Source organism: Perca flavescens, chromosome 15 (genome assembly GCF_004354835.1).
Source record: "Perca flavescens isolate YP-PL-M2 chromosome 15, PFLA_1.0, whole genome shotgun sequence".
In the NCBI taxonomy this organism is placed as follows: domain Eukaryota; kingdom Metazoa; phylum Chordata; class Actinopteri; order Perciformes; family Percidae; genus Perca; species Perca flavescens.
The window spans coordinates 33,973,865-34,080,302 of NC_041345.1; the positions used below are offsets into that span (position 1 = coordinate 33,973,865).

The window sequence follows — 106,438 nt, forward strand, 5'->3', positions numbered from 1 at the left end:
CATCCTCTTTCGACCTTTTCTTCACTGCTGACATGATCCAGCTGATTCAGGAAATGACAAACCTACATGGGAGGCGTTCAATCTCAGAATGGAGTGATGTGGATGCTCCAGAGATTCGAGCATACATGGGACTTCTCATCCTGGCAGGTGTGTACCGGTCCAAAGGGGAATCCACCAGTCTTCAGGGCCACCATGTCCCACAAACCATTTGAAATGATAAGTGCCAGCATCCGATTTGATGACCGACTCACCCGTCCTTCTCGACACAAGGAGGACAAGCTTTCTGCTTTCAGGAACATGTGGGACAAGTGGACACACCGCCTCCCACTCATGTTCAATCCAGGGGAAGACATCTGTGTTGATGAGCAGCTTGTACCCTTCAAAGGCCGCTGCAAATACATACATACATGCCGGCAGTACATACCCAATAAGCCAGCGAAGTACGGGCTGAAAATCTGGGTCACTGCAGATGTCACCACATCATATGCCTGGAGGTGCCAGGTACACTACCGGTCAAAAGTTTGGGGTCACTTAGAAATTTCCATTCCAGACAGAATACCAGCAGAGATCAGTTGCATTGTTTTTTTTAATCAGGGCAGCAGTTTTCAGATTACATTATGTGCTTACATAATTGCAAAATGGTTCTCGACTGTTGTAGACAGAAGTGGCTGAAGAAATGCTTGAAATCCATGTTTTTTGGTCTAAACGTCATACCCAAATTAAAAGTGGTACAGCTCCCATATACTTTGACACTTAGGGGTGTGCCTGATATCATTGGAAAGGAAACACTCAAGTTGTGTCAGGGTGATTCTAGGCCTTACTGACACAGAGTTACAGAGGCTAGAATGGAGATTTTTTATTTCTGTAAAATTTATAAAGTTATAAATCTGTAAGTTATAAATCTGTAAAATTATTAAAATTCACTGCTGTAAACACATCTGACAGGTGACAGACAACACAGCATTAGCCACGTCTCAGCTTACTACAGAAAAAAATTCAGAAGCTAAAAGACTCAAAAATGGATTTTATATGAATTCTTTTCTACAAATATGTCTGTGCGTTTTTTTATTTCTATTTGAAAAAGGGCAAATAAAAAGCCAAAAAACTACAAAATACAACACTTCTCAAATACACAAACAAACCCACATCAATCACCTTTCCAATGATATCAGGCACACCTCTGAGTGTCAAAGTATATGGGAGCTGTACCACTTTTAATTTGGGTATGACATTTAGACCAAAAAGCATGAATTTCAAGTGTTTCTTCAGCCACTTCTTTCTACAACAGTCGAGAACCCTTTTGCAATTATGTAAGCAAATAATGTAATCTGAAAACTGCTGCCCTGGTTAAAAAAAACAATACAACTGATCTCAGCAGGTATTGTGTCTGGAATGGAGTGGAATGGAAATTTCTAAGTGACCCCAAACTTTTGACCGGTAGTGTATATACTGGAAAATCTGCTGGTGGAGCTCCGTAGATGGGCCAGGGAAAGCGAGTCATCCTGGACATGACTGAGGGGCTCAAGGGGGTCACAATTACTTGTGAAAATTTCTTTACTTCCTACTCACTTGTTGAGGAGCTTCTGAAGAAGAAAGTTGCCCTGGTAGGGACTATCAGAGCAAACAAGCCTGAAGCAGACAAAAGCGAGAGCTGTTTTCTCATCATGTTTGCATTCACAACCACCACCACTGCAGTGAGCTACATTCCGCGGCGGGGAAGAAATGTCCTCCTTCTGAGCAGCAAACACCGGGAACCAGCTGTACATCAGGATGAGAAGCAGAAACCACAAATCATCATTGACTACAATCGCTGCAAGGGTGGCGTTGACAACCTTGACAAGGTATGTGATTGTATGTTTTTATTACTACATGAATAGATTCCAGACATAGTCTAATCTATTATTATCACTGATTGTGATGATGTGTTTGTTTGAGATAAATATGTATTTATTATGATTGCTTATAATTTAATATACCTATTTCTTGCATTTATATGAAGAATACATTATATAAATACTTGTGAATGTTGAGGAAGGACATTTATTCATGATCTTTGTTTTCTTGGACATTTTTAGGTGGTCAGCACCTACAGCTGTAGGAGGCGGACCCAACGGTGGCCTCTTGTCCTCTTCTTCAATTGCATCGATGTCTCCGCCTTCAATGCTTTCGTGCTGTTCACTGCTGTGGATCCCTCCTGGAACCAGCAAAAAACATACAGACGGAGGTTGTTCTTAGAGGAGCTGGGGATATCCATGGTGTCCTCGGAGATTCCCCACGTACTCTCGCTGCTGCTGCCATGGTGGTGGAGTTGAAAACCGATGTTGATGCCCTGGCAGAAACCACCAACACCGTCAATGCCTCTGCTGCCGCCAGCTCCACCAGAAGGAGAGGTGTGTGCTGGTTGTGCACAGGCCAAAAAAAGAGGTCTTCTACCACCTGCACCTTGTGTAACAAGTGCATTTGTAGAGAGCACCAGGTCACTTGCTGCGAGCCTTGCTGGTCTGCTGCTGGAAATGAAGTAAACTAAATACACACACACACGGCTCCGTAATATAAATTACAGAATCTGGTTGAATACTGTAAAAATGTCAAATATAACCACTTTTGTTCCAAATGAAATGTTGACATTACAGAATGCATTGTTTTATACTGTAAAGGCAGTGAGATAAAAACATGTGGTTATAATGTAAGTCAATGGGGGCATTTTTGCCTCGAAGGTGTTCAGAGGGAGTATCTGGAATTACATTAAAAATACTAATGCAATCAAATCAATTGTCAATCAAAGTGTTGCTTATCTTTGACATATCCAAGACTCTAATCCCCACCAAAGCCTCATTCCCCTATGATTTATTTTATGGAAAATAATTAATGTTTTGTAGGGTTTTTCATAAATAATTGTTACTTCAAATATTTCAAACTGGCATTTAAAGGGTTAAATACCTGAAAATGATTAAATGTTTGGTAGTTTTGAGCAATTAAAAGTTGTTTAAGTGATTTCTGAAAAAAAAGCAGGAAAAATATTGATATATGATGATTTAATATCAGTTTTTTGGACATGTACATTTTTGCCTCGAAGGTGTCCAAAGGGAGTATATGGAACTACATAAAAAGTACTAATGCAATCAAATTAATTTTGTTCATAATCTTTGATATATCCAAGACTCTAATCCCCACCAAAGCCCCATTCCCCTATGATTTATTTTATGGAAAATAATTAATGTTCTGTTGGGTTTTTCATAAATAATAATTGCTTTAAAGAATTAAACGGGCATTTAAAGGGTTACAATCCTAAAATAAAATTGAATGTTTGGTAGTTTAGAGCAAGTTAGAAGTTGTTAAAGTGATTTATGAAAAAAAAGCAGAAAAGGTGTCCAAAGGGAGTATCTGGAACTATGTCAAAAATACTAATGCAATCAAATAAATTTTGTTGCTTATCTTTGACATATCCAAGCCTCTAATCCCCACCAAAGCCCCATCTACATATTATTCATTATATGGAAAAAATCATTTTTTGTGTTTTTTGTAATAAAAAATGAAATACTTCACATACATACACTGGCATTTAAAGGGTTAAAATCCTGAAAATGATTGAATGTTTGGTAGTTTTGATTAGGTTAGAAGTTTTTTAAGTGATTTATGAAAAAAAAGCAGAAAAAAATATTGATATATGATGATTTAATAACAGTTTTTGTGTGCGTGGACATTTTTGCCTCGAAGGTGTCGAGAGTAAGCTTTTTAAGGAGGGCATGAGGGTTAAGTTGGTATTCATTTAACAGTAAAAACTGTATCTATAAAAAAAAATGGTATTCATGTCATAGGTGTGTTGATATGCAATGAATAAACTGTAATACCTAGTCTGACTCTGCATTGAGTTGACAACCCTCTCAAATATAGACACACAAACATAACAAATAATAAAAGTCTCAGATCCACTGTCTGTGATTGCAAAATTCTAGCTTAATTATTGTGACATGACAGCTATTAATATCCAAAGTAGCCGAACGTCATGTCGCCTATTCATGTTTTTTTCTCGAAGTTGGCAGTAACATGTCATACGTTTTTCATTAAATATATAGGACTTTAAGAATTTAATCCTTACCGAGGAACAGCTCCTTCCTTAGGCACTGGGTGAGGTCTGCTCACTCTGCTGGTAATTGACTCTAGGGGCAGCGTGCGTCGAACACGTGTTCCACAACAACAACACCAGGCTGCCCGCAGATGCGCCTGCCTATTAATCGGCTTGATATTGGCCGATGCCGATTATGTAAAAAATGCCCAAAAATCGGCCGATTAATCGGCCTACCGATTAATTGGTCGACCTTTACAATGAATGGAGCTTTAGTAGCGCTAAGGATTGACACAGGCGCACAAGCAAACTTGATCAGCATGACTGAAATTAACACCATTAAAGAAAAGCCCAAAATAATCGAGAGAACAGTGCCACTGAAAGACTACAACAGAAAAGACATAGAAAGCAAAGGTCAGTGCAGACTGAAAGTGACCGTAAAGGACAAAAGCTACAATGTACTGTTCTCTGTTGTACCTGAGGGCGGGAATCACTGCTCGGTGGTGCCTCCTCGAAGAAATTAAACCTGGTGAGGAGAGTCTACCGTATTACCTGCTCAGAAGCAGTAAATGTACATTGAGTCCATTGTGCATCGTTACCAAGACGTTTTTAAAGGACTAGGATGCCTTCCATGCACATACAAAATCAAACTCAGGGAGGATGCATCTCCAGTAATCCATGCACCAAGGAGAGTTCCAGCCCCACTTCGGGAGTGCCTAAAAAAGGAACTGGAAAGGATGTGTCAGTTAGAAGTCATCGCAAAAGTGGAAGAACCGACAGAGTGGGTGAACTCAATGGTGTGCGTCGACAAAAAGAACGCAAGCAAAGAACTGAGAATATGCATGGACCCAGGAGATTAAATCAAAACATAAAACGTGAGCACTACCAGATACCAAAACGGGAGGAAATCGCAAGTGAGATGGCAGGAGCCAAGTACTTTTCAAAGCTAGATGCGGCACAGGGTTTCTGGCAAATCAAGTTGGATGATTAGAGCTCAAGATACTGCACGTTCAATACGCCCTCTGGGAGGTACAGATTCCTGAGAATGCCGTTTGGCATAATCTCAGCATCTGAAATATATCATCGGGCAATGGACAATATGCTAGAGGGCCTAGAAGGGGTCAGTTGCTATGTAGATGATGTAGTAATCTGGGGCTCCACTCTACTAGAGCACAATGAAAGACTGACGAAAGTGCTCCAAAGGGTGCGTAAGAATGGACTGAAGCTAAACCGCGCCAAATGCCAATTCAGGGTGCAAGACATAACATTCCTTGGAGACAAGTATTCTTCTCAAGGGATAGAGCCAGATGAAAGGAAGATAAAAGCCATTCTAGGAATGCCGCGCCCCACAGACAAGAAAGGTGTGCTCAGAATAATGGGGATGATCATCTTTATTGGAAAGTTCATACCTAACCTATCAGTGAAAACATCAGCATTGAGAGAACTTCTCCATGACTCCAATGAGTTTAAGTGGACGTTGAGAAATGAGAGAGAATGGAATGCTTTGAAGATCGCACTGACAAATGCACCCGTGCTGGCGTATTATGATCCCAACAAGAGACTGAAGATTTCAACAGATGCGTCGAATGACGGACTCAGAGCTGTCTTGTTACAGGCAGAAGGAGATAGCTGGAAGCCAGTTGCTTACATGTATGCTTCTAGGTCCATGACTGACAAGATATGCTCAAATAGGGAAGGAATGCCTTGGATTATCTTATGGACTACAGATCTTTCATTGCTATGTCTATGGACTTCCTACATTCACAGTTGAGACAGATCATCATCCTCGTGTCAATCATCAAGAAAAGTCTCAATGAGATGTCACCGAGGATTCAGCGGCTCGTCATGAAGCTGCAAAGGTATGATTTTGAGCTTATATACACACCAGAGACGAGTACTGCATGCTCCACGGAAAAACAGATAGAGAACCATGTCAACATGATCGTTGAGTCTCTACCTGTGTCTCAAGTTAAAGCAAAGCAGATCAGTGAAGAAACAGTCAAAGACAAGGAGCTACAAACAGTGTTGGAAAACATCCCCAGTGGCTGGCCCAAGGGGTCCTGTCCAAAGTATTATCACATTAGATCAGAGCTAAGTGTGGCAAATGGACTGTTATTGAGAGACTGTAGAATTGTCATTCCACACAGCCTGAGGCCAGAGATACCTCGTAAGCTACACGAGGGACACCTTGGTATTGAGAAATGCAAAAGAAGAGCCAGGAACGCCGTGTATTGGCCCGGAATCAACAAGGAAATTGAAAATATGATAGGAAAGTGTGAAACATGTAACAAGTGCCAGAGCAAGCAGGCAAGGGAGCCTATGTTGGTCCAAGATCTTCCCACTGCTCCTTGGGAGAAAGTTGGAACGGATTTGTTTCACTGTAATGGCAAGGACTACCTGCTAGTGATAGATTACTATTCAAACTTTCCTGGAATTGCTCTGCTCACAAGGGCAACTTCCAACAGTGTCATTACTCATGTCAAGTCCATTTTTGCCCGGCATGGGATACCGAAGACTCTAGTGAGTGACAATGGTCCATGCTATAACAGCAAGGAATGGCAACAGTTTGCCAGACAATATGGATCTCACCATGTCACTTCAAGTCCACAGCATGCACAGGCAAATGGCAAAGCTGAAAAGGGAGTGCATATCATCAAACAGCTTCTCAAAAAGGCCACAGACAGCAAGTCAGATCCTTATTTAGCTCTAATAAGCTACAGAACGGCCCTGCTTGAATGTGGTTTATCCCCAGTAGAACTGTTGATGAATCGCAAGTTACGCACAACCCTACCTTGTTATACAGACATCAAAGAAAATGCAGAGACACAGACAAAAATGGAGAATATGAAATGGAAACAAAAACAGCGTTATGACAAGTCAACCAAAACCCTCAGACCACTTGCCAAAGATGATGTGGTGCGTATCCAAGATCAGGATGCGTGGAACCGGAAAGCTACTGTTCTCCAGGAGGTCGGACCGAGATCATATGAAGTAAGGACTGAGGAGGGTCACGTGCTCAGAAGGAACCGTCGCAACCTTCTCAAAACCAGAGAGACTTTCAGAGAAACAGAATGTGAGGATCAAGATGGAAATACCCCTGTGTCACATGCAGAAACAGTGCCAGACCTGAAATCAGATGGAGGTGTGCATGTGGACACAAGTGATGGTCACTCAGGGTCACCTGTCTTGAGGAGATCTGAGCGTCAAGTCAAAAAAACAGTCAGGCTTGATCTGTGATTCTATGGACAGAATATGTGGTGTTCTTGTTTTTGTGTTGTTTTTTTAAAAGGAAGGTGAGATGTAAAAGTGGTGTAAAAGTGGTCATATATATAAAAAAAAAAAAATGCTTTTGGTATTAGAAAGTTTTGTTTAAAAAAAAATTTGAATCTGGTTGTTCACGATCACAGTACATATGTTAAGGTATGTTTTGTTCACAGCTTCAAAGAAAGGGGGATGTGTTGATATGCAATGAATAAACTGTAATACCTAGACTGACCAGCAGAGGGACTTAGTTAGTGATATGACCATGATGCATGTGATTGGAGACAGATGAAGAAGAACGGCTAGGGAAGCTACGTGGTTGTGATGATGTTCAGTCGTACATTAAAGTTTGAGCACAAGCTCATTATGGATTAAGAAAACTAAGTCTCATCTTTAAGACACAAACAACACAATAGGAAGACCTAATATTTTTTTGATGTATAACATTTGGAACAATTTTATGTCATGAGAAACTAGTATTATTTTGACCTTTAATTCAAACCTGTCAGATGACCTACAATAGCCTACACTTTTAATGATGTGCATAATTGTGTGATTATTTTCTTGGTTAATGTTTTGTTCTCTGCACTTGGTAACACAAGTTGAAGGAAGGCTTATATAAAACCCATTGGCTGTTGTTGACGTAGGACATTCAAAATGTGTTAGTGATATGTGATATTTTTCATCATGCATTTAATCATGCATTGACATGGGAACACATGATTTCATAATCTCCGCATTTTCGTTGAAAAAAGTCACATATATCTTAGCAGAAATTTGAAAAATGTTGCGTGTACTTCACACAACAGCAGCCATTTTCCCCGGTTGCCATGGGAACGTTATGAAGTGACATAATTACACAATGAAAAGCGTTGGGGGAATCACTTTTTTACTCTTTTTCCTCAAACCGAAGTTTTTGCAAGTTCCCGCAATTTCATCGCATAAAATTGCATAAATATCCCGCATATTCCATCACATTTTTTTAAGAAAACATGCCACATAATTAAGGATTTTTGCACGCAACAATCACAAAAAACTCAGCATTTTTCGGGAAGGACTGTCTACTGAACTCAAGCCAACTGCCATCCGCTCTCTCTCACCTTTAGGGTGAGCAACTGGAACAGTGACAGGACGTCATAACTCGCGAAGCCATGGCAACGAAATAAACAACAGGGCGAGTACTAGCCTATATGTCAATGGTACTAGCTAGCTACTTGTCACTCATGGTGTGTCTCAAATCGCGCACTTCTGTACTTATACTAACTATTTGAGTACACTCAAAATGTCACTCGTCGAAGTGTGGTAAATGCAGTGCACTACAAGTACCCGGATGGTGCACTCATAACGGTGAAAAAGTTGAGTGTGGATCGTTGGACACTTTCCACACTCAACTGTCGCCATCTTGGCTACGTAGCGGAAGGGGCGGAGCTAACAAAAGGTGAAAAACTTTCGATAATGGCGGCCAAATACGCGACAGAGAGACCCAAATGTAAGTTCAACATTAGTCTTTTTGCTATACTTGTTTAACATATATACGCAACCTGTTTATGTATGTGTGGTTAATTTTGCAGTCAGTGAAGATTTTTTTACCGCGAATTATAACGTTTATTTGCATCGTAATTTGACGTGCTATTAAGCTAGCTTTAGCTAACCTTAGCTAGCTAACAGCGGCGAAGTTACCGGTACTTCTAGCTATGCTCTTTGGTTTAACCACTGGCAAATCAGTTATAACCTAGCTAACGTTACATGTGTTGTGGTATACGGTTGTTGTTTTTAATCTATTGTCCTCACTGCAGACGATTTTAGCGTTAGATGTGTGATCTGGTAAATATACATTAAGCTGCCAACGATAGTAGTAATGTTACAGTACGTTAATGTATGCTATGTTATATCATATTAACAGTGCAGTTTCTGTCCTGATCTGACTTATATAATCGTTAGGGACACGGACAATGCTGCCAACTTGAGGCAAGTCCTCCTCTGCTGGAAGGCGAACGACCTGGGGGAGGAGAGAGAGGATTTCCCGGCTGGTCTTGTGGACAGCACGGTGCAAAGGCTCTGGCTAAACCACGATCAGATGTACCGCTGGCGAGCCAAAAGAGGAAGACAAGGGCCTCGATGACGGGTCCCACGCCGTACCGAGGATGTACCGTTAAAGGATCCTGCTGTAGAGTCTGAAGTCCACCCTCAAATCACTTTCCCCATCAAAATACAGGGCCAGCAATGAATAGAACAGTAGGATCTATTTAAATGTCTATTGTGTTGCCTCTGCTTTCACTCTTGTGACTTTCACTGTAATTAATAGCTATTGCAATAAACACCCTTTATATAAACATATAATATGACTATTTTTTATGTTAACGTTATATGTCAGTTGGACACCATTTTAATTGCTCCAGTTTTGCTAAATAACTCAAAATGGCCATTTTGGGTTATTTATTTTTTTTACAATGAATTAAGAGCAAAAGCATGAATATCATCATACCTGGATGTTTACGGTTGCATAAAACAGAGGGCAAAAACAAGCAACAATAAAAACAATCACATTCATTTTGATGAACAAGGCAGAAATGTATGGTGACAACAGGTGGTGAGAATGCTCTGCCCTTTGTATAATTCACAATTTCACAGAAGAAGAAGGAGGAGGACTGAGATGTTTTGATCGTCACTTCCGGTAAGTACATAAGGCAGTGCGCAATTTGAGACAATACTCCCCCGTCAAATTTTACGCACTATGCAAGTAAGTACATAGTGTACGAAGTGCACTTCCCTTAGTGCACTACGGGAAGTGCGCGATTTGAGACACACTATTAATCTTAGGCAAAGTGACAAACAGCGACGAAAGCTGCAACATGAAATCCGCGAAATATGACAGCTACAGTTTATTGGAAAATAGCGTTGTGGACACAACATTAGATAAATTTACTGTTTATCAGACCCCAGATGAAACAAGAAGCTAACGTTAGCGAACGCTGCGGTGACTGTCCCTCTGCCTCCCCGCTGCATTGAGACGCTGTATTCCTCCGTATTAGCTAGCTGATGTTACTGTTTTAAAACCATTTTCTAGGTTAGTGGGGGTGCATCCCGCTCAAACCCAACATGAAAAACGTAGCTAATGTTCACTCATTACTAGCCTATCATTTTAAACTGTGTGTAGAATGAGCGGTGAGGTTAAATCACCATATGTACTGTGTATTTGCTGGATGGTTTCAAGGTAATGGTCAGTAGCAACCATTAGCAGATAAGCTCGTACTTTTTGACGTTCAAACAGGCGCCAATAACCATTAGTTGTCTAAACCGACTTAAACAGTGATTAAAATGCCGAAGCTTAATTTTCATTATAAAGAGGATGGCATATAGACACTACACATGAGACCAAACTTGCCAAAATGCAAACTTAACAATGCACAGCTAGCTAGAAGCTAAACATGCTAAAATTGTACCTGCTAGCTATCATAACAGACAAGTGCTTCACTGACTGTAACATTGACCCCGCTTCATTGACTGAAATACTAGTGCCGATTTATCAGCTTGATCAACAAGTTTGCATCGCAAACGTGAACTCAAACATATAGCTATATAGCTAGGCATTATCAATACTTGCAAAATGATGCAATCGCGCCTAGCAGCATGCTAGCTAGCAGCTACATGCTGCTAACATAGCATAAGCTACACATGGATAACAGCGACACATTACCAAACCAGATAACAGTGTTTTTTTTAATCACACTACCATAACATATTCTGCCGAAATTACTATCCCATTTTAAATCAAATAGGCTACATGACCATCACCTCTCAGCTAACAATAGCATGTTGCACAAAAGTCCTAATATCAAACAACGTCATTACAATCATTAATAAACATGATGATTAAAAAACCACAAAAGCCAATGTTTGCTGTTAATCTCGCAATATATCAATAAATCAATACACTTACTCAGAGAGTTCAGCGCAACCGTGTCCCAGGAAAGAAAATCTCCGCTGATATGACTCTCTTTTCTCGGTTCTTGGTGTAGTTCAACTGTTACAGTAAAGGCGCGTCCACTTCTGCGGATCCAACACGGGTCCGCTCAGGATCCTTCTTCTTCTTCTTCTTCTTTAGAGTTTAACGGCAGTTGGCATCCAAGTCGTTGCATTACTGGCTCCTACTGGCTGATGTGTGGTGAGCGTTCTGGCGTCTGGCGTCGCAAGGCGTTGTATGGCTGCCGTGCATCACCCAGGTGGGTGCTACACATTAGTGGTGTTAGAGAGCAGTCCCCACCCCCCCTCCCCCCAAATGCGCTTTGAGTGTCTATGATAAAGCGCTATATAAATGTAATAAATAATAATAATAATAATATTGACAATTTCTCAATATCTTATTTATTCAGACCAATACACTACAATTTCCTAAAAACACCAGTACCTTTCAAAAAGGCAAATAGATATTTCCGTCCATTCATAATAACACCACTTTCAAGGACATCTGTAATCCTGAGTTCACCTAAACCTAATTTCCGTAGTCCAGCAAACATAACCTCTCTTTCTCGGACATATTTCCTGCATGACATCAATACATGCTCCACTGTCTCCATTACCTCACATACATTGCACAGGCCAGTCGGATGTTTCCCTAATATAAAAAGTGTACCATTTAATCTACTGTGACCTATTCTCAGTCTACTGACAATTACTTGTTCTTGTCGGTTAAACCCACTGTAACTCATCCCTCCTTGGCCTACCTTAGCCTGAATCATATGCAATTTCCTCCCCTTATTTCCACCATCCCAATACTGTTGCCACTGTCTGGAAATTTCTTCCCACACAATGCTTTTCCCCTCTGACTTGGATAGTTTAGTATTCAGTTCCACAGCACCCTTCTTAACCGCCTCCTTTGCCAATTTATCCACTCGCTCATTACCTGGTATACCTGCATGAGCAGGAACCCACATGAACACCACATTTACAGCCTGATCAACAAACCTTGAATTTGTAAACAAAATTTCATACACAATTTCTTGGTGATTCCTGGCTGATCCTGACTTGAGACTCGACAGCGCTGACACTGAGTCACTACAAATGAGTACATTGCGCATCATCACCTCTTCCACCCATTGTACAGCTAACAAAAGACCTAACAATTCAACAGCATACACACTTAAATAGTTCTCCTACTGACTCCAGTCTGATAACTGGGAATCATCACTGCAGCCCCCGTTGCCCCTGTCAGTAAATCTTTCGATCCATCAGTAAAAACCTGTACATACCCACCATAATTTCTATCTCTATAATCGTAATATTCTTGAACTATGTCAACTATCTTATTCTTGCGCTTAATATTCAACAACTCCAGGTCTACACAAGCAACATTCAGCATCCAGGCTGGCATCACAGGCCACAGAACAGTTGAGCAAAATTCCATTTCCTGGACTTTCATCTGCTCTGCTATTTCCTCACCTATCCATCCAAAACTTGCCTTTCTCTCTTTAACCCTCTCCCAGCAATTCTCCAATACCCTCTTTGTAGGATGCCAGTCATCATGGCCTTTTAAATTTATCCAATAATTGGCCATAAGCTGTTTCCTACGGAGCCACAACGGCATTTCACCTGCCTCAACTTGCAAAGCACAAACTGGAGCAGTTTTCATCGACCCCAAACAAATCCTCAGAGCACGGGCCTGAATAACATCCAGGTCAGAGAGTACAGATTTAGCTGCAGATCCATATACAATACTGCCATAATCCAACCTAGATCGTATGAAGACTTGATAGATATACTTCAGTGATGTAAAATCCGCCCCCCACTCCAAACCTGCAAGACATCTCATAACATTGATCACCTTTTTACATTTACTAACCACCTGTCTAACATGTTCTTTCCACGACAGTCTCATATCAAAATACACACCTAAAAAACGAAAAGTATCAACTCTCTCCAACTTATTTCCATATAGTGTCAGATTACACTAATGGAGTTTCTTCCTTGTAAAGAACATAGTTTTGTTTTTTTCCACTGAAAATTTAAAACCCCATTGTGTTCCCCAGTCTGCCACTCGCGTAACTGCATCCTGCATTTTCTTAATCAAATAGTCAATATTTCTCCCTCTTTTCCACATAGCTCCGTCATCAGCGAACAATGATCTACCTATTTCCATCGGAATATTCACATACACATCATTTATCATAATAGAGAAAAGCGTCGGACTCACTACACTCCCCTGAGGTGTCCCATTTTTAACAACAAACATGCTGGATACCTCAGAACCTATCTTCACTCGTATGGTCCTTTTATCCAAAAAACCCATTATCCAATTGAACATATTCCCCCCAACTCCAATCTGATGTAACTTTATTAGCAGCCCCTCAGTCCATAACATATCATAAGCTTTCTCCACATCAAAAAACACTGCAACCACTGTCTCTTTATTTACTTGGGCTTTCCTTATTTCATCCTCTAAACCAGTGGTTCCCAACCTTTTTTCCTTGGCGCCCCCCCTACTCATGTCTAAGAAAAGCTGAGCCCCCCAAACCAAAGTTGAGGTAACTCTCGAGATAGAGCCTTACTTTCTTTTTTGATACAGAGCAGTTATCAGCACTGTTACGTTTCTCCTCCATGTTTCATTCATAAAATAGTGATGCCGTGGCGGCAGGAAAAATGAGGATACAACAAAATATATAGTTTTCATACAGACTTTTGTATACATTATATATTCTAGTGTATTATCATTTGTTTAACATGTGCAAAACAATTTTTTTTACCTCAACCTCAAACCACATAAAGACTCGCGCCCCCCCTGTGATCTTTGCCGCCCCCCCTGGGGGTGCCCGGACCCCAGGTTGGGAACCACTGCTCTAAACACACCACTGGATCCATAGTATTCCTACCTTTCCGAAAACCACTTTGATAAGCTGCCATCATGCCTCTACTTTCAATAAAATGTACTAACCTCTCATTTATCATACGCTCCATTAATTTACAAATGTGTGAAGTCAATGCAATTGGCTTATAATTCCCAGGCCTGCTTGAATCTTTACCTGGTTTCCGTATTGGTACAATCAACGCCTCTTTCCAACTCTCTGGCATGTTACCCTCCTCCCAAACTTTGTTATATAACAACAATAATTTCTCCAAGCCATCAGAATTTAAATGCTTTATCATACTATAACAAACCTCATCTTTACCAGGCGCAGTCATACCCGACTTATCCAGTGCTTTCCTCAATTCCCCCATACTGAAAGGGACACTCAGACCATCACCATCACACTTAACTTTCCTGCATAGAGCCTCCATGTTGTCCGTTTTTGTTTTTCCTCTACCTCTTTTCTCAGCTACAGACAAATTATCCGAGCTATGCACTTTAACAAATGTAACTGCCATCAACTCTGCCTTTTCATATTAGTTACTGCTGTCACATCCCCTTCAGTCAGAACTGGGTAACTCCACTCCCTTCTATCACCTCCCATCTTTTTTATCATACTCCACACCTCACCCACTTGCGTTTTGCTACCAATCGTATCACAATAATTCCTCCAATGTGACCTTTTAGCATGTCTCACTGTCCTCCGCACTACAGCCTGAGCTTGCTTGTATTGTATCCTATGCTGAAAATTATGAGTCTGTTTCACTATTCTGAAAGCCCTGTTTCTATTCCTCACAGCTTCCTTACACTCATCATCCCACCATGGCACTACTTTCCTCTACTTACTACCTTTACTTTTAGGAATGGATTCCAATGCTGCCAATATTATGCCTTGCTTTATGTAACTGTCAAGTGACTCTATAGACATTTCTGCATTTGCCTGATTTAGACATTTATCGCTGACCTGCAAAAATTTACCCCAATTTGCCTTTTCAAGGATCCATTCCCCCCCTGATCCTTCGCTAACCAACGAGGTATTAAAATTTATCTTACACCAGATTGGATAATGATCACTTCCTATAGTCCCTTCCTGATACACAAACCAATCACATATTGGTGCTATAGTATTAGATACAAATGTGAGATCAAGCACAGATTCTTTACCCACCGTAATATCTATTCTCGTTTTAGTACCATCATTTAAACAAACCAGGTTCCTCTCATCTAACAGCTCCTCAAGCACCAATCCATTTTTATCTGTGCTATCACTCCCCCACAACATGTTGTGCCCATTAAAATCACCGCACCACATAATGTTCCTACTATCCTGGCCTTCTACCTCCTCAAGTAAGCGTAACTCTAATCTCTTGCAGGGATTATAATAATTTACAATTACCAACTCCATTTCCACAGCCCACACCTTCACTACCACATATTCTTGTTCATTCCCTATACCCAGTACTCTATAAGGAAGGCCTTGTTTTATAAAAGTGACACATCCTCCACCTCTCCCGTCTCTTCTATCTCTTCTCACCGCCAAATACCCATATAAAATAAAGTCTAGCCTAGGAAGTAACCAGGACTCTTGAACACAAACAATGTCTGGTTTATCTCTCCTACTTACAATAAACTGTTTGAAATCTTGTCCATTCGTTAATAAACTCCTTGCATTCCATTGTAGAATTAACAACACTATTAATATCAACTCAAACACGTTACCTCTTGGCCAGATTGCACTCTAAGCTCATCATTCACCTCTTCCCATTCTAACCCTCTCATACCCAAATGATGTTCTGCTGCTTTCACAATAATCTGAATCCGTTCAGTTTTAGATTTAATCTCACAGGTCGCATTAATAACTCCCGCTATAAACGTTACCAAGTTCTTCTTCTCTCTCCAAACTTTCTGTTTCTCCTGCTGTTCTTTTGCTGCTTCCCTCTCTCTGCCACCTTCCCCTTCCACCTGTCTTTTCTGGCCTGCCATCTTGACTGCCTCAGCATATGAAACTTTTCCCCTTACCCTTATCTGTTGCACCTCCACCTCCCTTTTCAACACCTCACAACCCCAATAAGCAACGCTGTGACTGCCTCCACAATTACAGCACCTTGGTTTCACACCCTCTCCACATTTTCCATACTCATGATCCCCACCACACCTGGCACATCTCCTCTTTCTTTTACACATTCTAGCCACATGCCCAAACTCCTGACAATTGAAACACCTCATAGGCTTCGGCACAAACTCTCTTATAGGCCTATTATACTTCAGAAAGCCAAGATACACCTCCTTAGGTAGCAACTCTAACCTCAAACTCTATCACGATACCTTCAGTTTCCCTTTTTTTCCACTCCAGCGGTCGGTCTCCTCACACTCTTTTATAGAATTACTCCTCACCTTCAAGTTCTCCATCAATACCTTCATACTGACATTTAGGGAAATCCCAAAAACCACCCCCTTACAACCACTGAACCTCTTTTCCCCAACCTGTACAACCCGGGATATCTTAACTTTCCCAACGCTAGTCAATTTTTTCACCTTTTCCACCTCCTCTTCTGTATTATAGCCTATTAGCAAATTCCCATCCCCCAAAACCCTCGCATACATCACCTCACCAACTTGCCTTTGAATGATTTGTGTCAACTTTAGAGGATCTAACTTCTTCACTCCCCCTTCTTCCTCAAATCTCACCACCATATTAGTCACTCCAGTGTTCTGACCTTTTTTCCTTTTCCTACCACTCTCCTTCCTTGTTCTATTCACTACCTCGTTCCAATCACCTTCCCTTCTCTCTTCCTCCTCACTCAACATACTACTTTCGCCACCGTCAATCTCTGTCCCTGCCATCTTGACAGAGTTTGCAAAGAACAAAGCAGAAAAACCGATACCGGACCTATACAGGCCGTCGGCCAATCTTCCTACTAACTGTTCCCGACAATACTCAGTCCTAAACCACTATCCAACCACACAAACACCGTAGATGTATATTACAAGCAACTAACTAGGCGTAGCTACACACACTCCGTTTCTGTGCTGAAGCTGCAGTCAGAGCGGCTTCCTGGAGTTTCCTCACCATCCGTTCAGGATCCGCTGTTGACAGTAGAATTTACGGCGCTGCCTGGAGGCGGAGCTGATCCTCTGGGCGGCACCAAAACCAATCTGACAGTCACGCGGGTTTGGCGACTTCAACGCGGATCCGCTTAGGAGTCTCCTGCTGTGTGGGTAGTGATTAAAACTTTGAGCTAGCCAGGTAATGTCAGCTAAGCTCAAGGCAATTAGGTTATTACTGAACAAGTATATTAGCAGTGATTCATGCCAGAGATATTTTTCTTGCCAACATCATTAACGTTAGATATGTTATTACACAGATGTAAACATAGTTGCTTACCTTTGCCTTGGTGGATGTGAGCTAGAGCCCGAGATAAAAGATAAAATGGATTGGCGTGCAGGGATGAGATAGCCAATGAACTGGCAGGGCGCCAAAAAGGCTACTATATGGTCAAGGAGTGCGCCAATTCTATTCAATTTTTTTTTGAATCCTTTACATGCCTATTTAATAATGGACTGTTGCATTAGAAAACTAATTCATAAAGTTTATGTTAAACAAAACAAAAAATCCCCTTCTGATCAAATGGCTGCAGAAAAAACATCTGCTAAAAGGAAAGATGAAATGCAAGCAATGTGGACATAAGATGAATATGGTTTCCTACCAGTGCACAGACAACTTCATCTGGTAAGTCATTATTAGCCAACTGTAGTGTGTTATTGTAAAGTTAGGTGTATCAACCTGCTGGAAGCAAGTCAATTTTGTTGTTGAAAAAAAGCATGCTTAATTTAAATGTGTGAAAACAACATAGGCTATTCAATCAATCCAAGGGGGTAAGCTTCGCTTCAGAACTCGGGCCATCATGGCGCCATTTTGTTGCTAACTGGCCATCACCTCCTGTTAGCATTCCACTGACCGCCATTTTTTTTTTTTACGTCACTTGACTACGAATAACTTTACATCTGAAGCGTTTAAAGACTCTATTTGTCTGTTGTTTAGTTCCAAAGAAGCACGACAATGTATAAAAGGCTCCATTACCTTGTATCTCATGTTATGGCTCCGTAGCAGACATTTTTGTAAAAATAGGCTAACGATTGTGTCATAACCAAGTGACTTACTGTCGCATAGTAGAGGAATTACCGTATAGTACAGGAGAAGCTCGCAGGCAGTTTGGACTTACATGAGATGTTTAGGTTTAATTACTAATGTTAACTAGCATGTTAGTGATCAATAATTAGCCTGTGCCCATGTTATCTCCTTACATACACCTACAGTCTCCGTATCTGTAAGATTGGGAATGATTGAGATTTCTCTCGGCACAGCTACCAGAAGACTTACAACTTTCAGACACGTTGCTCACGTCACATTCTCTCAGTTGGAGGCTGCGCAGTAAAGCTGGCCATCACCGGAAAAGTGCTTCTAATAGCCTTCACTGGTCTCCGTCCAGAGCAACGGGGTCTATTGGTCCATTATATACTGTCTATGAATCAATCAACAACATTTATTTGATATAGCCCTTTTGTATCATCAGTCTGATGCCACAAAGTGCTTACACAGACCCAGTCTGAAACCAGATAGAGAGCAAGCAACAACAGGTTGATGCACACTGGCTAGAAACATGTCCTATTAGGTAAAACCTAGGAAAGGAACCGAGAGAGGGGTGGACACTCCTTTTCTGGCTGTGTCTATTGAGATTATTATTATTGTTATATGACTTAGTTTGTCTACTGTAATGATCAGATCCTAAGATTCAACATGACACCAGAAATGTTAGAATACAGCATACCTCTTAACTATAAGCAAGAACAGCTTTGCCAGGTATAGGCCTACAGCTTTTCTAGCATGTGCTGACCATTTAATTAGCTCATCATAGGATACTTAACCATGTGCACTGAATGTTTTGTTTACTCAACAAGGCTATTCAAGTCTATAATATAAAAAATATCTGATTTCCAGGGAGTGCCACAGAAAGACATGTCGACGATTGAGAAGAAGCATTAGGACTGGGTCCATTTTCTATCGGTCTCACTCCAGCCTTTTTACATGGATGAAATACATACACAGGTAAATACCTTCTAAATATGTATCTGGATATATAACAGATAAAAGCAGGGCTTAATTTGAGCCGGAACACGCCGGAACACGTTCCGGCACCTCCGACCATTGGCGGAGCGGGGGGGTGGCTAATTGGGCTTTTTAAAATAACTTCAACTTTGTTTCATTTCCTCTCTCAGTCTTTGTGACTGGAGCGGCAAAAAATGAAACAACAGCTCTATTACCGTGCGTGGTGGCGGACGGTAATGCATCGTGCATCACGCAGCTTGTTTGCCAACTGCCAATAAAAACTAACGAAGAAAAATATAAATCTTCTTCGTCGTTAACTTGTCATCAGGGGCTGGCTGGCTGCTGTCATGCATGTTGTATGTTTCATCGGTGTCGCAAGCTTACTGCCTAACCGGCTTAAGTTATGGATATAACCTATATGTCAATGGATATAACAAAGTTTTTTATAGTACAGAACAGGAACCCTAGTAACCATAGTAACAGACCTCACCGGCCGGAGAGTGATTCAGAAGCAGCGTCAGACCAACCGCGGACAAGTGGTGCAGGTTTGGGAATCTTTATATATGTCAATGGTTGTAACACTTGAGTTAAGTGACTGCAGGCTCTCAAGTGTCACGAACTGAGCGTGACAGTCACTCATTTCTGTCTTTTGTCACGCACTCCCGCACACATTGTATTTCTCACGTGGAAAAACTATTTATAATAAATTGAATATGCCGCAGCGCCCAAAATGTCTCTGGCGCGCCGCTCTCACTATGGAACCGGCAGGAATCAAGCGCGTCTCCCCTGGAGTTGTTAGTCGAGCCTGCCACTTTTCAGCCAATCCAAAAAAAGAAAGGGGCTACACAATAGCTAATAAGATTTAACGCAACAACCAATGAAAAAAAGCAAAGAGCAGCGTACAGACATTTCCCTAAATATTCACTCATTCAGAGACCAGAGACCCAAACTGGGCTCTGTGTCTGTCAGAAGGTCTGAGATCTACCCTATCAGCAGAGCAATCATGTAATGCACAGCAGATTATGGTGCAGGTAGATTATGTTGTGAAATATATTGACTATAATAACTTTATTTTTCTCAAAATATCACGACTCCTCCAAAACTCAGATAACAGATGTATGATAGAAGGTGTAAATATGGGTTAATAGGTGTGGCAGCAATCGCTTCAGGGTGTCGGGTCAGGACACTATTCCAATGTTCAGGTGAGAGTGTGGGGAGAAAGGAGATGCAGAGTCCAGGGTTGCAGTTTAGATGGTTTATATAAACAAATAGGCTTGTGTTTCTGTGCGTGTGTGGTTCTGTAACAACAAAGCACAGCAATACAGACTGTTTAGAAAGAATAGTTACAGACCAATAGCAAAGGCAAACCTAAGCTAAAACATAGCCAGCTACAAATAGCATGCACAGAGCAATGTTAATGGCTAACGATAGTAACTGGACTGCAATGAGCTATCAATTAAAGATTAGCAAGCACATGGCATTCATGTAACCTATATAAATGACAGTCATAAGAATTATAACAAGCATTTAAACTAAATAAACAACCGAAATATTCAGTGCACAGCATAGAAAACAATAGCTATTAAATGTAGAACAGTTAAACAGACTATTACAAGCTAGCAGCTAGCTCTGAATCCTGTTGTAAGCTAACAGAAACCTAAATACATTCACGGCTAGTAAACACTTACGGTGTGTTACTTAACACAACAATTAAACTCACATTTCCATGGACGCACACACGGAAAAGAAACTGTCCGTCAAAAATCGCTGCAGTCTAAACTCAAGTCCAGCTGATGTCTGCTCCTCCGTGCTTCTCACTCGCTGCTGCGTTCAGGGGCCGTTGTCAGGGTGGGAACAGAGAGTGCACATGCAGAGCATGTGATCAGACACAGTTGATACATAATGGGAATGCATACTCAGGGCATGGCCTTTTTTACAGCCGCCCCCAAATTTGGTATGCAAATTTGTTTTCAGGGTCCATTATGGCTCGGCAGCATCTCGGGGGAAAGCAGGCAGTCTGATGAGCCGTGCAACTGGACGAGTGTAGGTACGATCCTTCACTTGGACAACTGCAGTCCTCACACGGCCGTCTGCTCCAGGTACGACAGTCTTTACGGTTCCTACTTGCCACAGAGCCCTTGGAGCCTGCTGATCTACAATGAGAACTACCGTCCCAATGGTGATGTCCTCTTCATCAATATTCCATTTCTGTCGTGCTTGCAAGGTGGGCAAGAAATGCTGTATGAAGTGCCTCCAGAAATGATCGGCTAGGACTTGAGTATGTCTCCACCTTTTGCGACTAAGCAGTTCTGTCTCTGGGTAAACGACTTGTGGCAGGGAGGAGTCCGGCCGCCCCATCAACAAGGAGTTGGGTGTAACAGGATCCGGGTCTGCAATGTCCGTGGAGACATAGCCCAGGGGCCTAGAGTTGAGGATGCTCTCCACCTCAATCAAGACAGTCATCAACACTTCCTCGGGTACAGTTTGAGCTCCTAGTGTGGTTCGGAGGGCTGTCTTCACCGATCGCACCTCTCTTTCCCACGACCCACCAAAGTGGGGAGCTCCGGGTGGATTGAAGCGGAACCGGATCTGTTCTGCTGCTAGCAGATCTCTGAGGGCAGGCTCCAGGGTATTGAATGCTTCATGCAGCTCTCTACTTCCTCCTTTGAAGTTGGTGCCTTGATCGGATAAAAGCTCAAAGGGCTTTCCCCTACGAGCAATGAAGCGTCTGAGGGACATTAGAAAGAAATTAGAGTCCATATTCGCCAGCAGGTCGAGGTGGACTGCCCTCGTGGTAAGACACTTGTACAGGATGCCCCATCTTTTTTCAGTTCGTCTGCCTATTTTGACGAGCATAGGGCCGAAGCAATCCACCCCTGTTGAAAAGAAGGCAGGTCGAAAAAGCCTCAGACTTGAGGGGGGCAAATCTGCCATTCTCGGGACCACTGGTTGGCCTCTCCACTTCCTGCACTCAGGACAGTTATGCTGATGCCTCCTCACTGCTTCTCTACCTCTCAATATCCAGTACCTCCTGCGCAGCTCAGCGAAGACACGTTCAGCTCCAGGGTGATGCAACTGCTTATCACAGTGCTGGATTAGGAGCTTTGTGACTGGGTGAGTGGGAGCTAGAAGGACGGGGTGCAGAACATCCTGGCTCAGGCTGTTACACCTACGGAGTCTACCTCCAACTCGGATCAGGTCAGAAGACTCATCGTATTCGGGAGCAAGGGTAAGCAATCTGCTGCTTGTCGGGATGGTCTTTCCTGACTTGATAAGTGTAAACTCTTCAGGAAAGCTCTCCATCTGAGCATGTCTCAGGAGGGCCAACTCGGCTTTAGAGTAGTCATCGGCGGCAGGCTGAGTGGTGCTATCGGCCGCCCCGTGGAGCAACTGTGCAGTAGCTTCCAGAAGTTCCTGATATGTGCTGAACTGCTGAACATCAGGTATTGTAGGACTTGTTGTTCCTGTGAGCAGACCGCTGAACGTTGTCTTCCTCAGCTCTTCTACCTCTTCTGTAGTGTCTCCCTCTGGTGCCTTCGGCCAATGCTTGGCCGACAACTGAAGGAAAGGTGGCCCTTTACTCCAGCGATTCTCTCCAGCAAGCTGAGTCAGTGTTTTCCCTCTTGTAATATCATCAGCAGGATTGGTTGCTGAATCAATATAGCGCCAGGCTGTAGGGTCAGACAGCTCTTGTATTTCTGCAACTCTGGTTCCCACAAACACTTTATACCGGCATGAATCTGACTGAAGCCAGTTAAGTACTGTGGTTGAGTCTGTCCAGTACACCACCTCCTGGATGTCAAGGGTGAGCTCTCTCTTAAGAACTGAAGCTAACTGCGCTCCTGTGAGGGCTCCACACAGTTCCAGCCTGGGGATTGAAAGCTGCTTCTTAGGCGCGACTCTTGATCTTGCAGCCAAGAAGACAACATGGACTTCTCCTCTGTCCCCTTGACGCAGGTACGCCACAGACCCATACGCACGCGCTCAGGGCGTCACAGAACATGTGAATGCTGCGACTGCTGTTGCTGCAATTCCAACTGTGGTCAGTGTAACATCTTGGCAGAGTGATCTGTGCCAGCTGGGGAAGCTCACTTTCCCACAACTGCCAGGCTTGGAGAAGGTCTTCTGGTAGGTGAGGATCGTCCCATCCTCTTTTCTTGTCCCAGAGACGTTGCACGATGACCTTGGCTCTCGTGGTGTATGGAATGATAAATCCGAGAGGGTCGTACTGTTGAGCGAGCAGTCGATAGATGTTGCGCATGGTAGGCTCTGGACTTTCACTCTGGTGATGCTTGTAATGCAGTGTATCAGACTTGCAATGCCATATGAGTCCCGAGAGTACGCTCTTGGGGTCAGCCATCTCCTGGTTGAACCAGAGGATGCTGCTCTCTGACCTAGACTCTTCAGGTATGTTGTCAATGACTGTGGGCACATTGCTAGCCCATTGCGAAGTTCAAATCCACCCGCCATGAGGAGGGAATGCAGTCTGTTGACCAACTTTTTAGCTTGCTCTTCGGAGGGAAGACTCTGCAAACAGTTGTCAACATAAAAACAGCGTTCTATTGACAGACGGGCATCTTCTCCTGGCTCAGTGTGTCTCTGGACATGTGCTTGGAGTGCAAAGATAGCACAACATGGGCTGCATGTGGTCCCGAATGGAAGCACTTGCCACTCGTAGACCGTCGGTTCTTCATCTACCTTCATGTCGCGCCACAGGAAACGTAGGAATGGTCTGTCTTCTTCCAGCCGACGAACCTGGTGGAACATCCCTTTAACGTCACTGCTGATGGCGATTGGGTGTTCCCTGAATCGAAGGAGGACTCCCAAAAGGCTAGCTCCCAATGTGGGGCCCGGCAGGAGGTGGTCATTCAGGTTCTGGCCCTTGTATGTGAAGGAGCAATTGAAGACTATCCTGTCCTTCCCGTTGTGGTGCACCATGTGGTGCGGGATGAACCACGAGTGGCTGCTCCCTTTAGCCTCTGTCGGTGACATGGGTGTGACATAGCCAGCCTCAAGCAACTTGTGGATCTCCTTGGAGTAGGTCGCCGCCCTTTCCGGTTCTCTGGCCAGTCGTCTTTCTGTCCCACGCAGCTGAGTCAACACTGCCTCCTTTGGTGCATGGAGAAGGGGGAGGTTTTTCTTCCACAGTAACGGGGTGGCATACCTTCTGACTCCGTTCACCTCAATCCTGTTTGTCTTCTCCTCAAGCTGTCGGACTGCCTCTGTGTCTTGCTTCGACCTAGTGATGAGCCGCTCACTTCGATACGGCAAGGTATCCAGCTGCCACAGTTTCTCCACATGGCTGAAGAGCTCAGCTTCTGGATGAGCACAGGATGTAAAAAGACACTGCTGCGGAGTGAGCCGTTGGCGCAGGAATTTTGATGGGCCTTGTAGAACCCACCCAAGTCTGGTGTGTACGGCTGCAGGTCCACCAGGAGGGCCGAGGCGTACCGGTTCCACAGGAGTGATGAGATGAGGGTAATCTGACCCGATGAGCAGCAACGGCTGTGCCTCCTTGATGCTTGGCAGTGGCAGGTCCTTAAGGTGACGGTACCTTTCCTGCAGAGCTTTGACTGGGTACGTATGGCGGGCGAGGCCAAGTTCCTTTGCAGTGAAAGCTCTGTGGATCTGGAATGAAGAGCCAGGCTGTGATGCGGAAGACACAGAGAATGACACTGTAGCTCCGTGGATGGTACGAACCTCTTGTCGGACAGTGCGGAGCGCCAGGTCTTCAGATTCCCTGTGCAAGCCTAAGTAATCAGCAGCTTCATGCAAAAGTATGGTGCGTTCTGAACCATCATCCAATATAGCATAGGTCTCAAGTACCTTGTCGCCGCTCTGGAGGATAACACGACTCAACTTGAGTAATACCTGGCTGCTGCATGTCGGCCGATCTAGGTACAGGGTCTCTGAGATAGAACTCACCAAGCAAGTGCTTTCTCCAGTAACCTTGGGTTTATCCGACGCTGAAGCGTTTTGGCTGATATTGACCTCATGAAGAACCTCAAGGTGCTTTCTTTCGCACTGTTTGCACTTGGCCTTGAGTGTACACTTTGCTGCTTGGTGATCACGGCCACATCTCCAGCACCTCTGGTTCCCCTTTATCCACTCTGTCTTCTGCTCAATCGACAAGGGTTTAAAGTTGCTGCACTGGTTAAGATAGTGCTGCACCGAGTCACAGAAGGGACAGTACTTCTTTGGCTTATCCTGTGTCGTCTCCGATACAGATACAGTTGTAGCTTTCTCTGGTCTCTCCTGCTGACTACCATGGAGAATAGTAGTGGTCTTCTGGGACTTGTACTCTGTACGCCTGTCTCGGCGTGGGGCTTGCTTCTCTTGACCTGAATTGCTACAGTACTGACCTCCATCTACCTGTACACGAACCTCATATTCAAGCCAATCAGCTAGGTCAAGCAGTGTTGGGATTGGAATGCGGATGGGGTTCACAAATCTCTGGAAGTTGGCTCTTAGGTCGTGTGGCAACTTAGCTAAGAGGCGAGATACGTGTGAGCCACATCTTAACTCTGTCCAGCCCTGGCCTCCCAACTGGTGCAACATGCCCACTAATGCACGGACTTGGAGGGCAAATGACTTGAAGGCTTTAATGTCACCACTCTTGATGTTTGGTCCATCCATCAAATTAGAGATTCGCTTCAAGGCCAGCAGTTGAGGTTGACCGTACATTTCGGTGAGTGCCCTCATGGTATCGCTGAATGGGAACAGGCCGTTACTGTATGAATCAGCAATTAGCAGTGCTTCTTCACACTTCAGGTGGTCAGTCAGTATCTGGAACTTAAAGCGTTCTGAAGCATCAGGTGGGAGGATGTTGTCCAACGCGAGCTTCAATCTTGCGAACTCACGTGGGTCCTCGTGTTTGAGGTCGGGGATTGTCGGCTTAGGTCCGCTATATGTCTCCACATGTGGGTGTCTGCCAAAGGGGGGTCGAGCCTGAGGCCGCTCTGCTGGGTGCAGGTAGTCATAATATCGATCATCTGGGAAACGCTCATTCCAATGCTGGTACTGACCATCAAGGCCATAATAGGTGTCATAGCCATTAGCAGAACGATAGCGATCCTCAGGATAGCCTCTCCGATCTGAAGGGTGATTCCTGCCACCTTCCCAATAGGGGGGGTCATTACGTTGGGCTTGCAGACTAGGTTGTCGATATGACTCAGCAGGGTAAATGTGGCTGTTGTCATAGCGACGATAAGTATCAACAGGAAATGGGCGGAACTTGTCATCACGCCGATGGTACGTAGCATCATAGGGAGGGCTGTAGCTGTCATCAGGGCAACGATAGGCATCATTAGGCAAAGAACGAGTCCTAACATCAGGTGTACTGGATGTAGCGCCACTATGAGGATGATAGCTGATAGCGGACTGACGCTGAACAGCACCAGTTGGAGAGCAGTGTGTGTCTTCTTGGTGTTGCGGCGGCGGCAGTGGGTCTACTGTCGTCAAACCTCGAGGCATGGGGGACGATCTGGCTTCTGGTGTTTGCTGAAAGGCGTCTTTGTAGCAAGGGGTTGACTCACCAGAAGCTAATGGAGAAGATACTGCATGCTGATGACTGGACAGACCTGCTCCCTTTAGACTGTCACTAAGCTCTGTAATTGGGTCATGTTGGCGGTATTGTGGGGAAGAAGACTCATCACTGAATTGCACCTGTAGAGCATTTTCACTCTGACGTGGGTCCTGATGACCACTATGTGCCGTCAGTTTACTAATGGGTGCAGGTGTGTATGATGTCCCATGATCCTCAAGTTGTCTGGGCCGTGACATGACATATGAAGGAGCTAGTGCAGGAGAGCTGGCGATCATGTCTGTAAGGCGTTGCACATCTTTACGCAGTTTGTCATTGTCCTCTTTCATGCTACGGATACATCCTAAAACATCCGCAGTGATAGCATGTCTGGCCTGCTCATCCACTGGACTGCGATGCCTGATAGGGTAACTGACCTCATAGTCCTGAAGGTATGATGGCAGGTGGCTCTGTCTGCGTGGGCGGTCCACATCTCTTTCTGAGTCTCTTTCATCTGGCCTGAACATCTTGGACTGACGCAGTTGCTGGTTCCGGCTCGAAGGACCAAAATTGTATGATAGAAGGTGTAAATATGGGTTAATAGGTGTGGCAGCAATCGCTTCAGGGTGTCGGGTCAGGACACTATTCCAATGTTCAGGTGAGAGTGTGGGGAGAAAGGAGATGCAGAGTCCAGGGTTGCAGTTTAGATGGTTTATATAAACAAATAGGCTTGTGTTTCTGTGCGTGTGTGGTTCTGTAACAACAAAGCACAGCAATACAGACTGTTTAGAAAGAATAGTTACAGACCAATAGCAAAGGCAAACCTAAGCTAAAACATAGCCAGCTACAAATAGCATGCACAGAGCAATGTTAATGGCTAACGATAGTAACTGGACTGCAATGAGCTATCAATTAAAGATTAGCAAGCACATGGCATTCATGTAACCTATATAAATGACAGTCATAAGAATTATAACAAGCATTTAAACTAAATAAACAACCGAAATATTCAGTGCACAGCATAGAAAACAATAGCTATTAAATGTAGAACAGTTAAACAGACTATTACAAGCTAGCAGCTAGCTCTGAATCCTGTTGTAAGCTAACAGAAACCTAAATACATTCACGGCTAGTAAACACTTACGGTGTGTTACTTAACACAACAATTAAACTCACATTTCCATGGACGCACACACGGAAAAGAAACTGTCCGTCAAAAATCGCTGCAGTCTAAACTCAAGTCCAGCTGATGTCTGCTCCTCCGTGCTTCTCACTCGCTGCTGCGTTCAGGGGCCGTTGTCAGGGTGGGAACAGAGAGTGCACATGCAGAGCATGTGATCAGACACAGTTGATACATAATGGGAATGCATACTCAGGGCATGGCCTTTTTTACAACAGATATATTTTGAATGTGCACAAAGTTTTGGACATGAGCAGAAATCTTGCTCAAACAAATCTGAAATATTACAGTCCAGGGGTTTATTAATTCATTAAAATTAATTAATTTATAATTGACGTGAATAATTGTCATATGCACATTTAAGGAGGTTACTTCCTCAACAAAAGATGCAAAAGAAAAGGGAAGAGTAAATGATGCCTCTAGGCTACATGTGTGTTGACTCAGATAGAATTAGAAAAGCTGATCTACAGGAGAATAAATAGATGAAACAATACAGAATGCCTGAGAGCATTACTTCCATATATTCCATTATGTTTTTATATTTGGATTATAATCTATGTTTGCCTTTTACATAAAGATTTCCAGCATCAATTGATTCAGAAAGGACCCCCATACCCCCCCCACATCATAAGTCACCATGCGGAAATTGAATAAATACTTTGTATTTGGTTGAATTGTCAGTGCCATGTGTCAAATCTTTTGTTGTGTAAATCTGAGCAATTATTAATAATAACAACAAAAACACTAATAATAATATTAATGAAACACTCCTATTCCTTTGAGGGAGGGAGGGAGGGGAGGCACTTCAACAGCGCAGTGCTGCACTTCTAGTGACACAAGCTCGTGTGCTGCTTGAGCATGCCTCATTTAACTCCGGGGAAAAGTTTGCTGAATTTGTTCAAATACGCTGGCCAGTTGGATCGCAAACAAGCAAAACCTGTTTCTGCCGATCAAGAATGTGCAGACCACAGTGTTTTTTTTGGTTAATTTAATAGTCCGATGGATAATTGCTGCTTGTGAAAATGATTGTTGCAGTGTATTTTATTTTATTTTTTTACATTTCGCACCGATGTAGTGCGTGTTCTGAAATAAAAGTAAACATTGCCCTGATGTACACACAGCGTTGTTTAGGTATTATTAGTCAGAGAAGTTAGGCAGTGTAATTTTTATTTTTTTGTTGCGTTACCTCCAACCCCCGTTTTGAGTCGCTGGATCCACCCCCCTCTGCGCTCCGGGACCTCCCACTTTACAAATGAAGTGAAGATGAACTGGATAAAAGGTAACTGCAGTAACTTCTATGGTCAGCGAGGGTTTCTCCCTCAGGTAGGTTGGGGGCCTGCAACTTCACATTGACAAGTGAGTGACAGCTCACACTTGACATGTCGGAGTTTTAGGTTGGACAAGCAATGTAGAAAGAAGTGAACTTGCATGTCACTAATGCCCAGAAACAATGCTTCATTTGACACCCTCTATATTGCTTCAGAAGACACAACTTTGATAACTGTTAAACACCATTGATTACTTGCATTATATTCTTCAAATCCAGTTAGGTTGGTTGTGCCATTAGATTAAACACATAGAAAACAATATTTGTTTTCCTTTCAACTTAACATATTTCACATTTTTATCATATTGGTTTATTGTACTTTTAAATTGACATTCTTTTTGCATTGGACGCAGTTACCTGATTTTACTTGTATATGCACTTAATATATTTTTGTTTGGTCACACCATTGCTCCAGAAAAAAACAGTGTTGTATTTGTGATGGTGCAGCTATATTTCTTATCTATTTTAGGGTATTGACTTGCTGGAATTTGGTTGTGCTTTTAACTATAGATGGTTGAAAGCATAGTCGAGAAACTGTGAATTTAACAAGTATACAGACCTGTTTTGAGTGGATGAATGAATGTGTAAATTTCCTTTCTCAATTTCTTTACTGAAAACTATACAATATCTCACACAAACTGTATAATGTCCACTGAGAATTAGCCACATAATGCTAAATTACCTGTAAAACATGCAATGTGTTTTAAAAATGTATAAACATTCTTCACAATAATGAATCAGATGTCTAACATTATGTTTCCAGATTTTCACAAGGTTTGTATATGCGGCAAGTGGACATGTTGCAAGATGGGATTTCTAAGAGTAGCGCCACACTCTCAAGGATGGCAAAGAAACTTCGGCACATCTGTCTTAAAAGCATGAGAAAGCATCGGAAGCAAAAAGGGCAGAGAATAGGTGGAGTTGATATCCTTATCCACATTGATGAAAGCAAATTCTGTCATAAAAGAAAGGTATGTATTCTGTTGCTAAGTTATTCTATAGCTTTCAAGTCAAAATCTGCAATATCAACACTAAATTTGCACGCAGAAAAAAAGACATTATCTACAAATCTGTACGAACAACATGGTTCATTCAATTCTATTCAAATTGATCTTGCAAACCAGCTCAATATCTTGTACTACAAAATTATTTTTTATTGTTTTAACTGACAAGTCTCTTCAAAGTGTTGGCAGATTCCTTGTCCACTCATTATATTTAAACATTAATTTATTTCAGTATGCCAGAGGACACTTTGGTAACACATGGAGGATAAATACGTGGGTATTTGGGATGTTGGAGATACGGGGCAACTCCAGACGACCCGTCCTTCGTCTAGTGAAGAGGAGGAACAAGGCTACCTTAGTTCCTATTATCAAGAAGCACATAAAAAAACCTCAGAGTACGGTAGTAAGTGATGAGTGGAGAGATTATTCAAGTCTTTCACAGGAAGGCTACAGACATGTGAAGGTCAACCACAGTCAAAATGACGTCGACCCAGCTACAGGTCTACACATACAGAACATTGAGAGGACATGGCAGACCTACAAGAAGGAAGTATGAGTTTATGAATATACTGAACATGTTGATCAGTAGATGTTTTGTTAATGTGAAGTAGATAAGCCATAACCAATAAAATAAATTTCACTTTATTTGGATAGTCATATGGCATATCTATAGATTATTTCTAGAGTTTGTGAACGCACTGAACATGTTGATCAATATATATATTTTGTTAATGTGAAGTAGATAATAGCCATAAACAGTCGACTAGGTTTCACTTGTGTTTCACTTTATTTGGATAGTCACAAAGCATACTACAGAGAGTTACTTGAATGACATCAGATGTGTTGTAAAAGTGTTACAGATGCCTTAGTGATAGATAGATAGTCTTTATTGTCCCATAGGAATAATCATTTCAACACATCTTCCTCTTCTTTCCATAGCACAGCACCACATATAGAACACATAAAACATAAAACACATATACAAAAACATCACATTAAGACACCCATATATAGACATATCAAATGTGCGAACTTTGCAAGTCAACTGAGATGGTGGTTAAAGTATTATAGTTTGTTCAGCATTGTGATAGCGGTGGGGACAAAACTTTTTTGAAACAAGCTTTAGTCCAGTTTAGTTCTCTGTATCTGCGGCCGGATGGAAGTAGTGTGAAGAATGGATTCAGGGGATGGTCTGTGTCAGCTGCTCTGGTACGTGCGAGGTGTGTGATGGCTGTGTCATTCATGTGTGAGAAGCTGCGTGTGGGGAGACCGATTATCTTAGAGGCTATATGTGTGTATATTTGCAGATGGCGGTTAGCATTGTGTAAAAACATGGTGAGCAGTACAGCAGTGTGGGCTGGATAATACTTTTGTAGAGTATGAGCAGGAGGTGTGGAGCAACAGAAAGGGCTTTCAGTTTGCGGATGACATGTAGTCTTTGTTGTGCGCGTTTCTGAATGTTATTGACATGTTCCTTAAAGTTGAGCTTATTGTCCATAGTGAGTCCCAGATATGTAAAACTGCTGACCTGTTCAACTGGTTAGCCATAGATGTGGGTATGGTTCAGTCCAGGTGGTGATTCAGATGTGTAGATGACCACTTCTTTTGTTTTATCTATGTTTTATTGAAGGTAATTGTCCTGACACCATTGGGAAAACTGTGAAATTGAGTCCAGGTACGCTGAGACAGAGTTGTTATTGTTGAGTAATCCAACTATGGCAGTGTCATCAGCATATTTGTAGTAGGTGGTGACGGTTGAAGAGCTATTGCAGTCATTGGTGTACAGGGTGTAGAGAAAAGGGCTGAGAACACAGCCCTGGGGGGCTCCAGTGTTGGTGATGATGGTTGATGATGTTGTTGAACCAATTCTCACGGTCTGTGGTCTGTTGCCGAGGAAGATATGGATCCAGTGGATGAGAGGTGAGGAGATGTTGAGGTGATGTAATTTTTTGATGAGCTGGTGATGATGGATTGTGTTGAAGGCAGAACTGAAGTCGATGAAAAGGACTGAGACAAAGTTGCCAGATGTCTGTAGATGTTGAAGGATGAGATGAAGAAGACATGCCACTGCATCCTCCGTACCTCGTCTGGGTCTGTATGCAAATTGATGTGGGTCCAGGTGTTGTCTGACCAGCTGCTGTCGGACATCCTCTTCTGTGAAAGAGGGGTATGTGGGTACTTGGCGAGGGAGGGCACTAAGCAAGTCCTCACATGTGGCAGAGTAGTCATAGGTGTCAGACCGGGCAAAAAAGCTGTTTAGGGTGTTAGCAAAGGTTAATGGGTCTGGTGCTGTGATGTGGTTCTGTTTTTGTTCCTGTCCAGTTCGACTCGTTGGAAAGCTTGTTTTGTGTTCATGTTACTAAATTCCCGCTCCAGTTTATCTTTGTATTTCACTTTGTTTGTTGAGTAGTTTGAGAGCGGCCCAGTCCTTCTGCTTGGAAGCTTTCTGTTTTTCCTTGAGATTGTGCTTGATATGGGGGTTGATCCAGGTATATGGTGATCATTTTTGTTGGAATAGTGGTGGTGATGCAGAACTTTATGTAGTCCGTTATCATTGAAGTCTGTTCATCCAGACTTCCCTGAAAAACGCCCCAGTCGGTGCAGGCGAGAGAGCCCTGCAGCTGTGCAATGGCGTCTTCCGACCACTGGGTGATGCTGTGGGTTTGTGGCTTGATGCGTTTCAGTTCCGGTTTGTTTTGCGGGAGGAGGAACACAACATTGTGGTCAGAAAAGTCGAGTGGAGGGCGAGTCCGAGCGCTGAAGGAATCCGTTATATTACCATAAGACAAGTCAAAGTGTTCTCTTTTCTTGTGGGAACATCCACGTACTGTTGGAAAGATGGCAGTACATCTACGAGGCTGCTAATAGACTTAGAGATTTGCGGTAGATGTAAATGGTTAAAAATACTTTAGAGACACTATTGACAAGCTACAAATAAGTTGTAGCAAAGCTGTTGAGTGTATATATGTGTGTGTATATATATATATATATATATAGTGGGGGAAATAAGTATTTGACCCCTTGCTGATTTTGCAGGTTTGCCCACTTACAAAGAATGCAAAAATCTACAATTTTAATCATATGTACATTCTAACAGTGAAAGACAGAATCCCAAAGAAAATTCCAGAAAATCACATCATATGAATTTATTAAAATTGATAACCATCTGATGAGGAAAAACAAGTATTTGACCCCCTGGACAAACAGCATGTTAATATTTTGTAGAAAAGCCATTATTGGCCAGCACAGATGTCAAACGGTTTTTATAGTTGGTGACAAGGTTTGTGCACATTTCGGCAGGGATGTTGGCCCTCCTCCCTGCAGACAGCCTCCAAATCATTCAGGTTCCGAGGTTGTCGCCTGGCAACTCGAATTTTAAGCTCCCTCCAAAGATTTTCAATCGGATTCAGGTCTGGAGACTGGCTAGGCCACTCCAGAACCTTGATGTGCTTCTTCTTCAGCCACTCTTTTGTTGCTTTGGCGGTGTGCTTAGGGTCGTTGTTGTGCTGAAACACCCACCCTCGACCCATCTTCAGCTCTCTCACTGAGGGAAGGAGATGTCGGTCCAGAATTCCACGATACATGGCCCCGTCCATCCTCCCCTCAATACGATGGAGTTGTCCCGTCCCCTTGGCTGAAAAGCACCCCCAAAGCATGATGTTGCCACCACCATGCTTGACGGTGGGGATGGTGTTCTTTGGGTTGTACTCTGTGTTCTTTGCCCTCCAAACACGAAGAGTTGAGTTGAGGCCAAAAAGTTCTATTTTGGTCTCATCTCACCACATCACCTTCTTCCAAGCCTCTTCTGAGTCGTCCAGGTGGTGAATGTCGAACTTCATGCGGGCCTGTACATGTTTCTTCTTGAGCAGGGGGACCTTGCGTGCGCTGCAGGATTTCAATCCATGACGGCGTAGTGTGTTACCAACCGTTTCTTTTGTAACTGTGGTCCCAGCTGCCTTCAGTTGATTCATCAGTTCCCCCCTTGTGGTTTTGGGATGATTCCTCACCGTTCGCATGATCAGGGACACCCCACGAGGCAAGATCTTGTGTGGAGGCCCAGACCGAGGGAGGTTGGCGGTGGTGTGGTGCTTCTTCCATTTCCTGATAACTGCACCGACAGTTGATCTTTTCTCTCCAAGTTGCTTTCCGATTCTCTTGTAGCCCATCCCAGCCTTGTGCAGATCAACAATCTTGTCCCTGATGTCCGTAGAAAGCTCTTTGGTCTTGCCCATGCTGGTGATGTTGGATGCTGGTTGTTTGGGTGTTGACAGGTGTCTTTTATACAGGTAACGAGGTGAGGCAGGTGTATTTGATGTAGATAATTGGTTCGGATTGGGGCTGTGTCTTAAAGAAAGACTAACTGGCTCGTAGGAGCCAGAATACTTGCTGTTTGTCCAGGGGGTCAAATACTTGTTTTTCCTCATCAGATGGTTATCAATTTTAATAAATTCATATGATGTGATTTTCTGGAATTTTCTTTGGGATTCTGTCTTTCACTGTTAGAATGTACATATGATTAAAATTGTAGATTTTTGCATTCTTTGTAAGTGGGCAAACCTGCAAAATCAGCAAGGGGTCAAATACTTATTTCCCCCACTGTATATATTAGGGCTGGGCGATATGGTTGAAAACTGTATCACGATATAAGTTTTTCATATCGGTCGATATCGATAATTATTGATATTTTTTATGACCTATTTAAAATAAGGACCAGGAGAAAAATATATTAAATTTAAACATTTTTATTTTAAACTTAACCCTGCTCTGATTATAATCCCCTCAGTTATAAAAGCAGAAATGTCAACACAACCATGGAAAACACTCAAATAATTCAAATGTAAACAAGTCTAAAATTACAATGAACACTTAACAATTATCTCTTAACATTAAGGTGCAAAATTAAAGAATAAGTAAGAAATGCTTAATAAAGTGTCATAAAATAGTGCAAAGTGTTAGCTAAATATAAGAAACCTGACAAGGAACTATTTTCTGCAGGTTTAGTGCTAGGTTGGTAACCTGGCTTCTGGACAGTGCTCGGCATGTCTGCCTCCGTTATTTCTTTGTAGCGTTTAGTAAGGCGCTGATGCAGAGTACCTCTCCATGGTGGTCTGCTGCTTGTAGTGTTTAGTAAGGTGCTGATGCAGAGTACCTCTCCATGGTGGTCTGCTGCTTGTAGTGTTTAGTAAGGTGCTGATGCAGAGTACCTCTCCATGGAGGTCTGCTGCTTGTAGTGTTTAGTAAGGTGCTGATGCAGAGTACCTCTCCATGGAGGTCTGCTGCTTGTGCCGTGTTGCAGCTGCAGATGTTGTTGGACGTTGATGGCGAATACGGCTGTGCTCCAAAGTGTGAGCGCGGCTAAAGTGGTAAAACTAGTTTGTGGTAGTACCAGTGTTGGTGGGGACGACGGTCTGACGACATTGGTCTGACTACGGTCAGACTTATAAAATCCCCAAAACTGCCATACTGACTTTTCCTGTTTTATACTGTCTATGGTTTTATCAACGATTTCCTCGCTCGCTGCGGCACTCACTTTCCACTCCACGCCGGTTCTGTTATTGAAGAACACGAGACAGCGATGTGGCGCAACCAAACTTGATACGGTTACATGATTGGCTGTTAGAGTGTCACTCCCCACGTTGCTAGGTTGCCAGAGAGTGAGGGCCTTTGTTCATGCAACCAAACTTGATTCACAAACTCTGGTTTCTTCTGATTCGAACGTTTTATCGACCGCATTTTCTATTGATATTGATTATGTGTCTATCGCGATACATATCGTTATCGTTTTATCGCCCAGCCCTAATATATATATATTTATTTATTTATGTAACTGATACACTACAAATGTGCTGTTTCAAGCAGTTGTATATCTATAGATATATAGATTAGCAAAATAAAAAGAGTTGAAAGTTTGTAGATCATCTACAGATTAATTGTTGAATGTCTACAGACATTCAGTTATTAAAGTAGTTTTTAGATCATCTACAGATTAATTGTTGAAAGTTTGCAGACATTCAGTTGAGAATGTCTACATTCATTCAGTTATGGAAGTATGATATTTTGTTGATAGTTTGTAGATCATCTACAGATTAATTGTTGAAAGTCTGCAGACATTCAGTTGAGAAATGTACTGATAATCTGTTGATAATCAATCTGTAGATGCTCTACAAACTATCTAAATAAAGTGTTACCGGCAATATTATTAGAAAACACTCAATTAACTTTCACTGTATTATACTTGTCAATCAAGCCAGACGAAACCAGTCAGTTAGCTAAACTTCAAGCGTGCATTAAAGATATAAAATCCTGTATGACCTATAATTTTCTGATGTTAAACCCTAACAAAACTGAAGGTATTGTGCTGGGCCCTAAACACCTCCGAACCTCATTATCTAAAGATATAGCTACTCTGGATGGTGTTGTCCTGGCCTCCAGCACTACTGTCAGAAATCTAGGAGTTATTTTTGATCAGGATATATCCTTCAACGCCCATCTAAAACAATCATCGAGAACAGCCTTTTTTCATCTTCGTAACATTGCCAAAATTAGGAATATCCTGTCTCAAAACGATGCTGAAAAACTAGTCCATGCATTCGTTACTTCCAGGCTGGACTATTGTAATTCCCTACTGTCAGGTTGCTCAAATAAGTCCCTTAAGACTCTCCAGCTGATCCAGAATGCTGCAGCACGTGTTCTGACAAGAAATAAGGCCGGTTACACACTGGATGTGTCGCGTGAGCGTGTCAGCTGCGTGGCGTGTCCATTTATATTTGGGTTCCCATGGTAACAGGTTAGAGATTACACACTGCCTGCGTGACACGCGCCTCTCAGGCGTGGCTTGAGCCGTGCCGAAAACGTGTACCTGCTGGAAATAGAACCGACGCCTATTTTTCACGCAATACGCAAGCCTTGTTGGAAGTGTTTCCAGGCAAAATAGAATAGGAAAAGATGTTTATATGTCGTTTAGACATGCATACATATTAATAAATGATATGTTGATGTTTGAAAGTCTTGAGGTTTTGATATAAATATAATTTAAAAAAAAACATCCATGTGTCCAGACAAGCCTAGCAGCAGCAGCGCCACGTCAGACACCTTTCTGGTGGGAAAGACAGAAAAATCCACACAGCTGACACGCAACAGAAACGCCACGCTCACACCACGCAGGCAGTGTGTATCCGGCCTAAGAGAAGAGATCATATTTCCCCTGTAATAGCTTCTCTGCATTGGCTTCCTGTAAAATCCAGGATTGAATTTAAAATCCTTCTCCTGACCTACAAAGCTCTAAAATCTTTCCCACTAACTTCAAATGTGAAACATGCTAAAATTCCATTTAGTCCAACCATCACAGACTTGATGTTTATGGCGTTCTATATGTGCCTCATTCCTGAGCAAGTAACTATGTTTTGAGCACAGAGAACTATATATTGCAAGCACATTACATTTTGAACAGAAATTAACACTGGCAAAAAATAATATCTTTTGAGCAAACACCTATTTTGTGCTCAATAAATGTATATGCATGTTTGATATCATCTCAAAACTCTTCCTCTGTGAGGAGGTAGAGGCTGCAGCCCTCCGGTCATGTCTCCATCACTCTCAACCTCTGCACTCAACTCTCGATAACAGACTCGATCAAATTTTCACAGCGTTACACGTGTGCCACAAAGCCAACCAATTGGAGAATTAAAGGTCAATTCCGCTTTTTATCTCCAATTAGATCCCAAGGAGCAGGAAACACAAGTCTACTGACTACAGTGGAGCTGTTGGACTAACGTTACTGGAGACAAGCCACAGTGTGTTTGCTACGTTTGAAGCCCCAAATTCAACAACAGGCTTAATTCCCCCATTGCTACTTCTCAATTTTATGTTTATATTTCTCTCTCTACTGTTTATTGTTTATATGTCCTTTCATCTCAAAACTAAGCGGTAACACTTTATAATAATGGTACATGAATTATCATGAATCCACGCATGTAGTACTTCATGACCTATCCGTAATGTACAAGGATTCGTGTTCATTCATGTATCTCGTGCACGATTTAATGCAGGAAAAATACGTTAATGAATGCATTAAGGTGTTTCAGTCATCATTAGTTCTGATTTATTAATGATGTTCATATCTTCTTCTAAGGTACATCTGTAGTTAAAGAGACAGGCTAAAGAAACTGAATAGTAGTGTTGTTATCATGACTAACTAAACATTACTTCTTCATGATTTCATTGTGTTTGTGGTTCATCTTTAACGTTGATAATAAGATATGATTAATGGTGTCACATGCAGCAATCATCTGTGCCCCCTCAAACCAGAAATTGTCAAGACATTTCATGTGTACAGATACGTCCAAGTTAGTAAAAAGTAGTAAAGTAATGAAGTAATTTTTAGTTGTTTATGATTACAACACTATTCCATTTCTTTAGCCTGTCACTTTAACTACATACATACCAATGAAGAAGACATGAACATCATTAATATTACATTATAAATTCCTTAACTGATGCATTAATTAAGGTTTTGTTCCTGCATTAAGTCGTGCATGAGATACTATTAATCCTTGTACTTTACTGATAGTTCATGAAGTACTACATGAATGAATTCATGATAAAATAATGTCCCCATTTTATCCTCAAACAAATGCTCACATTCGGCCTTATGTGAGAATGCCAACAATGGTTGTTCAGACTTGGCCTCGAGGGTCTCAGACAATCATTACGACTGTCATTACAACAGCCAGAAACACTATCAAACTTTATCTAGACATCGACCCTACGGCGCTTTAATAGCTGGATTTCCCTACCGTTCAGTCAGATCTAAAGAAGTCTCTCTGATCAGACACCAAACGTCTTTGATGCACCTTAAACCAAGTCCTCTTGCACTTGATTTTTGAACCTTAATTTAAAATTAGCTAGACTACTTTCATTTAAAGGAGTCATACATTTTACCAATTCTAAACTAAACTATTTAAAGCCAAATTTGCAATAATACTGTTGAAGTTGCCCTATTTTTCTAAACCTGATAAACTTTCTATTCTTCCTTCTTTTTGAATTGTTTCGCCTGCTCATCCTGTTCCATGCTTTCTTTGGTTTTCTCCCTTGTATCTTTTGACACTGGCCTTGCGTTGAAATTAACTGTGTAATGATCTGATATTCCGTTTTCCAAGACAAAGAGATCAAAGATTTCGACATTTCTGGTGATCACCAGATCCAGAAAGTGACCGGCCCGGTGTGTTGGCTCCTGTACATGCTGGTCCAGATTGTTAATCAACAAAAGCCAATCAAACTCATCAGTAGCGCGCCTATTTTCAACATCAACCCAGATATTGAAATCACCGGTCACAATGATGCTGTTAATGATGAGGACCTCATCCAACAGTGTTTGAAACTCATCCAGGAATGCGCGGAATTGGGTCAAGTTGTACCCTGGTCTGTGATACACATTAATAAAAAGGATGGGTTCGTCCCATTCCTCATGTTGCAGAACTGCTGCAACAAATTCAAAGGTTGTTATGAAGTCAAAATGAATTTGTTGACTCTGCAATGCCTGTGTGAACTGAATCGCTGTCCCTCCCCCTCTACCAGCTCTCGTCTGATAATAAAAATTGAAATTTGATGGTGAGGCCTCCCGGAGGACCCTGTCTGCGGTGTCTTCTCTTAGAAAAGTCTCTGTTGAGAGAAAGACGTCCAGATTGGTTTGTGTTATGAGCTCTAAGATTCTGGATGTTTTGTTGTTCATAGACCTAAGATTGAGCAACGCCACCCTTATTGCTGCAGGAGGTCTTTGGTTGTTCTCAAGCTCGTGATGGATTTCCACAGCAGTGCTGCCGTTACTTCTCTGATCCTGGCACCGTTCCAACACTTCTTTACTCTTTCCTCTTGGTTTATTTGGAGTCTCTTTTTGATGTCTCTTTTTCTCATCCTCTTCTGTCTCTTCCCTATTGCTCTCTTCTTCCTTGCTATCACTCTCTTCTTCCTCCTGATCACTCCCTTCCCCCTCACCATCACTCTCCTCTTCCTCCTGATCACTCCCTTCCTCCTCACCATCACTTTCCTCTTCCTCCTGATCACTCCCTTCCTCCTCACCATCACTTTCCTCTTCCTCCTGATCACTCCCTTCCTCCTCACCATCACTTTCCTCTTCCTCTGGCTTTTCTGTACAGTCCTGAGTGTTTTTCTCTCTGGAAAGCTTTTCTTCATGTTCTTGTTGGCTTTTAGCGAGATCATCAAACATCTTCCTGTGAATGAAACAAGTTAACTCGCAGTTAGAATCATACAGAAACTAACAGCAAAAAGATGGTCAGTAAACAAATGTTTTCAATTAAATGAGATCTCGGTGAAAGAATTGGGAAGAACTTGTGTAACATGTTGCTGGCTAGCATGATGTTGGCATTAGTCTCTAACTGAATTTGACCAAGCAATTGTGTCAACTGGTCTTAGGTCACAGTCATGGATGTATTAAGAGAAGTGGATACAGCGTTCGACACAAAGCCCCGTTCATTCTGATAAGAGTTGCTCAAAAGCGCATTAAGCACGGAGCAGTCATGGAGCTTGAAAAACACCCAGATCTTCCGCGTTGACTGGCCCTTGACACTTACTTACTAGTACTTCCGGGACAGGAACATCTGTCCCATGGGTGAAATTATTTTGTTTTCGATTATCTGTCTTTGGAATCACTTTAATACACTATAGTAAACTGAAAACTTCATACTTCATGTCGTCAAACTGTCCTCTCAGTGTCTGGGTCATCTTTAGAATAGCGTCGGCGGTATCTCTCAGTGATTGGCTCGCTTCAGTCACATGATTCTTCTTGATCATGTGTTTCCAGTTGTCGATCGCCTCAAGAAGTGAAATCCCCATTCCAACAGCTCCTCCCACAACCTGATCATGAATACGGATCAACATATGATTACTGTTCAATGTTATCAGACTGTCCAACACGTTCTCACTCCCAAGTCGTAATATGTGGACGTTTGGTCAGGACCCTTTGGCGTAACTATTGAACGTAATGGGCACCCCTCTCGGAATAACATTCTAACGTACAGGTAGACTTTAATGGAGCCCCGTCCTCGTAAAATATAGACGATAGGGGACCATGACGATTCAAGCTGATCTCGGTGATGACTGGCCCTCAATAGGAATAAAAAATAACAATAAATGATATGTGTATAAGGTTTAAACATAAAGAGAGGCAAAATAACAACTCCTCCTTTTTTCACAGATGTTTATTTTTTATCATTTACTCTATAAATAAGGTTTTCGCCAGCAGTTCTGCCGGATATTGCATCACACTGACGAGACATAGCATATTATTTGTAAATAAATTATTTGTAAATAAATTATATATAGGCTTTATACACTATGCCACAATATTCGATTCATTAATCATACAACCTCTTAACATTGCATCGCTTCATTTAAATCTGGTGTAAATGTTTAAATGTTTCAAACGCATTTTATTTCATGTAAAGTTTGCGTGTAAACCCGCCGCTCTGCGCTGGCCTTTTCGTTGTTTTCCTGTGGGGATAGCGGCGCCGCCAAACTAGATGGAGCGCTAGAGCGCTATCCTTGGCGTCGCGCCGCTCGGAATTTCCGCCAGGTGCGGTGCTCAAAGTTCATATTTCAACTTTGACCTTTCAAGGCGCAACCAATGACTGAGCGTAACAAGAAGCAATGATGACGTACCTGCGCTGCTCTTCCTTCTCTGCGCGCCTCTCGACACCTCTGCACGCATTTCATATCGGTAAGTAAAATAAATTGATACAATTATCACCACAGCGATCTATTCAGGTCAATAAGTTGTTGTTCAAACCTTTCACCATGCAAGTAGCAGTTTAATGGGACGATGAATGATCTCTCCTCCAACAAGTGAAACATGCAGTAGGCTAACGTTAGCCATAAGGTAACGTTAGCTGCTTTTAGCAAATCAAGTCTTTCTTTATGCCTAGCTTATTGTCACATATAAGATCATCATAACGGGTACAATCACGGGAAATTTCAACACGTTCTCACCTAAGCACTAACTTTGAAAAGCCATCGCTAACTTTGATTGAAGATACTCTAACAGCAGATTAACTATTTTGACTTTACTATTGTCTGGTGCTATTCCTCAATTTTCTACAGTAAATTGAACTTGATATAGCCTCAGAAGTTTTCCTACTGCTTTTGTCTATCCTAGTCCATCTAAACTTGTGGTTAATGTAATTTGTAATAACAGTAGATTTACTAAAATATTGGCCAGGTGTGTTGATGAAGTAGTGGCAGAGAAACACAGTTAATATGTTGTTTAGACAGTTATAAAATGCAGTGTGTCTAATTATATTTGTTAGTATATTTAAAACCACATATTAGTGTAATACATCAGTTACTAGTTCTTAGTAATTTGTTTTACGTAGCTCAGTTAAGATAATTTTCTCTAAGGTGGTATGTGGCTTATGGAATTATTTACAATTACTTCATTCAAATCAAGGATAATAATTACAATTCCAGCCACAGATAAATGAAAATTTGTTTAAATTAGGCTTTTTGCAATTGTTCAAACTATCTTATTTGCATTTAAAATTATTACAACTATAGTCTTTCTGTACTGTATTGAAAGGATTTAAATTGTTAGATGTTTTTATGAATAAATGAATAGAGAAGATGTTACTTAATGCTGCTGTGTACTCTGCTGTTTCAGTAAAACTGTGAGCTGTCGTTAATAATATTAGTAATGCCTCATTTTATTATCACAGTGTAAATAATCCTTACATGTTTAATTCTCATTTGCAGAAATGACGAAACCAAAACTGAAGCCCTGCCCTTCCTGCCAGGCTCCCAACCGGCTGAACAGAAAAACATGCTTTGCCTGCCTGGCTGGCCTCCACAGTAAGCAGAAGCAAAAAAAAAAAAAAACAGGAGAAAGTGACAAATCATCAGTAAAAAAAAACAAAAATAACGGCAAGATCTTAAATGCTGCCCAGTTGTCGGTAAGTTTTCATAATTCTCAAATAACAAGAGGTTGGCTTCAAGATAATTATATAATTATCACAGTGGCCAGATGGGCAGGAACAATATAGGTGGGTTTTAGGGCTGTATGATATGCCTACAAAATATGTTTATTGATTTATCTTTGTAGTGTTAGTTGTTGAATTTCATTTTCACAAAAAAATATATATATTTGATGATTTTTGTTGGGGTCTGTACTAGGGCTGGGCGATATATCAATATAAAAAATATATCGATATATTTTTAAATGAGATATGGAATTAGACCATATTGCATATATCAATATAGTTCAAATTTGATCCTTACTCCAAGTAAGCTGCTGACTTATTATTGGCCTCTTTTATTTTATAGGCTTTTTATTTAAGATATTTGTTTTATTTAAATGTGCACCTTATGGAGCTTTGATTTCAAAAAAGGTACTCCTGTTGTTATACAGTATTTATGTTTACATTTTATGGTTATTTGAACAGCTGAGCATTTAATCATGAACCAGGTGAAGAAACCTGTTTATTATTTATTCATTTGATTTTGCAACTGTTCACTGAAATAGCCGGTTTCTATGAAACTACTTGTGACAATGTCATATTTGGCTTTGACTTTGACTGAACATTTGCTCTCACTCTGCGGAAAAAATATTGGGATATATATCGTATATCAATATTCAGCCAAAATATATCGGGATATGACTTTTGGTCCATATCGCCCAGCCCTAGTCTGTACTAAACAAACATGTTCCCTAACATCCAGAGGATATTTGCCAACTTATTTGCCAGGTCATCAGTGTAGCATTGTATTGCATCATTTAATATGGATATAAAATTTTAACTTTAACAAAACATTGCGGTTGATTTGGATTTGGATATGGCATCTGACTATATTGTTTCATTTAATTGGGCAACACTAGGGGGTGATTAAGGCCTGAACACTCAACTGCATAAGGGCCAGCAAATCAGAATGCTTGTTCTAAGTAGCTGTGTATGTCTGTGTGCATGCAGTCAGTACATAGTTGCAAAGAGTTCTAAAACATCCACACTCAGACTACATTTACAAAAAAGTAGGCAAAGTTGCAAACTGTGATCAAAGCAACCATTGTTGCTTTCACTGCAAACTGCAAATAAAACTGCCCACTGCTGTACTGGGATCAGGGCTGGTACCAGCCACGATTCTTCAAAACATTGCAGCTCTAGAGATGGTGCTGTTTATTGTGGCTAGAACACACATTGTGTACCATAATCTCCTGTGATGCTAACCAGAGGATACATATGCCTTTGTTGTTCTTGCAGGTTTTAAAATTGACAGCTCTTGGATACAAGCCAATCCTTTTTCTTGGTCATCAAGACCGAAAGAGCCAGCTAAGTGGTGACATGATACATTTTCTTGAGCCAACAGGTGTTGCTCAAGACATCATAGGAAAGATGACCAAGCTCTATGAACATCTGTTGAGAAGTAAGTTGTCCTTTGCTTAAGATAAAAAATGGTGCTATTACAAGATACAGTATACCTTTCCCCCCATAGCAATGTGACATTCAACCATATACTATTAATAATATCAACATACATTAAATGCATTAAAGGCTCCTTTCAAGCCAATGCATACAATTGATTCAATTCCAGCCAATACAGAGTGAAGGACTTGGAATGGATCAACCTGTATTTTCTGTGCTACTCTAGGTTTAGACTTCTCATATATCGAGATATGTTCTGTGCTGAGAGCTTACCATACCATGTCTGTATCTCATATCATACCTGATTAGGCTCTTCATGACTGCCTTGTAAGACAAATGTATGAGTTTCTTTTCAAACTCAGACATGTTGAGCCTTCTGATAAGATGCAACAGTGAAGACAGTAATTTGAAAGAGGTGCATTGCATTTACTGTGCAATGAAAAAATGGTATAAACACTGAAGCTAACATGTTGATTGTGGTGTATTATCTAGCTCAAACTGTTTTAATGTTTAAATTTAAACACTAATGACTGAAACACATTGCACACTGTCGCCGCTAAGCATTGTGAAGTGGAGTTATTTTCAATTTGGCACCCATTATTATCCAATGTTATCCAATCTGTCTGGCCCTGCAGGCCTGCATGCTGCAGCGTTCGTTTCGGCTTCTCCTCTATTTCTTCCACAATCTGTGAGTGAATGTGTCAAGGCAGGCAGGTAATCACATACAGGAAGGCTACAGTGCAGCTGGATACATCACAAAAATAAAACTAATTCCAAAGTAAGACACCCAAGTTCATGGTGATTTTGGCTGTCTTGACTTCTCATTTGTGTCTACAACGGGACAAACAATCAGGCACAGAGAGAGAGAGAGAGAGAGAGATAGAGAAACAGAAACACACTCATGGAGAGAGAGAGAGAGAGAGAGAGAGACGAGAAGAGGAGGATCTCTTTGTGACCGACACATAGAAATGCACGTCTGGTATGAACAGCCAGGCTCGCAATCAGGCCCAAATCTTTGCTTCACAGCTATTCGCAGCAATTTCGAGTGCAGTGTGTTTCTGCTGTTAGTCTAATTTAGTTCAGGTTGGGGAAAAACTGAATGAGAATAATATATAATATAATATTAATTGGTAACCCTTGAACAACCTAAAAGGTTAAGATATGCTGCTACATAAGCTGCTAAAAGACGTCAAGGGCTCCACAACTGCACCCATCCCAGTTGTGCCAGAGGAGGAGTCAGCAGGACCAGACGCAGATGGAGAATATCTTCTACATCTGGTGCCTGTGTCACCTTCTCAACCTTCTCAGCCTCCTGCTCTCTCCCTTCCCTCCTTTCAGCCTCCTGCTCTCTCTTCTCCCTCCTTTCAGCCTCCTTCTCTCTCTTCTGCCTCCTTTCAGCCTCCTGCTCTCTCTTCTGCCTCCTTTCAGCCTCCTGCTCTCTCCCTTCCCTCCTTTCAGCCTCATGCTCTCTCTTCTGCCTCCTTTCAGCCTCCTGCTCTCTCTTCTGCCTCCTTTCAGCCTCCTGCTCTCTCTTCTGCCTCCTTTCAGCCTCCTGCTCTCTCTTCTGCCTCCTTTCAGCATCCTACTCTCTCCCTTGCATCCTTTCAGCCTCCTGCTCTCTCCCTTCCCTCCTTTCAGCCTCCTGCTCTCTCTTCTGCCTCCTTTCAGCCTCCTGCTCGCCCTTCTTCCTCAGCTCAGCCTTCTCCCCACCTCTGTCTATCATCCATCTCCCTTTTTGCAGCCAGGAGCAGGTGCCACAAGACCCCAACAAGCTATTAAGCTTAAAATGAAAGGTTAGATTTTAGCTATAGTAAACACATTAGTATAAAACTGTTAATGTGCAAAAAGATGAGGTGACCTGAGTCTGACTTGTTATCAGGGGTTAAAGTGTGATTTGGCAATTGGGGTAACCTTAAAGGAACACGCCAACTTATTGGGACTTTATCTTATCACTGTAACCCCCAGAGTTAGATAAGTCCATACATACCTTTCTCATCTCCGTGCGTGCTGTAACTCTGTCTAACGCCCCCACCGCTAGCCTAGCTTAGCACAGATCTTGGAGGTAACCGGCTCCATCTAGCCTACTGCTCCCAATAAGTGACACAATAACGGCAACATGTTCCTATTTACATGTTGTGATTTGTAGAGTCCCAGCGTGTACACATAACAAGGTCACTATGCTTTTACTATCTAGTAATTGTTGACTCTATTACTCCAACTCTGAGCGAACTCTCTGCTCCTCACCACAGGGTGTATCTATGACCACAGTGCTTCAGGTGCTGCGAGCCAATCACTCCGCCCAAGTAGCAGAAGTAGCAGTGCTTTGCCCTTCTGAGAATATAGTTCCCAGTATGTATACGGTTAGAAGATGGCTGTGTGTCATGTGACCTTGTTATTTGTACACGCTGTACATAGGAAAATGTTAGTGTTATTTTGTCACTTATTGGGAGCAGTAGGCTAGATGGAGCCAGTTACCTCCAGGATCCGTGCTAAGCTAGGCTAGCGGTGGGTGCGTTAGACAGAGTTACAGCACGTACGGAGATGAGAAGGGTATGTATGGACTTATCTAACTCTGGGGGTTACAGTGAATAAGACAAAGTCCCAATAAGTCGGCATGTTCCTTTAACATCAAGTGCAGCTTGGAAAAAAAAACAGTTTTTAGTAACTTACAACATCATTTTATATGCCAATGTATGCTTACTACACTTTTGCTATCTGGGTAGGAGCACTGACCTAAAACTAATCAAGTCTAATACAAACCTCATATATTGCTTTATTTTATTTTTCATTTTTCAGAATGCAGAAAACACCGTCTACAAAAAATATTCCTTTACAAACGCATCGTTGACAAAAGACTTGTTAATGTAAGTACTTTTCCCATTATTACTTCTGCTCTTTATACCTTGGTGCAGTCAACAGCAACATCAGGAGGCCTTTTGTCTCTACCTCGATCCATCTGCATATAAAGGAAGCCACAATATCCCAAATACAGCCGCTAACATAATTTGGAGCCAGAGTCTGTGCAGATCAGAGTTGAGCTGTAGTACCAAGGTCTCGCCAGTATACCTGACCAACTCAATCCCTAGCAGACTTCAGCTGTTATAAGGCGAAATCCCCTTTCTGTAGCAGTCAAAATGGCAGAAACCATCTTTGTGAGAAATGTTCTGACTTTGATGTTCTTTTATGTGTACTTTGATGTTTTACTTTGGCCCATATTCCATCTGCTAACATGAGCCATCCAGACATGGTCCAGAGTTTCACTTGCACGCATGTAGCACACAACAGGACATTGTCTGTGCAAGATGCCTTTTCATCTGCTGGAACTACTGTTTGGCTTGGAGGAGGGGTGCACATAAGCAGACAGTTGGAGAAAGAAAATAGATTGTTGAGACTCCCAAAACGCTCAGAGATTTAGAGACTAAACATGTCCATATATGCACGCTTAACCGGAGTGGCCAGCAAAACACATCAGAGAAGCTCAGGTTACAACATACACAGAGGGAGTGTGACACCGTCCTCTGTTCAGTTATTGAGCAACATTATTCCACTATATTTGCAGTTATATTAATGTTTAAAATCACTTTGTTTAAGGGAGTAGACAAGAGTATGAAGCAGCTCCACTCCGTGCAACATCATCAGCATGTACCCACACTCACTGTGAATGCCCTACCTTTACACATTTTGCTCAATCAGACATTACACTTCATTTGTAATTGTATTAGGGAGCAGCAGGGTAAGTTCGGCTCACACATACATTTCACCCAGTTAATGTCCAGACATTGTAATGTGGGAATGTAGCTATGGAGCGAGTGTGATTTATGAACTATGGAGATTTAGTGCTATGTGTTACACACTTCAACCAGAAATGTGATTCTTGACTATATGGACCAAGACTGATAGTGTTTTAATATACTCAAAAACCTAGATGTATACTGTAAAGCAAACTGTAATAATTTTTAGGAAAATTATTAATAATATGACATATTGACTTATGCTATAGTAGACAATTGTGCTTTCTCAGACATGTCCTTAAAAGGTTATATTTATATATAGCTATTCCTTCTTAACTAATTCTAAGTTGTCTATATGTCATTTGTTTTAGGGAAAAGAAGAGGTAAAAGTAAAGTGGACACCTTGCTCAACATGGTATGTCCCTATAAACTGGAAACATGTTTATATACCAACAATACTGTAGTTACCACCTTATGAACCACCCATGAATTTGTTAAAGCATGTTCTCATAAAGACCTTCCTTGTTAATATTGTGGAAGTCAGTACATGTAGCGTGACATGAAGACAGAGAACATGTTCCACATGTCACGGCTAAGGTAATTCTTTTAACTTTTATTTTGTGTGTTTTGTCTTTTATTTACGACAGTGGCAAAGTGTGGGATGACACCTGGGAGCCAGCCAAAGACTATCAATAGAGGCGGTGTTCATGGTCTCAGTCCAGCTCATCAGCACAGACGCACATACAATGTTATAGTGTCCTGGATGTAATTTTTGATTTGTAATGTAATATATTAAGAAATAAATAGACTGTTCTATAATTTTAATTTATTCAGTGATCTCTTAACCCTCCTATCACCAAGCCATTTCCGAGTATTGTTTGTGCCTGTCACATTGTTGCTTACTGTGGGCTCATTTTTCACTCTATCTGCACATTTTGCCCCTCACATTTACAAGCACAACCATGTCTAGAAGTAGGAAGAGCTCCTAAATGTCTTTTGAGCAGTGTACCAAAGTTATAATAGCGTACACCATTAAAAAAGTAAACACTTAAGTTACATTTCTTTCATAATATATTAAAAACAAAAACGGTAGATTAATGCAATACAACATTCATGGAAATAAACTTAATATGTATCATGCTGTTACATTTATTGATTACACTGCACTGTAAAAATACAACTGACATTTCAATTCACCCTTATTAAAAAGCCTATCTGATGTACCTTTAATTGGGAGTTATTAAAGTTTATGTGATATACTGGATCTCAACAGTGAGGGTCTGGAAGTAAATATCTCATGTGTATTCTGCATTGGGATTTTGATTGTGAGCCTTAATTTCGTAACCTTCCAAGGTAGACTAAACACTAGCTACATGATTGGGGCATAATAGTATATACTCCAGTGGAAGCCACAACTTTGTATAATATCAATCTTGTTTTAAGGAACAAGGTTTTCATTTGTAATGTCACTGTAAAGTACTACACTTTCACATGAAGAAACACTTCAATAAAACCATTCAACACAGTTCTAAAACATTGCAAACGGAATCACATCAAACGTAATAAAAACTAATGATACAATCAATAGCTCATTTAAACAAAGTGCACAGGAAATTAAAGAGTACATATGCTTTGGTTTTGATCATGGTCACTAGAAATTCCCTGCATTGACCAAGTAAGTAGATGTAGGTAGGGGAATCCTGGGCCTTATCTTGAGACAAAGCTGAGTTGGTGGGAATGAGCATCTGTAGGCACAGGGCCTCTAGATCAGGTGGTAAGACTAGTTCCTCAGGCCTGTAGTAATCCCATTATGCAACCCATTCTCACGTCACTTTGTGAAATACATACGTAATTAATCTATTGATTCGAGTTCACAGACACGTTTGTCTCATTTTTTTTGTTTTGTTATATCAGTGCGTTTTTCAAACTAATGTATTTCAATTAAGAGAAGCTGTATAAAGCTTTGCTATTATTGGTATTTTTAATGTATTCACCAGATCCTATCATGGTTTATATGTATTTCTTTAATTGATATTTTTAAAACTATAAAACTACTGTTTGTCTTAAGGGAAGCTGGATTGCTTTGTTGTTTATTAATTTCTTTATTTTAACAATATTATTTCGGTATTATTACCGGTGAAATATTACAGTAAATAAGACAGAACAGTAGGCTAGCCTACAATATGAGCCGAGCTAGGCGCATTTAAAGCCGATTTCCCACAATGCAATGCGGGCATTCATTCACAGAATCAGGATCAGCGGGTCTTTAACGCCAGTATCACTTCAATATACATATATACAGTCAGTGGTCAGTATCACTTCAATATACATATATACAGTCAGTGGTCAGTATCACTACAATATACATATATACAGTCAGTGGTCAGTATCACTACAATATACATATATACAGTCAGTGATTAGTATCACTTCAATATACATATATACAGTCAGTGGTCAGTATCACTACAATATACATATATACAGTCAGTGATTAGTATCACTTCAATATACATATATACAGTCAGTGGTCAGTATCACTACAATATACATATATACAGTCAGTGGTCAGTATCACTACAATATACATATATACAGTCAGTGGTCAGTATCACTTCAATATACATATATACAGTCAGTGGTCAGTATCACTACAATATACATATATACAGTCAGTGGTCAGTATCACTTCAATATACATATATACAGTCAGTGGTCAGTATCACTTCAATATACATATATACAGTCAGTGGTCAGTATCACTACAATATACATATATACAGTCAGTGGTCAGTATCACTACAATATACATATATACAGTCAGTGGTCAGTATCACTACAATATACATATATACAGTCAGTGATTAGTATCACTTCAATATACATATATACAGTCAGTGGTCAGTATCACTACAATATACATATATACAGTCAGTGATTAGTATCACTTCAATATACATATACAGTATACAGTCAGTGGTCAGTATCACTACAATATACATATATACAGTCAGTGGTCAGTATCACTACAATATACATATATACAGTCAGTGGTCAGTATCACTACAATATACATATATACAGTCAGTTATTGTGTCACCAGCAACAACACTTTGCTCAGTTTTGTTCCAGTAAGTTATGAACCATAATAACGTTTAAACGAATCCGCGGAAAACTCCAGAAGTGACGTAGTACGTTCCGCTCAGCGGATAAGAAGATAAAAAAATACATACTATTGGTAATATTGATGTTTTTATCTAACGTTGTATCTGAGAGTTTAAACAATAAAGATAGTTATAATAATAAAATACAGTTTCATGTATTTGTCTCATATATTGTGTGCTCGGCCGGCCGGCGGGCCATTTCACGGCAGACAGCAGAAAGAGGAGCCGAACGAGTCCCCCCACCCACCCCGGAAGAACTACAACTGAACCAGCTTTGTAACAGGTTCTTGGGGGCGTCTCTAGTGGGAGTTGTAGTTTCTGAATATATTGGTATATTTCTCATAATTAGAAGTTGTCAGTGTAGAATTTTGGATACACCCTGGGGTTTTTTGGGATGGGGAACACACTGGTGTCATTATATTTAAAAAATCAAATCGTTAAATAGGTGAAAATAGCTTATTACCATATTTAACAGTGCTTACAGTGGGTAAATTTTGGTGACCATATCTACAGTACATGATAGCTGAGGTCCAGAGCTTTCTATAACAGCTGGTTTTATGTGTGTAGAACCTTCTGTTGCTAAATGACAGGCCTTCATACATGGACTGGGTTCAAGGTTCAGAGGTCAATATTTCAAAGCAGGAGTAATGTATGCTCTTCAGACTGACATATGTTCCTCTCCAGGTTGAGACCTTTCCAACGATGTGTTTGCTATAGTCCTACAACAACGTTTTAATTTTTACACATCATGGAGACCACTTAGCAGGAGATACATCATTGTCCCCAGAGGGATATTTGCCTTGAGTTCTAATGCTTCACACATAACATTTGACATATTCTTTTATCATACAGATGACATACTTACAATAAAAAACAACATAAACAAAGTGATATGTAGTCAGACTAAAGCACATCAGACAGCAACAATCTATTGCTCATCTTTCACAAACAGTGACAAGAGCAACTTACACACAACCCTATATGCATCATATCATGAAGCTATTGCACAACCCCCGCAGCCTCAAGCAACATTATTTAAAGTTTTAATTGAGGTAGGTCCGAATAGGCCTATAGTTTAGAAATGCTAATTTTAAATTGGGGTACCCTATATCTTCTGCCAGAGGATAAGAGCTCACTTAGCAGGGAGAATAAAGATCAGACCATGGTCATAGACTGGTTTCTATTCCTCTACACAACCTTCATGGCAGTCACCTGACAAGCAAGCTTTAAATGAGATGATTTTAGATATCACCATGCTTTCTGACATATGAATATGCTCTGTAATGCAGCATTGTATAACATAAACCCTCCGATTCTCCATTATTGGTATTTGTATTGTGTTAATTCTCACATACAACGTTCAGCAGTCTAGTAATCTCTGAAGCTGACTCATTTTTGTCAATAAAAAGATTTTAAAAAGAAATAGCTTTTTTATATACTGGACCTTCAAAATGCTCTTTGAAACATGGCATTATATATTATATGGGCCTGGAATGCTGGAATTAAAACTTTGGAGCCAAACAAAATAGATTGTTGGAAAGGTTTTAGAGATTAAAATATGCCACATAAAGAGTTTTCATGGCTCCTGCTTTGAAATGTTGACCCTTGAACCCTTTCTTCAGTTCATCTTTTAAGGTTTATACAGTAATTCAGCAAGATCATCAGATACAGACACGAAACCAACTGTTATAAAATCCTATGCTCAATTCATGAACTCAGCTAGGGTTAGGGTTAGCCTATCTGTAACATTTTAGTATAGTCAATAAGGGGGGCTGTCACATATCATGTCATATATATTCAGCCATTTAACAAATATGGTTTAAACTACAAGGGACTGCTATGGGAAGTGCCTTTGCACCCTCTTATGCTTGTTTGGTGATGGGTTTATGGGAAGAAAAATAGATTGATTTAGCTCATTAGGGTATCCTTCCATATTAAAAGAACATTGTATATGTATCTGCGCCATGCACAGTGATATTTTGGAAATGAAAGGGGTTATTTTTAGTATTGTGTAGGCCTGTTTTTGACTCATGTAAATTCTTCCACAGATTATTTGTCCTTTACTATGGAATAATAACAATTCCATTGATTTTTTTAGATCTTACCATTTCTAAGGACGTAAATAATATTCTACAATCCACTATCTATCATAAACTCCTCAGTAGGAACACCCTGTTAAGAGCAGACAGCAATCACTCGCCTCGCCCAGAAACAGGAAGAATAAAAAACATTTGCAAGCACGGGCATGTTCTTAAGAGTGAGCCGACACTCAAAGATAAGCTATATGCGCTAATCCGCCCAGGTTTATATTTAGGCGTGCCCACAGCATTCGTGACAAATTGGCCCATTCAGACACGTCGAACCTATTTCCGACTACTTGACTTTCCAACCCACCCCTGGGTTTCCATAAATGTGGTAAATGCGCGCAATGCTCTAACTCGACCACATGTAGTGTACCTTCTAAAGTGTCCTTGTGGACTGGCGTATATAGGCCAAACAAAACGTCAACTCAAACAATATAGCTATTCGCTCCCAGAACGTAACTTATGCCATGGCGAGGCATTACTTTATAAGCAGGCCAAATCACTGAGGTTCTGGGGAATTGAGAAAATCACACCCCCATCCAGGGGTGGTGATATCATTAATAAACTCCTATGCAGGGAAGCGTTTTGGATACATACACTCGGCACTTTAGAACCTCTAGGTTTAAATGAAGAATTTAATCTGACTTACTTTCTCTATTGTCAAAGTATGTTAGAGTATAGTATTTAAGATGAATATACTTTTATTCCCATTGCACTGTGAACATTTTTATATTTTTATGTTTGTTTGTATTCACTTTTGACCTGTTTGTGGGCATTTGCCCTTTAATGATTGATCAATGAGTGTAAGACCTTGGTTGAGATGGGTGTATCTTCAGATTGTCACCGCCCCTCCTGTGCACAATCATACCTGTTGATTCTTATTAAGGGCTTCATTGCCCATTCTCTCCAAGGACTCTGATGAAGATCTTACATCCAAACATTAGTCACTGTTGTGCACCTCAAGAAATAAAACCATCAAGTAAGAAGACATCTGTGTTGCACCGGAAATTTTTTGCTATTTTATACTGTTGTGTCCTGCCTTGGTTGCACCGGATTGTTGTGGTCTGCAGACCCTCTATCTGCACATTTTGCATCTCACATTTAAAAGCACAACCATGTCTAGAAGTAGGAAGAGCTCCTAAATGTCTTTTGAGCAGTGTAACAAAGTTATAATAGCATACACCATTAAAAAAGTAAACACTTAAGTTACATTTCTTTCATAATTTATTAAAAACAAAAACAGTAGATTCATGCAATACAACATTTCCACACATGCATACACAATATTAACCTGACTCCTCCAGATGGATTGCTTCGCATTTGCTCGGCATATCCATCTGGGAACTTTCCGTTGGAGAACTTTTGGGAAGGGGCGGAAATACTGGTTAGCTGATTGGATGAACCATCTGTCTATCACCTATGTTGGTGATAGACGGGCCAAATCAACCAATCAGATCCACGAAGCGTATGAAAATACAACCAAAAGCCCGCCCCTGCTGCTGCAGGCAAAGCATAGCTCGTTAGCTCAGCATGCAAGCAACATGTCCGTAAAGGAGATTTGCCGTTTGTGTAACGAGAATTTAGGAATAAAAGGCCCCATTTCAGGTTCCTGGACCATATTCCAAAAGAAGGATCCAAGAGAAAAAAAGCATTAGTGAGCGGCTACCGCTGTCTGAAAATACTGGTTAGCTGATTGGATACACCGTCTATCACCACCTAACCCACCTCAAAACCAACGCTGATTGGCCCGGTCGTTTGGCTAATGGCTCCAAATGTTCCCTGCCTCAAGATGCCAGACTGATCTGGGAGAGCAGAACTGGAGCTTGCCAGATCAGGACGGTCTCACGAGGCTAACACAATACATGAATGCATGTAAATCATTCACAGAAGAATTATTCACCACCAACTTAACACCAGTGGTGGAATGTAACTAAGTACATATACTCAGGGACTGATAGGGTTGGGCATCGTTTAGATTTGAACGATTCTGATTCCAATTCTTCCTTTTGATTCCGGTTCTCATCGATTCTCGAGTTGAAACGGGTCACATGCTTATTTCACCAATAAGAGGAACGTTTTATTTTGATTCAATGGTGGCTTGCAGTTTGACGGGGCTTTTTCCAATGTAAAATAAAGCCAGACTAGATCACCGCTTACTGTGCTCCACGGCTGCAACACAACAAGCGCCTGGCCGCTACAGAAACCAAAACTTGCGCATGTTATATTTGGAAACCATGATCAGATTTGAAACCAAATCCTCCAAATGATTCCAATAAAGAAACGATTCCAATGGAATCGTAATTTTTGAAACGATTCCAAGTAGTAAATCGGTTCTCGATGCCCAACCTTAGGTACTGAACTTCAGTCCAAATGTTGAGGTACTTGTACTTTACTTGAGTCTTTTCCTGCCACTTTCTACTTCTACTCTGCTACATTTCAGAGAGAAATATTGGACTTTTTACTCCACTACATAAACCTGACAGCTTTAGTTACTACTTTTGCATGGACTACTTTTACTTTTAATACTTGAAGTACATTTCCTGATGATACTTACAGACTTTTACTTAAAGTGACTATATGTAACTTTTTAGTGTTTCTGAAACTGTAACGACCTGTAATAGCAAACGAGACTAACAATGAAAAAAACTAAATTTTTACGTAGTTTTTATTAGTGCCATTGCTCAGTTTTGATTTTTACCGCAAAGTTGAGAAAAAAGACAGCACTACAGTAACACATTTGGAAGGGTCACAGTTTTCTTTGTAACACCAGAAAAAGCCTGTGTTATTAGCCAGCCTTTTAAGCTAGGTAAAAGGAAACAGGAGATTTCTTCATAGAGGCCTAATTGTATTTTAATGTTATTTAAGAAGTTATATGCTGTAGTTATGGCTGATACTGGGGCATGGCCATCAAAGGAAAGAAGGAAATTAAATGAAGAACAACTAAAAGCTAAAAGGGAAAATGAAAGTGAGGACGGGCGCAAACGTGAGTCAACTTTGGTCGGGCTTTCAATTCAATTCAATTCAATTTTATTTATAGTATCAAATCATAACAAGAGTTATCTCAAGACACTTTACAGATAGAGTAGGTCTAGACCACACTCTATAAGTTCCAAAACCCCAACAATTACAGTAACTTTCAACAGATGGAGACAATTACAGGATTGTCAATGATTGCAAACACACCCCAAATTGGCCCTCAGGTATGTAATATGTCTATTCCATTCATAAAATAACTTTACAATGCGCAATGTGGTTGTACTTCAGTAGCAGACATGAAATTACGCCCCCCTTCCATTTAGCGCAGACGTTTTATTCCTTTAAGTCTGTGTTTGTGTTGGCCTACTATTTTCTTTTCCCTTCTCCATCTGGCCTGTAACATTACTTTTGTAAAGCGTCCATGGGTTCATGAAATGCGCAATATTAATGTAAGTTAATACGTTGGTTGGTACAACAATCTCTTAATGCTTTGGCTCGTGACACAGTGACCGTGATAATGTTACCCAGTTTAGCTCACGATACATCCAAAGTAGGTTAAGTTACTGTACGCAACACTGGAAATGCAACGATGCATCTGTAAGGTATTTTCTTATTGTAAATTAATGATTTTCCATCTCAGCAAAATATTCATTGTCACTATATGACCTCCTGGTAACGCTAACTCAGTAATCTACAGTGTGTAATTAAGCACCATAAAGAAAAGAGCAGGTGTGGTAAAAACACTTGCCGCTAAAATCAACACAAACTGAAAGTTACATAAAGCCACTTTAAGTAACATTTTCACTGCATGACTTTTACTTGTGAGTATTTTTACAGTGTGGTAATAGTACTTTTAATGAAGTAAAGGATCTGTATACTTCCATCACTGTTTAACACTAGGCTATGTTTAGTCTGTGATTTGCAGTCTTAGATTGAAAGATTTTTTATCACATGGCTAGGCGTCACACTTTAAAAAACATGGATGCAAAATGTCATTGTGTTTAAACAAAACATTGTTTTTCAAACCTGCAGGTGGTATTTGGGATAGGTTTACAATAAATGTAATCAAATCAGGTGCAGTTACATTGTATCAGTACTATTTACATTGCATCGACATCGGAGTCTGAACTTTCCGAGCTAATGTCAAGTTCATCTGGACTATCTGTAGTGCAAAAAACCCGATTGTCATTTGCTGGGTTAGACAGGACATGCAGGTAGACTTTTCTTGCACGCTTTTAATGACATCTTTAACATCTCACATCCAAATAATAGTAATACACCCACCTATTTTTTTGGATAAGTTGGTTGTCGAGAAAAGCAAAGAAGAGACACAGACAGAGATTCCTTACTGTAGAGATACTTTGACCTTAGGCAAGCATGCACACAATACATATAATGCGTACCATTTTGTGTTATTTGCCAAGGCCAGGGATGTTCTGTGTCCAGAATATGATCCATGCACACTGCTTGCTCGGGTGTAACAAGGCTGTTGTACTCGTCTAGCATGGCCTGCAAAGTGGTCTTCTGTTGCCTTATTTTCTGTCGAATTCTATGTCGATATTTGTTGCGGTCTGTGAAACAAAAAAGAAAAAGAAAACACAATTTGTTTAACATGACATCATGACTTTGCGTAAACATACACACCACTCTCAAAAAACAAATGGCGTGTTATCTGTACGCATTTTGAGCTTTCCACGTGTATGTCTACACTGTATACAGTGGACATAAATATACACACCACATGGCGTGTTATCGCGAGAACATGCCATGCTATCATGAGAAGAACGTGACGCGTGTAAAAAAAAAGAAAAAAGGTTGGGTTTAGGGAAAGAACATTGGGAAAGGTTTTAGTAATACAAAAAACAACAAAAACACAACGGTGACACACGCGTAGGAAAACAAACGGTTGGGTTTAGGAAAGAAACATTGGCTTAAAAAAACAACACACGCGGGACGCAATCCCAGCTCTCCAGTGTGTTTTAGGCTGCCACCACCCCAACCTACCACCGTCTTTTCATACTACTACTAATTCACATGTAATGTAGGTCAATTGAGGCCAAATGGTGTTGATAAACATGCTAAAAAACAATTATGCGTCTTGATAACACGCCAAAATTGCATACAAAATGGCGTGTCATACGTACGCCACTTAGTGAGATCAGTCTGATTTGTTACATACATAATGGAAATGACACTGTTGGAATTCCAGCAAATCCCAAAAGAATGACGATACATTTTGCCAAACAGATGGATCATAGTTAGATTCACTATCAATATGAAAGTTCATTGTACTGTGGATAATCTACTTGAATCAACAAACACCACATTTCAGTGCAATTATTATTAAAATACCATTTTTTGGTAGAGGCGTTGAGATCTTGTTTTTATACTTGATGTGAGGGCATCAATCTTCTGACACAAGACCTGTGTCGTGCCTAGATGGTTTGTTTCTCCTGGCAAAAAGTGAATAACACAGCACCAATGTAAAAAAAAGACTAAATCTTCATGTCAGATAATGTTTAGAATTGTCTCACCATCTGCCCAGTCTTTCACATCTTGCACAAATTCCATGGTTTTTTCTTGCAGTTGAAGCTGGGCTTTCAGAGTTTCCAGGTCCCCCAATTGGACATTTAGAGCTTTGGAAGTCTAAAATGGAATCAACAAGTAATTATAATCTGTACAGTATATAACAGAAACTTGAGTCATGGAAATGTTTTAACACAATGGGTACGCTATAATCAATAACACAATTTTAATCTACCTTATGGTATCTTTGGGAAAGCGAATTTGCCAGGTTTTGAAACTTCAGCTGGTTCCATCTCATGGAGAGCAGTGTAAGCATGTCATTGCGTCCTGCAAGAGCACAGATCTTTGTTCTGCAAAAATATCCTTTTAATTAAAAATCATTCATACTATGAATAAAAGGTATAATTATATAGTACCTGCTTTTGACATGTGCTTTGTAGTGACCGCTACTCTGGAGAGAAAGGCATTACACTGCTCCACTTCCTCCCCTAATGTCGAACCAGCCCCATCTTGGTTTGCTCCGCTCCATTTTACCTGGACAGAGGGACACAAACTGAACATCAAGGGCATTCAGTACAGCAAATCCCTTCAGCAAGGCCTAAAAGCCCCCTTGAATTCAACTAAAACCTAATCAAAATTCAAACTGACACAATATGTATAAGATATAAAACAAACACATACTGCACATATACAATAAACACAGGTTAAAACATAACTTCCTTGACAGAAGTATACATAAGTTACTTTGGTATATAATTGTTCTTTCCTTTAAACAATTTTTTGGATTTACGTTATTACCAACCTCACGTTTGAAGTCGTGGGCTTTAGCATGCAAAACCGACAGGAAGGGCCTCATGTTTTGAAGAGACTGGAGCTCTGGACAGTCCGAACAAACTCTGTAGGTAGGGCCAGTATTTACATGAAACATCCATACAGAAGAAGGTGATGTCGCAAGAAATAAGCATTACTCATTATTTTTTGTAATTAAGTATACAGGTAGATATCACAACACATGACAATATCAACAGACTATGAATTATAATGTGATTGACTTTAAATATTCAGATATAAGTGCAATTACATGTTTGGTTTTGTTGTGTACTTGGTCCACAAATCTGGTCACATCTTCATCATTAGCAATGAAGACACCATCAACGATTGGCCGCTCCTCAGATCTAAAAAACACCAACAGAGTTAACAGTTTAGGATTTAGTGCAGTGAAAGGTTGTAAAATACATAAATGTCAATTTTACTGGTCATTGATAAACATGTGCGAATGAGTAAATTCTTGAATACCTTGCTGTACTCTTGAAACGATAAAGCTTGCGGTTTCCGTCAACCGAGACGGCAAGCATTGCTGGAGTGCAGGCAGGACAGCTAAACTGGTCCTCCTTGCAAATGGCATCAACTTCATATTGAACAGCAGCCCATTCAAAAAAGCTTTTTTGAAAGCTGTCAGATGAGAGCTTCCCAGTCTATTAAGAAAATAAAAAACAGCACAAAACAATTAAAAAAAGAACTTCTAATATCAAAACATAAAAAATGTAGGATGCTGCAAAATAAAGAAAGAAATACTGACACGGCCAAAGCAAACAGTCCGCTTCTTAAGCATTCCTAGAAAAGCCTGACAGGACATTCCTGGCGATGCCATCTTCAAGCTCTCAAAAGTAAAAAATAAGTCTTCCTCATAAATTGTTGCAAAATTGAGGGTGGCAGGCCAGTAGCCCCTTACTCTAAGGTCATCCACTCCTGCAGTCCAAGTAGCCTGGCATCTCTCACAGCTCAGCTCTGGCATGTTGAGATCATACCGCCCTACAAAGTAACATTTACCACCACTGTAATGTTATGACTGCCAAGGTTAGAATGATATGTTGTATATATCTATCATCATATCATATCATAATCATATATATCTCAGTGATTCAGTAAAGCCCGCTGATTGGCGGGCACCGTCATTAAGAAGTCATTTGTAAATGGTATGAGTAAGTATGTGCTAACTGTTAAGTCCTTCAAAACAAGTTTGCATGACAAACCTGATGTGCACATTTCTTTCAGATATTACATTGTTGTGGCTGTTGAATAATAATCTTCTTTTTTTTTTTAACCGGACAAAAGACATTTTTTCACATAATTACCATTTATTGTGACCAAAGCAACTGACTTTCCTTGTATGACCCACAGTGCCTCTTGTGGACAGCCACAGATTTGGACAGGCATCTTAATAGGAAAAAGCTGCACTAAAAGACATTACACAAATGAGTTTGGATAATTCATCATTAGCGACAGTTAGACATACAGTATACCCACTCACACAAAGAAGTCCATAACTTACCACAGTGTGTAACAGCATTATCCACAACGCAACTGGTTGGAGGTAATGGCTGGAAGAAACCAGCACACATGGCATCCCGGTTGTGAAGGCTGTAGGTTTTGTTGTGCCGGCTGATGTCGCATTCAGCACAGAGGAATGAACATGGTAAGCAGTCTCTGCATCTGACAGTTGCACAGTTGTTCCCACATTGACTGCAGATTTGTGTTGCCACATTCCCCTGTGCCAACATGCTATTTACAAGGCAAGGTCTCTTTGCCCTCCATCTCTCAAAAAAGAGAGAGTTACGAGTGCTCCAATCCAAGGAAGCCAGACGAGCTCCCTGGTCTACTGCAGCTTCCTCTGTCTCATCGTCAGAGACACTCAATGACTGCTGCAGATCTTGCAGAAGACATTCTGTTACAATTTTAAAAGTCCATAAGAATAAAAAAAATACATATGGTTGGGCTATAAGAGGTTCCACAATGGTTTGTCTGTTTGATCATTTGCATAAAAACTAGCCATACAAAATTAAAATGATTAATTCTGGGATAAACATATCAAAAAACATTTTTGGAGACTTTTTTATTCAAACAGTTCATGTTGAATGTTATATAATGAATTACATACCAGCAGAGATGGTCTTTGAAGCTGTGTCTGGAGCAAAGGCCACCTCAGTGTTAGTGACATGATCAGCAGTGTTGCAGGGAGGATTAGGAGTCTGATCATGACCAACTGTACCACAAAAAACAACAACACTGATAACATTAATATTTCATACTTGCACCATGGCCAATCTAGGCTGGTTCAAATTGCACAAGTTCAATTAGTTGGAAAATCCAATTACTGTTGGTTATCTGCCTATTCAGCGATATATAGACAATGGCAGCAAATACAAATGCTCGTTGTAGAAGCAATAAATAAGCGAGCTATTAAAAACTAATAAATAACAAACCATTTCAAGCTAAGCCTTACCAAAGTCGACATCTTGTAAGAGATTTTACTGCCCATCCATAACAAGATTTCTAAACAATATTGATCCAGCCTGCACAATGAAGCTACATTTTAACATCTTATTTTATAGGTTGTATATTATTAGTAAGTATGTAATAGTTACCTTAATGTATCTCTTTCAATTTAGATCCAGGACGTGAACATATACATGTATACCTTGATATTCACTCTTAAATGCCTAAACAATCTCTTGAAAATATGAATGAAAAAAACAATACTGACCTTCTTCTGACTGATTCCTGTGTGACCTTGGCCTTGCATAGAGTAGATTCTCATCAATGTCTCTCTTTCTCCACCTGACTGTTGACTTGGATGTCCTCGCTGGTGGTGCTGCCTCCTCTTTCTGCAGCTCAGCAAGCAGGTCATCAGCATTTTGGAGGTCATCAATAAGCTCTTGATCAAGCAGGTTATCGTCCATATCTGAATCACTCATAGTGACCAGCAGAAACACAAGCGTCCAACTAACAAATACAATATACGGATAAGACAAATACAGAGGTAGGCAGAGAGAGATAAAGAAAGAGAGAGAGAGAGAACACCACTGAAAAGTTTTTACAAATGATGGTACCAACAAATTGTTGTGAGCTAATGTTATTTGAAATAACGTTAAATCACTATACATTTCCCGTGATTGTACCTGTTAGGATGATACAAGTGACAATAAGCTAGGCTAACTGATGTATTACACTAATGTGTGGATTTAAATATACTAACAAATATAATTAGACACACTGCATTTTATAACTGTCTAAACAACATATTAACTGTGTTTCTCTGCCACTACTTCATCAACACACCTGGCCAATATTTTAGTAAATCTACTGTTATTACAAATTACATTAACCACAAGTTGAGATGGACTAAGATAGACAAAAGCAGTAGGAAAACTTCTGAGGCTATATCAAGTTCAATTTACTGTAGAAAATTGAGGAATAGCACCAGACAATAGTAAAGTCAAAATAGTTAATCTGCTGTTAGAGTATCTTCAATCAAAGTTAGCGATGGCTTTTCAAAGTTAGTGCTTAGGTGAGAACGTGTTGAAATTTCCCGTGATTGTACCCGTTATGATGATCTTATATGTGACAATAAGCTAGGCATAAAGAAAGACTTGATTTGCTAAAAGCAGCTAACGTTACCTTATGGCTAACGTTAGCCTACTGCATGTTTCACTTGTTGGAGGAGAGATCATTCATCGTCCCATTAAACTGCTACCTGCACGGTGAAAGGTTTGAACAACAACTTATTGACCTGAATAGATCGCTGTGGTGATAATTGTATCAATTTATTTTACTTACCGATATGAAATGCGTGCAGAGGTGTCGAGAGGCGCGCAGAGAAGGAAGAGCAGCGCAGGTACGTCATCATTGCTTCTTGTTACGCTCAGTCATTGGTTGCGCCTTGAAAGGTCAAAGTTGAAATATGAACTTTGAGCACCGCACCTGGCGGAAATTCCGAGCGGCGCGACGCCAAGGATAGCGCTCTAGCGCTCCATCTAGTTTGGCGGCGCCGCTATCCCCACAGGAAAACAACGAAAAGGCCAGCGCAGAGCGGCGGGTTTACACGCAAACTTTACATGAAATAAATGCGTTTCTGAAACATTTAAACATTTACACCAGATTTAAATGAAGCGATGCAATGTTAAGAGGTTGTATGATTAATGAATCGAATATTGTGGCATAGCGTATAAAGCCTATATATAATTTATTTACAAATAATTTATTTACAAATAATATGCTATGTCTCGTCAGTGTGATGCAATATCCGGCAGAACTGCTGGCGAAAACCTTATTTATAGAGTAAATGATAAAAAATAAACATCTGTGAAAAAAGGAGGAGTTGTTATTTTGCCTCTCTTTATGTTTAAACCTTATACACATATCATTTATTGTTATTTTTTATTCCTATTGAGGGCCAGTCATCACCGAGATCAGCTTGAATCGTCATGGTCCCCTATCGTCTATATTTTACGAGGACGGGGCTCCATTAAAGTCTATCGGACTACCCTGCACGTTAGAATGTTACTGTCAGGTTTACAGGGACTTTTCTATTGGTTTTCATGGACTTTCAGTTTGTGTTTCCCATTCCCATTCCCCAGCACTCACTCCTCTCAGCCGTTCACTACTGATTACACGCACCTGCACTGCATTACGCCAGATCATCAGTTCACCACCTGCATCTCATCAGTGACCACCTTCATAAGCAGCACAGACACACTCACTCTTTGTCGAGTCTTGCGTTTGTTCACGACACTCTGACTTGCTCTCGTATTTCTAGTTTAGTCCCAGTATTTAGTGATGGCGAACTGAAGCTTTCTGAAGCAGTGAAGCTTTCAATCCAATTGTATCGAAAAAAGGTTCACTACTCGAAGCTTCAGAACTCTATGAGGACATCTGGTGGTGAAGTTAGGGATAGCATTGTGTCACAAACTGTTTCACAGTTATTAGCCATGAATGTCTTTAGAGTAAGCCCGAGCCCATGCACGTTGTGTCCGAGCCCGGCCTGGCCCGACACATTAATTGTAATTATGAGCCCAATTTCAAACCGACACTTTTTTAATACGTTGGCCGTTATAACTGTTCTCATACAATTCAGAGTTGTTTGAACTGCAGAAATCTGTTTAAAATGACTTTAATGAATAATGCAATAAGAGCGAAGCATGTAAACTGCGCTGTTTGTTTATTTAGAATGGAACGGATCGCAAATGGATCTGAATGAATAAACGTAAAAAAAAAAGTATTTCTCTGTGAGGGCTTGTCTCTCATCACTTTTTTGCTGTTATAGGCGACAGCGTGCCGCACTTAATGCACTCAACAAAGCCGACACATAGCCTATGTTGTCACTGCCCACGACTTGTTTAACATGGTTCCATACCTCCGACTTTACATCGGTTTGGGAGGGAAATGAATGAAGAACACATTGCACACATATTTCTGTGATTATATTGAGTCCATAGCCTAGAGCAACATTGTCTCCTCCGCCAAATAGGTGAGATAGGCAGGGCAGAATGCGCTCTAAACTCTCTTTTATAAACTCTATACTCATTATAAACTAGGCTACTCGCTATGAATTTTCTACTGGCTATACACTTTTTACTCGCTATAATAATCTCTCTATTCACTAACTCTCCTGACTCTGTTGACTCTCATACTGCAACAACCCCAGCCCCGTGTCACGCTGCTTTTGAATTCAACTTTGAAGCAGTCACATGGGTGTGTGTGAAACGAAGCTTCGGACGTCACTGGTCACGTGATTATCCCCTAACGAATCAAGCTCCGATACAAAGCTTCATTCCAAATTGGTTCATGTTTTCGATACATGCCTCGAAGCAGAGGGTTCATGGGTAACATCACTACCAGTACTTCCTTACCTATTGTTTAGCATCCTGCTGCTGCTCTGAAGCATTACTTCGTCTCCTGCCGGTATCCAGCCTGTTCACACTACTCTCTGTTGGATCATTGTAAATAAAGCTCACTGCACTTACTCCAGTCTGACCCCTGCTGATTCCGTGCGTGACAGTTACTCCGAGGGGTGCCCATTACGTTCAATAGTTACGCCAAAGGGTCCTGACCATACGTCCACAAATTACGACTTGGGAGTGAGAATGTGTTGGACTGTCAGCTCCGAGGAAAATACATGAACACACAATACATGAACATTGATCTAAATTGTCAATACAGTAAATCTGTGTGATAATACTGTGTATAATAATGTTTGTACAAAATCTTACCAAGGCTCCTCCTTTAAGGGCTCTTTTAAATGCAGTTGTAGACATTAGTTTGAGGAGTTGTTTCACTCCTTTAGCAAACAAAAATTTATGTTTTTTCCCACTAACTTCAAATGTGAAAAATGCTAAAATTCCCAAAAATCCAACCATCACTGGAGTACTGAAGTAGACTCGGTGGAGCCCGATGGATCTTGGTATATTGAAGGAAAACTGTGGCTCATCCTCAAGCATGCGGAAGTTGATCTTCCGATCCAGTCCACTCCGTCTGGCCATGGCTCTCAGGATTTCAGTCATGATGTGTCGGTCCAGATCATCTGGGTCTGCGAAGGAACTCACCTCCCTCCTCTCCGCCTTCAGTTGCTCAAACAGTTTTTGTATTTTTTCTGCAATTTCATTGCTCTTCTGTTCTATGTTCTGCGTCTCTTTCATGGTGTTGCTGGATAAGAAGTGCTCAGTGATTTTAGTCCCCACAGATACAGCGACACCTACACCTGAATACGCTGCTCCTAACAAACCTAAAAATGGAGCAGCTGCTCCAGCAGTCAACACAGTGGCCACGCCGGCCCCGATCAGACATGCAGCTCCTGCCACTGCCACTGTGCTGCCAACACATTCACTGGCGTTGCATTTCTCCCTGAGGGACTCCAGCTCCTGGGCCAGTTTCTTCAGCTGCTTGGCACAGCTCTCCCTCTGCTCGATCCAGGACAACATCTGCTCCAGCAGCTGGTCGGCGGTGGTCATGATGGAGGTCTCTGTGTCTTCCTGATCTTCACACCAGAGAGCAGAAAACTGAAGCTGAGAGATTAAGTCTGAAAGAACAAAGTCAGAGCACAGGAGCCTGTCGTGAGCTATTGCTTAAATCTCACTAAAAGATTTTCCTCAGTTGTTTTTACACTTTGGTTTAAATCACGATTCAGAGATGAAGTCTGAAGTCCATTCAATGTGATTTATAATTTTAAATCATGAGTTATTTCAGGATACTTTACAGATTTAGATCTAGAGCAGGGGTTTTCAAACTTTTTGTGTGTGTGGCCCACTATTTGTAATCAAGAATTTCCGCGGACCACGTCATAATACAAATCATAAAATACAAGTCTACACAGTTCCTACCTGAATTAATCCGCACCTCCTAATAGGCCTACTAGCACTAAAACTAGAACTGGTCATAGCATCAGTACAACAGGCTCATTAAAAGAAAGTTTATTGCACACAACAGCAGCCCCATATTTAATTTATTTATATACTCAAGCCCCCGAGGGCATAATCAGGTTCACCTGAACAACAGGCTTATTTCCATAGCAATGGAATATTACATCTATACGATAATAAGAACACTTGGATATAGTCCAAATGTTAAAACCTTTGGTGATTTTAGGGGATTATTAATATTCCGAGTTTTACAAGTCCTCAAAAAGTAGGCTATGTGAGTTTGTCCACTTACAAGCATAGCCGCAAAACATTTCAGAAACGCAAGATCAACAAACTAACTGGAAATTCAATATATATTTTCTGGTAAAAAGAAGGTTAAAAAACTATTCTTTTATATTTTATTTTGCTATTTTGTGCTTCCGCGGACCACAGTTTGGGAGTGACTGGTCTAAAAACTCACTCTGAAGTCTGGTCTGTTTTTTGTGGCGACTTAATGTCCGGATCATTATCAGCTGAGAGACTGAACACTAAACTTCCTCCTAGTTTCTCAACAGTCTAACCCTCAGCAACTGGATCCTGGAAGCAAATTAAGAGAGGAGAGAGAGAGCCAAACAGGCACCAACGTTAGCGTAGACAATTAACACCCTGACCATGGAACCAAATGTCTGCTACAGTGTGCGCAAAGGCACCCAACCTGGTCCCAACCAAAGGAGCAGGTCTCAGACACAGCAGAGGAGAAATACTGCGTCCCAGTAAGTTGACAAATATGAAACAGATGTCTGATATAAGCATCAACATTACGTTTCATCCGAGGCCCAAAGCAGTAGTGTGAAATAAAGTCGTACATCTTCCGCAGACGAAGATGTCCCACTTGGTCATGAGACACTTTCAAAACCACATTACACAGCTGGAGAAGACTCAACCCTAACCCGACGCTGAGAGCGTACTGTGCACACTGTAAACTTCTCACGGTGCTCAACAGCACCATATTCTGGGTCCACTGAAAAAAACGGCGCAGCCTTGAAGGGCATTGCCCCATCAGGCCAAACTTTGCTGCCAGCCAGATCATTACCCAGGATTAAAGACACCCCTTCAACAGACAGTGCAGGACTCCTACAACTTCACCCTGCACCTACTGCGAACCAAGCCATAATTTATAGACAGATCAACCGGCAATACTCTCATTAGAATTATATCCCCTGTATCAGACTCCTGTGTAATGTTAGGAAATCTCTAAAAGACGTGTCCGTTTGATTTCTGAGGAGGAAGGAGAGGCCTGGGTCAAATTGAAAGATTAAGCAAAAGGTTTAATAAAACAACACGATGAAAACGACATGACAAAAACAATCAAACATAAAACATGAAACACTGCAGCTGACAGTGGACTGAGTTGACATGCCTCCTCTTCAGGAATTACATCAATCAGTCCTGAGACATTCTCAGGGTCCGAATTTTATTCCTTTGGAATTGTGTTTCCCTGAATGGAAACTGTCCCAGGTTAAAGACACACCTTTGATTTCAGGTTTACTCCAGGTCACAGACAAGGGTCGTTTAACATGGTAGTGCTGATTATATTCAAGTTTACAGAGTTTGCATTTCCTTTGTTCTAACCCAGACTTGGCACCAGGAGGTTGGAGACTCAAAGAGACGTTCCTCTTCATATGTTAATAGCTGGTTTTAACCTAATCTATCTGGAAGAAACAGGAAGAGAGGGGGAGAGAAATAACCAGCAGTTTTTTTTTAGTTTTTAGGAGTCATTCTAGATTCCATTCCTATTTTCATAACCTGACTGCAGCATACAATTTATTATTTAAAACATAAAACATAAGCATGGTTTTAACTTTTTACAACCTAACAGTAAATGGCAAAGCAGATTCCAACACATAGGAACATTTAAACCTTGTGTCAACATTTTCACTTTCTCTGTGCTGCTGCACATTGACACCAATCCCTCAGAAAGTTTTAAATTCATCATAGCTTTCAGCTTTTAACACATCACAACCAGGATCACTGCGCAACACTAGAGCAGAACAACACTGGCGCGAATCTACCCTGAGACCTCGATTTGACAAAGCCCAGAGATTTAGACCTGAGGAAAGGGCTTTCACCCTTTCAATGTCCCTCCCATGGCAGTAATTACACCCTTTGGAACCTTCAGGTTGCCCCTTAGATGCAGACTTACGTGAGTAACCAGACAAAAACTCTGCACCACCACAGGAGTTAACCCAGTTTTCATCCCCTTCCTCAAAATCACCCTGAGAGCGCGCTTCCAAAAAACTACGTTTATGAATCAAGACATGATCATCAGGTAAAGCTGCTCCTTCCAGAACATCCATAGCGTTATGCTCATTTAAGTAAGTAGCAATATGCCCTGGGATGGAACTCTTAAATTGCTCCAGGACAATCAAATCACAAAGACCTTTAAAAGAGGTCACTCCTGCAGCATTGCACAAAGGATTGAAGTGTGACAACAACTCCTGACCAAATTCAACATGAGAACTCCGAATTCCCAGGACTGAAAACGCTGTCTGTAGGCTTCAGGAACCAACAATTATGCTTTCAGATATTCAGAACAGCAGTTTTTACTTTCACGTAACTCAAACGGTCAGCTGTACTCAACGCAGAATAAGCGCCTGAAGCGTTACCCACACTGGAGCAACAAGGTGCGCTCTGAATCTGGCCAACCCCTCACATCAGCCACACGTTCAAATAAAGAGCAAAATGTGTCAGGATATATTTCATCAAACACAGGCATCAGACATAAACTACTGGGGCCTGTTGCACAAAACCAAGATAAGGGATTAAGCCAGGATATTCAGGTTATTCTGGGGCCTGTAACACCAAAGTAGAATAAAGAAATCCAGGATAACTGAAAAAGCGCAGCTTGACTTAGTGTGATCCACGCATCGCGGCTTAATCGGTTGCATGTTTGCCGAGCCAGGATAAGTAGGTGAAGCTATGTCAGCCGGGAGTAGATAGCTGGGATAAGTGCACGTTCACGGCTTTCTTAAATAGACCACGGTATCGATCACAGATTTACTGATGCAGAAATGGAAAAGACGTGTGCAGCTTATGTTTCACCCGCTGAGCAGCAGCTTCTAATGGAAAATTATGAGGAGGTGAAACATATAATATGCAAAAAGGGAAATATGTGACGAGGGAGCAAGGAATTCGGACCCAAATGCAGAGAGGAGGCAGGCAGGCAGGAGGCGGTCAAACTGAGGTATTTAATATAACAAAGGGCGGCAGTACAAGGACTGGAAACATACAAAATCGAACACTGACGGCAGGAGCAAATAGAACAGACAAAGGAACAAACACCAGACATGGGCAAGCACACAAGACGATCTGAAAAGAGACAAGGGGAACACAGAGGCTAAATACATGAGGTGACAGGCAAATCATAAACAGGTGAGACAACAGGTGAAGCACATCAGGGCAGGGCAGGACAATCAACAAAGGTGGGAACAGAAAGCAAAGCTAGACATGACAAGACAGAAGACCAGACTATCAAAATAAAACAGGAAGCAGAACATAAACCGGGAAACATGAAATCAACTAAACACAGAAACTTGACAACACTAAACACAAGGGAGAACAACAAGAACAGGAAACATACAGAAAACTACGAAGCAACAGAAACGGCACAAAACACAAGGCAAAATACAGAAACCACAACAGAACAAAACACAAGGCAAAATACAGAAACCACAACAAAATATGGCTGTTATCAAACGGAGAGAAAACGCCCGACAGACAATAGTGGACCAACTGAATACGTATGGATTTAAAAAAATCTACTTAGTCACTCCACGTTTTAATTGCTTTAATATGCTTGTTTTATGTGTTGGTTTTATTGCTGTTTTTATGCGCTAAATGTGCTGGTTTTAGTGTAAAGTGTCTTTGAGTAGCCTGTAAAGCACTATATAAATTTAAAAAAAATAATTCTTGTTCCTGGGAAATTTATAAGGACTAGGCTTAATTTCAAAGCTTATTCATAATGCGAGAATATGTTTTACAACCATATGCAGGGTTTGAAATTAAGCCTAGTCCATAGGGTAAATTTCCCGAGGAACAAGAATTCCCTCTGCTCACTTTTAAGGCAACATAGGTTCAATAATAATACATTTTATTTATATAGTGCTTTACAGACTACTCAAATAACCAGCACATTTAGCGCATAAAAACATATACAGCAATAAAACCAACACCTAAAACAAGCATATTAAAGCAATTAAAACAGAGTGTACAACTTTGTAAAAACGTGGAGTGACTAACTAGATTTTTTTAAATCCATACTTATTCAGTCGGTCCACTATTTTCTGTCGGGCTTTTTCTCTCCGTTTGATAACAGCCGTATTTCCCTTTTTGCATATTATATGTTTCACCTCCTCGTAATTTTCCATTAGAAGCTGCTGCTCAGCGGGTGAAACATAAGCTGCACACGTCTTTTCCATTTCTGCATCAGTAAATCTGTGATCGATACCGTGGTCTATTCAAGAAAGCCGTGAACGTGCACTTATCCCAACTATGTACTCCTGGCTGACATAGCTTCACCTACTTATCCTGGCTCGGCAAACGTGCAACCGATTAATCCGCGATGAGCGGATCACACTAAGTCAAGCTGCGCTTTTTTAGTTATCCTGGATTTCTTTATTCTACTTTTGTGCAAAAGGCCCCTGCTCTACTACTCTACTTGCTGCTGGTCATGTTCTCCTTACTTTTGTTGGTTTCCTTTTTGGTTTGTTTACGTAGTTTAGTTTATCTTTATGTTACGTCTGTTTATACACACACACACACACACACACACACACACACACACACACACACACACACACACACACCTGACAATACTGACAACCACCCTCCACACCTTAATAACCCTTTACATTTGGTCTAATTTGGAAAGCATAAAGATAAACCAAACTACCTAAAAGAACCAAAAAGGAACCCAACAAAACAGGACCAGCAGCAACCAGCCACAAGCAGAGAGCAGAGCTGCACCGCAGCCAGGTTTAAATAGCCTGGACACACTCAGGTGTTCCAGGTTCCTCTGACGAGCTCCTGCAGAGACAGAGACAGGTGAACAGCCAGACACAGCAGGGATCAGGCTTGTTCGAGATGAGCCAGATCTGCGCAGAATCGATCACTGGTGATCGGCGCCCAATGCATGCCGGTTAGATTTGTGTCCGACTTGATCCCGACTTGCTCTGACGTCATGCACACGTGGGCAACGATAATCTCACGAGATCAAGGCGGCCGCAGTTCTACCCCTGCGTTCATAGGCTCGTTCAAGATGAACTGCGCCTCGCCTGTAAAGTAGACGAGAGCAGGCGGCAGCAGCTCCTACACAGTCTCAGGTTGTTGTTATTATGACAGAGTAGCTGTCAAAATGCTCTATATGTGATCTGTTGCTGATTTTAATTAACAGACTGCGGCGCCTCAGGAGGGTGGCTGGCGTCTCCCTAAGATAGGGTGAGAAGCTCAGTCATCCGTGAGGAGCTCGGCAGCAGCCGCTGCTCCTTTGCACCAGTCTCAGGTTGTTGTTTCCAGGCACGCCCAGCTAAGACCCAGGACTAGGTGGAGGTTAAAATGGCCTCTATCCCCAGTGTGATCTGTTGCTGATTTTCCCCTGCTGGAGCTTAACAAGACTGGAGATGGATGGATGGATGGAATCCATAACCTGAACAGATTAAGTCTCTCTGACTTCTAAACATCACTATCAGCCTCACAACATGTGTTCTGTACATAATAAGCTTTTAAATCAGACAAATTGCAGTTAAAATCCCTCAGATTCAAAATCAATAAAAAGTTTATATAAAACGTCATCATGTTGAGTCGATTCTGAACCAATCAGCTGTTCCATCAGCTGAGATGCCGGCGTTTCCCAGCATGCACTGGGTCCGCCTGCGTCCGCCTGGCTCTTGCAGTTGGTGAAAAGCAACTGCGCTACCTGCGTCTCAGAACTGCGGCCGCCTTGGTCTCGTGAGATTATCGTTGCCCACGTGTGCATGACGTCAGAGCTAGTCGGGATCAAGTCGGACAAGAATCTAACCGGCATGCATTGGGCGGCGATCGCCGGTGATCGATTCTGCGCAGATCTGGCTCATCTCGAACGAGCCTCATGCCACTTGGGAATAACAGGCACCGCCCCCCTGGTTACGTTGTTTTTCCGACAGGCGGCGTTCACATGGTCGGGATGCGTGTTCTTCTTCTTCTGTTATATTGCCGTTTGGCGTAACAACTTGTTTCATGACTGCCACCAACGGTTGGCCGTAGCCGAGAGCATCAGGTGGTGAAAACATGGAGGCTACAATAACAGAAGATGTGCTGCTGTTTTCTTATACGAGCATCCAAACAGCACATGGACAGGTGTGTGTTTGGGTTATCTGCAGGACAACCAACGGTAAAGGACACGGATAATGTGTTGTTTTTTTTATACATGGGCCTATTTATGAATAATTTGAAACATATTAGGTCTGTTATGTATATTATGTTTCTTGGCAGAGGCATTTGTCCACAATAAACAGTTTATTGTCATTAAAATATGTTCAGTGACCCAAAGTCGCCGACATCAAACTTCAGTTGTCAACAACGCGTCACCAACTGGGGAACTCGGGTATCTAAATCCAGCCCCAGTTTCCCTCTGATTCTCACAGGACGTTACGTGAATGGTGACGTTTTCACTGGGAAAAACGTTTTTCCAATGTCCATGAATGCACGGTGAGACGCAGGTAGCGCAGTTGCTTTTCACCAACTGCAAGAGCCAGGCGGACGCAGGCGGACGCAGGCGGACCCAGGGCATGGTGGGAAACGCCGGCCTCTCAGGTGATTGGTTCAGAATCAACTCAACATGATTCAACATGGATTTTGAATCGGAGGGATTTAACTGCTATTTGTCTGATTTAAAGGCTGATTCTGTACAGAACACATGTTGTGTGGCTGATAGTGATGTTTAGAAGTCAGAGAGACTAAATCTGTTCAGATTACAGATCATATACAGTCTGTTGGTAATTAAAATCAGCAACAGATCGCATGTAGAGAATCTTGAGAGCTACTCTGTCATAATAAAAACAACTGGAGACTGTGCAGGAGCTGATATGGGTCTGATAACATTTTATTCTATCCTTTATCCTTTTATCCTCTCCAGGAACCATCACCTTATCGTGGTGGAGAGGTTTGTGTGTCCCTATGAACCTGAGGGCTGTGTTGTCTGGAGCTGTGTGCTCCTGGTAGGGTCTCCCAAGGCAAAGTGGTCTCAGGTGAGGGGCCAGACAAAGAATGGTTCAAAAACCCTATGAGCCAACCTAGAAGAGGTGAAGTTACCCTGCCGGAGGAAGCCCGGGGCCCCCGTCTGGAGCCAGGCCCAGATGGCGGGCTCGTCAGCGAGCGCCTGGTGGCCGGGTTTGCCACGGAGCCCGGTCGGGCACAGCCTGAAGAAGCAACGTGGCAACTCCCTCTCTATCCCATGGGCCCACCACCTGTGGGAGGAACCCCTGGGGTCGGGTGCGCTGCTACACGGGTGGCAGTGAAGGTCAGGGGCCTCGACGGACCAGACCCGGGCAGCAGACGCTGGCTCTGGGGACGTGGAACGTCATCTCTCTGTGGGGGAAGGAGCCGGAACTGGTGCGGGAGGTGGAGCGCTACCGGTTAGATCTGGTGGGGCTTACCTCTACGCACAGTCTCGGTTCTGGAATCATACTCCTGGATAGGGGTTGGACTCTTTTCTTCTCCGGAGTTGCCCAGGGTGTGAGGCGCCGGGCGGGTGTGGGGATACTCACAAGTCCTTGGCTGAGCGCCGCTACGTTGGAGTTTACCCCGGTGGACGAGAGGGTCGCCTCCCTACGCCTGCGGGTTGTGGGGGGGAAAACTCTGACTGTTTGTGCATATGCACCAAACAGGAGTTTGGAGTATTCAGCCTTCTTGGAGACCTTGACTGGAGTCCTGCATGGGGCTCCAGTGGGGGACTCCATTGTTCTGCTGGGGGACTTTAACGCGCACGTGGGCAATGATGGAGACACATGGAGAGGCGTGATTGGGAGGAACGGCCTCCCTGATCTAGACCAGAGTGGTTGTTTGTTGTTGGACTTCTGTGCTAGTCATGGATTGTCTATAACAAACACCATGTTCGAACATAGGGATGCTCATAAGTGTACTTGGTACCAGAGCACCCTAGGCCGAAGGTCAATGATCGATTTCATAATCATTTCATCTGATCTGAGGCCGTATGTTTTGGACACTCGGGTGAAGAGAGGGGCGGAGCTGTCAACTGATCACCATCTGGTGGTGAGTTGGGTCAGGGGGTGGGGGAAGACTCTGGACAGACCTGGTAAGCCCAAATGTGTAGTGCGGGTAAATTGGGAACATCTGGAGGAGGCCCCTGTCCGACAGACTTTCAACTCACACCTCCGGCTGAGCTTTTCGTGCATCCCTGTGGAGGCTGGGGGCATTGAACCCGAGTGGACAATGTTCAAAGTTTCCCTTGCTGAAGCTGCGGCGAGGAGCTGTGGTCTTAGGGTCTTAGGCGCCTCAAGGGGCGGTAACCCACGAACACCGTGGTGGACACCGGTGGTCAGGGAAGCCATCCGACTGAAGGAGTCTTTCCGATATATGTTATCCCAGAGGACTCCGGAGGCGGTTGCAGGGTACCGAAGGGCCCGAAGGGCCACAGCCTCTGCTGTGAAAGAGGCAAAGCAGCAGGTGTGGGAGAAGTTTGAAGACATGGAGAAGGACTTTCGGTCGGCACCAAGGTGCTTCTGGAAAACTGTTTGCCACCTCAGGAGGGGGAAACGGGGAACAATCCAAGCTGTGTACAGTAAGGATGGGACACTGTTGACCTCAACTGAGGAGGTAATAGGGCGGTGGAAGGAGCACTTTGAGGAGTCCTGAATCCGACTAATTCGCCCTCTATGTTAGAGGCAGAGCTGGAGGATGATGGGGGGATCATTGTCAATTTCCCAGGTGGAAGTCACTGATGTAGTCAAACAACTCCACAGTTGCCACTGTGGAGGGGCTGTCCTGGTTGACACGCCTCTTCAACATTGCGTGGAAGTCTGGGACAGTGCCAAAGGAGTGGCAGACCGGGGGTGTGTGCCAATTACAGGTTTTGTGGATCTGGAAAAGGCGTATGACCGGGTCCCCCGGGAGATACTGTTGGAGGTGCTGAGGGAGTATGGGGTGAAGGGATCTCTTCTCAGGGCCATCCAATCTCTGTACGACCAAAGTGAGAGCTGTGTCCGGGTTCTCGGCAGTAAGTCGGACTTGTTTCAGGTGAGGGTTGGCCTCCGCCAGGGCTGCGCTTTGTCACCAATCCTGTTTGTAACATTTATGGACAGGATATCAAGGCGTAGTCGGGGTGGGGAGGGGTTGCGGTTTGGTGGGCTCGGGGATCTCATCGCTGCTCTTTGCAGATGATGTGGTCCTGATGGCATCATCGGCCTGCGATCCTTCAGCACTCACTGGATCGGTTCGCAGCCGAGAGTGAAGCAGTTGGGATGAGGATCAGCACCTCTAAATCTGAGGCCATGGTTCTCAGCAGGAAACCGATGGAGTGCCTACTCCAGGTAGGGAATGAGTCCTTACCCCAAGTGAAGGAGTTCAAGTACCTTAGGGTTTTGTTCGCGAGTGAGGGGACAATGGAGCGGGAGATTGGTCGGAGAATCGGTGCAGCGGGTGCGGTATTACATTCAATCTATCGCACCGTTGTGACGAAAAGAGAGCTGAGCCAGAAGGCAAAGCTCTCAATCTACCGGTCAGTTTTTGTTCCTACCCTCACCTATGGTCATGAAGGCTGGGTCATGACCGAAAGTCGTCCGTGAGGAGCTCGGAGTAGAACCGCTGCTCCTTCGCGACGAAAGGAGCCAGTTGAGGTGGTTCGGGCATCTGGTAAGGATGCCCCCTGGGCGCCTCCCTAGGGAGGTCTTCCAGGCACGTCCAGCTGGGAGGAGGCCTCGGGGAAGACCCAGGACTAGGTGGAGGGATTATATCTCCAACCTGGCCTGGTTGTTGCTCGGGAAAGGGAAGTTTGGGGTCCCCTGCTGGAGCTGCTCCCCCCGCGACCCGATACCGGATAAGCGGACGAAGATGGATGGATGGAACATTTTATTAAATCGGAATCGGACCACAGTGTTTCTGTGACTTCCTGTTCAGCCTGAAGGCTGCTGGAAATGGCTGGAAAACTGTCCGACTTGAGAGCGGACTTTTGTCACCGCCCCCCGCTGCTGCCGCCTGCTCTCGTCCGCTTTACAGGCGAGGAGCAGTTCATCTCGAACAAGCCTACCGTCACAACTGTCAAGAGTTTCTTTTAGTCATTTTTATTGAGCTTTAAACATTTCTATAGACATGGGGTTACATGTTGGTTGAGCCACAGAAAAGGTTACATTAACGTTATCTCAAGTGCTGACTGATGAACCAAAATAAAGTTTCCAAGCAGACAGAAAAGTATAAATATGAGTGTCACCTGTAAGTATGATAGTCTGTTTATGAAGAACAATCTTTAGCTGTTTAAACACAAAAGATCCAGAGTCACAATCCATAAACTCCTCAAGTGCATTAAAATACGGAATTGTGTTCAGAGAGCACTTTGTGAAGATAGACTGCCAAATCATAAGGTTTATAAAGTATGCACTATGGTCTTTACATAAAGATCTGCATGAGAGTCAAAAAAGAAAATAGTTTCTTACTTGTTTGTGAAAGTCCTGTTGTGTCTAAATAACGGTTGAAGAGAAGGCGGATGTTCAGGCTCTGTGGTTGTATATCTGTCTGCAGCAGAGTTTTATCTCTGCAGCTCAGTTCCTGACAGTCATGTGACTTCTTGTAAATCAGCAGTTGCAGAAAGAGTCCTGCATAGACTCACATTATCTGCACTCACATATCCCCAAAACCTCATTATAGCAATATAATTTATAAACCAATACAGGCTCATCTGATCCTATCTTAATTCAAAAATATGAAACAATATCTTGCTGTCCCGGGAGCTAATTTTTTAGGCAATTTTTTGGTTCCCAGGATGCTGAAGGAATGTCCCGCCCTACTCTGCCTCTGATTGGATGGGTTAGGTTTAGGCATGAGGAGTGGGATTGGTTAGGCTTAGGGTAAACAAGAGGGTTAGCCAATCAGACGCAGAGTAAGGCTGAGTGGGGCGGGACATGCCTTTGCCATCCTAGGGAAACATACTCGTGTCCCAGAAGAGTAGGTGTAGGTTTCTCAAACTTAAGACCAAGGATCACTTACCAAATAAAAAAAAATCTTACAGACCACCTAAAATATCCCCCAAAACAATAGGCCTCCTACTTCACCAGTCAGTTGTATTAGACATTACAATACGTTATATTAAAAATGACATGACAGTTTCACAAAAAGATTACTCTACTCTGCTTCATTGCTGAGGTCCGACAACACAGACTAAAAGTCTGAATTAACATACAACTTTATTAAATATTGAGAACAACACATCTAAGAGCAACAGAAGTTCTGAACTTGGGACATTTAGGTAAAAGTACAACATACTGTTGTAAATAAGAACGATCATTTAAATGTTGTAATATGTTGAAGCCGGTGAATGTGTCATCTAGCATTTAGAGATGGCCATTTAAGTGCATCATACATTCTACAGTGATGAGTGAACCAAGAACATCCAAGTACAAATCTGTAGTCTGTTATACGCTGTGTGGAACAAGGTCTGATTTACATGAATTTTGATATATAATATCACATTACTCAAGAATGAGATATAGGTTTCATAAGATCACTGCATGTAAAGGCATTTCAAGACCGATGTGAAAAATGGATGCCAAAGTTGACTTGATCAGTGTGTGGTTAGAATTAGAGCTGAGAATTGAGCCGTACACCAACGTAGTCTGACCAATTTGTCTGTCTTCATGGCTTTGATCTGCTTCAGTTTCTCCTGGCTGATCCTCGTTCTCAGGAATGCAAAGAAGGGACCTGTGTTCTTGGGGAGAATGTTTTTTCTGGTTGTTCTTGGAAGAATGAACTCGCAAATTCACAAGCACAGAAAACGCTGTTAACACTTTGAGATGATGCCTTCTTCCTGTTATTGCCAAATTATGTATTGTTTCCATCTCTTGTCTTTTTAAGTAAAAGAACATGGAACAACCTCTTTGTCTTTGGATTTGGTGTGTGTGTGTGTGTGTGTGTTTAGAAGATGGATACCCAAACCGAGTCGGTTACATCAGCGCGATAAGGCATTAAACATTTTAAATTTAAAACAGCTTATTAACGTGCACTTGTGTTCTCATCTGTTGACATTTCTGAATGCCTTCCTCCAGCTGCTTAATAAAAGCTTTCCACACAAACACACGGACATGTGTCGTTAGGATGAGAGAAAAAATGTAACTGGATCGGGCTCGGGCAGAAATATCTTAATGCCTGTTGGGCTCAGGTTGGACTCGGTTACTGCTCTGTCGGACGCGGGCCGGGCTCGCACAGAAAAATGCGGCCCGATCTGCACTGTGTGTGTGTATGTGTTCTAGAGTGAATGTCATGTAGCGTGCCCTCTCTTTATTGTGTGATTAGTTACAGGAACCAAAGCCCTGCTGGGAAAGAGTGATAGTATGTGTGTGTGTGTGTGTGTGTTTGTGTGCGTCTGTGTGTGTGAGATATATGTGTGTGTGTGTGTGTGTGTGTGTGTGTGTGAGATATATGTGTGTGTGTGTGTGTGTGTGTGTGTGTGTGTGTGTGTGTGTGTGTGTGTGTGTGTGTGTGATATATGTGTGTGTGATATATGTGTGTGTGTGTGTGTGTGTGTGTGTGTGTGTGTGTGTGTGTGTGTGTGTGTGTGTGTGTGTGTGTGTGTGTGTGTGTGTGTGTGTGTGTGTGTGTGTGTGTGTACTGTAACACATCTAAGAGCAACAAAAGTTCTGATTCCATAAAAGAAGTCAAGTAAACAGAACCAAAGTCAGGCTGTGAACTCAAAGGAGAACATGGTATAACAGAACTGATCAGAACATATTTTAAACAAACTACCAACTAAACTGTTACACTTTTTGTGTATTGTGGAATTCTGACTGTTGTAGTCATTTCTTATTGTATGTGTTTTATCTTGTATTTGTTTGTATTTTGCTATGTTTTTGTATTGTGCTATGGACCATTTGTGTGTGTCCTGAATAAAGAATATGATGATGATGATGATAAACATACAACAGAATAAAACAGAACAGAAGTCTCTAAAGAAATAAACAGTTAGGCCTGTTATATTACCTTAAATAAATCACAGTAATTGTCTAAAATGTAAAATAAAAGCCTTGTTTTGTCCACAACTCAAAGATATTCAGTTTAGGGAGCCCAGATAGCTCAGTTGGTAGACCGTGCGCCCATATACAGAGCATACGGAAAGTATTCACAGCGCTTCACTTTTTCAACATTTTGTTATGTTATAGCCTTATTCCAAAATGGATTAAATTAATTTTTTTCCTCAAAATTCTACACATAATACCCCATAACGACAACTTAAAAAAACTTTGGTTGAGATTTTTGCAAATGTATTAAAAATAAAAAAACAAAGAAATCACTTAAGCAAATCACATATGTATTCACAGCCTTTGTGATCAAGGTCAAAATTGAGCTCAGGTGCATTCTGTTTCCACTGATCCTCCTTGAGATGTTTCTACAGCTTAACTGGAGGCCAACCGTGGTAAATTCAGTTGATTGGACATGATTTGGAAAGGCCCACACCTGTCTATATAAGGGCCCACAGTTAACAGTGCATGTCAGACCACAAAACAAGCATGAATTCAAAGGAATTGTCTGTAGACCTCCGAGACAGGATTGTCTCGAGGCACAGATCTGGGGAAGAGTACAGAAAAATGTCTGCTGCTTTACAGGTCCCAATGAGCACAGTGGCCTCCATCATCTGTAAATGGAAGAAGTTTTGAACTACCAGGACTCTTCCTAGAGCTGGCAGTCCCTCTAAATTGAGTGATCGGGCGAGAAGGGCTTTAGTTAGGGAGGTGACCAATACCCCGATGGTCACTCTGACAGAGCTCCAGGGTGTGGAGAGAGGAGAACTTCCAGAAGGACGACCATCGCTGCAGCACTCCACCAATCAGGCCTGTATGGTAGAGTGGCCAGACAGAAGCCACTCCTTAGTAAAAGGCACATGGCAGCCCGCCTGGAGTTTGCCAAAATGCACCTGAAAGACTCTCAGACCATGAGAAACATAATTCTCTGGTATGATGAGACAAAGATTGAACTTTTTGGTGTGAATGCCAAGCGTTATGTTTGGAGGACACCAGGCACCGCTCATCACCTGGCCAATACCATTCCTACAGTGAAGCATGGTGGTGGCAGCATCATGCTGTGGGGATGGTTTTCAGCGGCAGGAACTGGGAAACAAGTCAGGATTGAGGGAAAGATGAATGCAGCAATGTACAGAGATCCTGGAAGAAAACCTGCTCCAGAGCACTCTTGACCTCAGACTGGGGTGATGGTTCATCTTTCAACAGGACAACGACCCTAAGCACACAGCCAAGATATCGAATGAGTGGCTTCAGGACAACTCTGTAAATGTCCTAGAGTGGCCTAGCCACAGCCCCGACTTGAATTCCATTGAACATCTCTGGAGGGATCTGAAGATGGCTGTGCACCGGCGCTTCCCATCCAACCTGATGGAGCTCGGGACGTTCTTTAAAGAGGAATGGGCGAAACTGGCCAAAGAGAGGTGTGCCAAGCTTATGGCTTCATATTCCAAAAGACTTGAGGCTGTAATTGCTGCCAAAGGTGCCACAACAAATTATTGATTAAAGGCTGTGAATACTTGTGTACATACTATATTTTCGTTCTTTATTTGTAATAAATTTGCAAACCTTTAAAAAAAAATGTTTTCATGTTGTCATTATGGGGTATTGTGTGTAGAATTTTGACGAAAAAAAATTATTTAATCCATTTTGGAATAAGGCTGTAACATAATGAAATGTGGAAAAAGTGAAGCGCTGTGAATACTTTCCCTATGCACTGTCTAGACCAGGGGCGGCTCTTTGCCTGCTCCTTTGAGGCTCTTACTGTGTGGTTGGGGCTGTGTTATTGGTAGATTTTTTTTTTTTACTTTTTGAAACATTTCAGATAAGTTTAAAAAGCATTTGAATGATGCATTTGCCAATTATTTTAAAATAAAAAATAATGCAGCAGAGTTTTTTTTTATGGACAGATTCTGCAACCTGAGGAAAACAAGCGGCCACAGATCACCTTCCTCATTAACTCTTTTACTGCTGATTGTTTGAAAGCCCCTCTAGTGACAAATGAGTGAAAGAGTGGCCACAACCGAGTACAACCAGACCTAAAAATTGAATTGTGGATAACAAAGGCTGTCAGGTTTCCCACTGAGTCAATCTAAGTAAGAAAAAAAAAAAAACTATGAAAACTGCTATGTATTATGACTTTCATTAGATCTGGAAGTCACTGTTGTAATGTGGACATGTATGTGTTGTGTGGCTTTTTGCTATGGTGCGTGTTTTTTTGTGGCTCTTTATGCTAAACTGGTAGTAGTAATAACCCCCCCACCTTTGCCTTTGCGCGTGCACGTACGTTTTTTTTTAACTTTAACTTTTTTATTTTTATTTTTTTATTTTTTTATTTTTTTCCAAGGTACGGGGCGCAGATTAGGCGTATAGTCGAAACTGCGTACGCATCTCACGAACGTGATGCACCACTCAAGGAGGGGGTGACATAGTCATCCCATCCTCACCTATATATATATATTTTTTTAATTAACAATTTAAAAAAAAAAAAGCAGAAATAAATAAATCAATAGTCCCCGGTTTGTTGGGCCCAATCAGAGCCGGCCCGAGGCATAAGCGAACTAAGCGGCTGCTTGGGGCCCCCTGGCCACTAGGGGGCCCCCAACCGAGTGTTGTTTTTCCCTCTTAACATTCGCCGACGGTCCCATCTGGGCTCCCGTAGTTCCGAATGGGCCCAGCCCTCCCCCCGCGAGTTTGCCATAGTGATACACAAACAACATGGCAGCGACCATTGACATATATGGCAGCGACACGGCAGCGACAGTGGCTAACATTAGTTATTTTCTTAACTACTCGTTTCATTACTTACTTAACCGCAATATCCGCCAAAATGACCTGCAGCTCATTGTGCTCTGTACCCGGCTCAAAGTCACCTATTTTCGGATTACTGAACAACCGCCTACCTAACGGAGCACCATGGAGCACCGGACCCGGTGTTGAAGAACTCTGATGCGGCTCAACACATCTACTAGCTAAAAGCCGCTGATACGACCGAGCTGTGACGGAGGTCTGTAGCGGCTTACAACAACTAGCAATCGGCACTCTTTCGCACGGAGCTCTTCTTCGACGTTTGTTTTTATCGTTAGTTACTACGAAGGAGCTTGCTACAGGTATGCTACACTCATGAGACCATGGCATGTTAATGTACGTTACTCAGCAACAGGTGAAAACAGGAGCAAGGTTGCGCGACTAAAGTTAAAATGAATTGAACTTTTACTGAGGAACGAGAAGTGAATTACCTGTATGTGTGAAAACAGCTTTATCTCACGCATCCGTTTAGTGGTTGTTGAATATATAACATTATTATATAGGGGAGAGCCGGGACAGTTGAAACACGTTTTAATCAAACGTAATTTACAAAGCGATCGTATCGCACTGAAAGCTAATATTTTGTCACTAGCAACCTACACCTGTCTTCTGTCAAATACAGTTGCATTTTCAGCTTTGAACAAAACCGTTCAGGAATTATTACAGCAAAAGTGGGGCGTGCGTCATGTTTCATTCGTCCCTCCTGGTCGGGACGCATGAAACAGCATAGGGGACGGATGAAACATACAGTTTAAGCCATATAAACTTCCCACAACTTCAATATTTTACTATATATCATGAATGGTACTCCCAAAAGGTGTTATTTTAGATAGATTGTTGTGAATATCTGTTAACCACTAATTGCCGTCACCTTGAAGCGTGTATGAAGCGGTTTTTGAAATATCTTGCACTGTGGGTGATTCTGCCATTTTTATAGCTAGAACAGTACGTTTTCTCATTTAAATCATGTTTCTATTGTGGAAAATGTCGTTTCACAGGTTTGTTCAATATATAGCATAATATCATTTTTTCACTCTTTCACAGAGGGCGCCCCCAATACAATGATAGGGAAAACACTCAAACCAATATTTACATAAAATTGGCATGAATAATCATAATGGTATACGTGTCCCGTGTGTGTGCGTGTGTGTTTGTGTGTGAGATCTTGTCATTTGTCATCTGCAGATTAATTTTAAGTGTGTGTGTGTGGGGGGGGATCGATTTAAATCATGAATCAGATTCTTTGTGAAAAAATCAGGGATTTTTTTGAGGCCATATCGCCCAGCCCTACTTCCTACTAACACAGAGTATGTCAGTATTGTTTGGCCCTGAAGCCCTGAAGTAGTTGGGTGAAGTCACTACCTTAATAAATCAAAAAGCAAAAGGCTATGAATCTGAACAAATTTAGGTATTGCCCTTCTCTAGCTGACCATCCCCAAAATGCACCAGGATACAGGAAATCACATCTACCAAATTCAAAATTTTCTGGGGGAGCACCCCCAGACCCCCCCTCGCCGTTTGCATCCACTTTTGCCCAAATAGAATAGGGGGGGAGGGTCCTTATGCATCTGTGCCCCGGGGGGACAGTAGTTCATAAACCTCACTGCCACATTATAGCGTGACATTTGTGTCAATAATCGTCAAGCACAGGTGACTCCGCGTGGTGGGAGGGGGGGGCCCCCCAATCAAATTCTGCTTAGGGCCCCCAAAAGGCTCGGGCCGGCGCTGGGCCCAATGAATGGAAGGGAGATCCGTGCGAAACATAGCCGTATCTGTACGGTGTGATCTGCCACAGCTTGTTGAAGTTTTAAAATCAGGTATTCCTGTAAGGGAGTTTGGTGGGGAATCTTTGTGCTTGCCACCGGAGTGCGTGCTGACGTCGTCGTTGCGGGGTGCATCTACGTAGGGGGGCGTATGAAGGTAATATATTTAGATTTATGTGATGTGTTAAAAAAAGTGGAGTTAGCCTATGATTAAAGGGGTGAAGAGGTGGAGGTAGGTTTAGAGTGACAGCTCGTCACGCAGGGAGTGGTTTGTCCGCTTTTAAAAGACGTTGTAACAGTCTATCTGACCTCTATTCCCTGACGTCTTTAGCTAGCATTTGTTAGCTAGCTTGTCCGATCGTTTTTCCTTCATCCTTCTCAACCAGACCAACGGTGTATTTTTCTTTTCTAACTCGTTTGGTGGAGAAAAGCAAGAGGAAGACATCTTACAGTCATGTCTACAAAGGGTGAGTAAATTTAAAAAAAAGCAGCGTTATGTTTAACACTATTCTAAGATATGCCATTTCATATAATGCATTTTCATGAGTTTAAAAAAAACATTGTTCAATGTATGTTTATCTAGCTAGTCTGCATCAATAGGGCCTTCTACGAAGATTAGGTGTCATGCTTCTTGGAGCTCTGACGATGATTTTCAACAAGGTAAAATATATATGCATACATATATTGACAAGACACTGTTGCATAATGTGCTTTTATGTCATCATATGATTTTACATGTATCCTTATTGTTCTGGTTTTATGTAGGGAGACCAGTATTACAGAATATAAGTCAACTCTTAAATCAGTCCACCGGTGTAATAAGAAAAAGAAGTCGATCTGAACGCTCTAAGAAAGCTGAAAGAGGGTAATTATCTAAAAAATAAAAATAAAAAAATGTTTAGGTGTTATTTGTTTTTTGTTTTTTTATACATTGTGTTATGCGTTGTCTTATTGTATAGGTCGTCTCTACCTCTACAAAAGCGGCAATGTGGTGCAGGGGTTTTGATAAACCCAGGCTTTGAAAACCGAAGACTCCGTCATCCCTGTGAGTCACAGCAGCTATTTGGGAGCAACGATATACCCATGCCATCTCGCGTTCGCAGAATAAGGAAGACCACTATTGGGGTAAGTTGATAAGAAACAAAAATAAGCATGTAATATTTAGAAGGCGTAATTTTCTCATAAAGTGTGTGTGTGTGTGTGTGTGTGTGTGTGTGTGTGTGTGTGTGTGTGTGTGTGTGTCAGGAGCCTCAGGTGCTTCTCCCGCTCAAACCTGCATGCTTGACCGTTGCATTGGATGAGGCCGCTTCTACTGGGATAGCCGTGGTCCCTGCGTATACTATAGAGGTACCATGTTCTGTATCTAGCAGTATATACTCCGCTAACACGATAGAAATCTTTATGTATATATATATATTTATATATATTTATATATATATTAATCGTGGTACCCATGTGCTTTCAGACGCTAAACACTGTTGCAGATTTGCAGAGTGTGCATCCTGGGTCAGAGGAGTTGTTCACCCCCTCATTGGATGCATCAGATTTCCCAGAGAGACAGCGTGATGCGCATCAACAAGTTTTACAATGGGGGATGTGGCAGAGCTCCAGGACACAGCTGTGTCGGTGATGCCCAGGGTTGTAATTGCCCCAATCCAGTAGCTACCTCAAAGCGGAGCTGAAGAGGGTCTGCAGCGATGGTCAAGCATTTGAAGGGAGGGTTACTAGGATACTGGGTTTATGGTGGGGTGCCTGTAGGGTGTGTGTGTTTGTGTGTGTGTGTGTGTGTGTGTGTGTGTGTGTGTGTGTGCGTGTGTGACCAACTGTGTTTTCTTATCATCTCATAGGCACCCTTTGAAGGAGAAAACAAACAATCATCAGATACAGACCTGAGCAGGAAGCCTGTCAGTGTCGTGGGAACGAGGGTGATGTAGAATGTGATTGTGTGTGTTATATTCCAAACACCCCCATCAGTCAGAGCCCCAAAGCTAAAGTAATCCCACAGGCTCATGCAACATCAGACGTCTCTGTAAATACAGAAGATATTGATGAGGCATTTCAATGTGGTCAAGCATTGGATTGTTCTAGTATCAACAGCAGTCTTGAAGCAGTTGATCACATAAACCGTCCAGAACAGATAACAGTAGTTGAGGAGGAGGCACTCTTCGAATTCTGTGCCGATACTTCACGCCGACACACAGTGTCAAATGCGATACATCGCCAGCTAGAATCCAAAGTTGATAATTTACAAAAACACATCGATAGTCTGGTGAATGCAGCGGGTGCATTGCAGACCACCAATAGAAGTCTGTTTGATCTAGTTACGTCCTTGGCTGCTTCCTGCTTCTTACAGTGCAGACGCTCTATTGCTTGCTCCTGCTTCTGCTTGCATATTTCTGCTGATAATCTTGCTTTTCCTCTGAGAGAAACTATGAGCAGCGGCTCTTGGATACTTATAAATCACTGGACTATACATTTTTTGTAGACATAGTAGGCTATTGTCATATTTGAACATTTTTCTGCGTGAGAGTGGCCTACCAATAGCTCAAGCCTGTCCTAAAGTGACTGTAGCTAAAGCTAATTAGCAGCAAGATGCCACCCTTCTCCATAGAGGACTACTACAAACTCCTTCAGAAGATTGCAGTTCTGGAAACCAAAATTTACCGGTTAGAAGTAAATACGGAAGTGAACGGATCATGTGGAAATGACACCACTTTACCAGTGACCCAAAACAATGGACAAAAGCATGCTAACACACGGCTAACTAGCACCAGCAAGACCACAAAGAAACAGGAGGGCTGTGGAACGGATAATAAATCAACAAGTGGTAGTCCTCCCTGGAACTCTTTTGGTGCAAAGCCTAAGAGTAAATCATTTTCCTGGGAAATGGGAGGACGACTAACGGGCAGGACACAGCGCCCTGAGATTTGTGATACGACCGGCTGGCCTGCATTACCACCCAGGCAGAGTGCCTCTTCAACCCCTGTACTTAGCAGGACACAGTCGTGGACAGCTGCAAAAGGGAAAATCAGCAACAAAATGCCTCCCCAACAACTGAGTGTGCAGGTGAAGAACAGATTTGCTCCTCTGTTGCAGGACCCTGGACATGACCTGGATTACGTCTCATCGTCACACGGCAGGGTAAGGACTGATAGCAATTCTAAAAGTAAAAAACTACAGGGAAAGCTAATGACTGGGCCCCAAACTCTGATTGTGGGTGACTCTGCTGTGAAAGATATAAAAAGCAGTAAAAACACCAAAATACTCTGTTTTCCCAAAGACATGGTGTCTGACTTGGCCCAAAGAATCCCAGATATCGTAGCAGCACACCCAACTGTGAAGAACATTATACTGCATATCGGGTCAAATGATGTTGTAAAGCAAAAGTCTGAAGTGCTGAATCGTGACTTTATGAATCTGCTGAACACAGTCAGCTCCCTAAACGCAAAGGTGTTTGTCACCGGCCCTATACCGCCAGTCAGAGGAGGAGCTGAGAGTTTCGGCAGACTGTTGGCACTGAACAGATGGCTTTCAACTGCATGTACCAACAACCATTCTATGCAGTTCATTGACAATTTTAACATTTTCTGTGGCTGCAGACATCTTTTTAAAGCAGATGGACTATTCCTTAACAAGCCAGGAGTAAAGCTGTTCACCTCTAGCCTACTTTACTTTCTGCACCACCCATCTGCTCCCTTGGCCAAGGACACGAGACAAGATGAACCAAAACAAGAGGAAGACACAACAAAGTGCGGCAGTGAGCCACCACAGCCCCCACCTGAGCAAAGATTTGACCATGGGAGACCAGAGAGCGGAGATGAGAAATCTCAACCCTCCTTCTCACCCGTCCACCACTCCTCAAACCCCTTTGACAACTACGAAAACTTTGAGGACCTCTTTAAGGATACGTCGCTCTCCCCTCTTTCCCCCATCCCCATGTTGGAGTTCACTGACCAGATGAAGCAGCTGGTAAATGCTGGAACCAAGTATGCCCCCCTTCCTTCTCCCATCGTAAAACGCCAGGCACCTCTGCCCCCTCAAGGACGGCAGTTAATTCCTTCTCCCCAAACTGATAAGGATGCTTGTGTGCAAAATGCAGCAAGCATTAACTGATATGGGCCGGGTCCAGGCTGCATGCCTAGTAGCACTCAGGACTTTTTCCAAGACAAGCCTGGGCCCTACGATTAGATTCTTCCACAATTTATGTTGTGATAGGTAATAGAAAAAGAATGGTGAATAAGCACGGAACTGCAAACTTTGCAAATTTTGCATCCATTCCTCGTCAGCCAGAGTCTGTCCCAAAAAATGAAAACGCACTAACACTAGCACTACTAAACATTAGGTCTTTGGCGGGAAAATCATTTTTAATCAATGATTTTATTATCAACCACAATCTTGATTTTATGTTTTTAACTGAAACCTGGTTGGACCATAACAACAGTGCTGCTGTTCTCATTGAGTCAGCCCCCCCTAACTTCAGTTTTATGAGTGAGAATAGAGTGAATAAGAAAGGAGGTGGAGTCGCCATTTTGTTTAATGTCTCATTCCAATGTACGCAAATATCTTACGGAAATTTTGCTTCTTTTGAATATGTGGCTCTTCAGCTAAGATCCTCCCCTCAAGCTCTACGTGCGGAGTTCCCCAAGGCTCAGTTCTGGGGTCTCTTCTGTTCAACATCTACATGCTTCCACTGTCTCAGATTATGGAAAACAACAAAATAAGTTACCATAGTTATGCGGATGACACACAAATTTACATAACCTTAACGCCAGGGAACTATAGCCCAATACAACAATTAAATATGTGCATTGAACAGGTTAATGATTGGATGTGCCAGAACTTTCTTAAATTAAATGAAGAAAAAACGGAGGTGGTTGTTTTTGGAGCAAAAGAGGAACGATTGAAAGTCAGCGCTCAGCTTCAAACGACAATGTTAAAAACAACCGACAAAGCCAGAAATCTTGGTGTAGTCATGGACTCAGACCTGAATTTTAAAAGCCACATTAACATAATTAAAAAATCAGCCTATTATCACCTTAAAAATATATCAAGGGTTAAAGGGCTTATCTCTCAGCAGGATCTGGAAAAACTTGTCCATGCTTTTATCTTCAGTAGACTTGACTACTGTAACAGTGTCTTTACAGGTCTCCCTAAAAAATCAATCAGACAGCTGCAGCTGATTCAAAACGCTGCTGCTCGAGTCCTCACTAAAACCAAGAAAGTGGATCACATCACTCCAGTACTGAAGTCTCTACACTGGCTTCCAGTGCCTCAAAGAATTGATTTCAAAATACTTTTACTGGTTTATAAATCACTAAACGGTTTAGGGCCAAAATACATTCCTGATCTGTTACTACATTATGACCCACCCAGACCTCTCAGGTGGTCTGGGACAGGTCTACTTGTTGTCCCCAGAGTCAGAACTAAACAGGGGGAAGCAGCGTTCAGTTTTTATGCTCCACATATCTGGAACAAACTCCCAGAAACCTGTAGGTCCGCTGCAACTCTGTTCTTTTAAATCTAAGCTAAAGACCTATCTTTTTGATGTTGCTTTTCTTTAAATAATCTATTTTATTAACTTTAATTTCTTATACTGCACTGTAACTTTTATTCTTATACTGCACTATCAATTTTATTCTTGTCTTTTAATGTTTTTAATTTGTTTATTATTGTTTTTTAATTGTTTTCTAACGGCTCTTTAATGTTTTATGTAAAACACTTTGAATTGCCCTGTTGCTGAAATGTGCTATATAAATAAAGCTGCCTTGCCTTGGTTGCAGTTAGACAGTCGCAGCAGAGACCTCGAGACGACAGAGGCGCGGCATCTACAGCGAGCAGTAGCTCTCGCCAGACTACTAACACCGCTGATAGCCATATTTACAGAAGACAGTAGCAAAAATGATGTGAAGCAGTCATAAGGGTCTGTAAAAAATAAAAATAAAAAAAAATAAACATTTCAATAACAAAAATGGAAATCCCCGCCAAAAAACGTAAAAAATCTGATCAAAGACATGTACACAACGATGAAACCAATGTAGATGCTTTGTGTGCAGATGACTATAGCCGTGCTGAGTGTAATCACAATGCTTATATTCAGTTGTGCAAAAAACTGGGAAACAAATTCCAAGATGTACTGAACAATAGACGCGCGGCTGCCAATGGTGCTACATTTCCCCAAGAAACAGTCAGCCTTGTCACCAATCAGCCATCAAATCACACCCCACCGTTAGCATGTCCAGACAGGCCTGTGGACTGTGTTAAAACCTCCCGGCCAACAAATCCTGATAACACTAGTCAAACATGTTTTGCGAGTGTCCAATCGTCAAGTTGTATACGTTCGGATGATTATACAAATCCACAGCCATCCACCAGTACATACATGGGGCCACCTAGAAATCCGCAGGCCGTGATGCAATGTGGCGAGGGGCGTTCGTCTAGGGTATCATCCAAAATATCATGCAGAGAGATTCCTCATTTTAATGCAACAGAGTTCCGCCAAGATGTTGACCTGCGAAATATCAATTTGTGCAATATCGGTAGCGTACCAGACCAAGTACACAGAACTCTAACAGGGTTAATCGACAGGGCCTTAGACACTGCAACACAGGATAGCGTTTTAAATGTAGAGCTACGGGGTCCTGCTTTAGCGGCACCTATCCAAACAGTTCTGAGCTCAAACGATAAATATAATACAGATGAATTTCTGGAGCAAATTGCAGACGCTATGCAAAGTAACGACACCTCATTGACCGATGATTCGCTAGAATTCGTTGTGACACTAGCACGCAATATGTCTGGTGGGTCTCGACTAGATCTGGGGGGCGTATGCTACGATGAAATCCTGACTGATAAGTGTAATGCTCTATACAATCCGATGAATACCAATGACAACGAGAATCTTTGCTTCGCTCTCTGTCTGGCTCATTATGTAGACGCAAGAGTGACTCAAAGCGAGAAGATAGATTATGCAAAGCAGCTATATAGGGATGTCGGGTTTGAATGTACGCACAAGGTATCGTTCTCTGATGTTGACAGATTTCAGAGACATTTGAATATGAAAATCGTGATATTCCATCACGCGGCCGGGCGTAAAAAACCAGAGATTTTCAAAACGCATGACGAACAGCATGTGAAAACTGCATGGCTGTATTTACACGGTAAACATTTCTACCTCATTGTGAACAAAACTTCTTTTTTTGGCTCTAAGTACGTGTGCAATACTTGCTACAAGGCCTATCAAAAGCCACTGGACCACAGCTGTAGTCTGAGGTGTAATGTCTGTCTCACTGCATATATACCGGCGAAAACTATCAGGTGCTCCGACTGCAAGCGCATATGCAAGTCAAAGCAATGCTTTGATCAACATAAAAAGCCTGATGTAAAGCATCGCATCATACCATGTGACAGACTCAAATATTGTGACACCTGTCACATGACTTACCGGGTGTCAAAAAACACACCTGTAGGCTGCCAAAATGTCCCCATTGCAGTGAGCATGTAGTTGACTCAGCTCATGAGTGTTACATACAGCCCCTCGAAAAGGCTGAAAGTAATGATAAGTACATCTTTTACGATTTCGAAACAAGGTACCGTGACAGCCGGCACGAGGCTAATTATGTATGTACTATGAACATGAAAGGTGAAAAACACTGCTTCGAAACAACGAAATGTGTGGAGTTATTCATCAGTCATTACAGAAAAAAGAAATATAATGGCTACACCTTTATCGCCCACAACGCCTCAGGCTTTGACAGCTACGTCGTTTTGGAATATTTGGTGAGTCAGCGTGTCTGTCCTAGTATTATCATGTGAGGTTCAAGGGTGATCGTGATTATAGACTCTAAATTCAAACAGCGATGGATCGACTCATTCAGTTTTCTCCCGATGGCGTTAGCTAAAACCCCTGCAGCAATGGGTTTCACTGACGTGCTAAAAGGACATTTCCCACACGCCTTCAATACGCGACAGAATGAGAAATACATCGGTCCCTATCCAGCACCAGCTCTCTATGGCTACGACGCTATGACTGAGCCGTCTAAGAAAGCATTCATGGAATGGTACGACACTGTTAAACACAAGCAGTTCAACTTTCAGGCAGAGTTGTCCCGCTATTGCATTAACGATGTGGCCGTCCTGGTTAAGGCCTGTAAAATGTACAGGGACGCGTTCATTGCTTGTACAGGTCTAGACCCCTTTACATTTACGACGCTGGCTGGATCATGCATGGGGGTGTTTAAAACGTTGTTCATCCCCAGAGATACTGTGGCGCTAACCTATGAGGGATCGTACGTTAAGCAAAACAAAACGTATTCAGACATCTCAATACAGTGGCTCCAGTATGTAACATCCAGAGACAACATCTACATCCAACACGCTCTTAACAGAGGTGAAAAGGCCTTTGGGCCGTTTTTTGTTGATGGGTACTGTCCCACCACAAATACGTGTTACGAATTTAACGGATGTTTCTTCCATGGTTGTGATAAGTGTTATGGACAGGCCGAGATCAATCCTCTCACAAATAAAAAAACACATGGCGAGCTGCTCAAAGAGTTCAGTACAGAGTGTCAGCGCTGAAGACTGTCTATGGGCTAACGGTTGTGGTGAAGTGGGAATGTGATTGGAAGCGCGATGTGAGCAATAATCCAGACGTTAAAAGGTTCATGTCAACATATGAAAAACCAGAGCGTCTCAATCCCCGAGAAGCCCTCTTCGGAGGGCGAACAAATGCAATTAAGTTGTATCACAAGACAGAAGGTGATGAAAAAATCAGATACTATGACTTTACAAGTCTGTATCCAATGGTTCAGGCACAAAGAGACTACCCCATCGGTCACCCTCAGATAATCCACCGTGACTTTGACGACCTAGAAACATACTTTGGCCTTGTGAAATGCACTGTGGCTCCCCGTAGAGGCCTGTACCACCCAGTTCTCCCCTATCGCTGTCACGGTAAGCTGATGTTCCCACTATGTGGCACCTGTGCTGAGCAGTTGAATCAGACAACCGACTGCGGTCACACCGACCAGGAGAGACAGCTGTCCGGTGTGTGGGTGACATTTGAACTAAACAAAGCCGTGGAGAAGGGGTACCACGTAGTCACCATTTCGGAGGTTTGGCATTTTCCGGAAAAATCTGACCAGCTTTTTAAAGGCTATGTTAAGACATTTCTCAAACTCAAGCAACAGGCTTCCGGATACCCAGGGCATATCAAAACGGAAGATGAGAAACAAAAGTACGTAGAGGACTACTACGAGCGTGAGGGCATACAACTTGAGTCTGACAAGATAACCGTTAACATGGCAGTCAGAAGTCTTAATAAGCTATTGCTTAACAGTCTTTGGGCTCGCTTTGCGAGCTGAGCTCATAACCGCCCCAGAACGTTTCACACAGCTCATGTTCAGCGATGCTATCGACGTTCAACACTTCTCATTTATCTCTCCAGAGGTTGCCATTGTTCAGTGGCGCCATGCAGAGAGTCAAGGGTCCAGAGTAAAAGATGTGAATGTGTTCATCGTGGCTATGACCAGCGCCTATACTCGTATGGAGTTGTACGGTTTGCTGGATAAGCTGCAGGACAGAATTCTTTATTGTGACACAGACAGCGTCATTTTCACAAGCAAAAAGATGAGTGGGTCCCCCCTCTGGGGCCATATCTTGGAGAGTTGACAGATGAGCTCAATCATGCACAAGCTTGTGGTTCTCCTACAGAGGATTATATAACAGAATTTGTTTCGGGGGGACCGAAATGCTATGCTTTTCGAACCGCTCAAGGAAAAACTCAGGTGAAGTGTAAAGGCGTGACCCTCAACTCGCAGAACGCACAAGTTGTTACACACGAGTCGCTAATAGGTCTTGTACAGTCTTTTGTGACCAATCGCCAGTCCACAGACCATCTGACCACTAGTGCATTCACCATAAAACGCGACAAAAAGCAGTTTCATCTCAAAAACGACACAGTTACCAAGAAAGTGAAGGTCGTATACAAAATACATCGCGTACTCTGTGATTTCACAACCCTCCCTTATGGCTACTAATAACAATAATAATAATAATAGCCAGCTTATTGCAGGTTTTGATGGACGGCTTCAGCATCCATTCAGTGCAGTTGTTAGCGGTCCCTCAAATTGCGGAAAAACGTATTTTGTCAAAGATATTATTGAAAATTCATCAAAAGTAATATCACACAAGATCGATAAAATCCTATACATTTACTCTTGCTGGCAGCCGATATACTGTACGATCAGCTGCTTAAAACAGTGAATATAAATTTTGTGAAAGATATCCCTGACTCACTATGCGACGATGCACTTCTCCCCCCTACTAAGAATAATCTGCTAGTAATCGATGACCTTATGAACCAAGCCAGTGGTAATTTGGAGGTACAAAATGTTTTCACAAAGTACGTGCACCATCGGAACTTAAGTTGTATATACTGTATCTGGTGCAGAATCTGTTTATACAAGGCAAGTCCAGTCGTACAATCAGTTTGAACACTAACTATATGTTTTTGTTTAAAAATCCTAGATATCAAATTCAGATGAGTTTATTAGGACGTCCGGATTTTTTTTAGAGGCATTTAACGATGCAACAAGTTCAACGTATGGCTATCTCATGATAGATTATAAATCCAAAACTCCAGATAATTTACGCCTCAGAACAGATCTGATATCGCCACGGCAGGCTGTGTATGTCCAGAGAAAACAGAGGGTGTAATAATGTCAATCCGGATGCAACGGAACTTTGCTCTGCTGGACCTTCTTCATAAGGCGGCACCCCGTGCTAGAGGCGTTATTGTGAACAATGCTAGTCCAGATTTTCTTAATGCACTGTGCGAGATAGCTTTGAACGTTTTAAGAGGGCATATACCTCTGTCTAGCACTCAGTACAAGTTGTTGAAAAAGAAGAAGAAGGTTATCAGACTAAACGCGGATAAAAAAGTCAAACATTTAAAAAAAAAAAAGGCAATTACCCAAACCGGTGGTTTTCTATTGCAACTACTGGGGGCTGCAATTCCTTTCATCGCTAGTCTCATCAATAGGAACTGACATGGAACACACGCAGAAAATGTATCTGGTGCCTCAACAGCAGCTAGCAGCATTACAGCATCATCAATCCACAGACACTCAAAACGTCTCTTTGCGACAGTCTGTGCAAAACGAATTGGACAGAGCCATGAGTGATATACTGACATTGACGTATACGAAAAAGCCAAAAAATATTCCAGTGTTTTGCAGAAGTATCTAAATCTGGTAAAACTGGGGGCGCGTGAGAAGAATGTACTTACGTTATCCCTACCCCATGATGCATCTAAGGGTGATGACACAGGTGTTGAGTCACAAGACGTAATCGTAGAAGACGATATAATAAGATCAGAGATATTGGCACATATGCCACCCAGGAATAAACACAACGCTGAATACATACTCACCGCTTTATCCCGTAACACCGATCACATCACGTGGACAAATAATGGGGAAATCGTTGTTGAAGATAAGACTGTGACAGGCAGCCATCTGTATGATCTACTGAAAAGTGTGACAACCCCTAACAATGTTTCAGACCTTTCGAGACCTGCGGGGTGGAATGTTTTTTTTAAAGACATTAGCGCTCTTAAACATACCCCTATCCGTAATTCCCAACACAGCTGTACGTCGTGCTGTTACTGGATTTAAAACACGGTCCCCTGTGGCTGCTAATAGTCATCACACAGTTACTGATACACAGTCGCCAGACATGTTCAGGCATAGGGCAGCTCGTCTTGATGTGCCCCTTAGGCAACATTCGTTGTTAGGTACAAGCACACCGCTCATCCCTAGATCAGTACGCCTGGCTTCACCCTTGACCAGCACGCGGTGGGCTAGTTTTTGATTTATTTTTCATCCTCATGCTGCACAGACATTTCATGATTGTATTTTGTCTATTTTTCTATTTCTACGTATTGGTTGTTTTATATTTTAATACTACTTTAACATTATTTTCCTAATGGCTATGACACAGAGAAAATGTCCTACTGTGAAAACCTAAAAAGACGGTTAGTCTCTTATCCCCATGCAACAGACATTTAATGATTGTATTTTACCTATTTTTCTATTTTTACGTATTGTTTGTTTTATATTTTAATACTACTTTTACATTATTTTCCTATTGCCTATGACTGACACCCAAAAAAGTGTTTTTCTCCACCGTGAAAACCTAAAAGACATTATTGAATGTAAAATGGGGAAAATATTTAATGTATTTCACTATTTGTTTTTCAAAAACTATTCAGGTATTTTGCCCTATTGCATTACTGTTTTTCCATGTATTTAAAAAAATAAAAAAATAAAGAGATGGTAAGATAGATATATTCCGCATTCTTTATTATTGAAAAAAAAAAACATCATTGCCCAAGACTTTTACCTATATACAGCACATGCACATTGCACACATTTAAATTTCTGATCATGACACACATCAGGATGTATTTTGCTAACAAAATGAGTGACCATTGTATCGTTACATACAAGATTAGTACCGTACAGGCTCAACACATTTGCATAAGGAATTCTTTTCTGAATATGGCATAAAAAGAAAACACAATGTTGACCGCAGGTTGTAGAATAATTATTTTGCACTTGGATCCCTGAATGGTACACCTCCACACAGTTTCTTAAGAGAAAATGATTGATTTCCCGACGAAAAACGGTAGGTGAATGACCAAAACTGTCAAAGAACAAACCATGTTTGTTTTCGGTAATGTATACAGCCAACCAAAGTTCACCCGGCATATAACTTGGATGAGTATTTATCACCAACATCGCAGGCAGCATGCGAATGATGGTTTTTGGAAGTTGGTCGCAAGGCTTGACTCTCAAGAAATTTACTTCCCCATTCATTCTTTTTCTAAGCACGCTGGTAAGTTCAATTGTATTCATGTTATTAGTAGTGATCCAACAGGACTTGTCTCCGGTTAGATATCTCGATTACAGAGTCAAAAACCGAATAACAGATCAGCGTCACCGTGCGTGCGAGTGGGTTTCGGAAACGGGCCTCCAATCTCACATTGCCTGTCTTAACCAGTGAAACGTTTCCGGACCCCCCTCCATCAGGTTCCAAATTAAAGCAGAACAGAGTATATCCGTCCCCGAAATCCTCTCGTGTTATGGACAATGGTCTGTCTTTTAAGTGGCGACCTGTTGATTCCACCATCTGGTAATATTCACGAACATATTGCCCTCTTTGAAAATGTGGTTGAAAAGGGCGTGCGGGGTGAGGCTGTCCGTCCGCGTATAGGCCTATAAACTCTGTGTTATGGTGTCCGAAATTAAAGGGGTTACGTGCATACGACCCGGTGTATGCTTCATTATCAACGAAAGCTATGACAACAAACTTAGGTATCTGTCCAATAAATAAATTCTCTTGGTTGCACACGCGTGTACCCGCCGGTATGGAGAATGTTTTTATGGCTACTCTGTCAATAGCATATTTAGCATTAGTGTGTTGTAGCGATCTGCTATGTGCTAATCTCACAGTAGGAGACACCGATATTTTCTTTACAAACAGACTGGCAGACATTATTTTTACAGTGAATTGAACATTTCCGGGGGTCATAAGAACAAAGTCATCTTTTGACCGGATGAATTTAAGTGACATGTCTACACCATTTAACATCAGTTTTTCTTGAAAAAACAAATCTGCGTGCACTGGTGATATTAACTCCACAATACGACTTTCGGAGGTGTATGCACCCCTTTGGTTCAGCCCCACCTCTCGTCCATTTTTCCGCTAGTGTCCTTACAAAATAGACCCGTACTAAACTGGGTGTCCAATGTGTCGTTTCCATAATTCAGTAAAACCTCAATAATTCCTCGATATGGGTACGTATTCGAAGACTGTGTAATCAGTCTATCACCCAACAGTATATCTACTTGGGAGAAGAGGCTACATCCGGGGTAGTTTATAAAACCCACATTCGCGTCATTAGCCAGCAATGTGCCATCAGGATTTGTAATTCTTACACGTGTGTATAGATATGAATCGTTAAGGTCAAGATAATCTTCTCCGCTAGCAGCGATGAAAAACTCAATAGGACCCGAGTCCGTTAGTGCAGACATTGGTGGAATTTCTACAAATGATGATTTTTTGATAGATGTCTGGGTGTAAGGAACTGTAAACAGATCCAATTCTGTTTTCACACACTCTTCCGACTGATTATGAATGAATGCCATGATTATTCTAGAATATGTCTTTTGCGGAGATGAGGGAGAGTCGGGTCGGAGCTCTGCGACTTCTGGTCGTTTTCTTCTTTTTGAAGACCCTCCGTTTTTTGTTTGCGTTTTTATTCTTTTTGTTCACAGCCTGGGTACGCCCACATCCTGGTGGGGTTCTTTTTAAGGCTTTGCGTCTGTACATCATGAGACCGTTTCCCTGCTGTCTGGCCGCTACAGCATTCCTGACATTAGAAACAACGTCACCAATAATACTGGTGGCTGCTGTTTTCAGATGAGGTTTGGCTATATTAAAACCCTTTTTTAAAAGCGGCACAGCCATTCGGAATAGATTTCTGAATATTCCCCCTAGTCCGTGTCCATACTGCGTACTGGCTCCTATGAATCCTGGCAACTCCCCGCCGGCCTGATTCATATAATAGGTCAGGTACCTCCCATCATCAGCTGTGTACGCTTTACGCATCATTTTAGTGTTGCTTCACAGGTCTGAAATGTAGTTTAACAACGACTTTTCCGTATGAGAACGGGATGAGCTGATTCTGGTCGTCTCGTAAATCTATTTGGATGTCCGTAATAGTTGTGCGTGAAAACGATGTGTAGTGGGGTGTGTCGTAGGTCAGAGTGGGCATGCGTCTACCCTCGTCAGAGATATTTATACATCGGAGTAGTGGCACATGACTATCCCCGACCAACTGATAGTCCACAATGTCGCTGTAAATAAATATATTATAGCGCCCCCCATGAATGTTGGCAGGGTGTGGAGCTATACATTTTAAATGGGGTCTAATGTGTATATCAAATGCCGTGTCTGGGGCAAATCCAAGAATTTCGGCTAGACGTCCTTTAAACACCACTTGCCATCCATCCCCTCCAGTAAAGAATATTCTATTAGTGACCTGATTGTAGTTCATAGTTATGTGTGCCGTGGTCAGGTTAGATGCACATTTCATATTATATTCTTTAACAATGCTGGCTATCGTATTATAATACCCTACTGCTAACCGTATCTTATTGATCAGTTTTGTCTTTGTGTCAAAGAATTCAATTTTGGAATCATTCTCCGTAAAACTATTCCAGACTCTGGGGTATTGTATCTCAATAAGACCCACCTCATACGGCTGTGATAATATGATCGGTTTTGCCAGTTTTGTTCTGAACTGACGAATCTCATTATTGGGATAAACTAGTGGTGAAGCGTTACTAGGTAACGTAACAAAAAATCTGTTCTTATTCATCGTTCCGATGTCTTGCACTACCAAGTCAAAGTGAATAGTTTAAGACGGTGTCATTGCTCCTTTATCTCACATCAACTATGTCTTTTTCAGAGATCTATGAGTTGAATTTGTCCGGCCAGCCTAACCACTTCACTAGTGCTAGATTTTTACGCCCGGCTTTCCTTCTAGCCATAACTTTCTCTATTTTAAACACTTTGTTTTTGTCTACAATTACGGGCTGTAACTCTGCTTCGTAAAAGGTTCCTGTCAGTGTCTCCCCACTATTGTCGTTTAGTATATAAACAGGAGGCGTCCTGCCTATACGCTTTGCTATTGTAAAAAACTCGTCTGTAAACGTTTGATGGTACCCTTTACGAAACACACCCCTATGTTTTGACAATCTGACGGTCTCACCATGCTGAAATTTAAAAGCAATCATTCCGGGGTGTTTTAGTTTGTACAGATTGTTAAAAACTTTTTTTTCGTTGTCCTTATTCACTGCAGAGGGTACCATTTTTATTGACCTATGATATGAATTATTGTAAGCATTCACAAGATCTTGCACCGCATCGATGTATCTACGCAAGTTAACGGCTGTTAAATATTTCCACATACGAGTCTTAAAAGATCGATTGAAACGTTCAACAACACTTGCTTTGTCTCGTTTGATGTAGAGAAGTGATGAATTTTATACTGAGTCATCAATCTTTGAAATCCCTTATTATAGAACTCTCCCCCCTCGTCTGTTTGAAGTTTCACAGGTACACGCCCCTGACACAATATTTATTTAAAGGCACTTGTAACGGTGGGGCCCAATTTATCTTTAAGACATCTGACCCAGGCATACTTAGAAAACACATCGATACAAGTTAATATATATCGAACGTTGTCGTTTTCTGCAGAATATTCAGCCATATCGACCAAATCGGCCTGAAACTGTTTATCTATACTATTAACTAACACACGGTTCCTGGGGAAATGTCTCAAGGCAGGTGCATGCAGAGTATGAGCATCCTGACGCAGTAGAAACTTTTTAACCGCGGGGATTGGCGGGGTAACCCCCGTACATTCTTTGACTGCATTGCGGAGCTTATGCACCCCACTTAATCCTCCAGGGTGTGCTGGGTCATAATATATTCTTCGCATGACCCTCTCCATGATTCATATACGACACAAGTGACCACATTAGTTTTATGTCAAGCTTATTTATTCTACAACACACATGAAAATTATGAGGACAGCGAAACCCCCTCTATTACAGATAGAGTTTTGACTAAAGGGGACACACCGGATTCACTGATTATGAAAACGTGTAGTTTTTGCAAAGCCTGTAAGACATCAATACATTGTTTTTCATTCACATACAGACTCAACACATCTATAAGCATCGTGTACGTAACCAGTATATGACATACATTCAACTTCTTGAAATCATGGGTGATATTAGTTATGACTGCACAGAATGTCTCCACAACATTCTCACGAGCTATTAACATTGATAACAACATTTGCAACAAAGCATCCCAACACGGTTTGCTATAATGTCTTCTAACAAGACCCATCAGTTTTTCTAGCCTGCACACGTCAAAGCTATTCGCACTTTTTAACATCATTCACTTTGCCTGCAATGGTTTGTTCTAAAATACAGGATAAACGATCTATCACATATCTCTCAGTGTTATGGTTATACATTACACGTAAACAATTCCCCATATTCACACACAGTTTTTTATATATATCTCTCCAGTAGTCTCCAATTTCTCGAATTTCAGCCACTTTGACGACGTCCTCACCAATCATTGCATCATACATTTCTCGTATTTTGACTGTGACATCTTCCACTGTTTTCAGCTCGTTCAAAACAGTTTCGGCTACCACACGGATTCTTGCACCATCAGCACGGAGATGTTTCATGGCCAGAAAGCGGTGAACGACTGGGACAAATTTATCCGTCAACAGTCTTTTCATAAGTTGTTCAAAATGTCTTACATAGAACCCCTCTGGGATACTGCCCAAACACTCGTGCTGCTTCTGACTTGGATGATTGATCTGACAACCCCGGCAGATCTCCCCCCAATATCGGTAGAGTACTACGTTGAGCAGATGTAGAGAGGCTGTTTTAACACTGTCTATAAACAAGGTTGTCACCAAGCCATCCGTTTGATCATCCCCCACAATGTTTGAACAAACATGGCCACCTGGCAGTTGTAAAACATCAGACGATTGGGGGAAGAACGGATGTCCTGGGGGGTTGGGGGAAGGTATAGGTGACCTGATCAAAAGAGAGGGCGGTAAAGGAGGGGACATATGTGGCGGCGCCAGGAAGCTTTCATGGGACATATGTGATGATGATGATGACGAGAACGATTGGGGAGATCCAGTTGCAGTCAGCGGAGCAAATAAGCCATGTTGGCTCGGAGGCGTCCCGGGTGCTATAGTGTACCACTCCATGCATTCTAGAGAGAAAAAATACATACATTACAGTCACTGTAAAACACAACAACAGAGTAAAAAACGTTTTTTTTACTATTTTTGCAGCTAAACAGCACGTAGAAATAAACCCACCGTTTTACTAGTCTTTGTGTCTGACGATTTTAGGTCTATACAGTGGTCTTGGCATGGGCAGAGAGTGTTGACCGCCGTCATCGAAAATCTACTTTTTTTAAACTGCTTCTTCAGAATCTCCCAGTCACACCATTGTATAAAGAAGCCATTTTTAAACCACTTGTTGCATTCCTCGTTAGAAACAGGATATGGTTTCAACAGCCATTCTTCACAACCTCTGTCTGCAATAATCTTCTCCTTTTCTTCACATATACTGAGGAAAATGAAATCCTCAGCAGATCTTGTGAAACGGTCTGCTTCCACCCGGTAGATTATGCCCCCTTTGCTGCTATCCCACTGGGACACATACACTATCTCAGGAAATCCAGGGTTGTCCAGGTCCTTACACACAACGTCCCTAAAAAGCTTCCAGTCTTTCACAGAGATTGCGCACTCTGTTTTAGCTTTGCTAGATAGCCCCGCTACAACGCTAGTGTACACAGCTACTGACACATGCCCCTCACTGTATCGAATGGAATAACAATATCCATTCTTACCCTCACATTCCATATCAGCAGTACACGAATCCGCTATACTAGGCGTAAAGATCTCAGGACGGGATCTCTTTTTCACGGGTGCCCGATTGACAGCAAAAGGGTTATCTGCAATATCAGTAACTTCTCCAGTACTAGCTGATCTGTTTAGGGGTGTAAGGTTCAGCGCAAACGTACTGGGTCTCAGTTCAAATGTAGTGCGTTTCAATTCAAATGTACCGGGAGAGCGTGTATCAAGCGTACCTTCATCATCAACAGATGATCCATCTTGATATCCAAACAGACGTGTAGACATGGTTGTATGGCGTTTTCCTCTTGCTGTCGACCAAAGGAGTTAAAAAGTGATATGCTCCGTTGGTCTGGTTGAGAAGGTCGAAGGCAAAAAACGAACTGACAAGTTAGCTAAAAAATTGGTGGCTAAGAAATGGCAGGGAATAGAGGCCAGATAGACTGTTACAACGTCTTTTAAGGCAGACAAAGCCACACCCCATGCATGCATGCATGTATGACGATTTTACAACACATTCCTCAGCCAACCCCCCTTTTTTTTTTCACGATGTGCTTCATAGGGTACCGCCCTCCTACACAAAGTCAACAGCGTCACAGACGTAATTACATATATGAGAAACAACAGCACCCGGTGCAAACGGAGGGGATGACTACGTCACCCCCCCCCCCCTCCTGGAGCGGTGCACGCAACTTTGACCGTGATGATGACGTCATCACGTTTGTGAGATGCGTACGCAGTTTCAACTATACGCCTAATCTGCCCCCGCCCGTACCTTGAAAAAAAAAAAAAAAAAAAAAAAAAAGTTCAAAAAAAAAAAAAAAAATAATCCTTGATACCAAAGCGCGAGCACTGCACATGCACGTGCGTGGGGGGGGTTATTACTACTACTGGTTGGCCACCCCTGGTATAGAGGTTTACTCCTCAATGCAGCGAGCCAGGGTTTGACTCCGCCCTGCAGCCCTTTGCTGCATGTCATTCCCCCCCTCTCTCTCTCCCCTTTCATGTCTTCAGCTGTCCTGTCAATAAACGCCTAAAAATGCCCTTTAAAAATCTTTAAAAAATAAATAAAAAGACATTCAGTTTCCTGTCTCCAGAGGAGAAAAGAAACTAGAACATTTAACAAGCTGACATCACACAAGTTGACCTGTTTTTACATGAAGAATTACTCAAACTGATTCATAGTTGAAGATTAATCTAATAGTTGACAACTAATCTAAATAATCTTAGAAGCTCTACAATTGACATACATATTTTGAAGAAGCAAAGTCATAGAAAGTGATATTTAATGAGATTGTTTGTATCTTACCTGCTTTGGATTGTCAGGTTAGTGTGGTAGAGAAAGTAGACTCGTTGGAGATGAACTGCTCCTCTCCTGTAACGAGGACGAGAGCAGGCGGCAGCAGCCGGGGGCAGGGACTAAAATCTGCTCCCAAGTCAGACTGTTTCCTGCTGATTCCTGCAGCCTTCTGGCTGAACAGGAAGTCACAGAAACACTCCCATCCTGTTAGTTCTGATTCTGATTTAATAAAATGTTCTCAGACCCATAAATCTGCTTGTACACAGTCTCCAGTTGTTTTGATTATGACAGACTAGCTGTTATAATGCTCTACATGTGATCTGTTGCTGATTTTAATAAACTAACAGACTGTATATGATCTGTAATCTCTGACTTCTGAACATCACTATCAGCCTCACAACATGTGTTCTGTACAGAATCAGCCTTTAAATCAGACTAATAGCAGTTAAAATCCCTCCGAATCAAAATCAATAAAAAGTTTACATAAAACGTCATCATGTTGAGTCGATTCTGAACCAATTAGCTGTTAGGTCAGCTGAGAGGCTGGCGTTTCCCAGCATGTCCCTGGGTCTTGCAGTAGGTGAAAAGCGACTGCGCTGCCTGGGTCTCAAACCTGCGGCTGCCTTGATCTCGTGAGAAAATTGTTGCCCACATGTGCATGACATCAGAGCAAGTCGGGATCAAGTCAGACACAGATCTACCCAGCATGCATTGGGCGGCGATCGCTTCTGCACAGACCTGGCTCATCTTGAACGAGCCTATTGATTCTAGGGATGCACCGAACCCAGTGTTCGGTTCTGAATTCGGCAGAACTTTGGGCTTTTTGACGGAGTTCGGGTATTGCCGAACGTTAGAATTTTTTCGACTGAACTGAACGGTACCAAAGAGAAGTTACGAGAGGCGAACGTTGTGTTGAGTTTCTGCTCTCGCCAAAGAGTATAGAAGTAACAAGAGGTGAAACTCAATAGAACGTTCCATTGCAAACAAACGCAGCCATGACAGAGCGGCAGCTCCGCCATCTTGGACTGAACTATCTTGTTACTTCACTACTTTTTGTAGAGTTACGTGGTCGACGTAATGACGTAGTTGGAGCGAGACGGAATGCAGTAGCAACCTAGCAACGGCAGTAAGCTGTGAGAAAGTGAAAATGGAACTTGTGAGCAGAAAAAGTGTTGTTTGGCAGTACTTTCAGTCAAAAGAAGGCCATTCAAGTTGAGCTACATGTTCAATTTGCAATGCTGATTGGTCTCGTGGTGACAAGGACCCTAAACTATACACAACATCGCCGCTGTTAGGACATTTGCGTATGAAACATCCACAATCTACATCTACAGACAGCAACTTCAGGTACGGCAAAGGAAGGACAGCCACAGCTAAAAAC

At 41.9% G+C, this 106,438-nt stretch overlaps 2 protein-coding genes and 2 long non-coding RNA genes across 8 annotated transcripts; 2 read left to right on the forward strand and 2 right to left on the reverse strand.

Annotated features, from left to right (window-relative positions):
• Nucleotides 1-31,929: 31,929 nt before the first annotated feature.
• On the reverse strand, nucleotides 31,930-78,200 carry LOC114570262 (uncharacterized). The gene is made up of 5 exons (XM_028600505.1): nucleotides 78,090-78,200; nucleotides 66,262-67,067; nucleotides 41,011-41,180; nucleotides 40,386-40,537; nucleotides 31,930-32,462 (listed from the first exon to the last, which is right to left on the reverse strand). Exons 2-5 carry the CDS (start codon nucleotides 66,997-66,999, stop codon nucleotides 31,930-31,932), a joined length of 1,593 nt encoding a protein of 530 aa, XP_028456306.1. The 5' UTR covers nucleotides 67,000-67,067; nucleotides 78,090-78,200.
• Nucleotides 46,262-49,685, forward strand: LOC114570427 (uncharacterized). The gene is made up of 4 exons (XR_003694504.1): nucleotides 46,262-46,524; nucleotides 47,528-47,595; nucleotides 48,834-48,877; nucleotides 49,110-49,685. It is a non-coding gene; the product is annotated as an uncharacterized LOC114570427 (long non-coding RNA).
• On the reverse strand, nucleotides 58,056-66,481 carry LOC114570425 (uncharacterized). Of its 5 annotated transcripts, XM_028600759.1 has the most exons (15): nucleotides 63,830-65,180; nucleotides 63,671-63,746; nucleotides 62,757-62,995; nucleotides 62,151-62,255; nucleotides 61,545-61,937; nucleotides 61,348-61,449; nucleotides 60,792-61,024; nucleotides 60,509-60,687; nucleotides 60,294-60,387; nucleotides 60,015-60,108; nucleotides 59,629-59,746; nucleotides 59,448-59,539; nucleotides 59,221-59,332; nucleotides 59,039-59,139; nucleotides 58,056-58,257 (listed from the first exon to the last, which is right to left on the reverse strand). In XM_028600759.1, exons 2-10 carry the CDS (start codon nucleotides 63,721-63,723, stop codon nucleotides 60,037-60,039), a joined length of 1,470 nt encoding a protein of 489 aa, XP_028456560.1. In that variant the 5' UTR covers nucleotides 63,724-63,746; nucleotides 63,830-65,180; the 3' UTR covers nucleotides 58,056-58,257; nucleotides 59,039-59,139; nucleotides 59,221-59,332; nucleotides 59,448-59,539; nucleotides 59,629-59,746; nucleotides 60,015-60,036. The 5 variants fall into 5 exon arrangements, with proteins under 5 accessions (XP_028456560.1, XP_028456557.1, XP_028456561.1 ...); XM_028600756.1 differs by adding an exon at nucleotides 66,406-66,481 and having other exon boundaries at nucleotides 62,757-63,931; XM_028600760.1 differs by having other exon boundaries at nucleotides 60,945-61,024; nucleotides 62,757-65,180.
• Nucleotides 78,201-85,383: 7,183 nt separating the features above from the next.
• On the forward strand, nucleotides 85,384-86,561 carry LOC114570431 (uncharacterized). Its single transcript, XR_003694507.1, has 5 exons — nucleotides 85,384-85,698; nucleotides 85,815-85,891; nucleotides 85,997-86,096; nucleotides 86,191-86,356; nucleotides 86,477-86,561. It is a non-coding gene; the product is annotated as an uncharacterized LOC114570431 (long non-coding RNA).
• Nucleotides 86,562-106,438: the final 19,877 nt, after the last annotated feature.

Bases quoted from the DNA above. Each gene is read 5' to 3' on its own strand.
- LOC114570425 (XM_028600756.1), bottom strand. From the start codon at position 63,156: ATGTATAGTGATTTAACGTTATTTCAAATAACATTAGCTCACAACAAT. The intron at 60,688-60,791 runs GTCAGTATTTCT...TTTTCTTAATAG, and splicing joins GGACTGTTTGCTTTGGCCGT to ACTGGGAAGCTCTCATCTGA. The intron at 60,109-60,293 runs GTAATTGCACTT...CCCTACCTACAG, and splicing joins TACACAACAAAACCAAACAT to AGTTTGTTCGGACTGTCCAG.
- LOC114570262 (XM_028600505.1), bottom strand. From the start codon at position 66,999: ATGACCACCGCCGACCAGCTGCTGGAGCAGATGTTGTCCTGGATCGAG. The intron at 41,181-66,261 runs GTAAGATTTTGT...ATTCATGATCAG, and splicing joins CCCTTAAAGGAGGAGCCTTG to GTTGTGGGAGGAGCTGTTGG. The intron at 32,463-40,385 runs GTGAGGAGGAAG...CCTCTTTCACAG, and splicing joins GGAGGAAGAGGAAAGTGATG to AAGAGGATGTCCGACAGCAG.